This window comes from Camellia sinensis, chromosome 8 (assembly GCF_055761805.1).
Source record: "Camellia sinensis isolate YWXY chromosome 8, ASM5576180v1, whole genome shotgun sequence".
NCBI lineage: Eukaryota > Viridiplantae > Streptophyta > Magnoliopsida > Ericales > Theaceae > Camellia > Camellia sinensis.
Window position 1 is genome coordinate 4,806,665 of NC_138968.1, and position 144,179 is coordinate 4,950,843.

Genomic DNA, 144,179 nt, shown 5'->3' on the forward strand with positions numbered 1-144,179 from the left:
TTTCTCGCGCGTTACGTTTCGAACACCCGAACACCTAGACGGATTCCCCTGCCCAGTGGCAGATATGTAAATACGGCGTTTACTTACAGTTTCTCGCGCGTTACGTTTCGAAAATTCGAACACCTATACGGATTCTCCTGCACAGTTGCAGATATGTAAATACGGCGTTTACTTACAGTTTCTCGCGCGTTACGTTTCGAAAATTCGAACACCTATACGGATTCTCCTGCACAGTGGCAGATATGTAAATACGGCGTTTACTTATAATTTCTCGCGCGCTACGGTTCGAACACTCGAACACCTATACGGATTCTGCTGCACAGTGGCAGATATGTAAATATGGTGTTTACTTACAATTTCTCCCGCGTTACGTATCAAACACTCGAACACGTATACGGATTCTCTTGCACAATGGCAGATATGTAAATACGGCGTTTACTTACAATTTCTCACGCCTTACGATTCGAGCACTCGAACACCTAGACGGATTCCCCTGCACAGTGGCAGATATGTAAATACGGCGTTTACTTACAGTTTCTCGCGCGTTACGTTTCGAAAATTCGAACACCTATACGGATTCTCCTGCACAGTTGCAGATATGTAAATACGGCGTTTACTTACAATTTCTCGCGCGTTACGGCTCGAACACTCGAACACCTATACGGATTCTCCTGTACAGTGGCAGATATGTAAATATGGTGTTTACTTACAATTTCTTGCGCGTTACGTTTCGAACACTCGAACACCTATACGGATTCTCCTGCACAGTGGCAGATATGTAAATACGGCGTTTACTTACAATTTCTCGCGCGTTACGTTTCGCACACTCGAACAGGTTTAAGGATTCTCCTGCACAGTGGCAGATATGTAAATACGGCGTTTACTTACAATTTCTCACGCGTTACGTTTCGAACACTCGAACACCTATACGGATTCTCCTGTACAGTGGCAGATATGTAAATACGGCGTTTACTTACAATTTCTTGCGCGTTACGTTTCGAACACTCGAACACCAATACGGATTCTCCTGCACAGTGGCAGATATGTAAATACGGCGTTTACTTACAATTTCTCGCGCGTTACGTTTCGCACACTCGAACAGGTGTACGGATTCTCCTGCACAGTGGCAGATATGTAAATACGGCGTTTACTTACAATTTCTCACGCGTTACGTTTCGAACACTCGAACACCTATACGGATTCTGCTGTACAGTGGCAGATATGTAAATACGGCGTTTACTTACAATTTCTTGCGCGTTACGTTTCGAACACTCGAACACCTATACGGATTCTCCTGCACAGTGGCAGATATGTAAATACGGCGTTTACTTACAATTTCTCGCGCGTTACGTTTCGCACAATCGAACAGGTGTACAGATTCTCCTACACAGTAGCAGATATGTAAATACGACGTTTACTTACAATTTCTCACGCGTTACGTTTCGAACACTCGAACACCTATACGGATTCTCCTCCACAGTGGCTGATATGTAAATACGGCGTTTACTTACAATTTCTAGCGCGTTACGTTTCGAACACTCGAACACCTATACGGATTCTCCTGCACAGTGGCAGATATGTAAATACGGCGTTTACTTACAATTTCTCGCGCGTTACGTTTCGAACACTCGAACACCTATACGGATTCTCCTGTACACTGGCAGATATGTAAATACGGCGTGTACTTACAATTTCTTGCGCGTTACGTTTCGAACACTCGAACACCTATACAGATTCTCCTGCACAATGGCAGATATGTAAATACGGCGTTTACTTACAATTTCTCACGCCTTACGATTTGAGCACTCGAACACCAATACGGATTCTCCTGCACAGTGGCAGATATGTAATTACGGCGTTTACTTACAATTTCTCACGCGTTACGGTTCGAACACCCGAACACCTAGACGGATTCCCCTGCACAGTGGCAGATATGTAAATACGGCGTTTACTTACAGTTTCTCGCGCGTTACGTTTCTAAAATTCGAACACCTATACGGATTCTCCTGGACAGTTGCAGATATGTAAATACGGCGTTTACTTACAATTTCTCGCGCGTTACGGCTCGAACACTCGAACACCTATACGGATTCTCCTGCACAGTGGCAGATATGTAAATACAGCGTTTACTTACAATTTCTCGCGCGTTACGTTTCGAACACTCGAACACCTATACGGATTCTCCTGCACAGTGGCAGATATGTAAATACGGCGTTTACTTATAATTTCTCGCGCGTTACATTTCGAACACTCGAACACCTATACGGATTCTCCTGTACAGTGGCAGATATGTAAATACGGCGTTTACTTACAATTTCTTGCGCGTTACGTTTCGAACACTCGAACACCTAGACGGATTCCCCTGCACAGTGGCAGATATGTAAATACGGCGTTTACTTACAGTTTCTCGCGCGTTACGTTTCGAACACCCGAACACCTAGACGGATTCCCCTGCACAGTGGCAGATATGTAAATACGGCGTTTACTTACAGTTTCTCGCGCGATACGTTTCGAAAATTCGAACACCTATACGGATTCTCCTGCACAGTTGCAGATATGTAAATACGGCGTTTACTTACAGTTTCTCGCGCGTTACGTTTCGAAAATTCGAACACCTATACGGATTCTCCTGCACAGTGGCAGATATGTAAATACGGCGTTTACTTATAATTTCTCGCGCGCTACGGTTCGAACACTCGAACACCTATACGGATTCTCCTGCACAGTTGCAGATATGTAAATACGGCGTTTACTTACAGTTTCTCGCGCGTTACGTTTCGAAAATTCGAACACCTATACGGATTCTCCTGCACAGTTGCAGATATGTAAATACGGCGTTTACTTACAATTTCTCGCGCGTTACGGCTCGAACACTCGAACACCTATACGGATTCTCCTGTACTGTGGCAGATATGTAAATATGGTGTTTACTTACAATTTCTTGCGCGTTACGTTTCGAACACTCGAACACCTATACGGATTCTCCTACACAGTGGCAGATATGTAAATACGGCGTTTACTTACAATTTCTCGCGCGTTACGTTTCGCACACTCGAACAGGTTTAAGGATTCTCCTGCACAGTGGCAGATATGTAAATACGGCGTTTACTTACAATTTCTCACGCGTTACGTTTCGAACACTCGAACACCTATACGGATTCTCCTGTACAGTGGCAGATATGTAAATACGGCGTTTACTTACAATTTCTTGCGCGTTACGTTTCGAACACTCGAACACCTATACGGATTCTCCTGCACAGTGGCAGATATGTAAATACGGCGTTTACTTACAATTTCTCGCGCGTTACGTTTCGCACAATCGAACAGGTGTACGGATTCTCCTGCACAGTGCCAGATATGTAAATACGGCGTTTACTTACAATTTCTCACGCGTTACGTTTCGAACACTCGAACACCTATACGGATTCTCCTGCACAGTGGCTGATATGTAAATACGGCGTTTACTTACAATTTCTCGCGCGTTATGTTTCGAACACTCGAACACCTATATGGATTCTCCTGCACAGTGGCAGATATGTAAATACGGCGTTTACTTACAGTTTCTCGCGCGTTACGTTTCTAAAATTCGAACACCTATACGGATTCTCCTGGACAGTTGCAGATATGTAAATACGGCGTTTGCTTACAATTTCTCGCGCGTTACGGCTCGAACACTCGAACACCTATACGGATTCTCCTGCACAGTGGCAGATATGTAAATACGGCGTTTACTTACAATTTCTCGCGCGTTACGTTTCGAACACTCGAACACCTATACGGATTCTCCTGCACAGTGGCAGATATGTAAATACGGCGTTTACTTACAATTTCACGCGCGTTACATTTCGAACACTCGAACACCTATACGGATTCTCCTGTACAGTGGCAGATATGTAAATACGGCGTTTACTTACAATTTCTTGTGCGTTACGTTTCGAACACTCGAACACCTAGACGGATTCCCCTGCACAGTGGCAGATATGTAAATACGGCGTTTACTTACAGTTTCTCGCGCGTTACGTTTCGAACACTCGAACACCTATACGGATTCTCCTGTACAGTGGCAGATATGTAAATACGGCGTTTACTTACAATTTCTTGCGCGTTATGTTTCGAACACTCGAAGACCTATACGGATTCTGCTGTACAGTGGCAGATATGTAAATACGGCGTTTACTTACAATTTCTCGCGCGTTACGTTTCGCACACTCGAACAGGTGTACGGATTCTCCTGCACAGTGGCAGATATGTAAATACGGCGTTTACTTACAATTTCTCGCGCGCTATGGTTCGAACACTCGAACACCTATACGGATTCTGCTGCACAGTGGCAGATATGTAAATATGGTGTTTACTTACAATTTCTCACGCGTTAAGTATCAAACACTCGAACACGTATACGGATTCTCCTGCACAATGGCAGATATGTAAATACGGCGTTTACTTACAATTTCTCACGCCATACGATTCGAGCACTCGAACACCTAGACGGATTCCCCTGCACAGTGGCAGATATGTAAATACGGCGTTTACTTACAGTTTCTCGCGCGTTACGTTTCGAAAATTCGAACACCTATACGGATTCTCCTGCACAGTTGCAGATATGTAAATACGGCGTTTACTTACAATTTCTCGCGCGTTACGGCTCGAACACTCGAACACCTATACGGATTATCCTGTACAGTGGCAGATATGTAAATATGGCGTTTACTTACAATTTCTTGCGCGTTACGTTTCGAACACTCGAACACCTATACGGATTCTCCTGCACAGTGGCAGATATGTAAATGCGGCGTATACTTACAATTTCTCGCGCGTTACGTTTCGCACACTCGAACAGGTGTACGGATTCTCCTGCACAGTGGCAGATATGTAAATACGGCGTTTACTTGCAATTTCTCACGCGTTACGTTTCGAACACTCGAACACCTATACGGATTCTCCTGTACAGTGGCAGATATGTAAATACGGCGTTTACTTACAATTTCTTGCGCGTTACGTTTCGAACACTCGAACACCTATACGGATTCTCCTGCACAGTGGCAGATCTGTAAATACGGCGTTTACTTACAATTTCTCGCGCGTTACGTTTCGTACAATCGAACAGGTGTACGGATTCTCCTGCACAGTGCCAGATATGTAAATACAGCGTTTACTTATAATTTCTCACGCGTTACGTTTCGAACACTCGAACACCTATACGGATTCTCCTGCACAGTGGCTGATATGTAAATACGGCGTTTACTTACAATTTCTCGCGCGTTACGTTTCGAACACTCGAACACCTATATGGATTCTCCTGCACAGTGGCAGATATGTAAATACGGCGTTTACTTACAATTTCTCGCGCGTTACGTTTCGAACACTCGAACACCTATACGGATTCTCCTGTACACTGGCAGATATGTAAGTACGGCGTTTACTTACAATTTCTTGCGCGTTACGTTTCGAACACTCGAACACCTATACAGATTCTCCTGCACAATGGCAGATATGTAAATACGGCGTTTACTTACAATTTCTCGCGCGTTACGGCTCGAACACTCGAACACCTATACGGATTCTCCTGTACAGTGGCAGATATGTAAATATGGTGTTTACTTACAATTTCTTGCGCGTTACGTTTCGAACACTCGAACACCTATACGGATTCTCCTGCACAGTGGCAGATATGTAAATACGGCGTTTACTTACAATTTCTCGCGCGTTACGTTTCGCACACTCGAACAGGTGTACGGATTCTCCTGCACAGTGGCAGATATGTAAATACGGCGTTTACTTACAATTTCTCACGCGTTACGTTTCGAACACTCGAACACCTATACGGATTCTCCTGTACAGTGGCAGATATGTAAATACGGCGTTTACTTACAATTTCTTGCGCGTTACGTTTCGAACACTCGAACACCTATACGGATTCTCCTGCACAGTGGCAGATATGTAAATACGGCGTTTACTTACAATTTCTCGCGCGTTACGTTTCGCACAATCGAACAGGTGTACGGATTCTCCTGCACAGTGCCAGATATGTAAATACGGCGTTTACTTACAATTTCTCACGCGTTACGTTTCGAACACTCGAACACCTATACGGATTCTCCTGCACAGTGGCTGATATGTAAATACGGCGTTTACTTACAATTTCTCGCGCGTTACGTTTCGAACACTCGAACACCTATATGGATTCTCCTGCACAGTGGCAGATATGTAAATACGGCGTTTACTTACAGTTTCTCGCGCGTTACGTTTCTAAAATTCGAACACCTATACGGATTCTCCTGGACAGTTGCAGATATGTAAATACGGCGTTTACTTACAATTTCTCGCGCGTTACGGCTCAAACACTCGAACACCTATACGGATTCTCCTGCACAGTGGCAGATATGTAAATACAGCGTTTACTTACAATTTCTCGCGCGTTACGTTTCGAACACTCGAACACCAATACGGATTCTCCTGCACAGTGGCAGATATGTAAATACGGCGTTTACTTACAATTTCTCGCGCGTTACATTTCGAACACTCGAACACCTATACGGATTCTCCTGTACAGTGGCAGATATGTAAATACGGCGTTTACTTACAATTTCTTGCGCGTTACGTTTCGAACACTCGAACACCTAGACGGATTCCCCTGCACAGTGGCTAATACGTAAATACGGCGTTTACTTACAGTTTCTCGCGCGTTACGTTTCGAACACTCGAACACCTATACGGATTCTCCTGTACAGTGGCAGATATGTAAATACGGCGTTTACTTACAATTTCTTGCGCGTTATGTTTCGAACACTCGAAGACCTATACGGATTCTCCTGCACAGTGGCAGATATGTAAATACGGCGTTTACTTACAATTTCTCGCGCGTTACGTTTCGCACACTCGAACAGGTGTACGGATTCTCCTGTACAGTGGCAGATATGTAAATACGGCGTTTACTTACAATTTCTCGCGCGCTACGGTTCGAACACTCGAACACCTATACGGATTCTGCTGCACAGTGGCAGATATGTAAATATGGTGTTTACTTACAATTTCTCACGCGTTACGTATCAAACACTCGAACACGTATACGGATTCTCCTGCACAATGGCTGATATGTAAATACGGCGTTTACTTACAATTTCTCACGCCATACGATTCGAGCACTCGAACACCTAGACGGATTCCCCTGCACAGTGGCAGATATGTAAATACGGCGTTTACTTATAGTTTCTCGCGCGTTACGTTTCGAAAATTCGAACACCAATACGGATTCTCCTGCACAGTTGCAGATACGTAAATACGGCGTTTACTTACAATTTCTCGCGCGTTACGGCTTGAACACTCGAACACCTATACGGATTATCCTGTACAGTGGCAGATATGTAAATATGGCGTTTACTTACAATTTCTTGCGCGTTACGTTTCGAACACTCGAACACCTATACGGATTCTCCTGCATAGTGGCAGATATGTAAATACGGCGTTTACTTACAATTTCTCGCGCGTTACGTTTCGCACACTCGAACAGGTGTACGGATTCTCCTGCACAGTGGCAGATATGTAAATACGGCGTTTACTTGCAATTTCTCACGCGTTACGTTTCGAACACTCGAACACCTATACGGATTCTCCTGTACAGTGGCAGATATGTAAATACGGCGTTTACTTACAATTTCTTTCGCGTTACGTTTCGAACACTCGAACACCTATACGGATTCTCCTGCACAGTGGCAGATCTGTAAATACGGCATTTACTTACAATTTCTCACGCGTTACGTTTCGCACAATCGAACAGGTGTACGGATTCTCCTGCACAGTGGCAGATATGTAAATACGGCGTTTACTTACAATTTCTCACGCGTTACGTTTCGAACACTCGAACACCTATACGGATTCTCCTGCACAGTGGCTGATATGTAAATACGGCGTTTACTTACAATTTCTCGCGCGTTACGTTTCGAACACTCGAACACCTATATGGATTCTCCTGCACAGTGGCAGATATGTAAATACGGCGTTTACTTACAATTTCTCGCGCGTTACGTTTCGAACACTCGAACACCTATACGGATTCTCCTATACACTGGCAGATATGTAAGTACGGCGTTTACTTACAATTTCTTGCGCGTTACGTTTCGAACACTCGAACACCTATACAGATTCTCCTGCACAATGGCAGATATGTAAATACGGCGTTTACTTACAATTTCTCACGCCTTACGATTCGAGCACTCGAACACCAATACGGATTCTCCTGCACAGTGGCAGATATGTAATTACGGCGTTTACTTACAATTTCTCACGCGTTACGGTTCGAACACCCGAACACCTAGACGGATTCCCCTGCACAGTGGCAGATATGTAAATACGGCGTTTACTTACAGTTTCTCGCGCGGTACGTTTCTAAAATTCGAACACCTATACGGATTCTCCTGCACAGTGGCAGATATGTAAATACGGCGTTTACTTGCAATTTCTCACGCGTTACGTTTCGAACACTCGAACACCTATACGGATTCTCCTGCACAGTGGCAGATCTGTAAATACGGCGTTTACTTACAATTTCTCGCGCGTTACGTTTCGCACAATCGAACAGGTGTACGGATTCTCCTGCACAGTGGCAGATATGTAAATACGGCGTTTACTTACAATTTCTCACGCGTTACGTTTCGAACACTCGAACACCTATACGGATTCTCCTGCACAGTGGCTGATATGTAAATACGGCGTTTACTTACAATTTCTCGCGCGTTACGTTTCGAACACTCGAACACCTATATGGATTCTCCTGCACAGTGGCAGATATGTAAATACGGCGTTTACTTACAATTTCTCGCGCGTTACGTTTCGAACACTCGAACACCTATACGGATTCTCCTGTACACTGGCAGATATGTAAGTACGGCGTTTACTTACAATTTCTTGCGCGTTACGTTTCGAACACTCGAACACCTATACAGATTCTCCTGCACAATGGCAGATATGTAAATACGGCGTTTACTTACAATTTCTCACGCCTTACGATTCGAGCACTCGAACACCAATATGGATTCTCCTGCACAGTGGCAGATATGTAATTACGGCGTTTACTTACAATTTCTCACGCGTTACGGTTCGAACACCCGAACACCTAGACGGATTCCCCTGCACAGTGGCAGATATGTAAATACGGCGTTTACTTACAGTTTCTCGCGCGTTACGTTTCTAAAATTCGAACACCTATACGGATTCTCCTGCACAGTTGCAGATATGTAAATACGGCGTTTACTTACAATTTCTCGCGCGTTACGGCTCGAACACTCGAACACCTATACGGATTCTCCTGCACAGTGGCAGATATGTAAATACAGCGTTTACTTACAATTTCTCGCGCGTTACGTTTCGAACACTCGAACACCTATACGGATTCTCCTGCACAGTGGCAGATATGTAAATACGGCATTTACTTACAATTTCTCGCGCGTTACGTTTCGGACACTCGAACACCTATACGGATTCTCCTGTACAGTGGCAGATATGTAAATACGGCGTTTACTTGCAATTTCTTGCGCGTTACGTTTCGAACAATCGAACACCTAGACGGATTCCCCTGCACAGTGGCAGATATGTAAATACGGCGTTTACTTACAGGTTCTCGCGCGTTACATTTCGAACACCCGAACACCTAGACGGATTCCCCTGCACAGTGGCAGATATGTAAATACGGCGTTTACTTACAGTTTCTCGCGCATTACGTTTCGAAAATTCGAACACCTATACGGATTCTCCTACACAGTTGCAGATATGTAAATACGGCGTTTACTTACAGTTTCTCGCGCGTTACGTTTCGCACACTCGAACAGGTGTACGGATTCTCCTGCACAGTGGCAGATATGTAAATACGGCGTTTACTTACAATTTCTCGCGCGCTACGGTTCGAACACTCGAACACCTATACGGATTCTGCTGCACAGTGGCAGATATGTAAATATGGTGTTTACTTACAATTTCTCACGCGTTACGTATCAAACACTCGAACACGTATACGGATTCTCCTGCACAATGGCAGATATGTAAATACGGCGTTTACTTACAATTTCTCACGCTTTACGATTCGAGCACTCGAACACCTAGACGGATTCCCCTGCACAGTGGCAGATATGTAAATACGGCGTTTACTTACAATTTCTGGCGCGTTACGTTTCGAAAATTCGAACACCTATACGGATTCTCCTGCACAGTTGCAGATATGTAAATACGGCGTTTACTTACAATTTCTCGCGCGTTACGGCTCGAACACTTGAACACCTATACGGATTCTCCTGTACAGTGGCAGATATGTAAATATGGCGTTTACTTACAATTTCTTGCGCGTTACGTTTCGAACACTCGAACACCTATACGGATTCTCCTGCACAGTGGCAGATATGTAAATACGGCGTTTACTTACAATTTCTCGCGCGTTACGTTTTGCACACTCGAACAGGTGTACGGATTCTCCTGCACAGTGGCAGATATGTAAATACGGCGTTTACTTACAATTTCTCACGCGTTACGTTTCGAACACTCGAACACCTATACGGATTCTCCTGTACAGTGGCAAATATGTAAAAACGGCGTTTACTTACAATTTCTTGCGCGTTACGTTTCGAACACTCGAACACCTATACGGATTCTCCTGCACAGTGGCAGATATGTAAATACGGCGTTTGCTTACAATTTCTCGCGCGTTACGTTTCGCACAATCGAACAGGTGTACGGATTCTCCTGCACAGTGGCAGATATGTAAATACGGCGTTTACTTACAATTTCTCACGCGTTACGTTTCGAACACTCGAACACCTATACGGATTCTCCTGCACAGTGGCTGATATGTAAATACGGCGTTTACTTACAATTTCTCGCGCGTTACGTTTCGAACACTCGAACACCTATATGGATTCTCCTGCACAGTGGCAGATATGTAAATACGGCGTTTACTTACAATTTCTCGCGCGTTACGTTTCGAACACTCGAACACCTATACGGATTCTCCTGTACACTGGCAGATATGTAAGTACGGCGTTTACTTACAATTTCTTGCGCGTTACGTTTCGAACACTCGAACACCTATACAGATTCTCCTGCACAATGGCAGATATGTAAATACGGCGTTTACTTACAATTTCTCACGCCTTACGATTCGAGCACTCGAACACCAATATGGATTCTCCTGCACAGTGGCAGATATGTAATTACGGCGTTTACTTACAATTTCTCACGCGTTACGGTTCGAACACCCGAACACCTAGACGGATTCCCCTGCACAGTGGCAGATATGTAAATACGGCGTTTACTTACAGTTTCTCGCGCGTTACGTTTCTAAAATTCGAACACCTATACGGATTCTCCTGCACAGTTGCAGATATGTAAATACGGCGTTTACTTACAATTTCTCGCGCGTTACGGCTCGAACACTCGAACACCTATACGGATTCTCCTGCACAGTGGCAGATATGTAAATACAGCGTTTACTTACAATTTCTCGCGCGTTACGTTTCGAACACTCGAACACCTATACGGATTCTCCTGCACAGTGGCAGATATGTAAATACGGCATTTACTTACAATTTCTCGCGCGTTACGTTTCGGACACTCGAACACCTATACGGATTCTCCTGTACAGTGGCAGATATGTAAATACGGCGTTTACTTGCAATTTCTTGCGCGTTACGTTTCGAACAATCGAACACCTAGACGGATTCCCCTGCACAGTGGCAGATATGTAAATACGGCGTTTACTTACAGGTTCTCGCGCGTTACATTTCGAACACCCGAACACCTAGACGGATTCCCCTGCACAGTGGCAGATATGTAAATACGGCGTTTACTTACAGTTTCTCGCGCATTACGTTTCGAAAATTCGAACACCTATACGGATTCTCCTACACAGTTGCAGATATGTAAATACGGCGTTTACTTACAGTTTCTCGCGCGTTACGTTTCGCACACTCGAACAGGTGTACGGATTCTCCTGCACAGTGGCAGATATGTAAATACGGCGTTTACTTACAATTTCTCGCGCGCTACGGTTCGAACACTCGAACACCTATACGGATTCTGCTGCACAGTGGCAGATATGTAAATATGGTGTTTACTTACAATTTCTCACGCGTTACGTATCAAACACTCGAACACGTATACGGATTCTCCTGCACAATGGCAGATATGTAAATACGGCGTTTACTTACAATTTCTCACGCTTTACGATTCGAGCACTCGAACACCTAGACGGATTCCCCTGCACAGTGGCAGATATGTAAATACGGCGTTTACTTACAATTTCTGGCGCGTTACGTTTCGAAAATTCGAACACCTATACGGATTCTCCTGCACAGTTGCAGATATGTAAATACGGCGTTTACTTACAATTTCTCGCGCGTTACGGCTCGAACACTTGAACACCTATACGGATTCTCCTGTACAGTGGCAGATATGTAAATATGGCGTTTACTTACAATTTCTTGCGCGTTACGTTTCGAACACTCGAACACCTATACGGATTCTCCTGCACAGTGGCAGATATGTAAATACGGCGTTTACTTACAATTTCTCGCGCGTTACGTTTTGCACACTCGAACAGGTGTACGGATTCTCCTGCACAGTGGCAGATATGTAAATACGGCGTTTACTTACAATTTCTCACGCGTTACGTTTCGAACACTCGAACACCTATACGGATTCTCCTGTACAGTGGCAAATATGTAAAAACGGCGTTTACTTACAATTTCTTGCGCGTTACGTTTCGAACACTCGAACACCTATACGGATTCTCCTGCACAGTGGCAGATATGTAAATACGGCGTTTGCTTACAATTTCTCGCGCGTTACGTTTCGCACAATCGAACAGGTGTACGGATTCTCCTGCACAGTGGCAGATATGTAAATACGGCGTTTACTTACAATTTCTCACGCGTTACGTTTCGAACACTCGAACACCTATACGGATTCTGCTGCACAGTGGCAGATATGTAAATATGGTGTTTACTTACAATTTCTCACGCGTTACGTATCAAACACTCGAACACGTATACGGATTCTCCTGCACAATGGCTGATATGTAAATACGGCGTTTACTTACAATTTCTCACGCCATACGATTCGAGCACTCGAACACCTAGACGGATTCCCCTGCACAGTGGCAGATATGTAAATACGGCGTTTACTTATAGTTTCTCGCGCGTTACGTTTCGAAAATTCGAACACCAATACGGATTCTCCTGCACAGTTGCAGATACGTAAATACGGCGTTTACTTACAATTTCTCGCGCGTTACGGCTTGAACACTCGAACACCTATACGGATTATCCTGTACAGTGGCAGATATGTAAATATGGCGTTTACTTACAATTTCTTGCGCGTTACGTTTCGAACACTCGAACACCTATACGGATTCTCCTGCACAGTGGCAGATATGTAAATACGGCGTTTACTTACAATTTCTCGCGCGTTACGTTTCGCACACTCGAACAGGTGTACGGATTCTCCTGCACAGTGGCAGATATGTAAATACGGCGTTTACTTGCAATTTCTCACGCGTTACGTTTCGAACACTCGAACACCTATACGGATTCTCCTGTACAGTGGCAGATATGTAAATACGGCATTTACTTACAATTTCTTTCGCGTTACGTTTCGAACACTCGAACACCTATACGGATTCTCCTGCACAGTGGCAGATCTGTAAATACGGCATTTACTTACAATTTCTCACGCGTTACGTTTCGCACAATCGAACAGGTGTACGGATTCTCCTGCACAGTGGCAGATATGTAAATACGGCGTTTACTTACAATTTCTCACGCGTTACGTTTCGAACACTCGAACACCTATACGGATTCTCCTGCACAGTGGCTGATATGTAAATACGGCGTTTACTTACAATTTCTCGCGCGTTACGTTTCGAACACTCGAACACCTATATGGATTCTCCTGCACAGTGGCAGATATGTAAATACGGCGTTTACTTACAATTTCTCGCGCGTTACGTTTCGAACACTCGAACACCTATACGGATTCTCCTATACACTGGCAGATATGTAAGTACGACGTTTACTTACAATTTCTTGCGCGTTACGTTTCGAACACTCGAACACCTATACAGATTCTCCTGCACAATGGCAGATATGTAAATACGGCGTTTACTTACAATTTCTCACGCCTTACGATTCGAGCACTCGAACACCAATACGGATTCTCCTGCACAGTGGCAGATATGTAATTACGGCGTTTACTTACAATTTCTCACGCGTTACGGTTCGAACACCCGAACACCTAGACGGATTCCCCTGCACAGTGGCAGATATGTAAATACGGCGTTTACTTACAGTTTCTCGCGCGGTACGTTTCTAAAATTCGAACACCTATACGGATTCTCCTGCACAGTGGCAGATATGTAAATACGGCGTTTACTTGCAATTTCTCACGCGTTACGTTTCGAACACTCGAACACCTATACGGATTCTCCTGCACAGTGGCAGATCTGTAAATACGGCGTTTACTTACAATTTCTCGCGCGTTACGTTTCGCACAATCGAACAGGTGTACGGATTCTCCTGCACAGTGGCAGATATGTAAATACGGCGTTTACTTACAATTTCTCACGCGTTACGTTTCGAACACTCGAACACCTATACGGATTCTCCTGCACAGTGGCTGATATGTAAATACGGCGTTTACTTACAATTTCTCGCGCGTTACGTTTCGAACACTCGAACACCTATATGGATTCTCCTGCACAGTGGCAGATATGTAAATACGGCGTTTACTTACAATTTCTCGCGCGTTACGTTTCGAACACTCGAACACCTATACGGATTCTCCTGTACACTGGCAGATATGTAAGTACGGCGTTTACTTACAATTTCTTGCGCGTTACGTTTCGAACACTCGAACACCTATACAGATTCTCCTGCACAATGGCAGATATGTAAATACGGCGTTTACTTACAATTTCTCACGCCTTACGATTCGAGCACTCGAACACCAATATGGATTCTCCTGCACAGTGGCAGATATGTAATTACGGCGTTTACTTACAATTTCTCACGCGTTACGGTTCGAACACCCGAACACCTAGACGGATTCCCCTGCACAGTGGCAGATATGTAAATACGGCGTTTACTTACAGTTTCTCGCGCGTTACGTTTCTAAAATTCGAACACCTATACGGATTCTCCTGCACAGTTGCAGATATGTAAATACGGCGTTTACTTACAATTTCTCGCGCGTTACGGCTCGAACACTCGAACACCTATACGGATTCTCCTGCACAGTGGCAGATATGTAAATACAGCGTTTACTTACAATTTCTCGCGCGTTACGTTTCGAACACTCGAACACCTATACGGATTCTCCTGCACAGTGGCAGATATGTAAATACGGCATTTACTTACAATTTCTCGCGCGTTACGTTTCGGACACTCGAACACCTATACGGATTCTCCTGTACAGTGGCAGATATGTAAATACGGCGTTTACTTGCAATTTCTTGCGCGTTACGTTTCGAACAATCGAACACCTAGACGGATTCCCCTGCACAGTGGCAGATATGTAAATACGGCGTTTACTTACAGGTTCTCGCGCGTTACATTTCGAACACCCGAACACCTAGACGGATTCCCCTGCACAGTGGCAGATATGTAAATACGGCGTTTACTTACAGTTTCTCGCGCATTACGTTTCGAAAATTCGAACACCTATACGGATTCTCCTACACAGTTGCAGATATGTAAATACGGCGTTTACTTACAGTTTCTCGCGCGTTACGTTTCGCACACTCGAACAGGTGTACGGATTCTCCTGCACAGTGGCAGATATGTAAATACGGCGTTTACTTACAATTTCTCGCGCGCTACGGTTCGAACACTCGAACACCTATACGGATTCTGCTGCACAGTGGCAGATATGTAAATATGGTGTTTACTTACAATTTCTCACGCGTTACGTATCAAACACTCGAACACGTATACGGATTCTCCTGCACAATGGCAGATATGTAAATACGGCGTTTACTTACAATTTCTCACGCTTTACGATTCGAGCACTCGAACACCTAGACGGATTCCCCTGCACAGTGGCAGATATGTAAATACGGCGTTTACTTACAGTTTCTGGCGCGTTACGTTTCGAAAATTCGAACACCTATACGGATTCTCCTGCACAGTTGCAGATATGTAAATACGGCGTTTACTTACAATTTCTCGCGCGTTACGGCTCGAACACTTGAACACCTATACGGATTCTCCTGTACAGTGGCAGATATGTAAATATGGCGTTTACTTACAATTTCTTGCGCGTTACGTTTCGAACACTCGAACACCTATACGGATTCTCCTGCACAGTGGCAGATATGTAAATACGGCGTTTACTTACAATTTCTCGCGCGTTACGTTTTGCACACTCGAACAGGTGTACGGATTCTCCTGCACAGTGGCAGATATGTAAATACGGCGTTTACTTACAATTTCTCACGCGTTACGTTTCGAACACTCGAACACCTATACGGATTCTCCTGTACAGTGGCAAATATGTAAAAACGGCGTTTACTTACAATTTCTTGCGCGTTACGTTTCGAACACTCGAACACCTATACGGATTCTCCTGCACAGTGGCAGATATGTAAATACGGCGTTTGCTTACAATTTCTCGCGCGTTACGTTTCGCACAATCGAACAGGTGTACGGATTCTCCTGCACAGTGGCAGATATGTAAATACGGCGTTTACTTACAATTTCTCACGCGTTACGTTTCGAACACTCGAACACCTATACGGATTCTCCTGCACAGTGGCTGATATGTAAATACGGCGTTTACTTACAATTTCTCGCGCGTTACGTTTCGAACACTCGAACACCTATACGGATTCTCCTGCACAGTGGCAGATATGTAAATACGGCGTTTACTTACAATTTCTCGCGCGTTACGTTTCGAACACTCGAACACCTATACGGATTCTCCTGTACAGTGGCAGATATGTAAATACGGCGTTTACTTACAATTTCTTGCGCGTTACGTTTCGAACACTCGAACACCTATACAGATTCTCCTGCACAATGGCAGATATGTAAATACGGCGTTTACTTACAATTTCTCACGCCTTACGATTCGAGCACTCGAACACCAATACGGATTCTCCTGCACAGTGGCAGATATGTAATTACGGCGTTTACTTACAATTTCTCACGCGTTACGGTTCGAACACCCGAACACCTAGACGGATTCCCCTGCACAGTGGCAGATATGTAAATACGGCGTTTACTTACAGTTTCTCGCGCGTTACGTTTCTGAAATTCGAACACCTATACGGATTCTCCTGCACAGTTGCAGATATGTAAATACGGCGTTTACTTAAAATTTCTCGCGCGTTACGGCTCGAACACTCGAACACCTATACGGATTCTCCTGCACAGTGGCAGATATGTAAATACAGCGTTTACTTACAATTTCTCGCGCGTTACGTTTCGAACACTTGAACACCTATACGGATTCTCCTGCACAGTGGCAGATATGTAAATACGGCGTTTACTTACAATTTCTCGCGCGTTACGTTTCGAACACTCGAACACCCATACGAATTCTCCTGTACAGTGGCAGATATGTAAATACGGCGTTTACTTACAATTTCTCGAGCGTTACGTTTCGAACACTCGAACACCTAGACGGATTCCCCTGCACAGTGGCAGATATGTAAATACGGCGTTTACTTACAGTTTCTCGCGCGTTACGTTTCGAACACCCGAACACCAAGACGGATTCCCCAGCACAGTGGCAGATATGTAAATACGGCGTTTACTTACAGTTTCTCGCGCGTTACGTTTCGAAAATTCGAACACCTATACGGATTCTCCTGCACAGTTGCAGATATGTAAATACGGCGTTTACTTACAGTTTCTCGCGCGTTACGTTTCGAAAATTCGAACACCTATACGGATTCTCCTGCACAGTGGCAGATATGTAAATACGGCGTTTACTTACAATTTCTCGCGCGCTACGGTTCGAACAATCGAACACCTATACGGATTCTGCTGCACAGTGGCAGATATGTAAATATGGTGTTTACTTACAATTTCTCACGCGTTACGGTTCAAACACTTGAACACGTATACGGATTCTCCTGCACAATGGTAGATATGTAAATACGGCGTTTACTTACAATTTCTCACGCCTTACGATTCGAGCACTCGAACACCTAGACGGATTCCCCTGCACAGTGGCAGATATGTAAATACGGCGTTTACTTACAGTTTCTCGCGCGTTACGTTTCGAAAATTCGAACACCTATACGGATTCTCCTGCACAGTTGCAGATATGTAAATACGGCGTTTACTTAGAATTTCTCACGCGTTACGGCTCGAACACTCGAACACCTATACAGATTCTCCTGCACAGTGGCAGATATGTAAATACGGCGTTTACTTACAATTTCTCGCGCGTTACGTTTCGAACACTCGAACACCTATACGGATTCTCCTGTACAGTGGCAGATATGTAAATACGGCGTTTACTTACAATTTCTTGCGCGTTATGTTTCGAACACTCGAAGACCTATACGGATTCTCCTGCACAGTGGCATATATGTAAATACGGCGTTTACTTACAATTTCTCGCGCGTTACGTTTCGCACACTCGAACAGGTGTACGGATTCTCCTGCACAGTGGCAGATATGTAAATACGGCGTTTACTTACAATTTCTCACGCGTTACGTTTCGAACACTCGAACACCTATACGGATTCTCCTGCACAGTGGCAGATATGCAAATACGGCGTTTACTTACCATTTCTCAAGCATCACGGTTCGAACACTCGAACACCTATACGGATTCTCCTGCACCGTGGCAGATATGTAAATACGGCGTTTACTTACCATTTCTCAAGCATTACGGTTCGAACACTCGAACACGTATACGGATGCTCCTGCACAGTGGCAGATATGTAAATACGGCGTTTACTTACAATTTCTCACGCGTTACGGTTCGAACACTCGAACACCTATACGAATTCTCCTGCACAGTGGCAGATATGTAAATACGGTGTTTACTTACAATTTCTCCCGCGTTACGTTTCGCACACTCGAACAGGTGTACGGATTCTCCTGCACAGTGGCAGATATGTAAATACGGCGTTTACTTACAATTTCTCACGCGTTACGTTTCGAACACTCGAACACCTATACGGATTCTCCTGCACAGTGGCAGATATGTAAATACGGCGTTTACTTACCATTTCTCAAGCATCACGGTTCGAACACTCGAACACCTATACGGATTCTCCTGCACAGTGGCAGATATGTAAATACGGCATTTACTTACCATTTCTCAAGCATTACGGTTCGAACACTCGAACACGTATAGGGATTCTCCTGCACAGTGGCAGATATGTAAATACGGCGTTTACTTACAATTTCTCGCGCGTTACGGTTCGAACACTCGAACACCTATACAGATTCTCCTGCACAGTGGCAGATATGTAAATACGGCGTTTACTTACAATTTCTCGCGCGTTACGGCTCGAACACTCGAACACCTATACGGATTCTCCTGCACAGTGGCAGATATGTAAATACGGCGTTTACTTACAATTTCTCGCGCGTTACGTTTCGAACACTCGAACACCTATACGGATTCTGCTGCACAGTGGCAGATATGTAAATATGGTGTTTACTTACAATTTCTCACGCGTTACGGTTCAAACACTCGAACACGTATACGGATTCTCCTGCACAATGGCAGATATGTAAATACGGCGTTTACTTACAATTTCTCACGCCTTACGATTTGAGCACTCGAACACCTATACGGATTCTCCTGCACAGTGGCAGATATGTAATTACGGCGTTTACTTACAATTTCTCACGCGTTACGGTTCGACACCCGAACACCTAGACGGATTCCCCTGCACAGTGGCAGATATGTAAATACGGCATTTACTTACAGTTTCTCGCGCGTTACGTTTCGAAAATTCGAACACCTATACGGATTCTCCTGCACAGTTGCAGATATGTAAATACGGCGTTTACTTACAATTTCTCGCGCGTTACGGCTCGAACACTCGAACACCTATACAGATTCTCCTGCACAGTGGCAGATATGTAAATACGGCGTTTACTTACAATTTCTCGCGCGTTACGTTTCGAACACTCGAACACCTATACGGATTCTCCAACACAGTGGCCGATATGTAAATACGGCGTTTACTTACAATTTCTCGCGCGTTACGTTTCGAAAACTCGAACACCTATACGGATTCTCCTGTATAGTGGCAGATATGTAAATACGGCGTTTACTTACAATTTCTTGCGCGTTACGTTTCGAACACTCGAACACCTATACGGATTCTCCTGCACAGTGGCAGATATGTAAATACGGCGTTTACTTAAAATTTCTCCCGCGTTACGTTTCGCACACTCGAACAGGTGTACGGATTCTCCTGCACAGTGGCAGATATGTAAATACGGCGTTTACTTACAATTTCTCACGCGTTACGTTTCGAACACTCGAACACCTATACGGATTCTCCTGCACAGTGGCAGATATGTAAATACGGCGTTTACTTACCATTTCTCAAGCATCACGGTTCGAACACCCGAACACCTATACGGATTCTCCTGCACAGTGGCAGATATGTAAATACGGCGTTTACTTACCATTTCTCAAGCATCACGGTTCGAACACCCGAACACCTATGCGGATTCTCCTGCACAGTGGCAGATATGTAAATACGGCGTATACTTACCATTTCTCAAGCATTACGGTTCGAACACTCGAACACGTATAGGGATTCTCCTACACAGTGGCAGATATGTAAATACGGCGTTTACTTACAATTTCTCGCGCGTTACGGTTCGAACACTCGAACACCTATACGGATTCTCCTGCACAGTGGCAGATATGTAAATACGGCGTTTACTTACAATTTCTCGCGCGTTACGGCTCGAACACTCGAACACCTATACGGATTCTCCTGCACAGTGGCAGATATGTAAATACGGCGTTTACTTACAATTTCTCACGCGTTACGTTTCGAACACTCAAACACCTATAAGGATTCTCCTGCATAGTGGCAGATATGTAAATACGGCGTTTACTTACAATTTCTCGCGCGTTACGTTTCGAACACTCGAACACCTATACGGATTCTCCTGTACAGTGGCAGATATGTAAATACGGCGTTTACTTACAATTTCTTGCGCGTTACGTTTCGAACACTCGAACACCTATACGGATTCTCCTGCACAGTGGCAGATATGTAAATACGGCGTTTACTTACAATTTCTCGCGCGTTACGTTTCGCACAATCGAACAGGTGTACGGATTCTCCTGCACAGTGGCAGATATGTAAATACGGCGTTTACTTACAATTTCTCACGCGTTACGTTTCGAACACTCGAACACCTATACGGATTCTCCTGCACAGTGGCAGATATGTAAATACGGCGTTTACTTACAATTTCTCGCGCGTTACGTTTCGAAAACTCGAACACCTATACGGATTCTCCTGCACAGTGGCAGATATGTAAATACGGCGTTTACTTACAATTTCTCGCGCGTTACGTTTCGAACACTCGAACACCTATACGGATTCTCCTGTACAGTGGCAGATATGTAAATACGGCGTTTACTTACAATTTCTTGCGCGTTACATTTCGAACACTCGAACACCTATACGGATTCTCCTGCACAGTGGCAGATATGTAAATACGGCGTTTACTTACAATTTCTCACGCGTTACGTTTCGCACACTCGAACAGGTGTACGGATTCTCCTGCACAGTGGCAGATATGTAAATACGGCGTTTACTTACAATTTCTCACGCGTTACGTTTCGAACACTCGAACACCTATACGGATTCTCCTGCACAGTGGCAGATATGTAAATACGGCGTTTACTTACCATTTCTCAAGCATCACGGTTCGAACACTCGAACACCTATACGGATTCTCCTGCACAGTGGCAGATATGTAAATACGGCGTTTACTTACAATTTCTCGCGCGTTACGTTTCGCACACTCGAACAGGTGTACGGATTCTCCTGCACAGTGGCAGATATGTAAATACGGCGTTTACTTACAATTTCTCATGCGTTACGTTTCGAACACTCGAACACCTATACGGATTCTCCTGCACAGTGGCAGATATGTAAATACGGCGTTTATTTACCATTTCTCAAGCATCACGGTTCGAACACTCGAACACCTATACGGATTCTCCTGCACAGTGGCAGATATGTAAATACGGTGTTTACTTACAATTTCTCGCGCGTTACGTTTCGCACACTCGAACAGGTGTACGGATTCTCCTGCACAGTGGCAGATATGTAAATACGGCGTTTACTTACAATTTCTCACGCGTTACGTTTCGAACACTCGAACACCTATACGGATTCTCCTACACAGTGGCAGATATGTAAATACGGCGTTTACTTACAATTTCTCACGCGTTACGTTTCGAACACTCGAACACCTATACGGATTCTCCCGCACAGTGGCAGATATGTAAGTACGGCGTTTACTTACAATTTCTCACGCGTTACGTTTCGAACACTGGAACACCTATACGGATTCTCCTGCACAGTGGCAGATATGTAAATACGGCGTTTACTTACCATTTCTCAAGCATCACGGTTCGAACACTCGAACACCTATACGGATTCTCCTGCACAGTGGCAGATATGTAAATACGGCGTTTACTTACAATTTCTCCCGCGTTACGTTTCGCACACTCGAACAGGTGTACGGATTCTCCTGCACAGTGGCAGATATGTAAATACGGCGTTTACTTAACACCTATACGGATTCTCCTGCACAGTGGCAGATATGTAAATACGGCGTTTACTTAATATTTCTCAAGCATCACGGTTCGAACACTCGAACACCTATACGGATTCTCCTGCACAGTGGCAGATATGTAAATACGGCGTTTACTTACCATTTCTCAAGCATTACGGTTCGATCACTCGAACACGTATACGGATTCTCCTGCACAGTGGCAGATATGTAAATACGGCGTTTACTTACAATTTCACGCGCGTTACGGTTCGAACACTCGAACACCTATACTGATTCTCCTGCACAGTGGCAGATATGTAAACACGGCGTTTACTTACAATTTCTAACGCGTTACGGTTCGAACACTCGAACACCTATACGGATTCTGCTGCACAGTGGCAGATATGTAAATACGGTGTTTACTTACAATTTCTCACGCGTTACGGTTCAAACACTCGAACACGTATACGGACTCTCCTGCACAATGGCAGATATGTAAATACGACGTTTACTTACAATTTCTCACGCCTTATGATTCGAGCACTCGAACACCAATACGGATTCTCCTGCACAGTGGCAGATATGTAATTACGGCGTTTACTTACAATTTCTCACGCGTTACGGTTCGAACACCCGAACACCTAGACGGATTCACCTCCACAGTGGCAGATATGTAAATACGGCGTTTACTTAGAGTTTCTCGCGCGTTACGTTTCGAAAATTCGAACACCTATACGGATTCTCCTGCACAGTTGCAGATATGTAAATACGGCGTTTACTTACAATTTCTCGCGCGTTACCGCTCGAACACTCGAACACCTATACGGATTCTCCTGCACGGTGGCAGATATGTAAATACGGCGTTTACTTACAATTTCTCGAGCGTTACGTTTCGAACACTCGAACACCTATACGGATTCTCCTGCACAGTGGCAGATATGTAAATACGACGTTTACTTACAATTTCTTGCGCGTTACGTTTCGAACAATCGAACACCTATACGAATTCTCCTGTACAGTGGCAGATATGTAAATACGGCGTTTACTTACAATTTCTTGCGCGTTACGTTTCGAACACTCGAACACCTAGACGGATTCCCCTGCACAGTGGCAGATATGTAAATACGGCGTTTACTTACAGTTTCTCACGCGTTACGTTTCGAAAATTCGAACACCTATATGGATTCTCCTGCACAGTTGCAGATATGTAAATACGGCGTTTAGTTACAATTTCTCGCGCGTTACGTTTCGAACACTCGAACACCTATACGGATTCTCCTGTATAGTGGCAGATATGTAAATACGGCGTTTACTTACAATTTCTTGCGCGTTACGTTTCGAACACTCGAACACCTAGACGGATTCCCCTGCACAGTGGCAGATATGTAAATACGGCGTTTACTTACAGTTTCTCGCGCGTTACGTTTCGAACACCCGAACACCTAGACGGATTCCCCCGCACAGTGGCAGATATGTAAATACGCCGTTTACTTACAATTTCTCATGCGTTACGTTTCGAACACTCGAACACCTATACGGATTCTCCTGCACAGTGGCAGATATGTAAATACGGCGTTTACTTACCATTTCTCAAGCATCACGGTTCGAACACTCGAACACCTATACGGATTCTCCTGCACAGTGGCAGATATGTAAATACGGTGTTTACTTACAATTTCTCGCGCGTTACGTTTCGCACACTCGAACAGGTGTACGGATTCTCCTGCACAGTGGCAGATATGTAAATACGGCGTTTACTTACAATTTCTCACGCGTTACGTTTCGAACACTCGAACACCTATACGGATTCTCCTACACAGTGGCAGATATGTAAATACGGCGTTTACTTACAATTTCTCACGCGTTACGTTTCGAACACTCGAACACCTATACGGATTCTCCCGCACAGTGGCAGATATGTAAGTACGGCGTTTTCTTACAATTTCTCACGCGTTACGTTTCGAACACTCGAACACCTATACGGATTCTCCTGCACAGTGGCAGATATGTAAATACGGCGTTTACTTGCCATTTCTCAAGCATCACGGTTCGAACACTCGAACACCTATACGGATTCTCCTGCACAGTGGCAGATATGTAAATACGGCGTTTACTTACAATTTCTCCCGCGTTACGTTTCGCACACTCGAACAGCTGTACGGATTCTCCTGCACAGTGGCAGATATGTAAATACGGCGTTTACTTAACACCTATACGGATTCTCCTGCACAGTGGCAGATATGTAAATACGGCGTTTACATAATATTTCTCAAGCATCACGGTTCGAACACTCGAACACCTATACGGATTCTCCTGCACAGTGGCAGATATGTAAATACGGCGTTTACTTACCATTTCTCAAGCATTACGGTTCGATCACTCGAACACGTATACGGATTCTCCTGCACAGTGGCAGATATGTAAATACGGCGTTTACTTACAATTTCACGCGCGTTACGGTTCGAACACTCGAACACCTATACAGATTCTCCTGCACAGTGGCAGATATGTAAACACGGCGTTTACTTACAATTTCTAACGCGTTACGGTTCGAACACTCGAACACCTATACGGATTCTGCTGCACAGTGGTAGATATGTAAATACGGTGTTTACTTACAATTTCTCACGCGTTACGGTTCAAACACTCGAACACGTATACGGACTCTCCTGCACAATGGCAGATATGTAAATACGACGTTTACTTACAATTTCTCACGCCTTATGATTCGAGCACTCGAACACCAATACGGATTCTCCTGCACAGTGGCAGATATGTAATTACGGCGTTTACTTACAATTTCTCACGCGTTACGGTTCGAACACCCGAACACCTAGACGGATTCCCCTCCACAGTGGCAGATATGTAAATACGGCGTTTACTTAGAGTTTCTCGCGCGTTACGTTTCGAAAATTCGAACACCTATACGGATTCTCCTGCACAGTTGCAGATATGTAAATACGGCGTTTACTTACAATTTCTCGCGCGTTACCGCTCGAACACTCGAACACCTATACGGATTCTCCTGCACGGTGGCAGATATGTAAATACGGCGTTTACTTACAATTTCTCGAGCGTTACGTTTCGAACACTCGAACACCTATACGGATTCTCCTGCACAGTGGCAGATATGTAAATACGGCGTTTACTTACAATTTCTTGCGCGTTACGTTTCGAACAATCGAACACCTATACGAATTCTCCTGTACAGTGGCAGATATGTAAATACGGCGTTTACTTACAATTTCTTGCGCGTTACGTTTCGAACACTCGAACACCTAGACGGATTCCCCTGCACAGTGGCAGATATGTAAATACGGCGTTTACTTACAGTTTCTCACGCGTTACGTTTCGAAAATTCGAACACCTATATGGATTCTCCTGCACAGTTGCAGATATGTAAATACGGCGTTTACTTACAATTTCTCGCGCGTTACGGCTCGAACACTCGAACACCTATACGGATTCTCCTGCACAGTGGCAGATATGTAAATACGGCGTTTACATACAATTTCTCGCGCGTTACGTTTCGAACACTCGAACACCTATACGAATTCTCCTGCACAGTGGCAGATATGTAAATACGGCGTTTAGTTACAATTTCTCGCGCGTTACGTTTCGAACACTCGAACACCTATACGGATTCTCCTGTATAGTGGCAGATATGTAAATACGGCGTTTACTTACAATTTCTTGCGCGTTACGTTTCGAACACTCGAACACCTAGACGGATTCCCCTGCACAGTGGCAGATATGTAAATACGGCGTTTACTTACAGTTTCTCGCGCGTTACGTTTCGAACACCCGAACACCTAGACGGATTCCCCCGCACAGTGGCAGATATGTAAATACGCCGTTTACTTACAGTTTCTCGCGCGTTACGTTTCGAAAATTAGGACACCTATACGGATTCTCCTGCACAGTGACAGATATGTAAATACGGCGTTTACTTACAATTTCTCGCGCGTTACGGTTCGAACACTCGAACACCTATACGGATTGTCCTGCACAGTGGCAGATATGTAAATACGGCGTTTACTTACAATTTCTCACGCGTTACGGTTCAAACACTCGAACACGTATACGGATTCTCCTGCACAATGGCAGATATGTAAATACGGCGTTTACTTACAATTTCTCACGCCTTACGATTCGAGCACCCGAACACCTAGACGGATTCCCCTGCACAGTGGCAGATATGTAAATACGGCGTTTACTTAGAGTTTCTCGCGCGTTACGTTTCGAAAATTCGAACACCTATACGGATTCTCCTGCACAGTTGCATATATGTAAATACGGCGTTTACTTACAATTTCTCGCGCGTTACGGCTCGAGCACTCGAACACCTATACAGATCCTCCTGCACAGTGGCAGATATGTAAATACGGCGTTTACTTACAATTTCTCGCGCGTTACGTTTCGAACACTCGAACACCTATACGGATTCTCCTGCACAGTGGAAGATATGTAAATACGGCGTTTACTTACAATTTCTCGCGCGTTACGTTTCGACCACTCGAACACCTATACGGATTCTCCTGTACAGTGGCAGATATGTAAATACGGCGTTTACTTACAATTTCTCACGCGTTACGTTTCGAACACTCGAACACCTATACGGATTCTCCTGCACAGTGGCAGAAATGTAAATACGGCGTTTACTTACAATTTCTCGCGCGTTACGTTTCGAACACTCGAACACCTATACGTATTCTCCTGTACAGTGGCAGATATGTAAATACGGCGTTTACTTACAATTTCTTGCGCGTTACGTTTTGAACACTCGAACACCTATACGGATTCTCCTGCACAGTGGCAGATATGTAAATACGGCGTTTACTTACAATTTCTCGCGCGTTAAGTTTCGCACACTCGAACAGGTGTACGGATTCTCCTGCACAGTGGCAGATATGTAAATACGGCGTTTACTTACAATTTCTCACGCGTTACGTTTCGAACACTCGAACACCTATACGGATTCTCCTGCACAGTGGCAGATATGTAAATACGGCGTTTACTTACCATTTCTCAAGCATCACGGTTCGAACACTCGAACACCTATACGGATTCTCCTGCACAGTGGCAGATATGTAAATACGGCGTTTACTTACAATTTCTCGCGCGTTACGTTTCGAACACTCGAACACCTGTACGGATTCTCCTGCACAGTGGAAGATATGTAAATACGGCGTTTACTTACAATTTCTCGCGCGTTACGTTTCGAACACTCGAACACCTATACGGATTCTCCTGTACAGTGGCAGATATGTAAATACGGCGTTTACTTACAATTTCTCACGCGTTACGTTTCGAACACTCGAACACCTATACGGATTCTCCTGCACAGTGGCAGAAATGTAAATACGGCGTTTACTTACAATTTCTCGCGCGTTACGTTTCGAACACTCGAACACCTATACGGATTCTCCTGTACAGTGGCAGATATGTAAATACGGCGTTTACTTACAATTTCTTGCGCGTTACGTTTCGAACACTCGAACACCTATACGGATTCTCCTGCACAGTGGCAGATATGTAAATACGGCGTTTACTTACAATTTCTCGCGCGTTACGTTTCGCACACTCGAACAGGTGTACGGATTCTCCTGCACAGTGGCAGATATGTAAATACGGCGTTTACTTGCAATTTCTCACGCGTTACGTTTCGAACACTCGAACACCTATACGGATTCTCCTGCACAGTGGCAGATATGTAAATACGGCGTTTACTTACAATTTCTCGCGCGTTACATTTCGCACACTCGAACAGGTGTACGGATTCTCCTGTACAGTGGCAGATATGTACATACGGCGTTTACTTACAATTTCTCGCGCGTTACGTTTCGAACACTCGAACACCTATACGGATTCTCCTGCACAGTGGCAGATATGTAAATACGGCGTTTACTTACAATTTCTCGCGCGTTACGTTTCGAACCCTCAAACACCTATACGGATTCTCCTGCACAATGGCAGATATGTAAATACGGCGTTTACTTACAATTTCTCGCGCGTTACGTTTCGAACACTCGAACACCTATAGGGATTCTCCTGTACAGTGGCAGATATGTAAATACGGCGTTTACTTACAATTTCTTGCGCGTTACGTTTCGAACACTCGAACACCTATACGGATTCTCCTGCACAGTGGCAGATATGTAAATACGGCGTTTACTTACAATTTCTCGCGCGTTACGTTTCGCACAATCGAACAGGTGTACGGATTCTCCTGCACAGTGGCAGATATGTAAATACGGCGTTTACTTACAATTTCTCGCGCGTTACGTTTCGAACACTCGAACACCTATACGGATTCTCCTGCACAGGGGCAGATATGTAAATACTGCGTTTACTTACAATTTCTCGCGCGTTACGTTTCGAAAACTCGAACACCTATACGGATTCTCCTGCACAGTGGCAGATATGTAAATACGGCGTTTACTTACAATTTCTCGCGCGTTACGTTTCGAACACTCGAACACCTATACGGATTCTCCTGTACAGTGGCAGATATGTAAATACGGCGTTTACTTACAATTTCTGGCGCGTTACGTTTCGAACACTCGAACACCTATACGGATTCTCCTGCACAGTGGCAGATATGTAAATACGGCGTTTACTTACAATTTCTCGCGCGTTACGTTTCGCACACTCGAACAGGTGTACGGATTCTCCTGCACAGTGGCAGATATGTAAATACGGCGTTTACTTACAATTTCTCACGCGTTACGTTTCGAATACTCGAACACCTACACGGATTCTCCTGCACAGTGGCAGATATGTAAATACGGCGTTTACTTACAATTTCTCGCGCGTTACGTTTCGAAAACTCGAACACCTATACGGATTCTCCTGCACAGTGGCAGATATGTAAATACGGCGTTTACTTACAATTTCTCACGCGTTACGTTTCGAACACTCGAACACCTATACGGATTCTCCTGTACAGTGGCAGATATGTAAATACGGCGTTTACTTACAATTTCTTGCGCGTTACGTTTCGAACACTCGAACACGTATAGGGATTCTCCTGCACAGTGGCAGATATGTAAATACGGCGTTTACTTACAATTTCTCGCGCGTTACGTTTCGCACACTCGAACAGGTGTACGGATTCTCCTGCACAGTGGCAGATATGTAAATACGACGTTTACTTACCATTTCTCAAGCATCACGGTTCGAACACCCGAACACCTATACGGATTCTCCTGCACAGTGGCAGATATGTAAATACGGCGTTTACTTACCATTTCTCAAGCATTACGGTTTGAACACTCGAACACGTATAGGGATTCTCCTGCACAGTGGCAGATATGTAAATACGGCGTTTACTTACAATTTCTCGCGCGTTACGGTTCGAACACTCGAACACCTATACGGATTCTCCTGCACAGTGGCAGATATGTAAATACGGCGTTTACTTACAATTTCTCGCGCGTTACGGCTCGAACACTCGAACACCTATACGGATTCTCCTGCACAGTGGCAGATATGTAAATACGGCGTTTACTTACAATTTCTCGCGCGTTACGTTTCGAACACTCAAACACCTATACGGATTCTCCTGCACAGTGGCAGATATGTAAATACGGCGTTTACTTACAATTTCTCGCGCGTTACGTTTCGAACACTCAAACACCTATACGGATTCTCCTGCACAGTGGCAGATATGTAAATACGGCGTTTACTTACAATTTCTCGCGCGTTACGTTTCGAACACTCGAACACCTATACGGATTCTGCTGCACAGTGGCAGATATGTAAATACGGCGTTTACTTACAATTTCTCGCGCGTTACGTTTCGAAAACTCGAACACCTATACGGATTCTCCTACACAGTGGCAGATATGTAAATACGGCGTTTACTTACAATTTCTCGCGCGTTACGTTTCGAACACTCGAACACCTATACGGATACTCCTGTACAGTGGCAGATATGTAAATACGGCGTTTACTTACAATTTCTTGCGCGTTACGTTTCGAACACTCGAACACCTATACGGATTCTCCTGCACAGTGGCAGATATGTAAATACGGCGTTTACTTACAATTTCTCGCGCGTTACGTTTCGCACACTCGAACAGGTGTACGGATTCTCCTGCACAGTGGCAGATATGTAAATACGGCGTTTACTTACAATTTCTCACGTGTTACGTTTCGAACACTCGAACACCTATACGGATTCTCCTGCACAGTGGTAGATATGTAAATACGGCGTTTACTTACAATTTCTCGCGCGTTACGTTTCGCACACTCGAACAGGTGTACGGATTCTCCTGCACAGTGGCAGATATGTAAATACGGCGTTTACTTACCATTTCTCAAGCATCACGGTTCGAACACCCGAACACCTATACGGATTCTCCTGCACAGTGGCAGATATGTAAATACGGCGTTTACTTACCATTTCTCAAGCATTACGGTTCGAACACTCGAACACGTATAGGGATTCTCCTGCACAGTGGCAGATATGTAAATACGGCGTTTACTTACAATTTCTCGCGCGTTACGGTTCGAACACTCGAACACCTATACGGATTCTCCTGCACAGTGGCAGATATGTAAATACGGCGTTTACTTACAATTTCTCGCGCGTTACGGCTCGAACACTCGAACACCTATACGGATTCTCCTGCACAGTGGCAGATATGTAAATACGGCGTTTACTTACAATTTCTCGCGCGTTACGTTTCGAACACTCAAACACCTATACGGATTCTCCTGCACAGTGGCAGATATGTAAATACGGCGTTTACTTACAATTTCTCGCGCGTTACGTTTCGAACACTCAAACACCTATACGGATTCTCCTGCACAGTGGCAGATATGTAAATACGGCGTTTACTTACAATTTCTCGCGCGTTACGTTTCGAACACTCGAACACCTATACGGATTCTGCTGCACAGTGGCAGATATGTTAATACGGCGTTTACTTACAATTTCTCGCGCGTTACGTTTCGAAAACTCGAACACCTATACGGATTCTCCTACACAGTGGCAGATATGTAAATACGGCGTTTACTTACAATTTCTCGCGCGTTACGTTTCGAACACTCGAACACCTATACGGATTCTCCTGTACAGTGGCAGATATGTAAATACGGCGTTTACTTACAATTTCTTGCGCGTTACGTTTCGAACACTCGAACACCTATACGGATTCTCCTGCACAGTGGCAGATATGTAAATACGGCGTTTACTTACAATTTCTCGCGCGTTACGTTTCGCACACTCGAACAGGTGTACGGATTCTCCTGCACAGTGGCAGATATGTAAATACGGCGTTTACTTACAATTTCTCACGCGTTACGTTTCGAACACTCGAACACCTATACGGATTCTCCTGCATAGTGGCAGATATGTAAATACGGCGTTTACTTACCATTTCTCAAGCATCACGGTTCGAACACTCGAGCACCTATACGGATTCTCCTGCACAGTGGCAGATATGTAAATACGGCGTTTACTTACAATTTCTCGCGCGTTACGGTTCGCACACTCGAACAGGTGTACGGATTCTCCTGCACAGTGGCAGATATGTAAATACGGCGTTTACTTACAATTTCTCACGCGTTACGTTTCGAACACTCGAACACCTATACGGATTCTCCTGCACAGTGGTAGATATGTAAATACGGCGTTTACTTACAATTTCTCGCGCGTTACGTTTCGCACACTCGAACAGGTGTACGGATTCTCCTGCACAGTGGCAGATATGTAAATACGGCGTTTACTTACCATTTCTCAAGCATCACGGTTCGAACACCCGAACACCTATACGGATTCTCCTGCACAGTGGCAGATATGTAAATACGGCGTTTACTTACCATTTCTCAAGCATTACGGTTCGAACACTCGAACACGTATAGGGATTCTCCTGCACAGTGGCAGATATGTAAATACGGCGTTTACTTACAATTTCTCGCGCGTTACGGTTCGAACACTCGAACACCTATACGGATTCTCCTGCACAGTGGCAGATATGTAAATACGGCGTTTACTTACAATTTTTCGCGCGTTACGGCTCGAACACTCGAACACCTATACGGATTCTCCTGCACAGTGGCAGATATGTAAATACGGCGTTTACTTACAATTTCTCGCGCGTTACGTTTCGAACACTCAAACACCTATACGGATTCTCCTGCACAGTGGCAGATATGTAAATACGGCGTTTACTTACAATTTCTCGCGCGTTACGTTTCGAACACTCAAACACCTATACGGATTCTCCTGCACAGTGGCAGATATGTAAATACGGCGTTTACTTACAATTTCTCGCGCGTTACGTTTCGAACACTCGAACACCTATACGGATTCTCCTGTACAGTGGCAGATATGTAAATACGGCGTTTACTTACAATTTCTTGCGCGTTACGTTTCGAACACTCGAACACCTATACGGATTCTCCTGCACAGTGGCAGATATGTAAATACGGCGTTTACTTACAATTTTTCGCGCGTTACGGCTCGAACACTCGAACACCTATACGGATTCTCCTGCACAGTGGCAGATATGTAAATACGGCGTTTACTTACAATTTCTCGCGCGTTACGTTTCGAACACTCAAACACCTATACGGATTCTCCTGCACAGTGGCAGATATGTAAATACGGCGTTTACTTACAATTTCTCGCGCGTTACGTTTCGAACACTCAAACACCTATACGGATTCTCCTGCACAGTGGCAGATATGTAAATACGGCGTTTACTTACAATTTCTCGCGCGTTACGTTTCGAACACTCGAACACCTATACGGATTCTCCTGTACAGTGGCAGATATGTAAATACGGCGTTTACTTACAATTTCTTGCGCGTTACGTTTCGAACACTCGAACACCTATACGGATTCTCCTGCACAGTGGCAGATATGTAAATACGGCGTTTACTTACAATTTCTCGCGCGTTACGTTTCGCACAATCGAACAGGTGTACGGATTCTCCTGCACAGTGGCAGATATGTAAATACGGCGTTTACTTACAATTTCTCACGCGTTACGTTTCGAACACTCGAACACCTATACGGATTCTCCTGCACAGTGGCAGATATTTAAATACGGCGTTTACTTACAATTTCTCGCGCGTTACGTTTCGAAAACTCGAACACCTATACGGATTCTCCTGCACAGTGGCAGATATGTAAATACGGCATTTACTTACAATTTCTCGCGCGTTACGTTTCGAACACTCGAACACCTATACGGATTCTCCTGTACAGTGGCAGATATGTAAATACGGCGTTTACTTACAATTTCTTGCGCGTTACGTTTCGAACACTCGAACACCTATACGGATTCTCCTGCACAGTGGCAGATATGTAAATACGGCGTTTACTTACAATTTCTCGCGCGTTACGTTTCGAAAACTCGAACACCTATACGGATTCTCCTGCACAGTGGCAGATATGTAAATACGGCGTTTACTTACAATTTCTCGCGCGTTACGTTTCGAACACTCGAACACATATACGGATTCTCCTGTACAGTGGCAGATATGTAAATACGGCGTTTACTTACAATTTCTTGCGCGTTACGTTTCGAACACTCGAACACCTGTACGGATTCTCCTGCACAGTGGCAGATATGTAAATACGGCGTTTACTTACAATTTCTCGCGCGTTACGTTTCGCACACTCGAACAGGTGTACGGATTCTCCTGCACAGTGGCAGATATGTAAATACGGCGTTTACTTACAATTTCTCACGCGTTACGTTTCGAACACTCGAACACCTATACGGATTCTCCTGCACAGTGGCAGATATGTAAATACGGCGTTTACTTACCATTTCTCAAGCATCGCGGTTCGAACACTCGAACACCTATACGGATTCTCCTGCACAGTGGCAGATATGTAAATACGGCGTTTACTTACAATTTCTCGCGCGTTACGTTTCGCACACTCGAACAGGTGTACGGATTCTCCTGCACAGTGGCAGATATGTAAATACGGCGTTTACTTACAATTTCTCACGCGTTACGTTTCGAACACTCGAACACCTATACGGATTCTCCTGCACAGTGGCAGATATGTAAATACGGCGTTTACTTACCATTTCTCAAGCATCACGGTTCGAACACTCGAACACCTATACGGATTCTCCTGCACAGTGGCAGATATGTAAATACGGCGTTTACTTACAATTTCTCGCGCGTTACGTTTCGCACACTCGAATAGGTGTACGGATTCTCCTGCACAGTGGCAGATATGTAAATACGGCGTTTACTTACAATTTTTCACGCGTTACGTTTCGAACACTCGAACACCTATACGGATTCTCCCGCACAGTGGCAGATATGTAAATACGGCGTTTACTTACAATTTTTGACGCGTTACGTTTCGAACACTCGAACACCTATACGGATTCTCCTGCACAGTGGCAGATATGCAAATACGGCGTTTACTTACAATTTCTCACGCGTTACGTTTCGAACACTCGAACACCTATACGGATTCTCCCGCACAGTGGCAGATATGTAAGTACGGCGTTTACTTACAATTTCTCACGCGTTACGTTTCGAACACTCGAACACCTATACGGATTCTCCTGCACAGTGGCAGATATGTAAATACGGCGTTTACTTACCATTTCTCAAGCATCACGGTTCGAACACTCGAACACCTATACGGATTCTCCCGCACAGTGGCAGATATGTAAGTACGGCGTTTACTTACAATTTCTCAAACGTTACGTTTCGAACACTCGAACACCTATACGGATTCTCCTGCACAGTGGCAGATATGTAAATACGGCGTTTACTTACCATTTCTCAAGCATCACGGTTCGAACACTCGAACACCTATACGGATTCTCCTGCACAGTGGCAGATATGTAAATACGGCGTTTACTTACAATTTCTCCCGCGTTACGTTTCGCACACTCGAACAGGTGTACGGATTCTCCTGCACAGTGGCAGATATGTAAATACGGCGTTTACTTAACACCTATACGGATTCTCCTGCACAGTGGCAGGTATGTAAATACGGCGTTTACTTAATATTTCTCAAGCATCACGGTTCGAACACTCGAACACCTATACGGATTCTCCTGCACAGTGGCAGATATGTAAATACGGCGTTTACTTACCATTTCTCAAGCATTACGGTTCGATCACTCGAACACGTATACGGATTCTCCTGCACAGTGGCAGATATGTAAATACGGCGTTTACTTACAATTTCTCGCGCGTTACGGTTCGAACACTCGAACACCTATACGGATTCTGCTGCACAGTGGCAGATATGTAAATACGGTGTTTACTTACAATTTCTCACGCGTTACGGTTCAAACACTCGAACACGTATACGGACTCTCCTGCACAATGGCAGATATGTAAATACGACGTTTACTTACAATTTCTCACGCCTTATGATTCGAGCACTCGAACACCAATACGGATTCTCCTGCACAGTGGCAGATATGTAATTACGGCGTTTACTTACAATTTCTCACGCGTTACGGTTCGAACACCCGAACACCTAGACGGATTCCCCTCCACAGTGGCAGATATGTAAATACGGCGTTTACTTACAGTTTCTCGCGCGTTACGTTTCGAAAATTCGAACACCTATACGGATTCTCCTGCACAGTTGTAGATATGTAAATACGGCGTTTACTTACAATTTCTCGCGCGTTACGGCTCGAACACTCGAACACCTATACGGATTCTCCTGCACGGTGGCAGATATGTAAATACGGCGTTTACTTACAATTTCTCGCGCGTTACGTTTCGAAAACTCGAACACCTATACGGATTCTCCTGCACAGTGGCAGATATGTAAATACGGCGTTTACTTACAATTTCTTGCGCGTTACGTTTCGAACAATCGAACACCTATACGGATTCTCCTGTACAGTGGTAGATATGTAAATACGGCGTTTACTTACAATTTCTTGCGCGTTACGTTTCGAACACTCGAACACCTAGACGGATTCCCCTGCACAGTGGCAGATATGTAAATACGGCGTTTACTTACAGTTTCTCGCGCGTTACGTTTCGAAAATTCGAACACCTATATGGATTCTCCTGCACAGTTGCAGATATGTAAATACGGCGTTTACTTACAATTTATCGCGCGTTACGGCTCGAACACTCGAACACCTATACGGATTCTCCTGCATAGTGGCAGATATGTAAATACGGCGTTTACTTACAATTTCTCGCGCGTTACGTTTCGAACACTCGAACACCTATACGGATTCTCCTGCACAGTGGCAGATATGTAAATACGGCGTTTACTTACAATTTCTCGCGCGTTACGTTTCGAACACTCGAACACCTATACGGATTCTCCTGTATAGTGGCAGATATGTAAATACGGCGTTTACTTACAATTTCTTGCGCGTTACGTTTCGAACACTCAAACACCTAGACGGATTCCCCGGGACAGTGGCAGATATGTAAATACGGCGTTTACTTACAGTTTCTCGCGCGTTACGTTTCGAACACCCGAACACCTAGACGGATTCCCCTGCACTGTGGCAGATATGTAAATACGCCGTTTACTTACAGTTTCTCGCGCGTTACGTTTCGAAAATTCGAACACCTATACGGATTCTCCTGCACAGTGGAAGATATGTAAATACGGCGTTTACTTACAATTTCTTGCGCGTTACGTTTCGAACACTCGAACACCTATACGGATTCTCCTGCACAGTGGCAGATATGTAATTACGGCGTTTACTTACAATTTCTCACGCGTTACGGTTCGAACACCCGAACACCTAGACGGATTCCCCTGCACAGTGGCAGATATGTAAATACGGCGTTTACTTACAGTTTCTCGCGCGTTACGTTTCTGAAATTCGAACACCTATACGGATTCTCCTGCACAGTTGCAGATATGTAAATACGGCGTTTACTTAAAATTTCTCGCGCGTTACGGCTCGAACACTCGAACACCTATACGGATTCTCCTGCACAGTGGCAGATATGTAAATACGGCGTTTACTTACCATTTCTCAAGCATCACGGTTCGAACACTCGAGCACCTATACGGATTCTCCTGCACAGTGGCAGATATGTAAATACGGCGTTTACTTACAATTTCTCGCGCGTTACGTTTCGCACACTCGAACAGGTGTACGGATTCTCCTGCACAGTGGCAGATATGTAAATACGGCGTTTACTTACAATTTCTCACGCGTTACGTTTCGAACACTCGAACACCTATACGGATTCTCCTGCACAGTGGGAGATATGTAAATACGGCGTTTACTTACAATTTCTCGCGCGTTACGTTTCGCACACTCGAATAGGTGTACGGATTCTCCTGCACAGTGGCAGATATGTAAATACGGCGTTTACTTACAATTTCTCACGCGTTACGTTTCGAACACTCGAACACCTATACGGATTCTCCTGCACAGTGGCAGATATGTAAATACGGCGTTTACTTACAATTTCTCACGCGTTACGTTTCGAACACTCGAACACCTATACGGATTCTCCTGCACAGTGGCAGATATGTAAATACGGCGTTTACTTACAATTTCTCGCGCGTTACGTTTCGAACACTCGAACACCTATACGGATTCTCCTGTATAGTGGCAGATATGTAAATACGGCGTTTACTTACAATTTCTTGCGCGTTACGTTTCGAACACTCAAACACCTAGACGGATTCCCCTGGACAGTGGCAGATATGTAAATACGGCGTTTACTTACAGTTTCTCGCGCGTTACGTTTCGAACACCCGAACACCTAGACGGATTCCCCTGCACTGTGGCAGATATGTAAATACGCCGTTTACTTACAGTTTCTCGCGCGTTACGTTTCGAAAATTCGAACACCTATACGGATTCTCCTGCACAGTGGAAGATATGTAAATACGGCGTTTACTTACAATTTCTTGCGCGTTACGTTTCGAACACTCGAACACCTATACGGATTCTCCTGCACAGTGGCAGATATGTAATTACGGTGTTTACTTACAATTTCTCACGCGTTACGGTTCGAACACCCGAACACCTAGACGGATTCCCCTGCACAGTGGCAGATATGTAAATACGGCGTTTACTTACAGTTTCTCGCGCGTTACGTTTCTGAAATTCGAACACCTATACGGATTCTCCTGCACAGTTGCAGATATGTAAATACGGCGTTTACTTAAAATTTCTCGCGCGTTACGGCTCGAACACTCGAACACCTATACGGATTCTCCTGCACAGTGGCAGATATGTAAATACGGCGTTTACTTACCATTTCTCAAGCATCACGGTTCGAACACTCGAGCACCTATACGGATTCTCCTGCACAGTGGCAGATATGTAAATACGGCGTTTACTTACAATTTCTCGCGCGTTACGTTTCGCACACTCGAACAGGTGTACGGATTCTCCTGCACAGTGGCAGATATGTAAATACGGCGTTTACTTACAATTTCTCACGCGTTACGTTTCGAACACTCGAACACCTATACGGATTCTCCTGCACAGTGGGAGATATGTAAATACGGCGTTTACTTACAATTTCTCGCGCGTTACGTTTCGCACACTCGAATAGGTGTACGGATTCTCCTGCACAGTGGCAGATATGTAAATACGGCGTTTACTTACAATTTCTCACGCGTTACGTTTCGAACACTCGAACACCTATACGGATTCTCCTGCACAGTGGCAGATATGTAAATACGGCGTTTACTTACAATTTCTCACGCGTTACGTTTCGAACACTCGAACACCTATACGGATTCTCCTGCACAGTGGCAGATATGTAAATACGGCGTTTACTTACAATTTCTCACGCGTTACGTTTCGAACACTCGAACACCTATACGGATTCTCCCGCACAGTGGCAGATATGTAAGTACGGCGTTTACTTACAATTTCTCACGCGTTACGTTTCGAACACTCGAACACCTATACGGATTCTCCTGCACAGTGGCAGATATGTAAATACGGCGTTTACTTACCATTTCTCAAGCATCACGGTTCGAACACTCGAAAACCTATACGGATTCTCCTGCACAGTGGCAGATATGTAAATACGGCGTTTACTTACAATTTCTCCCGCGTTACGTTTCGAACACTCGAACAGGTGTACGGATTCTCCTGCACAGTGGCAGATATGTAAATACGGCGTTTACTTAACACCTATACGGATTCTCCTGCACAGTGGCAGATATGTAAATACGGCGTTTACTTAATATTTCTCAAGAATCACGGTTCGAACACTCGAACACCTATACGGATTCTCCTGCACAGTGGCAGATATGTAAATACGGCGTTTACTTACCATTTCTCAAGCATTACGGTTCGATCACTCGAACACGTATACGGATTCTCCTGCATAGTGGCAGATATGTAAATACGGCGTTTACTTACAATTTCACGCGCGTTACGGTTCGAACACTCGAACACCTATACAGATTCTCCTGCACAGTGGCAGATATGTAAACACGGCGTTTACTTACAATTTCTCGCGCGTTACGGTTCGAACACTCGAACACCTATACGGATTCTGCTGCACAGTGGCAGATAAGTAAATACGGTGTTTACTTACAATTTCTCACGCGTTACGGTTCAAACACTCGAACACGTATACGGACTCTCCTGCACAATGGCAGATATGTAAATACGACGTTTACTTACAATTTCTCACGCCTTATGATTCGAGCACTCGAACACCAATACGGATTCTCCTGCACAGTGGCAGATATGTAATTACGGCGTTTACTTACAATTTCTCACGCGTTACGGTTCGAACACCCGAACACCTATACGGATTCCCCTCCACAGTGGCAGATATGTAAATACGGCGTTTACTTACAGTTTCTCGCGCGTTACGTTTCGAAAATTCGAACACCTATACGGATTCTCCTGCACAGTTGCAGATATGTAAATACGGCATTTACTTACAATTTCTCGCGCGTTACGGCTCGAACACCTATACGGATTCTCTTGCACAGTGGCAGATATGTAAATACGGCGTTTACTTACAATTTCTCGCGCGTTACGGCTCGAACACTCGAACACCTATACGGATTCTCCTGCACAGTGGCAGATATGTAAATACGGCGTTTACTTACAATTTCTCGCGCGTTACGTTTCGAACACTCAAACACCTATACGGATTCTCCTGCACAGTGGCAGATATGTAAATACGGCGTTTACTTACAATTTCTCGCACGTTACGTTTCGAACACTCAAACACCTATACGGATTCTCCTGCACTGTGGCAGATATGTAAATACGGCGTTTACTTACAATTTCTCGCGCGTTACGTTTCGAACACTCGAACACCTATACGGATTCTCCTGTACAGTGGCAGATATGTAAATACGGCGTTTACTTACAATTTCTTGCGCGTTACGTTTCGAACACTCGAACACCTATACGGATTCTCCTGCACAGTGGCAGATATGTAAATACGGCGTTTACTTACAATTTCTCGCGCGTTACGTTTCGCACAATCGAACAGGTGTACGGATTCTCCTGCACAGTGGCAGATATGTAAATACGGCGTTTACTTACAATTTCTCACGCGTTACGTTTCGAACACTCGAACACCTATACGGATTCTCCTGCACAGTAGCAGATATGTAAATACGGCGTTTACTTACAATTTCTCGCGCGTTACGTTTCGAAAACTCGAACACCTATACGGATTCTCCTGCACAGTGGCAGATATGTAAATACGGCGTTTACTTACAATTTCTCGCGCGTTACGTTTCGAACACTCGAACACCTATACGGATTCTCCTGTACAGTGGCAGATATGTAAATACGGCGTTTACTTACAATTTCTTGCGCGTTACGTTTCGAACACTCGAACACCTATACGGATTCTCCTGCACAGTGGCAGATATGTAAATACGGCGTTTACTTACAATTTCTCGCGCGTTACGTTTCGCACACTCAAACAGGTGTACGGATTCTCCTGCACAGTGGCAGATATGTAAATACGGCGTTTACTTACAATTTCTCACGCGTTACGTTTCGAACACTCGAACACCTATACGGATTCTCCTGCACAGTGGCAGATATGTAAATACGGCGTTTACTTACCATTTCTCAAGCATCACGGTTCGAACACTCGAACACCTATACGGATTCTCCTGCACAGTGGCAAATATGTAAATACGGCGTTTACTTACAATTTCTCGCGCGTTACGTTTCGCACACTCGAACAGGTGTACGGATTCTCCTGCACAGTGGCAGATATGTAAATACGGCGTTTACTTACAATTTCTCACGCGTTACGTTTCGAAAACTCGAACGCCTATACGGATTCTCCTGCACAGTGGCAGATATGTAAATACGGCGTTTACTTACCATTTCTCAAGCATCACGGTTCGAACACTCGAACACCTATACGGATTCTCCTGCACAGTGGCAGATATGTAAATACGGCGTTTACTTACAATTTCTCGCGCGTTACGTTTCGCACACTCGAACAGGTGTACGGATTCTCCTGCACAGTGGCAGATATGTAAATACGGCGTTTACTTACAATTTCTCACGCGTTACGTTTCGAACACTCGAACACCTATACGGATTCTCCTGCACAGTGGCAGATATGTAAAAACGGCGTTTACTTACAATTTCTCACGCGTTACGTTTCGAACACTCGAACACCTATACGGATTCTCCTACACAGTGGCAGATATGTAAATACGGCGTTTACTTACCATTTCTCAGGCATCACGGTTCGAACACTCGAACACCTATACGGATTTTCCTGCACAGTGGCAGATATGTAAATACGGCGTTTACTTACAATTTCTGGCACGTTACGTTTCGCACACTCGAACAGGTGTACGGATTCTATTGCACAGTGGCAGAAATGTAAATACGGCGTTTACTTACAATTTCTCACGCGTTACGTTTCGAACACTCGAACACCTATACGGATTCTCCTGCACAGTGGCAGATATGTAAATACGGCGTTTACTTAGCATTTATCAAGCATCACGGTTCGAACACTCGAACACCTATACGGATTCTCCTGCACAGTGGCAGATATGTAAATACGGCGTTTACTTACAATTTCTCGCGCGTTACGTTTCGCACACTCGAACAGGTGTACGGATTCTCCTGCACAGTGGCAGATATGTAAATACGGCGTTTACTTACAATTTCTCACGCGTTACGTTTCGAACACTCGAACACCTATACAGATTCTCCTGCACAGTGGCAGATATGTAAATACGGTGTTTACTTACAATTTCTCACGCGTTACGTTTCGAACACTCGAACACCTATACGGATTCTCCCGCACAGTGGCAGATATGTAAGTACGGCGTTTACTTACAATTTCTCACGCGTTACGTTTCGAACACTCGAACACCTATACGGATTCTCCTGCACAGTGGCAGATATGTAAATACGGCGTTTACTTACCATTTCTCAAGCATCACGGTTCGAACACTCGAACACCTATACGGATTCTCCTGCACAGTGGCAGATATGTAAATACGGCGTTTACTTACAATTTCTCCCGCGTTACGTTTCGCACACTCGAACAGGTGTACGGATTCTCCTGCACAGTGGCAGATATGTAAATACGGCGTTTACTTAACACCTATACGGATTCCCCTGCACAGTGGCAGATATGTAAATACGGCGTTTACTTAATATTTCTCAAGCATCACGGTTCGAACACTCGAACACCTATACGGATTCTCCTGCACAGTGGCAGATATGTAAATACGGCGTTTACTTACCATTTCTCAAGCATTACGGTTCGATCACTCGAACACGTATACGGATTCTCCTGCACAGTGGCAGATATGTAAATACGGCGTTTACTTACAATTTCACGCGCGTTACGGTTCGAACACTCGAACACCTATACAGATTCTCCTGCACAGTGGCAGATATGTAAACACGGCGTTTACTTACAATTTCTCGCGCGTTACGGTTCGAACACTCGAACACCTATACGGATTCTGCTGCACAGTGGCAGATATGTAAATACGGTGTTTACTTACAATTTCTCACGCGTTACGGTTCAAACACTCGAACACGTATACGGACTCTCCTGCACAATGGCAGATATGTAAATACGACGTTTACTTACAATTTCTCACGCCTTATGATTCGAGCACTCGAACACCAATACGGATTCTCCTGCACAGTGGCAGATATGTAATTACGGCGTTTACTTACAATTTCTCACGCGTTACGGTTCGAACACCCGAACACCTAGACGGATTCCCCTCCACAGTGGCAGATATGTAAATACGGCGTTTACTTACAGTTTCTCGCGCGTTACGTTTCGAAAATTCGAACACCTATACGGATTCTCCTGCACAGTTGCAGATATGTAAATACGGCGTTTACTTACAATTTCTCGCGCGTTACGGCTCGAACACTCGAACACCTATACGGATTCTCCTGCACGGTGGCAGATATGTAAATACGGCGTTTACTTACAATTTCTCGCGCGTTACGTTTCGAACACTCGAACACCTATACGGATTCTCCTGCACAGTGGCAGATATGTAAATACGGCGTTTACTTACAATTTCTTGTGCGTTATGTTTCGAACAATCGAACACCTATACGGATTCTCCTGTACAGTGGCAGATATGTAAATACGGCGTTTACTTACAATTTCTTGCGCGTTACGTTTCGAACACTCGAACACCTAGACGGATTCCCCTGCACAGTGGCAGATATGTAAATACGGCGTTTACTTACAGTTTCTCGCGCGTTACGTTTCGAAAATTCGAACACCTATATGGATTCTCCTGCACAGTTGCAGATATGTAAATACGGCGTTTACTTACAATTTCTCGCGCGTTACGGCTCGAACACTCGAACACCTATACGGATTCTCCTGCACAGTGGCAGATATGTAAATACGGCGTTTACTTACAATTTCTCGCGCGTTACGTTTCGAACACTCGAACACCTATACGGATTCTCCTGCACAGTGGCAGATATGTAAATATGGCGTTTACTTACAATTTCTCGCGCGTTACGTTTAGAACACTCGAACACCTATACGGATTCTCCTGTATAGTGGCAGATATGTAAATACGGCGTTTACTTACAATTTCTTGCGCGTTACGTTTCGAACACTCGAACACCTAGACGGATTCCCCTGCACAGTGGCAGATATGTAAATACGGCGTTTACTTACAATTTCTCGCGCGTTACGTTTCGAACACTCGAACACCTATACGGATTCTCCTGCACAGTGGGAGATATGTAAATACGGCGTTTACTTACAATTTCTCGCGCGTTACGTTTCGCACACTCGAATAGGTGTACGGATTCTCCTGCACAGTGGCAGATATGTAAATACGGCGTTTACTTACAATTTCTCACGCGTTACGTTTCGAACACTCGAACACCTATACGGATTCTCCTGCACAGTGGCAGATATGTAAATACGGCGTTTACTTACAATTTCTCACGCGTTACGTTTCGAACACTCGAACACCTATACGGATTCTCCTGCACAGTGGCAGATATGTAAATACGGCGTTTACTTACAATTTCTCACGCGTTACGTTTCGAACACTCGAACACCTATACGGATTCTCCCGCACAGTGGCAGATATGTAAGTACGGCGTTTACTTACAATTTCTCACGCGTTACGTTTCGAACACTCGAACACCTATACGGATTCTCCTGCACAGTGGCAGATATGTAAATACGGCGTTTACTTACCATTTCTCAAGCATCACGGTTCGAACATTCGAAAACCTATACGGATTCTCCTGCACAGTGGCAGATATGTAAATACGGCGTTTACTTACAATTTCTCCCGCGTTACGTTTCGAACACTCGAACAGGTGTACGGATTCTCCTGCACAGTGGCAGATATGTAAATACGGCGTTTACTTAACACCTATACGGATTCTCCTGCACAGTGGCAGATATGTAAATACGGCGTTTACTTAATATTTCTCAAGCATCACGGTTCGAACACTCGAACACCTATACGGATTCTCCTGCACAGTGGCAGATATGTAAATACGGCGTTTACTTACCATTTCTCAAGCATTACGGTTCGATCACTCGAACACGTATACGGATTCTCCTGCATAGTGGCAGATATGTAAATACGGCGTTTACTTACAATTTCACGCGCGTTACGGTTCGAACACTCGAACACCTATACAGATTCTCCTGCACAGTGGCAGATATGTAAACACGGCGTTTACTTACAATTTCTCGCGCGTTACGGTTCGAACACTCGAACACCTATACGGATTCTGCTGCACAGTGGCAGATAAGTAAATACGGTGTTTACTTACAATTTCTCACGCGTTACGGTTCAAACACTCGAACACGTATACGGACTCTCCTGCACAATGGCAGATATGTAAATACGACGTTTACTTACAATTTCTCACGCCTTATGATTCGAGCACTCGAACACCAATACGGATTCTCCTGCACAGTGGCAGATATGTAATTACGGCGTTTACTTACAATTTCTCACGCGTTACGGTTCGAACACCCGAACACCTATACGGATTCCCCTCCACAGTGGCAGATATGTAAATACGGCGTTTACTTACAGTTTCTCGCGCGTTACGTTTCGAAAATTCGAACACCTATACGGATTCTCCTGCACAGTTGCAGATATGTAAATACGGCATTTACTTACAATTTCTCGCGCGTTACGGCTCGAACACCTATACGGATTCTCTTGCACAGTGGCAGATATGTAAATACGGCGTTTACTTACAATTTCTCGCGCGTTACGGCTCGAACACTCGAACACCTATACGGATTCTCCTGCACAGTGGCAGATATGTAAATACGGCGTTTACTTACAATTTCTCGCGCGTTACGTTTCGAACACTCAAACACCTATACGGATTCTCCTGCACAGTGGCAGATATGTAAATACGGCGTTTACTTACAATTTCTCGCACGTTACGTTTCGAACACTCAAACACCTATACGGATTCTCCTGCACTGTGGCAGATATGTAAATACGGCGTTTACTTACAATTTCTCGCGCGTTACGTTTCGAACACTCGAACACCTATACGGATTCTCCTGTACAGTGGCAGATATGTAAATACGGCGTTTACTTACAATTTCTTGCGCGTTACGTTTCGAACACTCGAACACCTATACGGATTCTCCTGCACAGTGGCAGATATGTAAATACGGCGTTTACTTACAATTTCTCGCGCGTTACGTTTCGCACAATCGAACAGGTGTACGGATTCTCCTGCACAGTGGCAGATATGTAAATACGGCGTTTACTTACAATTTCTCACGCGTTACGTTTCGAACACTCGAACACCTATACGGATTCTCCTGCACAGTGGCAGATATGTAAATACGGCGTTTACTTACAATTTCTCGCGCGTTACGTTTCGAAAACTCGAACACCTATACGGATTCTCCTGCACAGTGGCAGATATGTAAATACGGCGTTTACTTACAATTTCTCGCGCGTTACGTTTCGAACACTCGAACACCTATACGGATTCTCCTGTACAGTGGCAGATATGTAAATACGGCGTTTACTTACAATTTCTTGCGCGTTACGTTTCGAACACTCGAACACCTATACGGATTCTCCTGCACAGTGGCAGATATGTAAATACGGCGTTTACTTACAATTTCTCGCGCGTTACGTTTCGCACACTCAAACAGGTGTACGGATTCTCCTGCACAGTGGCAGATATGTAAATACGGCGTTTACTTACAATTTCTCACGCGTTACGTTTCGAACACTCGAACACCTATACGGATTCTCCTGCACAGTGGCAGATATGTAAATACGGCGTTTACTTACCATTTCTCAAGCATCACGGTTCGAACACTCGAACACCTATACGGATTCTCCTGCACAGTGGCAAATATGTAAATACGGCGTTTACTTACAATTTCTCGCGCGTTACGTTTCGCACACTCGAACAGGTGTACGGATTCTCCTGCACAGTGGCAGATATGTAAATACGGCGTTTACTTACAATTTCTCACGCGTTACGTTTCGAAAACTCGAACGCCTATACGGATTCTCCTGCACAGTGGCAGATATGTAAATACGGCGTTTACTTACCATTTCTCAAGCATCACGGTTCGAACACTCGAACACCTATACGGATTCTCCTGCACAGTGGCAGATATGTAAATACGGCGTTTACTTACAATTTCTCGCGCGTTACGTTTCGCACACTCGAACAGGTGTACGGATTCTCCAGCACAGTGGCAGATATGTAAATACGGCGTTTACTTACAATTTCTCACGCGTTACGTTTCGAACACTCGAACACCTATACGGATTCTCCTGCACAGTGGCAGATATGTAAAAACGGCGTTTACTTACAATTTCTCACGCGTTACGTTTCGAACACTCGAACACCTATACGGATTCTCCTACACAGTGGCAGATATGTAAATACGGCGTTTACTTACCATTTCTCAAGCATCACGGTTCGAACACTCGAACACCTATACGGATTTTCCTGCACAGTGGCAGATATGTAAATACGGCGTTTACTTACAATTTCTGGCACGTTACGTTTCGCACACTCGAACAGGTGTACGGATTCTATTGCACAGTGGCAGAAATGTAAATACGGCGTTTACTTACAATTTCTCACGCGTTACGTTTCGAACACTCGAACACCTATACGGATTCTCCTGCACAGTGGCAGATATGTAAATACGGCGTTTACTTAGCATTTATCAAGCATCACGGTTCGAACACTCGAACACCTATACGGATTCTCCTGCACAGTGGCAGATATGTAAATACGGCGTTTACTTACAATTTCTCGCGCGTTACGTTTCGCACACTCGAACAGGTGTACGGATTCTCCTGCACAGTGGCAGATATGTAAATACGGCGTTTACTTACAATTTCTCACGCGTTACGTTTCGAACACTCGAACACCTATACGGATTCTCCTGCACAGTGGCAGATATGTAAATACGGTGTTTACTTACAATTTCTCACGCGTTACGTTTCGAACACTCGAACACCTATACGGATTCTCCCGCACAGTGGCAGATATGTAAGTACGGCGTTTACTTACAATTTCTCACGCGTTACGTTTCGAACACTCGAACACCTATACGGATTCTCCTGCACAGTGGCAGATATGTAAATACGGCGTTTACTTACCATTTCTCAAGCATCACGGTTCGAACACTCGAACACCTATACGGATTCTCCTGCACAGTGGCAGATATGTAAATACGGCGTTTACTTACAATTTCTCCCGCGTTACGTTTCGCACACTCGAACAGGTGTACGGATTCTCCTGCACAGTGGCAGATATGTAAATACGGCGTTTACTTAACACCTATACGGATTCCCCTGCACAGTGGCAGATATGTAAATACGGCGTTTACTTAATATTTCTCAAGCATCACGGTTCGAACACTCGAACACCTATACGGATTCTCCTGCACAGTGGCAGATATGTAAATACGGCGTTTACTTACCATTTCTCAAGCATTACGGTTCGATCACTCGAACACGTATACGGATTCTCCTGCACAGTGGCAGATATGTAAATACGGCGTTTACTTACAATTTCACGCGCGTTACGGTTCGAACACTCGAACACCTATACAGATTCTCCTGCACAGTGGCAGATATGTAAACACGGCGTTTACTTACAATTTCTCGCGCGTTACGGTTCGAACACTCGAACACCTATACGGATTCTGCTGCACAGTGGCAGATATGTAAATACGGTGTTTACTTACAATTTCTCACGCGTTACGGTTCAAACACTCGAACACGTATACGGACTCTCCTGCACAATGGCAGATATGTAAATACGACGTTTACTTACAATTTCTCACGCCTTATGATTCGAGCACTCGAACACCAATACGGATTCTCCTGCACAGTGGCAGATATGTAATTACGGCGTTTACTTACAATTTCTCACGCGTTACGGTTCGAACACCCGAACACCTAGACGGATTCCCCTCCACAGTGGCAGATATGTAAATACGGCGTTTACTTACAGTTTCTCGCGCGTTACGTTTCGAAAATTCGAACACCTATACGGATTCTCCTGCACAGTTGCAGATATGTAAATACGGCGTTTACTTACAATTTCTCGCGCGTTACGGCTCGAACACTCGAACACCTATACGGATTCTCCTGCACGGTGGCAGATATGTAAATACGGCGTTTACTTATAATTTCTTGCGCGTTACGTTTCGAACACTCGAACACCTATACGGATTCTCCTGCACAGTGGCAGATATGTAAATACGGCGTTTACTTACAATTTCTTGTGCGTTATGTTTCGAACAATCGAACACCTATACGGATTCTCCTGTACAGTGGCAGATATGTAAATACGGCGTTTACTTACAATTTCTTGCGCGTTACGTTTCGAACACTCGAACACCTAGACGGATTCCCCTGCACAGTGGCAGATATGTAAATACGGCGTTTACTTACAGTTTCTCGCGCGTTACGTTTCGAAAATTCGAACACCTATATGGATTCTCCTGCACAGTTGCAGATATGTAAATACGGCGTTTACTTACAATTTCTCGCGCGTTACGGCTCGAACACTCGAACACCTATACGGATTCTCCTGCACAGTGGCAGATATGTAAATACGGCGTTTACTTACAATTTCTCGCGCGTTACGTTTCGAACACTCGAACACCTATACGGATTCTCCTGCACAGTGGCAGATATGTAAATATGGCGTTTACTTACAATTTCTCGCGCGTTACGTTTAGAACACTCGAACACCTATACGGATTCTCCTGTATAGTGGCAGATATGTAAATACGGCGTTTACTTACAATTTCTTGCGCGTTACGTTTCGAACACTCGAACACCTAGACGGATTCCCCTGCACAGTGGCAGATATGTAAATACGGCGTTTACTTACAATTTCTCGCGCGTTACGTTTCGAACACTCGAACACCTATACGGATTCTCCTGCACAGTGGCAGATATGTAAATACGGCGTTTACTTACAATTTCTTGCGCGTTACGTTTCGAACAATCGAACACCTATACGGATTCTCCTCTACAGTGGCAGATATGTAAATACGGCGTTTACTTACAATTTCTTGCGCGTTACGTTTCGAACACTCGAACACCTAGACGGATTCCCCTGCACAGTGGCAGATATGTAAATACGGCGTTTACTTACAGTTTCTCGCGCGTTACGTTTCGAAAATTCGAACACCTATATGGATTCTCCTGCACAGTTGCAGATATGTAAATACGGCGTTTACTTACAATTTCTCGCGCGTTACGGCTCGAACACTCGAACACCTATACGGATTCTCCTGCACAGTGGCAGATATGTAAATACGGCGTTTACTTACAATTTCTCGCGCGTTACGTTTCGAACACTCGAACACCTATACGGATTCTCCTGCACAGTGGCAGATATGTAAATACGGCGTTTACTTACAATTTCTCGCGCGTTACGTTTCGAACACTCGAACACCTATACGGATTCTCCTGTATAGTGGCAGATATGTAAATACGGCGTTTACTTACAATTTCTTGCGCGTTACGTTTCGAACACTCGAACACCTAGACGGATTCCCCTGCACAGTGGCAGATATGTAAATACGGCGTTTACTTACAGTTTCTCGCGCGTTACGTTTCGAACACCCGAACACCTAGACGGATTCCCCTGCACAGTGGCAGATATGTAAATACGCCGTTTACTTACAGTTTCTCGCGCGTTACGTTTCGAAAATTCGAACACCTATACGGATTCTCCTGCACAGTTGCAGATATGTAAATACGGCGTTTACTTACAGTTTCTCGCGTGTTACGTTTCGAAAATTTGAACACCTATACGGATTCTCCTGCACAGTGGCAGATTTGTAAATACGGCGTTTACTTACAATTTCTCGCGCGTTACGGTTCGAACACTCGAACACCTATACGGATTGTCCTGCATAGTGGCAGATATGTAAATACGGCGTTTACTTACAATTTCTCACGCGTTACGGTTCAAACACTCGAACACGTATACGGATTCTCCTGCACAATGGCAGATATGTAAATACGGCGTTTACTTACAATTTCTCACGCCTTACGATACGAGCACCCGAACACCTAGACGGATTCCCCTGCACAGTGGCAGATATGTAAATACGGCGTTTACTTACAGTTTCTCGCGCGTTACGTTTCGAAAATTCGAACACCTATACGGATTCTCCTGCACAGTTGCATATATGTAAATACGGCGTTTACTTACAATTTCTCGCGCGTTACGGCTCGAACACTCGAACACCTATACAGATTCTCCTGCACAGTGGCAGATATATAAATACGACGTTTACTTACAATTTCTCGCGCGTTACGTTTCGAACACTCGAACACCTATACGGATTCTCCTGCACAGTGGCAGATATGTAAATATGGCGTTTACTTACAATTTCTCGCGCGTTACGTTTAGAACACTCGAACACCTATACGGATTCTCCTGTATAGTGGCAGATATGTAAATACGGCGTTTACTTACAATTTCTTGCGCGTTACGTTTCGAACACTCGAACACCTAGACGGATTCCCCTGCACAGTGGCAGATATGTAAATACGGCGTTTACTTACAATTTCTCGCGCGTTACGTTTCGAACACTCGAACACCTATACGGATTCTCCTGCACAGTGGCAGATATGTAAATACGGCGTTTACTTAATATTTCTTGCGCGTTACGTTTCGAACAATCGAACACCTATACGGATTCTCCTGTACAGTGGCAGATATGTAAATACGGCGTTTACTTACAATTTCTTGCGCGTTACGTTTCGAACACTCGAACACCTAGACGGATTCCCCTGCACAGTGGCAGATATGTAAATACGGCATTTACTTACAGTTTCTCGCGCGTTACGTTTCGAAAATTCGAACACCTATATGGATTCTCCTGCACAGTTGCAAATATGTAAACACGGCGTTTACTTACAATTTCTCGCGCGTTACGGCTCGAACACTCGAACACCTATACGGATTCTCCTGCACAGTGGCAGATATGTAAATACGGCGTTTACTTACAATTTCTCGCGCGTTACGTTTCGAACACTCGAACACCTATACGGATTCTCCTGCACAGTGGCAGATATGTAAATACGGCGTTTACTTACAATTTCTCGCGCGTTACGTTTCGAACACTCGAACACCTATACGGATTCTCCTGTATAGTGGCAGATATGTAAATACGGCGTTTACTTACAATTTCTTGCGCGTTACGTTTCGAACACTCGAACACCTAGACGGATTCCCCTGCACAGTGGCAGATATGTAAATACGGCGTTTACTTACAGTTTCTCGCGCGTTACGTTTCGAACACCCGAACACCTAGACGGATTCCCCTGCACAGTGGCAGATATGTAAATACGCCGTTTACTTACAGTTTCTCGCGCGTTACGTTTCGAAAATTCGAACACCTATACGGATTCTCCTGCACAGTTGCAGATATGTAAATACGGCGTTTACTTACAGTTTCTCGCGCGTTACGTTTCGAAAATTCGAACACCTATACGGATTCTCCTGCACAGTGGCAGATTTGTAAATACGGCGTTTACTTACAATTTCTCGCGCGTTACGGTTCGAACACTCGAACACCTATACGGATTGTCCTGCATAGTGGCAGATATGTAAATACGGCGTTTACTTACAATTTCTCACGCGTTACGGTTCAAACACTCGAACACGTATACGGATTCTCCTGCACAATGGCAGATATGTAAATACGGCGTTTACTTACAATTTCTCACGCCTTACGATACGAGCACCCGAACACCTAGACGGATTCCCCTGCACAGTGGCAGATATGTAAATACGGCGTTTACTTACAGTTTCTCGCGCGTTACGTTTCGAAAATTCGAACACCTATACGGATTCTCCTGCACAGTTGCATATACGTAAATACGGCGTTTACTTACAATTTCTCGCGCGTTACGGCTCGAACACTCGAACACCTATACAGATTCTCCTGCACAGTGGCAGATATATAAATACGACGTTTACTTACAATTTCTCGCGCGTTACGTTTCGAACACTCGAACACCTATACGGATTCTCCTGCACAGTGGAAGATATGTAAATACGGCGTTTACTTACAATTTCTCGCGCGTTACGTTTCGAACACTCGAACACCTATACGAATTCTCCTGTACAGTGGCAGATATGTAAATACGGCGTTTACTTACAATTTCTCACGCGTTACGTTTCGAACACTCGAACACCTATACGGATTCTCCTGCACAGTGGCAGAAATGTAAATACGGCGTTTACTTACAATTTCTCGCGCGTTACGTTTCGAACACTCGAACACCTATACGGATTCTCCTGTACAGTGGCAGATATGTAAATACGGCGTTTCCTTACAATTTCTTGCGCGTTACGTTTCGAACACTCGAACACCTATACGGATTCTCCTGCACAGTGGCAGATATGTAAATACGGCGTTTACTTACAATTTCTCGCGCGTTACGTTTCGCACACTCGAACAGGTGTACGGATTCTCCTGCACAGTGGCAGATATGTAAATACGGCGTTTACTTACAATTTCTCACGCGTTACGTTTCGAACACTCGAACACCTATACGGATACTCCTGCACAGTGGCAGATATGTAAATACGGCGTTTACTTACCATTTCTCAAGCATCACGGTTCGAACACTCGAACACCTATACGGATTCTCCTGCACAGTGGCAGATATGTAAATACGGCGTTTACTTACAATTTCTCGCGCGTTACGTTTCGAACACTCGAACACCTATACGGATTCTCCTGCACAGTGGAAGATATGTAAATACGGCGTTTACTTACAATTTCTCGCGCGTTACGTTTCGAACACTCGAACACCTATACGGATTCTCCTGTACAGTGGCAGATATGTAAATACGGCGTTTACTTACAATTTCTCACGAGTTACGTTTCGAACACTCGAACACCTATACGGATTCTCCTGCACAGTGGCAGAAATGTAAATACGGCGTTTACTTACAATTTCTCGCGCGTTACGTTTCGAACACTCGAACACCTATACGGATTCTCCTGTACAGTGGCAGATATGTAAATACGGCGTTTACTTACAATTTCTTGCGCGTTACGTTTCGAACACTCGAACACCTATACGGATTCTCCTGCACAGTGGCAGATATGTAAATACGGCGTTTACTTACAATTTCTCGCGCGTTACGTTTCGCACACTCGAACAGGTGTACGGATTCTCCTGCACAGTGGCAGATATGTAAATACGGCGTTTACTTGCAATTTCTCACGCGTTACGTTTCGAACACTCGAACACCTATACGGATTCTCCTGCACAGTGGCAGATATGTAAATTCGGCGTTTACTTACCATTTCTCAAGCATCACGGTTCGAACACTCGAACACCTATACGGATTCTCCTGCACAGTGGCAGATATGTAAATACGGCGTTTACTTACAATTTCTCGCGCGTTACGTTTCGCACACTCGAACAGGTGTACGGATTCTCCTGTATAGTGGCAGATATGTAAATACGGCGTTTACTTACAATTTCTCGCGCGTTACGTTTCGAACACTCGAACACCTATACGGATTCTCCTGCACAGTGGAAGATATGTAAATACGGCGTTTACTTACAATTTCTTGCGCGTTACGTTTCGAACACTCGAACACCTATACGGATTCTCCTGCACAGTGGAAGATATGTAAATACGGCGTTTACTTACAATTTCTCGCGCGTTACGTTTCGAACACTCGAACACCTATACGAATTCTCCTGTACAGTGGCAGATATGTAAATACGGCGTTTACTTACAATTTCTCACGCGTTACGTTTCGAACACTCGAACACCTATACGGATTCTCCTGCACAGTGGAAGATATGTAAATACGGCGTTTACTTACAATTTCTTGCGCGTTACGTTTCGAACACTCGAACACCTAGACGGATTCCCCTGCACAGTGGCAGATATGTAAATACGGCGTTTACTTACAGTTTCTCGCGCGTTACGTTTCGAAAATTCGAACACCTATATGGATTCTCCTGCACAGTTGCAGATATGTAAATACGGCGTTTACTTACAATTTCTCGCGCGTTACGGATCGAACACTCGAACACCTATACGGATTCTCCTGCACAGTGGCAGATATGTAAATACGGCGTTTACTTACAATTTCTCGCGCGTTACGTTTCGAACACTCGAACACCTATACGGATTCTCCTGCACAGTGGCAGATATGTAAATACGGCGTTTACTTACAATTTCTCGCGCGTTACGTTTCGAACACTCGAACACCTATACGGATTCTCCTATATAGTGGCAGATATGTAAATACGACGTTTACTTACAATTTCTTGCGCGTTACGTTTCGAACACTCGAACACCTAGACGGATTCCCCAGCACAGTGGCAGATATGTAAATACGGCGTTTACTTACAGTTTCTCGCGCGTTACGTTTCGAACACCCGAACACCTAGACGGATTCCCCTGCACAGTGGCGGATATGTAAATACGCCGTTTACTTACAGTTTCTCGCGCGTTACGTTTCGAAAATTCGAACACCTATACGGATTCTCCTGCACAGTTGCAGATATGTAAATACGGCGTTTACTTACAGTTTCTCGCGCGTTACGTTTCGAAAATTCGAACACCTATACGGATTCTCCTGCACAGTGGCAAATATGTAAATACGGCGTTTACTTACAATTTCTCGCGCGTTACGGTTCGAACACTCGAACACCTATACGGATTGTCCTGCACAGTGGCAGATATGTAAATACGGCGTTTACTTACAATTTCTCACGCGTTACGGTTCAAACACTCGAACACGTATACGGATTCTCCTGCACAATGGCAGATATGTAAATACAGCGTTTACTTACAATTTCTCACGCCTTACGATTCGAGCACCCGAACACCTAGACGGATTCCCCTGCACAGTTGCAGATATGTAAATACGGCGTTTACTTACAATTTCTCGCGCGTTACGGCTCGAACACTCGAACACCTATACGGATTCTCCTGCACGGTGGCAGATATGTAAATACGGCGTTTACTTACAATTTCTCGCGCGTTATGTTTCGAACACTCGAACACCTATACGGATTCTGCTGCACAGTGGCAGATATGTAAATACGGCGTTTACTTACAATTTCTCGCGCGTTACGTTTCGAACACTCGAACACCTATACGGATTCTCCTGTACAGTGGCAGATATGTAAATACGGCGTTTACTTACAATTTCTTGCGCGTTACGTTTCGAACACTCGAACACCTTGACGGATTCCCCTGCACAGTGGCAGATATGTAAATACGGCGTTTACTTACAGTTTCTCGCGCGTTACGTTTCGAACACCCGAACACCTAGACGGATTCCCCTGCACAGTGGCAGATATGTAAATACGCCGTTTACTTACAGTTTCTCGCGCGTTACGTTTCGAAAATTCGAACACATATACGGATTCTCCTGCACAGTGGCAGATATGTAAATACGGCGTTTACTTACAATTTCTCGCGCGTTACGGTTCGAACACTCGAACACCTATACGGATTGTCCTGCACAGTGGCAGATATGTAAATACGGCGTTTACTTACAATTTCTCACGCGTTACGGTTCAAACACTCGAACACGTATACGGATTCTCCTGCACAATGGCAGATATGTAAATACGGCGTTTACTTACAATTTCTCACGCCTTACGATTCGAGCACCCGAACACCTAGACGGATTCCCCTGCACAGTGGCAGATATGTAATTACGGCGTTTACTTACAATTTCTCACGCGTTACGGTTCGAACACCCGAACACCTAGACGGATTCCACTGCACAGTGGCAGATATGTAAATACGGCGTTTACTTACAGTTTCTCGCGCGTTACGTTTCGAAAATTCGAACACCTATACGGATTCTCCTGCACAGTTGCATATATGTAAATACGGCGTTTACTTACAATTTCTCGCGCGTTACGGCTCGAACACTCGAACACCTATACAGATTCTCCTGCACAGTGGCAGATATGTAAATACGGCGTTTACTTACAATTTCTCGCGCGTTACGTTTCGAACACTCGAACACCTATACGGATTCTCCTGCACAGTGGAAGATATGTAAATACGGCGTTTACTTACAATTTCTCGCGCGTTACGTTTCGAACACTCGAACACCTATACGGATTCTCCTGTACAGTGGCAGATATGTAAATACGGCGTTTACTTACAATTTCTCATGCGTTACGTTTCGAACATTCGAACACCTATACGGATTCTCCTGCACAGTGGCAGAAATGTAAATACGGCGTTTACTTACAATTTCTCGCGCGTTACGTTTCGCACACTCGAACACCTATACGGATTCTCCTGTACAGTGGCAGATATGTAAATACGGCGTTTACTTACAATTTCTTGCGCGTTACGTTTCGAACACTCGAACACCTATACGGATTCTCCTGCACAGTGGCAGATATGTAAATACGGCGTTTACTTACAATTTCTCGCGCGTTACGTTTCGCACACTCGAACAGGTGTACGGATTCTCCTGCACAGTGGCAGATATGTAAATACGGCGTTTACTTACAATTTCTCACGCGTTACGTTTCGAACACTCGAACACCTATACGGATTCTCCTGCACAGTGGCAGATATGTAAATACGGCGTTTACTTACCATTTCTCAAGCATCACGGTTCGAACACTCGAACACCTATACGGATTCTCCTGCACAGTGGCAGATATGTAAATACGGCGTTTACTTACAATTTCTCGCGCGTTACGTTTCGAACACTCGAACACCTATACGGATTCTCCTGCACAGTGGAAGATATGTAAATACGGCGTTTACTTACAATTTCTCGCGCGTTACGTTTCGAACACTCGAACACCAATACGGATTCTCCTGTACAGTGGCAGATATGTAAATACGGCGTTTACTTACAATTTCTCACGCGTTACGTTTCGAACACTCGAACACCTATACGGATTCTCCTGCACAGTGGCAGAAATGTAAATACGGCGTTTACTTACAATTTCTCGCGCGTTACGTTTCGAACACTCGAACACCTATACGGATTCTCCTGTACAGTGGCAGATATGTAAATACGGCGTTTACTTACAATTTCTTGCGCGTTACGTTTCGAACACTCGAACACCTATACGGATTCTCCTGCACAGTGGCAGATATGTAAATACGGCGTTTACTTACAATTTCTCGCGCGTTACGTTTCGCAACTCGAACAGGTGTACGGATTCTCCTGCACAGTGGCAGATATGTAAATACGACGTTTACTTGCAATTTCTCACGCGTTACGTTTCGAACACTCGAACACCTATACGGATTCTCCTGCACAGTGCCAGATATGTAAATACGGCGTTTACTTACCATTTCTCAAGCATCACGGTTCGAACACTCGAACACCTATATGGATTCTCCTGCACAGTGGCAGATATGTAAATACGGCGTTTACTTACAATTTCTCGCGCGTTACGTTTCACACACTCGAACAGGTGTACGGATTCTCCTGTACAGTGGCAGATATGTAAATACGGCGTTTACTTACAATTTCTCGCGCGTTACGTTTCGAACACTCGAACACCTATACGGATTCTCCTGCACAGTGGAAGATATGTAAATACGGCGTTTACTTACAATTTCTTGCGCGTTACGTTTCGAACACTCGAACACCTAGACGGATTCCCCTGCACAGTGGCAGATATGTAAATACGGCGTTTACTTACAGTTTCTCGCGCGTTACGTTTCGAAAATTCGAACACCTATATGGATTCTCCTGCACAGTTGCAGATATGTAAATACGGCGTTTACTTACAATTTCTCGCGCGTTACGGATCGAACACTCGAACACCTATACGGATTCTCCTGCACAGTGGCAGATATGTAAATACGGCGTTTACTTACAATTTCTCGCGCGTTACGTTTCGAACACTCGAACACCTATACGGATTCTCCTGCACAGTGGCAGATATGTAAATACGGCGTTTACTTACAATTTCTCGCGCGTTACGTTTCGAACACTCGAACACCTATACGGATTCTCCTATATAGTGGCAGATATGTAAATACGGCGTTTACTTACAATTTCTTGCGCGTTACGTTTCGAACACTCGAACACCTAGACGGATTCCCCTGCACAGTGGCAGATATGTAAATACGGCGTTTACATACAGTTTCTCGCGCGTTACGTTTCGAACACCCGAACACCTAGACGGATTCCCCTGCACAGTGGCAGATATGTAAATACGCCGTTAACTTACAGTTTCTCGCGCGTTACGTTTCGAAAATTCGAACACCTATACGGATTCTCCTGCACAGTTGCAGATATGTAAATACGGCGTTTACTTACAGTTTCTCGCGCGTTACGTTTCGAAAATTCGAACACCTATACGGATTCTCCTGCACAGTGGCAGATATGTAAATACGGCGTTTACTTACAATTTCTCGCGCGTTACGGTTCGAACACTCGAACACCTATACGGATTGTCCTGCAGAGTGGCAGATATGTAAATACGGCGTTTACTTACAATTTCTCCCGCGTTACGGTTCAAACACTCGAACACGTATACGGATTCTCCAGCACAATGGCAGATATGTAAATACGGCGTTTACTTACAATTTCTCACGCCTTACGATTCGAGCACCCGAACACCTAGACGGATTCCCCTGCACAGTTGCAGATATGTAAATACGGCGTTTACTTACAATTTCTCGCGCGTTACGTTTCGAACACCCGAACACGTAGACGGATTCCCCTGCACAGTGGCAGATATGTAAATACGCCGTTTACTTACAGTTTCTCGCGCGTTACGTTTCGAACACCCGAACACGTAGACGGATTCCCCTGCACAGTGGCAGATATGTAAATACGCCGTTTACTTACAGTTTCTCGCGCGTTACGTTTCGAAAATTCGAACACCTATACGGATTCTCCTGCATAGTTGCAGATATGTAAATACGGCGTTTACTTACAGTTTCTCGCGCGTTACGTTTCGAAAATTCGAACACCTATACGGATTCTCCTGCACTGTGGCAGATATGTAAATACGGCGTTTACTTACAATTTCTCGCGCGTTACGGTTCGAACACTCGAACACCTATACGGATTGTCCTGCACAGTGGCAGATATGTAAATACGGCGTTTACTTACAATTTCTCACGCGTTACGGTTCAAACACTCGAACACGTATACGGATTCTCCTGCACAATGGCAGATATGTAAATACGGCGTTTACTTACAATTTCTCACGCCTTACGATTCGAGCACCCGAACACCTAGACGGATTCCCCTGCACAGTGGCAGATATGTAATTACGGCGTTTACTTACAATTTCTCACGCGTTACGGTTCGAACACCCGAACACCTAGACGGATTCCACTGCACAGTGGCAGATATGTAAATACGGCGTTTACTTACAGTTTCTCGCGCGTTACGTTTCAAAAATTCGAACACCTATACGGATTCTCCTGCACAGTTGCATATATGTAAATACGGCGTTTACTTACAATTTCTCGCGCGTTACGGCTCGAACACTCGAACACCTATACAGATTCTCCTGCACAGTGGCAGATATGTTAATACGGCGTTTACTTACAATTTCTCGCGCGTTACGTTTCGAACACTCGAACACCTATACGGATTCTCCTGCACAGTGGAAGATATGTAAATACGGCGTTTACTTACAATTTCTCATGCGTTACGTTTCGAACACTCGAACACCTATACGGATTCTCCTGCACAGTGGCAGAAATGTAAATACGGCGTTTACTTACAATTTCTCACGCGTTACGTTTCGAACACTCGAACACCTATACGGATTCTCCTGCACAGTGGCAGATATGTAAGTACGGCGTTTACTTACAATTTCTCACGCGTTACGTTTCGAACACTCGAACACCTATACGGATTCTACTGCACAGTCGCAGATATGTAAATACGGCGTTTACTTACCATTTCTCAAGCATCACGGTTCGAACACTCGAACACCTATACGGATTCTCCTGCACAGTGGCAGATATGTAAATACGGCGTTTACTTACAATTTCTCGCGCGTTACGTTTCGCACACTCGAACAGGTGTACGGATTCTCCTGCACAGTGGCAGATATGTAAATACGGCGTTTACTTAACACCTATACGGATTCTCCTGCATAGTGGCAGATATGTAAATACGGCGTTTACTTAATATTTCTCAACCATCACGGTTCGAACACTCGAACACCTATACGGATTCTCCTGCACAGTGGCAGATATGTAAATACGGCGTTTACTTACCATTTCTCAAGCATTACGGTTCGAACACTCGAACACGTATACGGGTTCTCCTGCACAGTGGCAGATATGTAAATACGGCGTTTACTTACAATTTCACGCGCGTTACGGTTCGAACACTCGAACACCTATACAGATTCTCCTGCATAGTGGCAGATATGTAAATACGGCGTTTACTTACAATTTCTCGCGCGTTACGGTTCGAACACTCGAACACGTATACGGACTCTCCTGCACAATGGCAGATATGTAAATACGACGTTTACTTACAATTTCTCACGCCTTATGATTCGAGCACTCGAACACCAATACGGATTCTCCTGCACAGTGGCAGATATGTAATTACGGCGTTTGCTTACAATTTGTCACGCGTTACGGTTCGAACACCCGAACACCTAGACGGATTCCCCTCCACAGTGGCAGATATGTAAATACGGCATTTACTTACAGTTTCTCGCGCGTTACGTTTCGAAAATTCGAACACCTATACGGATTCTCCTGCACAGTTGCAGATATGTAAATACGGCGTTTACTTACAATTTCTCGCGCGTTACGGCTCGAACACTCGAACACCTATACGGATTCTCCTGCACAGTGGCAGATATGTAAATACGGCGTTTACTTACAATTTCTCGCGCGTTACGTTTCGAACACTCGAACACCTATACGGATTCTCCCGCACAGTGGCAGATATGTAAATACGGCGTTTACTTACAATTTCTCGCGCGTTACGTTTCGAACACTCGAACACCTATACGGATTCTCCTGTACAGTGGCAGATATGTAAATACGGCGTTTACTTACAATTTCTTGCGCGTTACGTTTCGAACACTCGAACACCTAGACGGATTCCCCTGCACAGTGGCAGATATGTAAATACGGCGTTTACTTACAGTTTCTCGCGCATTACGTTTCGAACACCCGAACACCTAGACGGATTCCCCTGCACAGTGGCAGATATGTAAATACGCCGTTTACTTACAGTTTCTCGCGCGTTACGTTTCGAAAATTCGAACACCTATACGGATTCTCCGGCACAGTTGCAGATATGTAAATACGGCGTTTACTTACAGTTTCTCGCGCGTTACGTTTCGAAAATTCGAACACCTATACGGATTCTCCTGCACTGTGGCAGATATGTAAATACGGCGTTTACTTACAATTTCTCGCGCGTTACGGTTCGAACACTCGAACACCTATACGGATTGTCCTGCACAGTGGCAGATATGTAAATACGGCGTTTACTTACAATTTCTCACGCGTTACGGTTCAAACACTCGAACACGTATACGGATTCTCCTGCACAATGGCAGATATGTAAATACGGCGTTTACTTACAATTTCTCACGCCTTACGATTCGAGCACCCGAACACCTAGACGGATTCCCCTGCACAGTGGCAGATATGTAATTACGGCGTTTACTTACAATTTCTCACGCGTTACGGTTCGAACACCCGAACACCTAGACGGATTCCCCTGCACAGCGGCAGATATGTAAATACGGCGTTTACTTACAGTTTCTCGCGCGTTACGTTTCGAAAATTCGAACACCTATACGGATTCTCCTGCACAGTTGCATATATGTAAATACGGCGTTTACTTACAATTTCTCGCGCGTTACGGCTCGAACACTCGAACACCTATACAGATTCTCCTGCACAGTGGCAGATATGTAAATACGGCGTTTACTTACAATTTCTCGCGCGTTACGTTTCGAACACTCGAACACCTATACGGATTCTCCTGCACAGTGGAAGATATGTAAATACGGCGTTTACTTACAATTTCTCGCGCGTTACGTTTCGAACACTCGAACACCTATACGGATTCTCCTGTACAGTGGCAGATATGTAAATACGGCGTTTACTTACAATTTCTCATGCGTTACGTTTCGAACACTCGAACACCTATACGGATTCTCCTGCACAGTGGCAGAAATGTAAATACGGCGTTTACTTACAATTTCTCACGCGTTACGTTTCGAACACTCGAACACCTATACGAATTCTCCTGCACAGTGGCAGATATGTAAGTACGGCGTTTACTTACAATTTCTCACGCGTTACGTTTCGAACACTCGAACACCTATACGGATTCTCCTGCACAGTGGCAGATATGTAAATACGGCGTTTACTTACCATTTCTCAAGCATCACGGTTCGAACACTCGAACACCTATACGGATTCTCCTGCACAGTGGCAGATATGTAAATACGGCGTTTACTTACAATTTCTCGCGCGTTACGTTTCGCACACTCGAACAGGTGTACGGATTCTCCTGCACAGTGGCAGATATGTAAATACGGCGTTTGCTTAACACCTATACGGATTCTCCTGCATAGTGGCAGATATGTAAATACGGCGTTTACTTAATATTTCTCAAGCATCACGGTTCGAACACTCGAACACCTATACGGATTCTCCTGCACAGTGGCAGATATGTAAATACGGCGTTTACTTACCATTTCTCAAGCATTACGGTTCGAACACTCGAACACGTATACGGATTCTCCTGCACAGTGGCAGATATGTAAATACGGCGTTTACTTACAATTTCACGCGCGTTACGGTTCGAACACTCGAACACCTATACAGATTCTCCTGCATAGTGGCAGATATGTAAACACGGCGTTTACTTACAATTTCTCGCGCGTTACGGTTCGAACACTCGAACACGTATACGGACTCTCCTGCACAATGGCAGATATGTAAATACGACGTTTACTTACAATTTCTCACGCCTTATGATTCGAGCACTCGAACACCAATACGGATTCTCCTGCACAGTGGCAGATATGTAATTACGGCGTTTACTTACAATTTCTCACGCGTTACGGTTCGAACACCCGAACACCTAGACGGATTCCCCTCCACAGTGGCAGATATGTAAATACGGCGTTTACTTACAGTTTCTCGCGCGTTACGTTTCGAAAATTCGAACACCTATACGGATTCTCCTGCACAGTTGCAGATATGTAAATACGGCGTTTACTTACAATTTCTCGCGCGTTACGGCTCGAACACTCGAACACCTATACGGATTCTCCTGCACAGTGGCAGATATGTAAATACGCCGTTTACTTACAATTTCTCGCGCGTTACGTTTCGAACACTCGAACACCTATACGGATTCTCCTGCACAGTGGCAGATATGTAAATACGGCGTTTACTTACAATTTCTCGCGCGTTACGTTTCGAACACTCGAACACCTATACGGATTCTTCTGTACAGTGGCAGATATGTAAATACGGCGTTTACTTACAATTTCTTGCGCGTTACGTTTCGAACACTCGAACACCTAGACGGATTCCCCTGCAAAGTGGCAGATATGTAAATACGGCGTTTACTTACAGTTTCTCGCGCGTTACGTTTTGAAAATTCGAACACCTATACGGATTCTCCTGCACAGTTGCAGATATGTAAATACGGCGTTTACTTACAATTTCTCGCGCGTTACGGCTCGAACACTCGAACACCTATACGGATTCTCCTGCACAGTGGCAGATATGTAAATACGGCGTTTACTTACAATTTCTCGCGCGTTACGTTTCGAAAACTCGAACACCTATACGGATTCTCCTGCACAGTGGCAGATATGTAAATACGGCGTTTACTTACAATTTCTCGGGCGTTACGTTTCGAACACTCGAACACCTATACGGATTCTCCTGTATAGTGGCAGATATGTAAATACGGCGTTTACTTACAATTTCTGGCGCGTTACGTTTCGAACACTCGAACACCTAGACGGATTCCCCTGCACAGTGGTAGATATGTAAATACGGCGTTTACTTACAGTCTCTCGCGCGTTACGTTTCGAACACCCGAACACCTAGACGGATTCCCCTGCACAGTGGCAGATATGTAAATACGGCGTTTACTTACAGTTTCTCGCGCGTTACGTTTCGAAAATTCGAACACCTATACGGATTCTCCTGCACAGTTGCAGATATGTAAATACGGCGTTTACTTACAGTTTCTCGCGCGTTACATTTCAAAAATTCGAACACCTATACGGATTCTCCTGCACAGTGGCAGATATGTAAATACGGCGTTTACTTACAATTTCTCGCGCGTTACGGTTCGAACACTCGAACACCTATACGGATTGTCCTGCACAGTGGCCGATATGTAAATACGGCGTTTACTTACAATTTCTCACGCGTTACGGTTCAAACACTCGAACACGTATACGGATTCTCCTGCACAATGGCAGATATGTAAATACGACGTTTACTTACAATTTCTCACGCCTTACGATTCGAGCACCCGAACACCTAGACGGATTCCCCTGCACAGTGGCAGATATGTAATTACGGCGTTTACTTACAATTTCTCACGCGTTACGGTTCGAACACCCGAACACCTAGACGGATTCCCCTGCACAGTGGCAGATATGTAAATACGGCGTTTACTTACAGTTTCTCGCGCGTTACGTTTCGAAAATTCGAACACCTATAAGGATTCTCCTGCATAGTTGCATATATGTAAATACGGCATTTACTTACAATTTCTCGCGCGTTACGGCTCGAACACTCGAACACCTATACAGATTCTCCTGCACAGTGGCAGATATGTAAATACGGCGTTTACTTACAATTTCTCGCGCGTTACGTTTCGAACACTCGAACACCTATACGGATTTTCCTGCACAGTGGAAGATATGTAAATACGGCGTTTACTTACAATTTCTCGCGCGTTACGTTTCGAACACTCGAACACCTATACGGATTCTCCTGTACAGTGGCAGATATGTAAATACGGCGTTTACTTACAATTTCTCACGCGTTACGTTTCGAACACTCGAACACCTATACGGATTCTCCTGCACAGTGGCAGAAATGTAAATACGGCGTTTACTTACAATTTCTCACGCGTTACGTTTCGAACACCTTAACACCTATACGGATTCTCCTGCACAGTGGCAGATATGTAAGTACGGCGTTTACTTACAATTTCTCACGCGTTACGTTTCGAACACTCGAACACCTATACGGATTCTCCTGCACAGTGGCAGATATGTAAATATGGCGTTTACTTACCATTTCTCAAGCATCACGGTTCGAACACTCGAACACCTATACGGATTCTCCTGCACAGTGGCAGATATGTAAATACGGCGTTTACTTACAATTTCTCGCGCATTACGTTTCGCACACTCTAACAGGTGTACGGATTCTCCTGCACAGTGGCAGATATGTAAATACGGCGTTTACTTAACACCTATACGGATTCTCCTGCACAGTGGCAGATATGTAAATACGGCGTTTACTTAATATTTCTCAAGCATCACGGTTCGAACACTCGAACACCTATACGGATTCTCCTGCACAGTGGCAGATATGTAAATACGGCGTTTACTTACCATTTCTCAAGCATTACGGTTCGAACACTCGAACACGTATACGGATTCTCCTGCACAGTGGCAGATATGTAAATACGGCGTTTACTTACAATTTCACGCGCGTTACGGTTCGAACACTCGAACACCTATACAGATTCTCCTGCATAGTGGCAGATATGTAAACACGGCGTTTACTTACAATTTCTCGCGCGTTACGGTTCGAACACTCGAACACCTATACGGATTCTGCTGCACAGTGGCAGATATGTAAATACGGTGTTTACTTACAATTTCTCACGCGTTACGGTTCAAACACTCGAACACGTATACGGACTCTCCTGCACAATGGCAGATATGTAAATACGGCGTTTACTTACAATTTCTCACGCCTTACGATTTGAGCACCCGAACACCAATACGGATTCTCCTGCACAGTGGCAGATATGTAATTACGGCGTTTACTTACAATTTCTCACGCGTTACGGTTCGAACACCCGAACACCTAGACGGATTCCCCTCCACAGTGGCAGATATGTAAATACGGCGTTTACTTACAGTTTCTCGCGCGTTACGTTTCGAAAATTCGAACACCTATACGGATTCTCCTGCACAGTTGCAGATATGTAAATACGGCGTTTACTTACAATTTCTCGCGCGTTACGGCTCGAACACTCGAACACCTATACGGATTCTCCTGCACAGTGGCAGATATGTAAATACGGCGTTTACTTACAATTTCTCGCGCGTTACGTTTCGAACACTCGAACACCTATACGGATTCTCCTGCACAGTGGCAGATATGTAAATACGGCGTTTACTTACAATTTCTTGCGCGTCACGTTTCGAACACTCGAACACCTAGACGGATTCCCCTGCACAGTGGCAGATATGTAAATACGGCGTTTACTTACAGTTTCTCGCGCGTTACGTTTCGAAAATTCGAACACCTATACGGATTCTCCTGCACAGTTGCAGATATGTAAATACGACGTTTACTTACAATTTCTCGCGCGTTACGGCTCGAACACTCGAACACCTATACGGATTCTCCTGCACAGTGGCAGATATGTAAATACGGCGTTTACTTACAATTTCTCGCGCGTTACGTTTCGAACACTCGAACACCTATACGGATTCTCCTGCACAGTGGCAGATATGTAAATACGGCGTTTACTTACAATTTCTCACGCGTTACGGTTCCAACACTCGAACACGTATACGGATTCTCCTGCACAATGGCAGATATGTAAATACGGCGTTTACTTACAATTTCTCACGCCTTACGATTCGAGCACCCGAACACCTAGACGGATTCCCCTGCACAGTTGCAGATATGTAAATACGGCGTTTACTTACAATTTTTCGCGCGTTACGACTCGAACACTCGAACACCTATACGGATTCTCCTGCACGGTGGCAGATATGTAAATACGGCGTTTACTTACAATTTCTCGCGCGTTACGTTTCGAACACTCGAACACCTATACGGATTCTCCTGCACAGTGGCAGATATGTAAATACGGCGTTTACTTACAATTTCTCGCGCGTTACGTTTCGAACACTCGAACACCTATACGGATTCTCCTGTACAGTGGCAGATATGTAAATACGGCGTTTACTTACAATTTCTTGCGCGTTACGTTTCGAACACTCGAACACCTAGACGGATTCCCCTGCACAGTGGCAGATATGTAAATACGGCGTTTACTTACAGTTTCTCGCGCGTTACGTTTCGAACACCCGAACACCTAGACGGATTCCCCTGCACAGTGGCAGATATGTAAATACGCCGTTTACTTACAGTTTCTCGCGCGTTACGTTTCGAAAATTCGAACACCTATACGGATTCTCCTGCACAGTTGCAGATATGTAAATACGGCGTTTACTTACAGTTTCTCGCGCATTACGTTTCGAAAATTCGAACACCTATACGGATTCTCCTGCACTGTGGCAGATATGTAAATACGGCGTTTACTTACAATTTCTCGCGCGTTACGGTTCGAACACTCGAACACCTATACGGATTGTCCTGCACAGTGGCAGATATGTAAATACGGCGTTTACTTACAATTTCTCACGCGTTACGGTTCAAACACTCGAACACGTATACGGATTCTCCTGCACAATGGCAGATATGTAAATACGGCGTTTACTTACAATTTCTCACGCCTTACGATTCGAGCACCCGAACACCTAGACGGATTCCCCTGCACAGTGGCAGATATGTAATTACGGCGTTTACTTACAATTTCTCGCGCGTTACGTTTCGAACACTCGAACACCTAGACGGATTCCCCTGCACAGTGGCAGATATGTAAATACGGCGTTTACTTACCATTTCTCAACCATTACGGTTTGAACACTCGAACACGTATACGGTTTCTCCTGCACAGTGGCAGATATGTAAATACGGCGTTACTTACAATTTCACGCGCGTTACGGTTCGAACACTCGAACACCTATACAGATTCTCCTGCATAGTGGCAGATATGTAAACACGGCGTTTACTTACAATTTCTCGCGCGTTACGGTTCGAACACTCGAACACGTATACGGACTCTCCTGCACAATGGCAGATATGTAAATACGACGTTTACTTACAATTTCTCACGCCTTATGATTCGAGCACTCGAACACCAATACGGATTCTCCTGCACAGTGGCAGATATGTAATTACGGCGTTTACTTACAATTTCTCACACGTTACGGTTCGAACACCCGAACACCTAGACGGATTCCCCTCCACAGTGGCAGATATGTAAATACGGCGTTTACTTACAGTTTCTCGCGCGTTACGTTTCGAAAATTCGAACACCCATACGGATTCTCCTGCACAGTTGCAGATATGTAAATACGGCGTTTACTTACAATTTCTCGCGCGTTACGGCTCGAACACTCGAACACCTATACGGATTCTCCTGCACAGTGGCAGATATGTAAATACGGCGTTTACTTACAATTTCTCGCGCGTTACGTTTCGAACACTCGAACACCTATACGGATTCTCCTGCACAGTGGCAGATATGTAAATACGGCGTTTACTTACAATTTCTCGCGCGTTACGTTTCGAACACTCGAACACCTATACGGATTCTCCTGTACAGTGGCAGATATGTAAATACGGCGTTTACTTACAATTTCTTGCGCGTTACGTTTCGAACACTCGAACACCTAGACGGATTCCCCTGCAAAGTGGCAGATATGTAAATACGGCGTTTACTTACAGTTTCTCGCGCGTTACGTTTTGAAAATTCGAACACCTATACGGATTCTCCTGCACAGTTGCAGATATGTAAATACGGCGTTTACTTACAATTTCTCGCGCGTTACGGCTCGAACACTCGAACACCTATACGGATTCTCCTGCACAGTGGCAGATATGTAATTACGGCGTTTACTTACAATTTCTCACGCGTTACGGTTCGAACACCCGAACACCTAGACGGATTCCCCTCCACAGTGGCAGATATGTAAATACGGCGTTTACTTACAGTTTCTCGCGCGTTACGTTTCGAAAATTCGAACACCCATACGGATTCTCCTGCACAGTTGCAGATATGTAAATACGGCGTTTACTTACAATTTCTCGCGCGTTACGGCTCGAACACTCGAACACCTATACGGATTCTCCTGCACAGTGGCAGATATGTAAATACGGCGTTTACTTACAATTTCTCGCGCGTTACGTTTCGAACACTCGAACACCTATACGGATTCTCCTGCACAGTGGCAGATATGTAAATACGGCGTTTACTTACAATTTCTCGCGCGTTACGTTTCGAACACTCGAACACCTATACGGATTCTCCTGTACAGTGGCAGATATGTAAATACGGCGTTTACTTACAATTTCTTGCGCGTTACGTTTCGAACACTCGAACACCTAGACGGATTCCCCTGCAAAGTGGCAGATATGTAAATACGGCGTTTACTTACAGTTTCTCGCGCGTTACGTTTTGAAAATTCGAACACCTATACGGATTCTCCTGCACAGTTGCAGATATGTAAATACGGCGTTTACTTACAATTTCTCGCGCGTTACGGCTCGAACACTCGAACACCTATACGGATTCTCCTGCACAGTGGCAGATATGTAAATACGGCGTTTACTTACAATTTCTCGCGCGTTACATTTCGAAAACTCGAACACCTATACGGATTCTCCTGCACAGTGGCAGATATGTAAATACGGCGTTTACTTACAATTTCTCGCGCGTTACGTTTCGAACACTCGAACACCTATACGGATTCTCCTGTATAGTGGCAGATATGTAAATACGGCGTTTACTTACAATTTCTGGCGCGTTACGTTTCGAACACTCGAACACCTAGACGGATTCCCCTGCACAGTGGTAGATATGTAAATACGGCGTTTACTTACAGTCTCTCGCGCGTTACGTTTCGAACACCCGAACACCTAGACGGATTCCCCTGCACAGTGGCAGATATGTAAATACGGCGTTTACTTACAGTTTCTCGCGCGTTACGTTTCGAAAATTCGAACACCTATACGGATTCTCCTGCACAGTTGCAGATATGTAAATACGGCGTTTACTTACAGTTTCTCGCGCGTTACATTTCGAAAATTCGAACACCTATACGGATTCTCCTGCACAGTGGCAGATATGTAAATACGGCGTTTACTTACAATTTCTCGCGCGTTACGGTTCGAACACTCGAACACCTATACGGATTGTCCTGCACAGTGGCAGATATGTAAATACGGCGTTTACTTACAATTTCTCACGCGTTACGGTTCAAACACTCGAACACGTATATGGATTCTCCTGCACAATGGCAGATATGTAAATACGGCGTTTACTTACAATTTCTCAGGCCTTACGATTCGAGCACCCGAACACCTAGACGGATTCCCCTGCACAGTGGCAGATATGTAATTACGGCGTTTACTTACAATTTCTCACGCGTTACGGTTCGAACACCCGAACACCTAGACGGATTCCCCTGCACAGTGGCAGATATGTAAATACGGCGTTTACTTACAGTTTCTCGCGCGTTACGTTTCGAAAATTCGAACACCTATAAGGATTCTCCTGCATAGTTGCATATATGTAAATACGGCATTTACTTACAATTTCTCGCGCGTTACGGCTCGAACACTCGAACACCTATACAGATTCTCCTGCACAGTGGCAGATATGTAAATACGGCGTTTACTTACAATTTCTCGCGCGTTACGTTTCGAACACTCGAACACCTATACGGATTCTCCTGCACAGTGGCAGATATGTAAATACGGCGTTTACTTACAATTTCTCGCGCGTTACGTTTCGAACACTCGAACACCTATACGGATTCTCCTGTACAGTGGCAGATATGTAAATACGGCGTTTACTTACAATTTCTTGCGCGTTACGTTTCGAACACTCGAACACCTAGACGGATTCCCCTGCACAGTGGCAGATATGTAAATACGGCGTTTACTTACAGTTTCTCGCGCGTTACGTTTTGAAAATTCGAACACCTATACGGATTCTCCTGCACAGTTGCAGATATGTAAATACGGCGTTTACTTACAATTTCTCGCGCGTTACGGCTCGAACACTCGAACACCTATACGGATTCTCCTGCACAGTGGCAGATATGTAAATACGGCGTTTACTTACAATTTCTCGCGCGTTACGTTTCGAAAACTCGAACACCTATACGGATTCTCCTGCACAGTGGCAGATATGTAAATACGGCGTTTACTTACAATTTCTCGCGCGTTACGTTTCGAACACTCGAACACCTATACGGATTCTCCTGTATAGTGGCAGATATGTAAATACGGCGTTTACTTACAATTTCTGGCGCGTTACGTTTCGAACACTCGAACACCTAGACGGATTCCCCTGCACAGTGGTAGATATGTAAATACGGCGTTTACTTACAGTCTCTCGCGCGTTACGTTTCGAACACCCGAACACCTAGACGGATTCCCCTGCACAGTGGCAGATATGTAAATACGGCGTTTACTTACAGTTTCTCGCGCGTTACGTTTCGAAAATTCGAACACCTATACGGATTCTCCTGCACAGTTGCAGATATGTAAATACGGCGTTTACTTACAGTTTCTCGCGCGTTACATTTCGAAAATTCGAACACCTATACGGATTCTCCTGCACAGTGGCAGATATGTAAATACGGCGTTTACTTACAATTTCTCGCGCGTTACGGTTCGAACACTCGAACACCTATACGGATTGTCCTGCACAGTGGCAGATATGTAAATACGGCGTTTACTTACAATTTCTCACGCGTTACGGTTCAAACACTCGAACACGTATATGGATTCTCCTGCACAATGGCAGATATGTAAATACGGCGTTTACTTACAATTTCTCACGCCTTACGATTCGAGCACCCGAACACCTCGACGGATTCCCCTGCACAGTGGCAGATATGTAATTACGGCGTTTACTTACAATTTCTCACGCGTTACGGTTCGAACACCCGAACACCTAGACGGATTCCCCTGCACAGTGGCAGATATGTAAATACGGCGTTTACTTACAGTTTCTCGCGCGTTACGTTTCGAAAATTCGAACACCTATAAGGATTCTCCTGCATAGTTGCATATATGTAAATACGGCATTTACTTACAATTTCTCGCGCGTTACGGCTCGAACACTCGAATACCTATACAGATTCTCCTGCACAGTGGCAGATATGTAAATACGGCGTTTACTTACAATTTCTCGCGCGTTACGTTTCGAACACTCGAACACCTATACGGATTCTCCTGCACAGTGGAAGATATGTAAATACGGCGTTTACTTACAATTTCTCGCGCGTTACGTTTCGAACACTCGAACACCTATACGGATTCTCCTGTACAGTGGCAGATATGTAAATACGGCGTTTACTTACAATTTCTCACGCGTTACGTTTCGAACACTCGAACACCTATACGGATTCTCCTGCACAGTGGCAGAAATGTAAATACGGCGTTTACTTACAATTTCTCACGCGTTACGTTTCGAACACTCGAACACCTATACGGATTCTCCTGCACAGTGGCAGATATGTAAGTACGGCGTTTACTTACAATTTCTCACGCGTTACGTTTCGAACACTCGAACACCTATACGGATTCTCCTGCACAGTGGCAGATATGTAAATATGGCGTTTACTTACCATTTCTCAAGCATCACGGTTCGAACACTCGAACACCTATACGGATTCTCCTGCACAGTGGCAGATATGTAAATACGGCGTTTACTTACCATTTCTCAACCATTACGGTTCGAACACTCGAACACGTATACGGTTTCTCCTGCACAGTGGCAGATATGTAAATACGGCGTTACTTACAATTTCACGCGCGTTACGGTTCGAACACTCGAACACCTATACAGATTCTCCTGCATAGTGGCAGATATGTAAACACGGCGTTTACTTACAATTTCTCGCGCGTTACGGTTCGAACACTCGAACACGTATACGGACTCTCCTGCACAATGGCAGATATGTAAATACGACGTTTACTTACAATTTCTCACGCCTTATGATTCGAGCACTCGAACACCAATACGGATTCTCCTGCACAGTGGCAGATATGTAATTACGGCGTTTACTTACAATTTCTCACACGTTACGGTTCGAACACCCGAACACCTAGACGGATTCCCCTCCACAGTGGCAGATATGTAAATACGGCGTTTACTTACAGTTTCTCGCGCGTTACGTTTCGAAAATTCGAACACCCATACGGATTCTCCTGCACAGTTGCAGATATGTAAATACGGCGTTTACTTACAATTTCTCGCGCGTTACGGCTCGAACACTCGAACACCTATACGGATTCTCCTGCACAGTGGCAGATATGTAAATACGGCGTTTACTTACAATTTCTCGCGCGTTACGTTTCGAACACTCGAACACCTATACGGATTCTCCTGCACAGTGGCAGATATGTAAATACGGCGTTTACTTACAATCTCTCGCGCGTTACGTTTCGAACACTCGAACACCTATACGGATTCTCCTGTACAGTGGCAGATATGTAAATACGGCGTTTACTTACAATTTCTTGCGCGTTACGTTTCGAACACTCGAACACCTAGACGGATTCCCCTGCAAAGTGGCAGATATGTAAATACGGCGTTTACTTACAGTTTCTCGCGCGTTACGTTTTGAAAATTCGAACACCTATACGGATTCTCCTGCACAGTTGCAGATATGTAAATACGGCGTTTACTTACAATTTCTCGCGCGTTACGGCTCGAACACTCGAACACCTATACGGATTCTCCTGCACAGTGGCAGATATGTAATTACGGCGTTTACTTACAATTTCTCACGCGTTACGGTTCGAACACCCGAACACCTAGACGGATTCCCCTCCACAGTGGCAGATATGTAAATACGGCGTTTACTTACAGTTTCTCGCGCGTTACGTTTCGAAAATTCGAACACCCATACGGATTCTCCTGCACAGTTGCAGATATGTAAATACGGCGTTTACTTACAATTTCTCGCGCGTTACGTTTCGAACACTCGAACACCTATACGGATTCTCCTGTATAGTGGCAGATATGTAAATACGGCGTTTACTTACAATTTCTGGCGCGTTACGTTTCGAACACTCGAACACCTAGACGGATTCCCCTGCACAGTGGTAGATATGTAAATACGGCGTTTACTTACAGTCTCTCGCGCGTTACGTTTCGAACACCCGAACACCTAGACGGATTCCCCTGCACAGTGGCAGATATGTAAATACGGCGTTTACTTACAGTTTCTCGCGCGTTACGTTTCGAAAATTCGAACACCTATACGGATTCTCCTGCACAGTTGCAGATATGTAAATACGGCGTTTACTTACAGTTTCTCGCGCGTTACATTTCGAAAATTCGAACACCTATACGGATTCTCCTGCACAGTGGCAGATATGTAAATACGGCGTTTACTTACAATTTCTCGCGCGTTACGGTTCGAACACTCGAACACCTATACGGATTGTCCTGCACAGTGGCAGATATGTAAATACGGCGTTTACTTACAATTTCTCACGCGTTACGGTTCAAACACTCGAACACGTATATGGATTCTCCTGCACAATGGCAGATATGTAAATACGGCGTTTACTTACAATTTCTCACGCCTTACGATTCGAGCACCCGAACACCTAGACGGATTCCCCTGCACAGTGGCAGATATGTAATTACGGCGTTTACTTACAATTTCTCACGCGTTACGGTTCGAACACCCGAACACCTAGACGGATTCCCCTGCACAGTGGCAGATATGTAAATACGGCGTTTACTTACAGTTTCTCGCGCGTTACGTTTCGAAAATTCGAACACCTATAAGGATTCTCCTGCATAGTTGCATATATGTAAATACGGCATTTACTTACAATTTCTCGCGCGTTACGGCTCGAACACTCGAACACCTATTCAGATTCTCCTGCACAGTGGCAGATATGTAAATACGGCGTTTACTTACAATTTCTCGCGCGTTACGTTTCGAACACTCGAACACCTATGCGGATTCTCCTGCACAGTGGAAGATATGTAAATACGGCGTTTACTTACAATTTCTCGCGCGTTACGTTTCGAACACTCGAACACCTATACGGATTCTCCTGTACAGTGGCAGATATGTAAATACGGCGTTTACTTACAATTTCTCACGCGTTACGTTTCGAACACTCGAACACCTATACGGATTCTCCTGCACAGTGGCAGAAATGTAAATACGGCGTTTACTTACAATTTCTCACGCGTTACGTTTCGAACACTCGAACACCTATACGGATTCTCCTGCATAGTGGCAGATATGTAAGTACGGCGTTTACTTACAATTTCTCACGCGTTACGTTTCGAACACTCGAACACCTATACGGATTCTCCTGCACAGTGGCAGATATGTAAATATGGCGTTTACTTACCATTTCTCAAGCATCACGGTTCGAACACTCGAACACCTATACGGATTCTCCTGCACAGTGGCAGATATGTAAATACGGCGTTTACTTACCATTTCTCAACCATTACGGTTCGAACACTCGAACACGTATACGGTTTCTCCTGCACAGTGGCAGATATGTAAATACGGCGTTACTTACAATTTCACGCGCGTTACGGTTCGAACACTCGAACACCTATACAGATTCTCCTGCATAGTGGCAGATATGTAAACACGGCGTTTACTTACAATTTCTCGCGCGTTACGGTTCGAACACTCGAACACGTATACGGACTCTCCTGCACAATGGCAGATATGTAAATACGACGTTTACTTACAATTTCTCACGCCTTATGATTCGAGCACTCGAACACCAATACGGATTCTCCTGCACAGTGGCAGATATGTAATTACGGCGTTTACTTACAATTTCTCACACGTTACGGTTCGAACACCCGAACACCTAGACGGATTCCCCTCCACAGTGGCAGATATGTAAATACGGCGTTTACTTACAGTTTCTCGCGCGTTACGTTTCGAAAATTCGAACACCCATACGGATTCTCCTGCACAGTTGCAGATATGTAAATACGGCGTTTACTTACAATTTCTCGCGCGTTACGGCTCGAACACTCGAACACCTATACGGATTCTCCTGCACAGTGGCAGATATGTAAATACGGCGTTTACTTACAATTTCTCGCGCGTTACGTTTCGAACACTCGAACACCTATACGGATTCTCCTGCACAGTGGCAGATATGTAAATACGGCGTTTACTTACAATTTCTCGCGCGTTACGTTTCGAACACTCGAACACCTATACGGATTCTCCTGTACAGTGGCAGATATGTAAATACGGCGTTTACTTACAATTTCTTGCGCGTTACGTTTCGAACACTCGAACACCTAGACGGATTCCCCTGCAAAGTGGCAGATATGTAAATACGGCGTTTACTTACAGTTTCTCGCGCGTTACGTTTTGAAAATTCGAACACCTATACGGATTCTCCTGCACAGTTGCAGATATGTAAATACGGCGTTTACTTACAATTTCTCGCGCGTTACGGCTCGAACACTCGAACACCTATACGGATTCTCCTGCACAGTGGCAGATATGTAATTACGGCGTTTACTTACAATTTCTCACGCGTTACGGTTCGAACACCCGAACACCTAGACGGATTCCCCTCCACAGTGGCAGATATGTAAATACGGCGTTTACTTACAGTTTCTCGCGCGTTACGTTTCGAAAATTCGAACACCCATACGGATTCTCCTGCACAGTTGCAGATATGTAAATACGGCGTTTACTTACAATTTCTCGCGCGTTACGGCTCGAACACTCGAACACCTATACGGATTCTCCTGCACAGTGGCAGATATGTAAATACGGCGTTTACTTACAATTTCTCGCGCGTTACGTTTCGAACACTCGAACACCTATACGGATTCTCCTGCACAGTGGCAGATATGTAAATACGGCGTTTACTTACAATTTCTCGCGCGTTACGTTTCGAACACTCGAACACCTATACGGATTCTCCTGTACAGTGGCAGATATGTAAATACGGCGTTTACTTACAATTTCTTGCGCGTTACGTTTCGAACACTCGAACACCTAGACGGATTCCCCTGCAAAGTGGCAGATATGTAAATACGGCGTTTACTTACAGTTTCTCGCGCGTTACGTTTTGAAAATTCGAACACCTATACGGATTCTCCTGCACAGTTGCAGATATGTAAATACGGCGTTTACTTACAATTTCTCGCGCGTTACGGCTCGAACACTCGAACACCTATACGGATTCTCCTGCACAGTGGCAGATATGTAAATACGGCGTTTACTTACAATTTCTCGCGCGTTACATTTCGAAAACTCGAACACCTATACGGATTCTCCTGCACAGTGGCAGATATGTAAATACGGCGTTTACTTACAATTTCTCGCGCGTTACGTTTCGAACACTCGAACACCTATACGGATTCTCCTGTATAGTGGCAGATATGTAAATACGGCGTTTACTTACAATTTCTGGCGCGTTACGTTTCGAACACTCGAACACCTAGACGGATTCCCCTGCACAGTGGTAGATATGTAAATACGGCGTTTACTTACAGTCTCTCGCGCGTTACGTTTCGAACACCCGAACACCTAGACGGATTCCCCTGCACAGTGGCAGATATGTAAATACGGCGTTTACTTACAGTTTCTCGCGCGTTACGTTTCGAAAATTCGAACACCTATACGGATTCTCCTGCACAGTTGCAGATATGTAAATACGGCGTTTACTTACAGTTTCTCGCGCGTTACATTTCGAAAATTCGAACACCTATACGGATTCTCCTGCACAGTGGCAGATATGTAAATACGGCGTTTACTTACAATTTCTCGCGCGTTACGGTTCGAACACTCGAACACCTATACGGATTGTCCTGCACAGTGGCAGATATGTAAATACGGCGTTTACTTACAATTTCTCACGCGTTACGGTTCAAACACTCGAACACGTATATGGATTCTCCTGCACAATGGCAGATATGTAAATACGGCGTTTACTTACAATTTCTCACGCCTTACGATTCGAGCACCCGAACACCTAGACGGATTCCCCTGCACAGTGGCAGATATGTAATTACGGCGTTTACTTACAATTTCTCACGCGTTACGGTTCGAACACCCGAACACCTAGACGGATTCCCCTGCACAGTGGCAGATATGTAAATACGGCGTTTACTTACAGTTTCTCGCGCGTTACGTTTCGAAAATTCGAACACCTATAAGGATTCTCCTGCATAGTTGCATATATGTAAATACGGCATTTACTTACAATTTCTCGCGCGTTACGGCTCGAACACTCGAACACCTATACAGATTCTCCTGCACAGTGGCAGATATGTAAATACGGCGTTTACTTACAATTTCTCGCGCGTTACGTTTCGAACACTCGAACACCTATACGGATTCTCCTGCACAGTGGCAGATATGTAAATACGGCGTTTACTTACAATTTCTCGCGCGTTACGTTTCGAACACTCGAACACCTATACGGATTCTCCTGTACAGTGGCAGATATGTAAATACGGCGTTTACTTACAATTTCTTGCGCGTTACGTTTCGAACACTCGAACACCTAGACGGATTCCCCTGCACAGTGGCAGATATGTAAATACGGCGTTTACTTACAGTTTCTCGCGCGTTACGTTTTGAAAATTCGAACACCTATACGGATTCTCCTGCACAGTTGCAGATATGTAAATACGGCGTTTACTTACAATTTCTCGCGCGTTACGGCTCGAACACTCGAACACCTATACGGATTCTCCTGCACAGTGGCAGATATGTAAATACGGCGTTTACTTACAATTTCTCGCGCGTTACGTTTCGAAAACTCGAACACCTATACGGATTCTCCTGCACAGTGGCAGATATGTAAATACGGCGTTTACTTACAATTTCTCGCGCGTTACGTTTCGAACACTCGAACACCTATACGGATTCTCCTGTATAGTGGCAGATATGTAAATACGGCGTTTACTTACAATTTCTGGCGCGTTACGTTTCGAACACTCGAACACCTAGACGGATTCCCCTGCACAGTGGTAGATATGTAAATACGGCGTTTACTTACAGTCTCTCGCGCGTTACGTTTCGAACACCCGAACACCTAGACGGATTCCCCTGCACAGTGGCAGATATGTAAATACGGCGTTTACTTACAGTTTCTCGCGCGTTACGTTTCGAAAATTCGAACACCTATACGGATTCTCCTGCACAGTTGCAGATATGTAAATACGGCGTTTACTTACAGTTTCTCGCGCGTTACATTTCGAAAATTCGAACACCTATACGGATTCTCCTGCACAGTGGCAGATATGTAAATACGGCGTTTACTTACAATTTCTCGCGCGTTACGGTTCGAACACTCGAACACCTATACGGATTGTCCTGCACAGTGGCAGATATGTAAATACGGCGTTTACTTACAATTTCTCACGCGTTACGGTTCAAACACTCGAACACGTATATGGATTCTCCTGCACAATGGCAGATATGTAAATACGGCGTTTAGTTACAATTTCTCACGCCTTACGATTCGAGCACCCGAACACCTAGACGGATTCCCCTGCACAGTGGCAGATATGTAATTACGGCGTTTACTTACAATTTCTCACGCGTTACGGTTCGAACACCCGAACACCTAGACGGATTCCCCTGCACAGTGGCAGATATGTAAATACGGCGTTTACTTACAGTTTCTCGCGCGTTACGTTTCGAAAATTCGAACACCTATAAGGATTCTCCTGCATAGTTGCATATATGTAAATACGGCATTTACTTACAATTTCTCGCGCGTTACGGCTCGAACACTCGAACACCTATACAGATTCTCCTGCACAGTGGCAGATATGTAAATACGGCGTTTACTTACAATTTCTCGCGCGTTACGTTTCGAACACTCGAACACCTATACGGATTCTCCTGCACAGTGGAAGATATGTAAATACGGCGTTTACTTACAATTTCTCGCGCGTTACGTTTCGAACACTCGAACACCTATACGGATTCTCCTGTACAGTGGCAGATATGTAAATACGGCGTTTACTTACAATTTCTCACGCGTTACGTTTCGAACACTCGAACACCTATACGGATTCTCCTGCACAGTGGCAGAAATGTAAATACGGCGTTTACTTACAATTTCTCACGCGTTACGTTTCGAACACTCGAACACCTATACGGATTCTCCTGCACAGTGGCAGATATGTAAGTACGGCGTTTACTTACAATTTCTCACGCGTTACGTTTCGAACACTCGAACACCTATACGGATTCTCCTGCACAGTGGCAGATATGTAAATATGGCGTTTACTTACCATTTCTCAAGCATCACGGTTCGAACACTCGAACACCTATACGGATTCTCCTGCACAGTGGCAGATATGTAAATACGGCGTTTACTTACAATTTCTCGCGCATTACGTTTCGCACACTCGAACAGGTGTATGGATTCTCCTGCACAGTGGCAGATATGTAAATACGGCGTTTACTTAACACCTATACGGATTCTCCTGCACAGTGGCAGATATGTAAATACGGCGTTTACTTAATATTTCTCAAGCATCACGGTTCGAACACTCGAACACCTATACGGATTCTCCTGCACAGTGGCAGATATGTAAATACGGCGTTTACTTACCATTTCTCAAGCATTACGGTTCGAACACTCGAACACGTATACGGATTCTCCTGCACAGTGGCAGATATGTAAATACGGCGTTTACTTACAATTTCACGCGCGTTACGGTTCGAACACTCGAACACCTATACAGATTCTCCTGCATAGTGGCAGATATGTAAACACGGCGTTTACTTACAATTTCTCGCGCGTTACGGTTCGAACACTCGAACACCTATACGGATTCTGCTGCACAGTGGCAGATATGTAAATACGGTGTTTACTTACAATTTCTCACGCGTTACGGTTCAAACACTCGAACACGTATACGGACTCTCCTGCACAATGGCAGATATGTAAATACGGCGTTTACTTACAATTTCTCACGCCTTACGATTTGAGCACCCGAACACCAATACGGATTCTCCTGCACAGTGGCAGATATGTAATTACGGCGTTTACTTACAATTTCTCACGCGTTACGGTTCGAACACCCGAACACCTAGACGGATTCCCCTCCACAGTGGCAGATATGTAAATACGGCGTTTACTTACAGTTTCTCGCGCGTTACGTTTCGAAAATTCGAACACCTATACGGATTCTCCTGCACAGTTGCAGATATGTAAATACGGCGTTTACTTACAATTTCTCGCGCGTTACGGCTCGAACACTCGAACACCTATACGGATTCTCCTGCACAGTGGCAGATATGTAAATACGGCGTTTACTTACAACTTCTCGCGCGTTACGTTTCGAACACTCGAACACCTATACGGATTCTCCTGCACAGTGGCAGATATGTAAATACGGCGTTTACTTACAATTTCTCGCGCGTTACATTTCGAACACTCGAACACCTATACGGATTCTCCTGTACAGTGGCAAATATGTAAATACGGCGTTTACTTACAATTTCTTGCGCGTCACGTTTCGAACACTCGAACACCTAGACGGATTCCCCTGCACAGTGGCAGATATGTAAATACGGCGTTTACTTACAGTTTCTCGCGCGTTACGTTTCGAAAATTCGAACACCTATACGGATTCTCCTGCACAGTTGCAGATATGTAAATACGACGTTTACTTACAATTTCTCGCGCGTTACGGCTCGAACACTCGAACACCTATACGGATTCTCCTGCACAGTGGCAGATATGTAAATACGGCGTTTACTTACAATTTCTCGCGCGTTACGTTTCGAACACTCGAACACCTATACGGATTCTCCTGCACAGTGGCAGATATGTAAATACAGCGTTTACTTACAATTTCTCGCGCGTTACGTTTCGAACACTCGAACACCTATACGGATTCTCCTGTATAGTGGCAGATATGTAAATACGGCGTTTACTTACAATTTCTTGCGCGTTACGTTTCGAACACTCGAACACCTAGACGGATTCCCATGCACAGTGGCAGATATGTAAATACGGCGTTTACTTACAGTTTCTCGCGCGTTACGTTTCGAACTCCCGAACACCTAGACGGATTCCCCTGCACAGTGGCAGATATGTAAATACGGCGTTTACTTACAGTTTCTCGCGCGTTACGTTTCGAAAATTCGAACACCTATACGGATTCTCCTGCACAGTTGCAGATATGTAAATACGGCGTTTACTTACAATTTCTCACGCGTTACGTTTCGAACACTCGAACACCTATACGGATTCTCCTGCACAGTGGCAGATATGTAAATACGGCGTTTACTTACAATTTCTCACGCGTTACGTTTCGAACACTCGAACACCTATACGGATTCTCCCGCACAGTGGCAGATATGTAAGTACGGCGTTTACTTTCAATTTCTCACGCGTGACGGTTCGAACACTCGAACACCTATACGGATTGTCCTGCACAGTGGCAGATATGTAAATACGGCGTTTACTTACAATTTCTCACGCGTTACGGTTCAAACACTCGAACACGTATATGGATTCTCCTGCACAATGGCAGATATGTAAATACGGCGTTTACTTACAATTTCTCACGCCTTACGATTCGAGCACCCGAACACCTAGACGGATTCCCCTGCACAGTGGCAGATATGTAATTACGGCGTTTACTTACAATTTCTCACGCGTTACGGTTCGAACACCCGAACACCTAGACGGATTCCCCTGCACAGTGGCAGATATGTAAATACGGCGTTTACTTACAGTTTCTCGCGCGTTACGTTTCGAAAATTCGAACACCTATAAGGATTCTCCTGCATAGTTGCATATATGTAAATACGGCATTTACTTACAATTTCTCGCGCGTTACGGCTCGAACACTCGAACACCTATACAGATTCTCCTGCACAGTGGCAGATATGTAAATACGGCGTTTACTTACAATTTCTCGCGCGTTACGTTTCGAACACTCGAACACCTATACGGATTCTCCTGCACAGTGGCAGATATGTAAATACGGCGTTTACTTACAATTTCTCGCGCGTTACGTTTCGAACACTCGAACACCTATACGGATTCTCCTGTACAGTGGCAGATATGTAAATACGGCGTTTACTTACAATTTCTTGCGCGTTACGTTTCGAACACTCGAACACCTAGACGGATTCCCCTGCACAGTGGCAGATATGTAAATACGGCGTTTACTTACAGTTTCTCGCGCGTTACGTTTTGAAAATTCGAACACCTATACGGATTCTCCTGCACAGTTGCAGATATGTAAATACGGCGTTTACTTACAATTTCTCGCGCGTTACGGCTCGAACACTCGAACACCTATACGGATTCTCCTGCACAGTGGCAGATATGTAAATACGGCGTTTACTTACAATTTCTCGCGCGTTACGTTTCGAAAACTCGAACACCTATACGGATTCTCCTGCACAGTGGCAGATATGTAAATACGGCGTTTACTTACAATTTCTCGCGCGTTACGTTTCGAACACTCGAACACCTATACGGATTCTCCTGTATAGTGGCAGATATGTAAATACGGCGTTTACTTACAATTTCTGGCGCGTTACGTTTCGAACACTCGAACACCTAGACGGATTCCCCTGCACAGTGGTAGATATGTAAATACGGCGTTTACTTACAGTCTCTCGCGCGTTACGTTTCGAACACCCGAACACCTAGACGGATTCCCCTGCACAGTGGCAGATATGTAAATACGGCGTTTACTTACAGTTTCTCGCGCGTTACGTTTCGAAAATTCGAACACCTATACGGATTCTCCTGCACAGTTGCAGATATGTAAATACGGCGTTTACTTACAGTTTCTCGCGCGTTACATTTCGAAAATTCGAACACCTATACGGATTCTCCTGCACAGTGGCAGATATGTAAATACGGCGTTTACTTACAATTTCTCGCGCGTTACGGTTCGAACACTCGAACACCTATACGGATTGTCCTGCACAGTGGCAGATATGTAAATACGGCGTTTACTTACAATTTCTCACGCGTTACGGTTCAAACACTCGAACACGTATATGGATTCTCCTGCACAATGGCAGATATGTAAATACGGCGTTTAGTTACAATTTCTCACGCCTTACGATTCGAGCACCCGAACACCTAGACGGATTCCCCTGCACAGTGGCAGATATGTAATTACGGCGTTTACTTACAATTTCTCACGCGTTACGGTTCGAACACCCGAACACCTAGACGGATTCCCCTGCACAGTGGCAGATATGTAAATACGGCGTTTACTTACAGTTTCTCGCGCGTTACGTTTCGAAAATTCGAACACCTATAAGGATTCTCCTGCATAGTTGCATATATGTAAATACGGCATTTACTTACAATTTCTCGCGCGTTACGGCTCGAACACTCGAACACCTATACAGATTCTCCTGCACAGTGGCAGATATGTAAATACGGCGTTTACTTACAATTTCTCGCGCGTTACGTTTCGAACACTCGAACACCTATACGGATTCTCCTGCACAGTGGAAGATATGTAAATACGGCGTTTACTTACAATTTCTCGCGCGTTACGTTTCGAACACTCGAACACCTATACGGATTCTCCTGTACAGTGGCAGATATGTAAATACGGCGTTTACTTACAATTTCTCACGCGTTACGTTTCGAACACTCGAACACCTATACGGATTCTCCTGCACAGTGGCAGAAATGTAAATACGGCGTTTACTTACAATTTCTCACGCGTTACGTTTCGAACACTCGAACACCTATACGGATTCTCCTGCACAGTGGCAGATATGTAAGTACGGCGTTTACTTACAATTTCTCACGCGTTATGTTTCGAACACTCGAACACCTATACGGATTCTCCTGCACAGTGGCAGATATGTAAATATGGCGTTTACTTACCATTTCTCAAGCATCACGGTTCGAACACTCGAACACCTATACGGATTCTCCTGCACAGTGGCAGATATGTAAATACGGCGTTTACTTACAATTTCTCGCGCATTACGTTTCGCACACTCGAACAGGTGTATGGATTCTCCTGCACAGTGGCAGATATGTAAATACGGCGTTTACTTAACACCTATACGGATTCTCCTGCACAGTGGCAGATATGTAAATACGGCGTTTACTTAATATTTCTCAAGCATCACGGTTCGAACACTCGAACACCTATACGGATTCTCCTGCACAGTGGCAGATATGTAAATACGGCGTTTACTTACCATTTCTCAAGCATTACGGTTCGAACACTCGAACACGTATACGGATTCTCCTGCACAGTGGCAGATATGTAAATACGGCGTTTACTTACAATTTCACGCGCGTTACGGTTCGAACACTCGAACACCTATACAGATTCTCCTGCATAGTGGCAGATATGTAAACACGGCGTTTACTTACAATTTCTCGCGCGTTACGGTTCGAACACTCGAACACCTATACGGATTCTGCTGCACAGTGGCAGATATGTAAATACGGTGTTTACTTACAATTTCTCACGCGTTACGGTTCAAACACTCGAACACGTATACGGACTCTCCTGCACAATGGCAGATATGTAAATACGGCGTTTACTTACAATTTCTCACGCCTTACGATTTGAGCACCCGAACACCAATACGGATTCTCCTGCACAGTGGCAGATATGTAATTACGGCGTTTACTTACAATTTCTCACGCGTTACGGTTCGAACACCCGAACACCTAGACGGATTCCCCTCCACAGTGGCAGATATGTAAATACGGCGTTTACTTACAGTTTCTCGCGCGTTACGTTTCGAAAATTCGAACACCTATACGGATTCTCCTGCACAGTTGCAGATATGTAAATACGGCGTTTACTTACAATTTCTCGCGCGTTACGGCTCGAACACTCGAACACCTATACGGATTCTCCTGCACAGTGGCAGATATGTAAATACGGCGTTTACTTACAACTTCTCGCGCGTTACGTTTCGAACACTCGAACACCTATACGGATTCTCCTGCACAGTGGCAGATATGTAAATACGGCGTTTACTTACAATTTCTCGCGCGTTACATTTCGAACACTCGAACACCTATACGGATTCTCCTGTACAGTGGCAAATATGTAAATACGGCGTTTACTTACAATTTCTTGCGCGTCACGTTTCGAACACTCGAACACCTAGACGGATTCCCCTGCACAGTGGCAGATATGTAAATACGGCGTTTACTTACAGTTTCTCGCGCGTTACGTTTCGAAAATTCGAACACCTATACGGATTCTCCTGCACAGTTGCAGATATGTAAATACGACGTTTACTTACAATTTCTCGCGCGTTACGGCTCGAACACTCGAACACCTATACGGATTCTCCTGCACAGTGGCATATATGTAAATACGGCGTTTACTTACAATTTCTCGCGCGTTACGTTTCGAACACTCGAACACCTATACGGATTCTCCTGCACAGTGGCAGATATGTAAATACAGCGTTTACTTACAATTTCTCGCGCGTTACGTTTCGAACACTCGAACACCTATACGGATTCTCCTGTATAGTGGCAGATATGTAAATACGGCGTTTACTTACAATTTCTTGCGCGTTACGTTTCGAACACTCGAACACCTAGACGGATTCCCATGCACAGTGGCAGATATGTAAATACGGCGTTTACTTACAGTTTCTCGCGCGTTACGTTTCGAACTCCCGAACACCTAGACGGATTCCCCTGCACAGTGGCAGATATGTAAATACGGCGTTTACTTACAGTTTCTCGCGCGTTACGTTTCGAAAATTCGAACACCTATACGGATTCTCCTGCACAGTTGCAGATATGTAAATACGGCGTTTACTTACAATTTCTCACGCGTTACGTTTCGAACACTCGAACACCTATACGGATTCTCCTGCACAGTGGCAGATATGTAAATACGGCGTTTACTTACAATTTCTCACGCGTTACGTTTCGAACACTCGAACACCTATACGGATTCTCCCGCACAGTGGCAGATATGTAAGTACGGCGTTTACTTTCAATTTCTCACGCGTGACGTTTCGAACACTCGAACACCTATACGGATTCTCCTGCACAGTGGCAGATATGTAAATACGGCGTTTACTTACCATTTCTCAAGCATCACGGTTCGAACACTCGAACACCTATACGAATTCTCCTGCACAGTGGCAGATATGTAAATACGGCGTTTACTTACAATTTCTCGCGCGGTACTTTTCGCACACTCGAACAGGTGTACGGATTCTCCTGCACTGTGGCAGATATGTAAATACGGCGTTTACTTAACACCTATACGTATTCTCCTGCACAGTGGCAGATATGTAAATACGGCGTTTACTTAATATTTCTCATGCATCACGGTTCGAACACTCGAACACCTATACGGATTCTCCTGCACAGTGGCAGATATGTAAATACGGCGTTTACTTACCATTTCTCAAGCATTACGGTTCGATCACTCGAATACGTATACGGATTCTCCGGCACAGTGGCAGATATGTAAATACGGCGTTTACTTACAGTTTCTCGCGCGTTACGTTTCGAAAATTCGAACACCTATACGGATTCTCCTGCACAGTTGCAGATATGTAAATACGGCGTTTACTTACAATTTCTCGCGCGTTACGGCTCGAACACTCGAACAACTATACGGATTCTCCTGCACAGTGGCAGATATGAAAATATGGCGTTTACTTACAATTTCTCGCGCGTTACGTTTCGAACACTCGAACACCTATACGGATTCTCCTGCACAGTGGCAGATATGTAAATACGGCGTTTACTTACAATTTCTCGCGCGTTACGTTTCGAACACTCGAACACCTATACGGATTTTCCTGCACAGTGGAAGATATGTAAATACGGCGTTTACTTACAATTTCTCGCGCGTTACGTTTCGAACACTCGAACACCTATACGGATTCTCCTGTACAGTGGCAGATATGTAAATACGGCGTTTACTTACAATTTCTCACGCGTTACGTTTCGAACACTCGAACACCTATACGGATTCTCCTGCACAGTGGCAGAAATGTAAATACGGCGTTTACTTACAATTTCTCACGCGTTACGTTTCGAACACTCGAACACCTATACGGATTCTCCTGCACAGTGGCAGATATGTAAGTACGGCGTTTACTTACAATTTCTCACGCGTTACGTTTCGAACACTCGAACACCTATACGGATTCTCCTGCACAGTGGCAGATATGTAAATATGGCGTTTACTTACCATTTCTCAAGCATCACGGTTCGAACACTCGAACACCTATACGGATTCTCCTACACAGTGGCAGATATGTAAATACGGCGTTTACTTACAATTTCTCGCGCATTACGTTTCGCACACTCGAACAGGTGTACGGATTCTCCTGCACAGTGGCAGATATGTAAATACGGCGTTTACTTAACACCTATACGGATTCTCCTGCACAGTGGCAGATATGTAAATACGGCGTTTACTTAATATTTCTCAAGCATCACGGTTCGAACACTCGAACACCTATACGGATTCTCCTGCACAGTGGCAGATATGTAAATACGGCGTTTACTTACCATTTCTCAAGCATTACGGTTCGAACACTCGAACACGTATACGGATTCTCCTGCACAGTGGCAGATATGTAAATACGGCGTTTTCTTACAATTTCACGCGCGTTACGATTCGAACACTCGAACACCTATACAGATTCTCCTGCATAGTGGCAGATATGTAAACACGGCGTTTACTTACAATTTCTCGCGCGTTACGGTTCGAACACTCGAACACCTATACGGATTCTGCTGCACAGTGGCAGATATGTAAATACGGTGTTTACTTACAATTTCTCACGCGTTACGGTTCAAACACTCGAAGACGTATACGGACTCTCCTGCACAATGGCAGATATGTAAATACGGCGTTTACTTACAATTTCTCACGCCTTACGATTTGAGCACCCGAACACCAATACGGATTCTCCTGCACAGTGGCAGATATGTAATTACGGCGTTTACTTACAATTTCTCACGCGTTACGGTTCGAACACCCGAACACCTAGACGGATTCCCCTCCACAGTGGCAGATATGTAAATACGGCGTTTACTTACAGTTTCTCGCGCGTTACGTTTCGAAAATTCGAACACCTATACGGATTCTCCTGCACAGTTGCAGATATGTAAATACTGCGTTTACTTACAATTTCTCGCGCGTTACGGCTCGAACACTCGAACACCTATACGGATTCTCCTGCACAGTGGCAGATATGTAAATACGGCGTTTACTTACAATTTCTCGCGCGTTACGTTTCGAACACTCGAACACCTATACGGATTCTCCTGCACAGTGGCAGATATGTAAATACGGCGTTTACTTACAATTTCTCGCGCGTTACATTTCGAACACTCGAACACCTATACGGATTCTCCTGTACAGTGGCAGATATGTAAATACGGCGTTTACTTACAATTTCTTGCGCGTCACGTTTCGAACACTCGAACACCTAGACGGATTCCCCTGCACAGTGGCAGATATGTAAATACGGCGTTTACTTACAGTTTCTCGCGCGTTACGTTTCGAAAATTCGAACACCTATACGGATTCTCCTGCACAGTTGCAGATATGTAAATACGACGTTTACTTACAATTTCTCGCGCGTTACGGCTCGAACACTCGAACACCTATACGGATTCTCCTGCACAGTGGCAGATATGTAAATACGGCGTTTACTTACAATTTCTCGCGCATTACGTTTCGAACACTCGAACACCTATACGGATTCTCCTGCACAGTGGCAGATATGTAAATACAGCGTTTACTTACAATTTCTCGCGCGTTACGTTTCGAACACTCGAACACCTATACGGATTCACCTGTATAGTGGCAGATATGTAAATACGGCGTTTACTTACAATTTCTTGCGCGTTACGTTTCGAACACTCGAACACCTAGACGGATTCCCATGCACAGTGGCAGATATGTAAATACGGCGTTTACTTACAGTTTCTCGCGCGTTACGTTTCGAACACCCGAACACCTAGACGGATTCCCCTGCACAGTGGCAGATATGTAAATACGGCGTTTCCTTACAGTTTCTCGCGCGTTACGTTTCGAAAATTCGAACACCTATACGGATTCTCCTGCACAGTTGCAGATATGTAAATACGGCGTTTACTTACAATTTCTCACGCGTTACGTTTCGAACACTCGAACACCTATACGGATTCTCCTGCACAGTGGCAGATATGTAAATACGGCGTTTACTTACAATTTCTCACGCGTTACGTTTCGAACACTCGAACACCTATACGGATTCTGCCGCACAGTGGCAGATATGTATGTACGGCGTTTACTTTCAATTTCTCACGCGTGACGTTTCGAACACTCGAACACCTATACGGATTCTCCTGCACAGTGGCAGATATGTAAATACGGCGTTTACTTACCATTTCTCAAGCATCACGGTTCGAACACTCGAACACCTATACGAATTCTCCTGCACAGTGGCAGATATGTAAATACGGCGTTTACTTACAATTTCTCGCGCGGTACGTTTCGCACACTCGAACAGGTGTACGGATTCTCCTGCACAGTGGCAGATATGTAAATACGGCGTTTACTTAACACCTATACGGATTCTCCTGCACAGTGGCAGATATGTAAATACGGCGTTTACTTAATATTTCTCAAGCATCACGGTTCGAACACTCGAACACCTATACGGATTCTCCTGCACAGTGGCAGATATGTAAATACGGCGTTTACTTACCATTTCTCAAGCATTACGGTTCGATCACTCGAATACGTATACGGATTCTCCGGCACAGTGGCAGATATGTAAATACGGCGTTTACTTACAGTTTCTCGCGCGTTACGTTTCGAAAATTCGAACACCTATACGGATTCTCCTGCACAGTTGCAGATATGTAAATACGGCGTTTACTTACAATTTCTCGCGCGTTACGGCTCGAACACTCGAACACCTATACGGATTCTCCTGCACAGTGGCAGATATGTAAATACGGCGTTTACTTACAATTTCTCGCGCGTTACGTTTCGAACACTCGAACACCTATACGGATTCTCCTGCACAGTGGCAGATATGTAAATACGGCGTTTACTTACAATTTCTCGCGCGTTACGTTTCGAACACTCGAACACCTATACGGATTCTCCTGTACAGTGGCAGATATGTAAAAACGGCGTTTACTTACAATTTCTTGCGCGTCACGGTTCGAACACTCGAACACCTAGACGGATTCCCCTGCACAGTGGCAGATATGTAAATACGGCGTTTACTTACAGTTTCTCGCGCGTTACGTTTCGAAATTTCGAACACCTATACGGATTCTCCTGCACAGTTGCAGATATGTAAATACGGCGTTTACTTACAATTTCTCGCGCGTTACGGCTCGAACACTCGAACACCTATACGGATTCTCCTGCACAGTGGCAGATATGTAAATACGGCGTTTACTTACAATTTCTCGCGCGTTACGTTTCGAACACTCGAACACCTATACGGATTCTCCTGCACAGTGGCAGATATGTAAATACAGCGTTTACTTACAATTTCTCGCGCGTTACGTTTCGAACACTCGAACACCTATACGGATTCTCCTGTATAGTGACAGATATGTAAATACGGCGTTTACTTACAATTTCTTGCGCGTTACGTTTCGAACACTCGAACACCTAGACGGATTCCCCTGCACAGTGGCAGATATGTAAATACGGCGTTTACTTACAGTTTCTCGCGCGTTACGTTTCGAACACCCGAACACATATACGGATTCCCCTGCACAGTGGCAGATATGTAAATACGGCGTTTACTTACAGTTTCTCGCGCGTTACGTTTCGAAAATTCGAACACCTATACGGATTCTCCTGCACAGTTGCAGATATGTAAATACGACGTTTACTTACAATTTCTCGCGCGTTACGGCTCCAACACTCGAACACCTATACGGATTCTCCTGCACAGTGGCAGATATGTAAATACGGCGTTTACTTAACACCTATACGGATTCTCCTGCACAGTGGCAGATATGTAAATACGGCGTTTACTTAATATTTCTCAAGCATCACGGTTCGAACACTCGAACACCTATACGGATTCTCCTGCACAGTGGCAGATATGTAAATACGGCGTTTACTTACCATTTCTCAAGCATTACGGTTCGATCACTCGAATACGTATACGGATTCTCCGGCACAGTGGCAGATATGTAAATACGGCGTTTACTTACAGTTTCTCGCGCGTTACGTTTCGAAAATTCGAACACCTATACGGATTCTCCTGCACAGTTGCAGATATGTAAATACGGCGTTTACTTACAATTTCTCGCGCGTTACGGCTCGAACACTCGAACACCTATACGGATTCTCCTGCACAGTGGCAGATATGTAAATACGGCGTTTACTTACAATTTCTCGCGCGTTACGTTTCGAACACTCGAACACCTATACGGATTCTCCTGCACAGTGGCAGATATGTAAATACGGCGTTTACTTACAATTTCTCGCGCGTTACGTTTCGAACACTCGAACACCTATACGGATTCTCCTGTACAGTGGCAGATATGTAAAAACGGCGTTTACTTACAATTTCTTGCGCGTCACGGTTCGAACACTCGAACACCTAGACGGATTCCCCTGCACAGTGGCAGATGTGTAAATACAGCGTTTACTTACAGTTTCTCGCGCGTTACGTTTCGAAATTTCGAACACCTATACGGATTCTCCTGCACAGTTGCAGATATGTAAATACGGCGTTTACTTACAATTTCTCGCGCGTTACGGCTCGAACACTCGAACACCTATACGGATTCTCCTGCACAGTGGCAGATATGTAAATACGGCGTTTACTTACAATTTCTCGCGCGTTACGTTTCGAACACTCGAACACCTATACGGATTCTCCTGCACAGTGGCAGATATGTAAATACAGCGTTTACTTACAATTTCTCGCGCGTTACGTTTCGAACACTCGAACACCTATACGGATTCTCCTGTATAGTGACAGGTATGTAAATACGGCGTTTACTTACAATTTCTTGCGCGTTACGTTTCGAACACTCGAACACCTAGACGGATTCCCCTGCACAGTGGCAGATATGTAAATACGGCGTTTACTTACAGTTTCTCGCGCGTTACGTTTCGAACACCCGAACACCTATACGGATTCCCCTGCACAGTGGCAGATATGTAAATACGGCGTTTACTTACAGTTTCTCGCGCGTTACGTTTCGAAAATTCGAACACCTATACGGATTCTCCTGCACAGTTGCAGATATGTAAATACGACGTTTACTTACAATTTCTCGCGCGTTACGGCTCGAACACTCGAACACCTATACGGATTCTCCTGCACAGTGGCAGATATGTAAATACGGCGTTTACTTACAATTTCTCGCGCGTTACGTTTCGAACACTCGAACACCTATACGGATTCTCCTGCACAGTTGCAGATATGTAAATACGGCGTTTACTTACAATTTCTCACGCGTTACGTTTCGAACACTCGAACACCTATACGGATTCTCCTGCACAGTGGCAGATATGTAAATACGGCGTTTACTTACAATTTCTCACGCGTTACGTTTCGAACACTCGAACACCTATACGGATTCTCCCGCACAGTGGCAGATATGTAAGTACGGCGTTTACTTTCAATTTCTCACGCGTGACGTTTCGAACACTCGAACACCTATACGGATTCTCCTGCACAGTGGCAGATATGTAAATATGGCGTTTACTTACCATTTCTCAAGCATCACGGTTCGAACACTCGAACACCTATACGGATTCTCCGGCACAGTGGCAGATATGTAAATACGGCGTTTACTTACAATTTCTCGCGCATTACGTTTCGCACACTCGAACAGGTGTACGGATTCTCCTGCACAGTGGCAGATATGTAAATACGGCGTTTACTTAACACCTATACGGATTCTCCTGCACAATGGCAGATATGTAAATACGGCGTTTACTTAATATTTCTCAAGCATCACGGTTCGAACACTCGAACACCTATACGGATTCTCCTGCACAGTGGCAGATATGTAAATACGGCGTTTACTTACCATTTCTCAAGCATTACGGTTCGAACACTCGAACACGTATACGGATTCTCCTGCACAGTGGCAGATATGTAAATACGGCGTTTTCTTACAATTTCACGCGCGTTACGGTTCGAACACTCGAACACCTATACAGATTCTCCTGCATAGTGGCAGATATGTAAACACGGCGTTTACTTACAATTTCTCGCGCGTTACGGTTCGAACACTCGAACACCTATACGGATTCTGCTGCACAGTGGCAGATATGTAAATACGGTGTTTACTTACAATTTCTCACGCGTTACGGTTCAAACACTCGAAGACGTATACGGACTCTCCTGCACAATGGCAGATATGTAAATACGGCGTTTACTTACAATTTCTCACGCCTTACGATTTGAGCACCCGAACACCAATACGGATTCTCCTGCACAGTGGCAGATATGTAATTACGGCGTTTACTTACAATTTCTCACGCGTTACGGTTCGAACACCCGAACACCTAGACGGATTCCCCTCCACAGTGGCAGATATGTAAATACGGCGTTTACTTACAGTTTCTCGCGCGTTACGTTTCGAAAATTCGAACACCTATACGGATTCTCCCGCACAGTTGCAGATATGTAAATACTGCGTTTACTTACAATTTCTCGCGCGTTACGGCTCGAACACTCGAACACCTATACGGATTCTCCTGCACAGTGGCAGATATGTAAATACGGCGTTTACTTACAATTTCTCGCGCGTTACGTTTCGAACACTCGAACACCTATACGGATTCTCCTGCACAGTGGCAGATATGTAAATACGGCGTTTACTTACAATTTCTCGCGCGTTACATTTCGAACACTCGAACACCTATACGGATTCTCCTGTACAGTGGCAGATATGTAAATACGGCGTTTACTTACAATTTCTTGCGCGTCACGTTTCGAACACTCGAACACCTAGACGGATTCCCCTGCACAGTGGCAGATATGTAAATACGGCGTTTACTTACAGTTTCTCGCGCGTTACGTTTCGAAAATTCGAACACCTATACGGATTCTCCTGCACAGTTGCAGATATGTAAATACGACGTTTACTTACAATTTCTCGCGCGTTACGGCTCGAACACTCGAACACCTATACGGATTCTCCTGCACAGTGGCAGATATGTAAATACGGCGTTTACTTACAATTTCTCGCGCGTTACGTTTCGAACACTCGAACACCTATACGGATTCTCCTGCACAGTGGCAGATATGTAAATACAGCGTTTACTTACAATTTCTCGCGCGTTACGTTTCGAACACTCGAACACCTATACGGATTCACCTGTATAGTGGCAGATATGTAAATACGGCGTTTACTTACAATTTCTTGCGCGTTACGTTTCGAACACTCGAACACCTAGACGGATTCCCATGCACAGTGGCAGATATGTAAATACGGCGTTTACTTATAGTTTCTCGCGCGTTACGTTTCGAACACCCGAACACCTAGACGGATTCCCCTACACAGTGGCAGATATGTAAATACGGCGTTTACTTACAGTTTCTCGCGCGTTACGTTTCGAAAATTCGAACACCTATACGGATTCTCCTGCACAGTTGCAGATATGTAAATACGGCGTTTACTTACAATTTCTCACGCGTTACGTTTCGAACACTCGAACACCTATACGGATTCTCCTGCACAGTGGCAGATATGTAAATACGGCGTTTACTTACAATTTCTCACGCGTTACGTTTCGAACACTCGAACACCTATACGGATTCTCCTGCACAGTGGCAGATATGTAAATACGGCGTTTACTTACCATTTCTCAAGCATCACGGTTCGAACACTCGAACACCTATACGAATTCTCCTGCACAGTGGCAGATATGTAAATACGGCGTTTACTTACAATTTCTCGCGCGGTACGTTTCGCACACTCGAACAGGTGTACGGATTCTCCTGCACAGTGGCAGATATGTAAATACGGCGTTTACTTAACACCTATACGGATTCTCCTGCACAGTGGCAGATATGTAAATACGGCGTTTACTTAATATTTCTCAAGCATCACGGTTCGAACACTCGAACACCTATACGGATTCTCCTGCACAGTGGCAGATATGTAAATACGGCGTTTACTTACCATTTCTCAAGCATTACGGTTCGATCACTCGAATACGTATACGGATTCTCCGGCACAGTGGCAGATATGTAAATACGGCGTTTACTTACAGTTTCTCGCGCGTTACGTTTCGAAAATTCGAACACCTATACGGATTCTCCTGCACAGTTGCAGATATGTAAATACGGCGTTTACTTACAATTTCTCGCGCGTTACGGCTCGAACACTCGAACATCTATACGGATTCTCCCGCACAGTGGCAGATATGTAAATACGGCGTTTACTTACAATTTCTCGCGCGTTACGTTTCGAACACTCGAACACCTATACGGATTCTCCTGCACAGTGGCAGATATGTAAATACGGCGTTTACTTACAATTTCTCGCGCGTTATGTTTCGAACACTCGAACACCTATACGGATTCTCCTGTACAGTGGCAGATATGTAAAAACGGCGTTTACTTACAATTTCTTGCGCGTCACGGTTCGAACACTCGAACACCTAGACGGATTCCCCTGCACAGTGGCAGATATGTAAATACGGCGTTTACTTACAGTTTCTCGCGCGTTACGTTTCGAAATTTCGAACACCTATACGGATTCTCCTACACAGTTGCAGATATGTAAATACGGCGTTTACTTACAATTTCTCGCGCGTTACGGCTCGAACACTCGAACACCTATACGGATTCTCCTGCACAGTGGCAGATATGTAAATACGGCGTTTACTTACAATTTCTCGCGCGTTACGTTTCGAACACTCGAACACCTATACGGATTCTCCTGCACAGTGGCAGATATGTAAATACAGCGTTTACTTACAATTTCTCGCGCGTTACGTTTCGAACACTCGAACACCTATACGGATTCTCCTGTATAGTGACAGATATGTAAATACGGCGTTTACTTACAATTTCTAGCGCGTTACGTTTCGAACACTCGAACACCTAGACGGATTCCCCTGCACAGTGGCAGATATGTAAATACGGCGTTTACTTACAGTTTCTCGCGCGTTACGTTTCGAACACCCGAACACCTAGACGGATTCCCCTGCACAGTGGTAGATATGTAAATACGGCGTTTACTTACAGTTTCTCGCGCGTTACGTTTCGAAAATTCGAACACCTATACGGATTCTCCTGCACAGTTGCAGATATGTAAATACGACGTTTACTTACAATTTCTCGCGCGTTACGGCTCGAACACTCGAACACCTATACGGATTCTCCTGCACAGTGGCAGATATGTAAATACGGCGTTTACTTACAATTTCTCGCGCGTTACGTTTCGAACACTCGAACACCTATACGGATTCTCCTGCACAGTGGCAGATATGTAAATACAGCGTTTACTTACAATTTCTCGCGCGTTACGTTTCGAACACTCGAACACCTATACGGATTCTCCTGTACAGTGGCAGATATGTAAATACGGCGTTTACTTACAATTTCTCGCGCGTTACGTTTCGAACACTCGAACACCTATACGGATTCTCCTGCACAGTGGCAGATATGTAAATATGGCGTTTACTTACCATTTCTCAAGCATCACGGTTCGAACACTCGAACACCTATACGGATTCTCCGGCACAGTGGCAGATATGTAAATACGGCGTTTACTTACAATTTCTCGCGCATTACGTTTCGCACACTCGAACAGGTGTACGGATTCTCCTGCACAGTGGCAGATATGTAAATACGGCGTTTACTTAACACCTATACGGATTCTCCTGCACAATGGCAGATATGTAAATACGGCGTTTACTTAATATTTCTCAAGCATCACGGTTCGAACACTCGAACACCTATACGGATTCTCCTGCACAGTGGCAGATATGTAAATACGGCGTTTACTTACCATTTCTCAAGCATTACGGTTCGAACACTCGAACACGTATACGGATTCTCCTGCACAGTGGCAGATATGTAAATACGGCGTTTTCTTACAATTTCACGCGCGTTACGGTTCGAACACTCGAACACCTATACAGATTCTCCTGCATAGTGGCAGATATGTAAACACGGCGTTTACTTACAATTTCTCGCGCGTTACGGTTCGAACACTCGAACACCTATACGGATTCTGCTGCACAGTGGCAGATATGTAAATACGGTGTTTACTTACAATTTCTCACGCGTTACGGTTCAAACACTCGAAGACGTATACGGATTCTCCTGCACAATGGCAGATATGTAAATACGGCGTTTACTTACAATTTCTCACGCCTTACGATTTGAGCACCCGAACACCAATACGGATTCTCCTGCACAGTGGCAGATATGTAATTACGGCGTTTACTTACAATTTCTCACGCGTTACGGTTCGAACACCCGAACACCTAGACGGATTCCCCTCCACAGTGGCAGATATGTAAATACGGCGTTTACTTACAGTTTCTCGCGCGTTACGTTTCGAAAATTCGAACACCTATACGGATTCTCCTGCACAGTTGCAGATATGTAAATACTGCGTTTACTTACAATTTCTCGCGCGTTACGGCTCGAACACTCGAACACCTATACGGATTCTCCTGCACAGTGGCAGATATGTAAATACGGCGTTTACTTACAATTTCTCGCGCGTTACGTTTCGAACACTCGAACACCTATACGGATTCTCCTGCACAGTGGCAGATATGTAAATACGGCGTTTACTTACAATTTCTCGCGCGTTACATTTCGAACACTCGAACACCTATACGGATTCTCCTGTACAGTGGCAGATATGTAAATACGGCGTTTACTTACAATTTCTTGCGCGTCACGTTTCGAACACTCGAACACCTAGACGGATTCCCCTGCACAGTGGCAGATATGTAAATACGGCGTTTACTTACAGTTTCTCGCGCGTTACGTTTCGAAAATTCGAACACCTATACGGATTCTCCTGCACAGTTGCAGATATGTAAATACGACGTTTACTTACAATTTCTCGCGCGTTACGGCTCGAACACTCGAACACCTATACGGATTCTCCTGCACAGTGGCAGATATGTAAATACGGCGTTTACTTACAATTTCTCGCGCGTTACGTTTCGAACACTCGAACACCTATACGGATTCTCCTGCACAGTGGCAGATATGTAAATACAGCGTTTACTTACAATTTCTCGCGCGTTACGTTTCGAACACTCGAACACCTATACGGATTCACCTGTATAGTGGCAGATATGTAAATACGGCGTTTACTTACAATTTCTTGCGCGTTACGTTTCGAACACTCGAACACCTAGACGGATTCCCATGCACAGTGGCAGATATGTAAATACGGCGTTTACTTATAGTTTCTCGCGCGTTACGTTTCGAACACCCGAACACCTAGACGGATTCCCCTGCACAGTGGCAGATATGTAAATACGGCGTTTACTTACAGTTTCTCGCGCGTTACGTTTCGAAAATTCGAACACCTATACGGATTCTCCTGCACAGTTGCAGATATGTAAATACGGCGTTTACTTACAATTTCTCACGCGTTACGTTTCGAACACTCGAACACCTATACGGATTCTCCTGCACAGTGGCAGATATGTAAATACGGCGTTTACTTACAATTTCTCACGCGTTACGTTTCGAACACTCGAACACCTATACGGATTCTCCTGCACAGTGGCAGATATGTAAATACGGCGTTTACTTACCATTTCTCAAGCATCACGGTTCGAACACTCGAACACCTATACGAATTCTCCTGCACAGTGGCAGATATGTAAATACGGCGTTTACTTACAATTTCTCGCGCGGTACGTTTCGCACACTCGAACAGGTGTACGGATTCTCCTGCACAGTGGCAGATATGTAAATACGGCGTTTACTTAACACCTATACGGATTCTCCTGCACAGTGGCAGATATGTAAATACGGCGTTTACTTAATATTTCTCAAGCATCACGGTTCGAACACTCGAACACCTATACGGATTCTCCTGCACAGTGGCAGATATGTAAATACGGCGTTTACTTACAATTTCTCGCGCGTTACGTTTCAAACACTCGAACACCTATACGGATTCTCCTGCACAGTTGCAGATATGTAAATACGGCGTTTACTTACAATTTCTCACGCGTTACGTTTCGAACACTCGAACACCTATACGGATTCTCCTGCACAGTGGCAGATATGTAAATACGGCGTTTACTTACAATTTCTCACGCGTTACGTTTCGAACACTCGAACACCTATACGGATTCTCCCACACAGTGGCAGATATGTAAGTACGGCGTTTACTTTCAATTTCTCACGCGTGACGTTTCGAACACTCGAACACCTATACGGATTCTCCTGCACAGTGGCAGATATGTAAATACGGCGTTTACTTACCATTTCTCAAGCATCACGGTTCGAACACTCGAACACCTATACGAATTCTCCTGCACAGTGGCAGATATGTAAATACGGCGTTTACTTACAATTTCTCGCGCGGTACGTTTCGCACACTCGAACAGGTGTACGGATTCTCCTGCACAGTGGCAGATATGTAAATACGGCGTTTACTTAACACCTATACGGATTCTCCTGCACAGTGGCAGATATGTAAATACGGCGTTTACTTAATATTTCTCAAGCATCACGGTTCGAACACTCGAACACCTATACGGATTCTCCTGCACAGTGGCAGATATGTAAATACGGCGTTTATTTACCATTTCTCAAGCATTACGGTTCGATCACTCGAATACGTATACGGATTCTCCGGCACAGTGGCAGATATGTAAATACGGCGTTTACTTACAGTTTCTCGCGCGTTACGTTTCGAAAATTCGAACACCTATACGGATTCTCCTGCACAGTTGCAGATATGTAAATACGGCGTTTACTTACAATTTCTCGCGCGTTACGGCTCGAACACTCGAACACCTATACGGATTCTCCTGCACAGTGGCAGATATGTAAATACGGCGTTTACTTACAATTTCTCGCGCGTTACGTTTCGAACACTCGAACACCTATACGGATTCTCCTGCACAGTGGCAGATATGTAAATACGGCGTTTACTTACAATTTCTCGCGCGTTACGTTTCGAACACTCGAACACCTATACGGATTCTCCTGTACAGTGGCAGATATGTAAAAACGGCGTTTACTTACAATTTCTTGCGCGTCACGGTTCGAACACTCGAACACCTAGACGGATTCCCCTGCACAGTGGCAGATATGTAAATACGGCGTTTACTTACAGTTTCTCGCGCGTTACGTTTCGAAATTTCGAACACCTATACGGATTCTCCTACACAGTTGCAGATATGTAAATACGGCGTTTACTTACAATTTCTCGCGCGTTACGGCTCGAACACTCGAACACCTATACGGATTCTCCTGCACAGTGGCAGATATGTAAATACGGCGTTTACTTACAATTTCTCGCGCGTTACGTTTCGAACACTCGAACACCTATACGGATTCTCCTGCACAGTGGCAGATATGTAAATACAGCGTTTACTTACAATTTCTCGCGCGTTACGTTTCGAACACTCGAACACCTATACGGATTCTCCTGTATAGTGACAGATATGTAAATACGGCGTTTACTTACAATTTCTAGCGCGTTACGTTTCGAACACTCGAACACCTAGACGGATTCCCCTGCACAGTGGCAGATATGTAAATACGGCGTTTACTTACAGTTTCTCGCGCGTTACGTTCCGAACACCCGAACACCTAGACGGATTCCCCTGCACAGTGGCAGATATGTAAATACGGCGTTTACTTACAGTTTCTCGCGCGTTACGTTTCGAAAATTCGAACACCTATACGGATTCTCCTGCACAGTTGCAGATATGTAAATACGACGTTTACTTACAATTTCTCGCGCGTTACGGCTCGAACACTCGAACACCTATACGGATTCTCCTGCACAGTGGCAGATATGTAAATACGGCGTTTACTTACAATTTCTCGCGCGTTACGTTTCGAACACTCGAACACCTATACGGATTCTCCTGCACAGTGGCAGATATGTAAATACAGCGTTTACTTACAATTTCTCGCGCGTTACGTTTCGAACACTCGAACACCTATACGGATTCTCCTGTATAGTGGCTGATATGTAAATACGGCGTTTACTTACAATTTCTTGCGCGTTACGTTTCGAACACTCGAACACCTAGACGGATTCTCCTGCACAGTGGCAGATATGTAAATACGGCGTTTACTTACAGTTTCTCGCGCGTTACGTTTCAAACACTCGAACACCTGTACGGATTCTCCTGTACAGTGGCAGATATGTAAAAACGGCGTTTACTTACAAATTCTTGCGCGTCACGGTTCGAACACTCGAACACCTAGACGGAGTCCCCTGCACAGTGGCAGATATGTAAATACGGCGTTTACTTACAGTTTCTCGCGCGTTACGTTTCGAAATTTCGAACACCTATACGGATTCTCCTGCACAGTTGCAGATATGTAAATACGGCGTTTACTTACAATTTCTCGCGCGTTACGGCTCGAACACTCGAACACCTATACGGATTCTCCTGCACAGTGGCAGATATGTAAATACGGCGTTTACTTACAATTTCTCGCGCGTTACGTTTCGAACACTCGAACACCTATACGGATTCTCCTGCACAGTGGCAGATATGTAAATACAGCGTTTACTTACAATTTCTCGCGCGTTACGTTTCGAACACTCGAGCACCTATACGGATTCTCCTGTATAGTGACAGATATGTAAATACGGCGTTTACTTACAATTTCTTGCGCGTTACGTTTCGAACACTCGAACACCTAGACGGATTCCCCTGCACAGTGGCAGATATGTAAATACGGCGTTTACTTACAGTTTCTCGCGCGTTACGTTTCGAACACCCGAACACCTAGACGGATTCCCCTGCACAGTGGCAGATATGTAAACACGGCGTTTACTTACAGTTTCTCGCGCGTTACGTTTCGAAAATTCGAACACCTATACGGATTCTCCTGCACAGTTGCAGATATGTAAATACGGCGTTTACTTACAATTTCTCGCGCGTTACGGCTCGAACACTCGAACACCTATACGGATTCTCCTGCACAGTGGCAGATATGTAAATACGGCGTTTACTTACAATTTCTCGCGCGTTACGTTTCGAACACTCGAACACCTATACGGATTCTCCTGCACAGTGGCAGATATGTAAATACAGCGTTTACTTACAATTTCTCGCGCGTTACGTTTCGAACACTCGAACCCCTATACGGATTCTCCTGTATAGTGACAGATATGTAAATACGGCGTTTACTTACAATTTCTTGCGCGTTACGTTTCGAACACTCGAACACCTAGACGGATTCCCCTGCACAGTGGCAGATATGTAAATACGGCGTTTACTTACAGTTTCTCGCGCGTTACGTTTCGAACACCCGAACACCTAGACGGATTCCCCTGCACAGTGGCAGATATGTAAATACGGCGTTTACTTACAGTTTCTCGCGCGTTACGTTTCGAAAATTCGAACACCTATACGGATTCTCCTGCACAGTTGCAGATATGTAAATACGACGTTTACTTACAATTTCTCGCGCGTTACGGCTCGAACACTCGAACACCTATACGGATTCTCCTGCACAGTGGCAGATATGTAAATACGGCGTTTACTTACAATTTCTCGCGCGTTACGTTTCGAACACTCGAACACCTATACGGATAATCCTGCACAGTGGCAGATATGTAAATACAGCGTTTACTTACAATTTCTCGCGCGTTACGTTTCGAACACTCGAACACCTATACGGATTCTCCTGTACAGTGGCAGATATGTAAATACGGCGTTTACTTACAATTTCTCGCGCGTTACGTTTCGAACACTCGAACACCTATACGGATTCTTCTGCACAGTGGCAGATATGTAAGTACGGCGTTTACTTACAATTTCTCACGCGTTACGTTTCGAACACTCGAACACCTATACGGATTCTCCTGCACAGTGGCAGATATGTAAATATGGCGTTTACTTACCATTTCTCAAGCATCACGGTTCGAACACTCGAACACCTATACGGATTCTCCGGCACAGTGGCAGATATGTAAATACGGCGTTTACTTACAATTTCTCGCGCATTACGTTTCGCACACTCGAACAGGTGTACGGATTCTCCTGCACAGTGGCAGATATGTAAATACGGCGTTTACTTAACACCTATACGGATTCTCCTGCACAGTGGCAGATATGTAAATACGGCGTTTACTTAATATTTCTCAAGCATCACGGTTCGAACACTCGAACACCTATACGGATTCTCCTGCACAGTGGCAGATATGTAAATACGGCGTTTACTTACCATTTCTCAAGCATTACGGTTCGAACACTCGAACACGTATACGGATTCTCCTGCACAGTGGCAGATATGTAAATACGGCGTTTTCTTACAATTTCACGCGCGTTACGGTTCGAACACTCGAACACCTATACAGATTCTCCTGCATAGTGGCAGATATGTAAACACGGCGTTTACTTACAATTTCTCGCGCGTTACGGTTCGAACACTCGAACACCTATACGGATTCTGCTGCACAGTGGCAGATATGTAAATACGGTGTTTACTTACAATTTCTCACGCGTTACGGTTCAAACACTCGAAGACGTATACGGACTCTCCTGCACAATGGCAGATATGTAAATACGGCGTTTACTTACAATTTCTCACGCCTTACGATTTGAGCACCCGAACACCAATACGGATTCTCCTGCACAGTGGCAGATATGTAATTACGGCGTTTACTTACAATTTCTCACGCGTTACGGTTCGAACACCCGAACACCTAGACGGATTCCCCTCCACAGTGGCAGATATGTAAATACGGCGTTTACTTACAGTTTCTCGCGCGTTACGTTTCGAAAATTCGAACACCTATACGGATTCTCCTGCACAGTTGCAGATATGTAAATACTGCGTTTACTTACAATTTCTCGCGCGTTACGGCTCGAACACTCGAACACCTATACGGATTCTCCTGCACAGTGGCAGATATGTAAATACGGCGTTTACTTACAATTTCTCGCGCGTTACGTTTCGAACACTCGAACACCTATACGGATTCTCCTGCACAGTGGCAGATATGTAAATACGGCGTTTACTTACAATTTCTCGCGCGTTACATTCCGAACACTCGAACACCTATACGGATTCTCCTGTACAGTGGCAGATATGTAAATACGGCGTTTACTTACAATTTCTTGCGCGTCACGTTTCGAACACTCGAACACCTAGACGGATTCCCCTGCACAGTGGCAGATATGTAAATACGGCGTTTACTTACAGTTTCTCGCGCGTTACGTTTCGAAAATTCGAACACCTATACGGATTCTCCTGCACAGTTGCAGATATGTAAATACGACGTTTACTTACAATTTCTCGCGCGTTACGGCTCGAACACTCGAACACCTATACGGATTCTCCTGCACAGTGGCAGATATGTAAATACGGCGTTTACTTACAATTTCTCGCGCGTTACGTTTCGAACACTCGAACACCTATACGGATTCTCCTGCACAGTGGCAGATATGTAAATACAGCGTTTACTTACAATTTCTCGCGCGTTACGTTTCGAACACTCGAACACCTATACGGATTCACCTGTATAGTGGCAGATATGTAAATACGGCGTTTACTTACAATTTCTTGCGCGTTACGTTTCGAACACTCGAACACCTAGACGGATTCCCATGCACAGTGGCAGATATGTAAATACGGCGTTTACTTATAGTTTCTCGCGCGTTACGTTTCGAACACCCGAACACCTAGACGGATTCCCCTGCACAGTGGCAGATATGTAAATACGGCGTTTACTTACAGTTTCTCGCGCGTTACGTTTCGAAAATTCGAACACCTATACGGATTCTCCTGCACAGTTGCAGATATGTAAATACGGCGTTTACTTACAATTTCTCACGCGTTACGTTTCGAACACTTGAACACCTATACGGATTCTCCTGCACAGTGGCAGATATGTAAATACGGCGTTTACTTACAATTTCTCACGCGTTACGTTTCGAACACTCGAACACCTATACGGATTCTTCCGCACAGTGGCAGATATGTATGTACGGCGTTTACTTTCAATTTCTCACGCGTGACGTTTCGAACACTCGAACACCTATACGGATTCTCCTGCACAGTGGCAGATATGTAAATACGGCGTTTACTTACCATTTCTCAAGCATCACGGTTCGAACACTCGAACACCTATACGAATTCTCCTGCACAGTGGCAGATATGTAAATACGGCGTTTACTTACAATTTCTCGCGCGGTACGTTTCGCACACTCGAACAGGTGTACGGATTCTCCTGCACAGTGGCAGATATGTAAATACGGCGTTTACTTAACACCTATACGGATTCTCCTGCACAGTGGCAGATATGTAAATACGGCGTTTACTTAATATTTCTCAAGCATCACGGTTCGAACACTCGAACACCTATACGGATTCTCCTGCACAGTGGCAGATATGTAAATACGGCGTTTACTTACAATTTCTCGCGCGTTACGTTTCAAACACTCGAACACCTATACGGATTCTCCTGCACAGTTGCAGATATGTAAATACGGCGTTTACTTACAATTTCTCACGCGTTACGTTTCGAACACTCGAACACCTATACGGATTCTCCTGCACAGTGGCAGATATGTAAATACGGCGTTTACTTACAATTTCTCACGCGTTACGTTTCGAACACTCGAACACCTATACGGATTCTCCCACACAGTGGCAGATATGTAAGTACGGCGTTTACTTTCAATTTCTCACGCGTGACGTTTCGAACACTCGAACACCTATACGGATTCTCCTGCACAGTGGCAGATATGTAAATACGGCGTTTACTTACCATTTCTCAAGCATCACGGTTCGAACACTCGAACACCTATACGAATTCTCCTGCACAGTGGCAGATATGTAAATACGGCGTTTACTTACAATTTCTCGCGCGGTACGTTTCGCACACTCGAACAGGTGTACGGATTCTCCTGCACAGTGGCAGATATGTAAATACGGCGTTTACTTAACACCTATACGGATTCTCCTGCACAGTGGCAGATATGTAAATACGGCGTTTACTTAATATTTCTCAAGCATCACGGTTCGAACACTCGAACACCTATACGGATTCTCCTGCACAGTGGCAGATATGTAAATACGGCGTTTACTTACCATTTCTCAAGCATTACGGTTCGATCACTCGAATACGTATACGGATTCTCCGGCACAGTGGCAGATATGTAAATACGGCGTTTACTTACAGTTTCTCGCGCGTTACGTTTCGAAAATTCGAACACCTATACGGATTCTCCTGCACAGTTGCAGATATGTAAATACGGCGTTTACTTACAATTTCTCGCGCGTTACGGCTCGAACACTCGAACACCTATACGGATTCTCCTGCACAGTGGCAGATATGTAAATACGGCGTTTACTTACAATTTCTCGCGCGTTACGTTTCGAACACTCGAACACCTATACGGATTCTCCTGCACAGTGGCAGATATGTAAATACGGCGTTTACTTACAATTTCTCGCGCGTTACGTTTCGAACACTCGAACACCTATACGGATTCTCCTGTACAGTGGCAGATATGTAAAAACGGCGTTTACTTACAATTTCTTGCGCGTCACGGTTCGAACACTCGAACACCTAGACGGATTCCCCTGCACAGTGGCAGATATGTAAATACGGCGTTTACTTACAGTTTCTCGCGCGTTACGTTTCGAAATTTCGAACACCTATACGGATTCTCCTACACAGTTGCAGATATGTAAATACGGCGTTTACTTACAATTTCTCGCGCGTTACGGCTCGAACACTCGAACACCTATACGGATTCTCCTGCACAGTGGCAGATATGTAAATACGGCGTTTACTTACAATTTCTCGCGCGTTACGTTTCGAACACTCGAACACCTATACGGATTCTCCTGCACAGTGGCAGATATGTAAATACAGCGTTTACTTACAATTTCTCGCGCGTTACGTTTCGAACACTCGAACACCTATACGGATTCTCCTGTATAGTGACAGATATGTAAATACGGCGTTTACTTACAATTTCTAGCGCGTTACGTTTCGAACACTCGAACACCTAGACGGATTCCCCTGCACAGTGGCAGATATGTAAATACGGCGTTTACTTACAGTTTCTCGCGCGTTACGTTTCGAACACCCGAACACCTAGACGGATTCCCCTGCACAGTGGCAGATATGTAAATACGGCGTTTACTTACAGTTTCTCGCGCGTTACGTTTCGAAAATTCGAACACCTATACGGATTCTCCTGCACAGTTGCAGATATGTAAATACGACGTTTACTTACAATTTCTCGCGCGTTACGGCTCGAACACTCGAACACCTATACGGATTCTCCTGCACAGTGGCAGATATGTAAATACGGCGTTTACTTACAATTTCTCGCGCGTTACGTTTCGAACACTCGAACACCTATACGGATTCTCCTGCACAGTGGCAGATATGTAAATACAGCGTTTACTTACAATTTCTCGCGCGTTACGTTTCGAACACTCGAACACCTATACGGATTCTCCTGTATAGTGGCTGATATGTAAATACGGCGTTTACTTACAATTTCTTGCGCGTTACGTTTCGAACACTCGAACACCTAGACGGATTCTCCTGCACAGTGGCCGATATGTAAATACGGCGTTTACTTACAGTTTCTCGCGCGTTACGTTTCAAACACTCGAACACCTGTACGGATTCTCCTGTACAGTGGCAGATATGTAAAAACGGCGTTTACTTACAATTTCTTGCGCGTCACGGTTCGAACACTCGAACACCTAGACGGAGTCCCCTGCACAGTGGCAGATATGTAAATACGGCGTTTACTTACAGTTTCTCGCGCGTTACGTTTCGAAATTTCGAACACCTATACGGATTCTCCTGCACAGTTGCAGATATGTAAATACGGCGTTTACTTACAATTTCTCGCGCGTTACGGCTCGAACACTCGAACACCTATACGGATTCTCCTGCACAGTGGCAGATATGTAAATACGGCGTTTACTTACAATTTCTCGCGCGTTACGTTTCGAACACTCGAACACCTATACGGATTCTCCTGCACAGTGGCAGATATGTAAATACAGCGTTTACTTACAATTTCTCGCGCGTTACGTTTCGAACACTCGAACACCTATACGGATTCTCCTGTATAGTGACAGATATGTAAATACGGCGTTTACTTACAATTTCTTGCGCGTTACGTTTCGAACACTCGAACACCTAGACGGATTCCCCTGCACAGTGGCAGATATGTAAATACGGCGTTTACTTACAGTTTCTCGCGCGTTACGTTTCGAACACCCGAACACCTAGACGGATTCCCCTGCACAGTGGCAGATATGTAAATACGGCGTTTACTTACAGTTTCTCGCGCGTTACGTTTCGAAAATTCGAACACCTATACGGATTCTCCTGCACAGTTGCAGATATGTAAATACGGCGTTTACTTACAATTTCTCGCGCGTTACGGCTCGAACACTCGAACACCTATACGGATTCTCCTGCACAGTGGCAGATATGTAAATACGGCGTTTACTTACAATTTCTCGCGCGTTACGTTTCGAACACTCGAACACCTATACGGATTCTCCTGCACAGTGGCAGATATGTAAATACAGCGTTTACTTACAATTTCTCGCGCGTTACGTTTCGAACACTCGAACACCTATACGGATTCTCCTGTATAGTGACAGATATGTAAATACGGCGTTTACTTACAATTTCTTGCGCGTTACGTTTCGAACACTCGAACACCTAGACGGATTCCCCTGCACAGTGGCAGATATGTAAATACGGCGTTTACTTACAGTTTCTCGCGCGTCACGTTTCGAACACCCGAACACCTAGACGGATTCCCCTGCACAGTGGCAGATATGTAAATACGGCGTTTACTTACAGTTTCTCGCGCGTTACGTTTCGAAAATTCGAACACCTATACGGATTCTCCTGCACAGTTGCAGATATGTAAATACGACGTTTACTTACAATTTCTCGCGCGTTACGGCTCGAACACTCGAACACCTATACGGATTCTCCTGCACAGTGGCAGATATGTAAATACGGCGTTTACTTACAATTTCTCGCGCGTTACGTTTCGAACACTCGAACACCTATACGGATTCTCCTGCACAGTGGCAGATATGTAAATACAGCGTTTACTTACAATTTCTCGCGCGTTACGTTTCGAACACTCGAACACCTATACGGATTCTCCTGTATAGTGGCAGATATGTAAATACGGCGTTTACTTACAATTTCTTGCGCGTTACGTTTCGAACACTCGAACACCTAGACGGATTCCCATGCACAGTGGCAGATATGTAAATACGGCATTTACTTACAGTTTCTCGCGCGTTACGTTTCGAACACCCGAACACCTAGACGGATTCCCCTGCACAGTGGCAGATATGTAAATACGGCGTTTACTTACAGTTTCTCGCGCGTTACGTTTCGAAAATTCGAACACCTATACGGATTCTCCTGCACAGTTGCAGATATGTAAATACGGCGTTTACTTACAATTTCTCACGCGTTACGTTTCGAACACTCGAACACCTATACGGATTCTCCTGCACAGTGGCAGATATGTAAATACGGCGTTTACTTACAATTTCTCGCGCGTTACGTTTCGAACACTCGAACACCTATACGGATTCTCCTGCACAGTGGCAGATATGTAAATACGGCGTTTACTTACAATTTCTCGCGCGTTACGTTTCGAACACTCGAACACCTATACGGATTCTCCTGTACAGTGGCAGATATGTAAAAACGGCGTTTACTTACAATTTCTTGCGCGTCACGGTTCGAACACTCGAACACCTAGACGGAGTCCCCTGCACAGTGGCAGATATGTAAATACGGCGTTTACTTACAGTTTCTCGCGCGTTACGTTTCGAAATTTCGAACACCTATACGGATTCTCCTGCACAGTTGCAGATATGTAAATACGGCGTTTACTTACAATTTCTCGCGCGTTACGGCTCGAACACTCGAACACCTATACGGATTCTCCTGCACAGTGGCAGATATGTAAATACGGCGTTTACTTACAATTTCTCGCGCGTTAGGTTTCGAACACTCGAACACCTATACGGATTCTCCTGCACAGTGGCAGATATGTAAATACAGCGTTTACTTACAATTTCTCGCGCGTTACGTTTCGAACACTCGAACACCTATACGGATTCTCCTGTATAGTGACAGATATGTAAATACGGCGTTTACTTACAATTTCTTGCGCGTTACGTTTCGAACACTCGAACACCTAGACGGATTCCCCTGCACAGTGGCAGATATGTAAATACGGCGTTTACTTACAGTTTCTCGCGCGTTACGTTTCGAACACCCGAACACCTAGACGGATTCCCCTGCACAGTGGCAGATATGTAAATACGGCGTTTACTTACAGTTTCTCGCGCGTTACGTTTCGAAAATTCGAACACCTATACGGATTCTCCTGCACAGTTGCAGATATGTAAATACGGCGTTTACTTACAATTTCTCGCGCGTTACGGCTCGAACACTCGAACACCTATACGGATTCTCCTGCACAGTGGCAGATATGTAAATACGGCGTTTACTTACAATTTCTCGCGCGTTACGTTTCGAACACTCGAACACCTATACGGATTCTCCTGCACAGTGGCAGATATGTAAATACAGCGTTTACTTACAATTTCTCGCGCGTTACGTTTCGAACACTCGAACACCTATACGGATTCTCCTGTATAGTGACAGATATGTAAATACGGCGTTTACTTACAATTTCTTGCGCGTTACGTTTCGAACACTCGAACACCTAGACGGATTCCCCTGCACAGTGGCAGATATGTAAATACGGCGTTTACTTACAGTTTCTCGCGCGTCACGTTTCGAACACCCGAACACCTAGACGGATTCCCCTGCACAGTGGCAGATATGTAAATACGGCGTTTACTTACAGTTTCTCGCGCGTTACGTTTCGAAAATTCGAACACCTATACGGATTCTCCTGCACAGTTGCAGATATGTAAATACGACGTTTACTTACAATTTCTCGCGCGTTACGGCTCGAACACTCGAACACCTATACGGATTCTCCTGCACAGTGGCAGATATGTAAATACGGCGTTTACTTACAATTTCTCGCGCGTTACGTTTCGAACACTCGAACACCTATACGGATTCTCCTGCACAGTGGCAGATATGTAAATACAGCGTTTACTTACAATTTCTCGCGCGTTACGTTTCGAACACTCGAACACCTATACGGATTCTCCTGTATAGTGGCAGATATGTAAATACGGCGTTTACTTACAATTTCTTGCGCGTTACGTTTCGAACACTCGAACACCTAGACGGATTCCCATGCACAGTGGCAGATATGTAAATACGGCATTTACTTACAGTTTCTCGCGCGTTACGTTTCGAACACCCGAACACCTAGACGGATTCCCCTGCACAGTGGCAGATATGTAAATACGGCGTTTACTTACAGTTTCTCGCGCGTTACGTTTCGAAAATTCGAACACCTATACGGATTCTCCTGCACAGTTGCAGATATGTAAATACGGCGTTTACTTACAATTTCTCACGCGTTACGTTTCGAACACTCGAACACCTATACGGATTCTCCTGCACAGTGGCAGATATGTAAATACGGCGTTTACTTACAATTTCTCGCGCGTTACGTTTCGAACACTCGAACACCTATACGGATTCTCCTGCACAGTGGCAGATATGTAAATACGGCGTTCACTTACAATTTCTCGCGCGTTACGTTTCGAACACTCGAACACCTATACGGATTCTCCTGTACAGTGGCAGATATGTAAAAACGGCGTTTACTTACAATTTCTTGCGCGTCACGGTTCGAACACTCGAACACCTAGACGGATTCTCCTGCACAGTGGCAGATATGTAAATACAGCGTTTACTTACAATTTCTCGCGCGTTACGTTTCGAACACTCGAACACCTATACGGATTCTCCTGTATAGTGACAGATATGTAAATACGGCGTTTACTTACAATTTCTTGCGCGTTACGTTTCGAACACTCGAACACCTAGACGGATTCCCCTGCACAGTGGCAGATATGTAAATACGGCGTTTACTTACAGTTTCTCGCGCGTTACGTTTCGAACACCCGAACACCTAGACGGATTCCCCTGCACAGTGGCAGATATGTAAATACGGCGTTTACTTACAGTTTCTCGCGCGTTACGTTTCGAAAATTCGAACACCTATACGGATTCTCCTGCACAGTTGCAGATATGTAAATACGGCGTTTACTTACAATTTCTCGCGCGTTACGGCTCGAACACTCGAACACCTATACGGATTCTCCTGCACAGTGGCAGATATGTAAATACGGCGTTTACTTACAATTTCTCGCGCGTTACGTTTCGAACACTCGAACACCTATACGGATTCTCCTGCACAGTGGCAGATATGTAAATACAGCGTTTACTTACAATTTCTCGCGCGTTACGTTTCGAACACTCGAACACCTATACGGATTCTCCTGTATAGTGACAGATATGTAAATACGGCGTTTACTTACAATTTCTTGCGCGTTACGTTTCGAACACTCGAACACCTAGACGGATTCCCCTGCACAGTGGCAGATATGTAAATACGGCGTTTACTTACAGTTTCTCGCGCGTCACGTTTCGAACACCCGAACACCTAGACGGATTCCCCTGCACAGTGGCAGATATGTAAATACGGCGTTTACTTACAGTTTCTCGCGCGTTACGTTTCGAAAATTCGAACACCTATACGGATTCTCCTGCACAGTTGCAGATATGTAAATACGACGTTTACTTACAATTTCTCGCGCGTTACGGCTCGAACACTCGAACACCTATACGGATTCTCCTGCACAGTGGCAGATATGTAAATACGGCGTTTACTTACAATTTCTCGCGCGTTACGTTTCGAACACTCGAACACCTATACGGATTCTCCTGCACAGTGGCAGATATGTAAATACAGCGTTTACTTACAATTTCTCGCGCGTTACGTTTCGAACACTCGAACACCTATACGGATTCTCCTGTATAGTGGCAGATATGTAAATACGGCGTTTACTTACAATTTCTTGCGCGTTACGTTTCGAACACTCGAACACCTAGACGGATTCCCATGCACAGTGGCAGATATGTAAATACGGCATTTACTTACAGTTTCTCGCGCGTTACGTTTCGAACACCCGAACACCTAGACGGATTCCCCTGCACAGTGGCAGATATGTAAATACGGCGTTTACTTACAGTTTCTCGCGCGTTACGTTTCGAAAATTCGAACACCTATACGGATTCTCCTGCACAGTTGCAGATATGTAAATACGGCGTTTACTTACAATTTCTCACGCGTTACGTTTCGAACACTCGAACACCTATACGGATTCTCCTGCACAGTGGCAGATATGTAAATACGGCGTTTACTTACAATTTCTCGCGCGTTACGTTTCGAACACTCGAACACCTATACGGATTCTCCTGCACAGTGGCAGATATGTAAATACGGCGTTTACTTACAATTTCTCGCGCGTTACGTTTCGAACACTCGAACACCTATACGGATTCTCCTGTACAGTGGCAGATATGTAAAAACGGCGTTTACTTACAATTTCTTGCGCGTCACGGTTCGAACACTCGAACACCTAGACGGAGTCCCCTGCACAGTGGCAGATATGTAAATACGGCGTTTACTTACAGTTTCTCGCGCGTTACGTTTCGAAATTTCGAACACCTATACGGATTCTCCTGCACAGTTGCAGATATGTAAATACGGCGTTTACTTACAATTTCTCGCGCGTTACGGCTCGAACACTCGAACACCTATACGGATTCTCCTGCACAGTGGCAGATATGTAAATACGGCGTTTACTTACAATTTCTCGCGCGTTACGTTTCGAACACTCGAACACCTATACGGATTCTCCTGCACAGTGGCAGATATGTAAATACAGCGTTTACTTACAATTTCTCGCGCGTTACGTTTCGAACACTCGAACACCTATACGGATTCTCCTGTATAGTGACAGATATGTAAATACGGCGTTTACTTACAATTTCTTGCGCGTTACGTTTCGAACACTCGAACACCTAGACGGATTCCCCTGCACAGTGGCAGATATGTAAATACGGCGTTTACTTACAGTTTCTCGCGCGTTACGTTTCGAACACCCGAACACCTAGACGGATTCCCCTGCACAGTGGCAGATATGTAAATACGGCGTTTACTTACAGTTTCTCGCGCGTTACGTTTCGAAAATTCGAACACCTATACGGATTCTCCTGCACAGTTGCAGATATGTAAATACGGCGTTTACTTACAATTTCTCGCGCGTTACGGCTCGAACACTCGAACACCTATACGGATTCTCCTGCACAGTGGCAGATATGTAAATACGGCGTTTACTTACAATTTCTCGCGCGTTACGTTTCGAACACTCGAACACCTATACGGATTCTCCTGCACAGTGGCAGATATGTAAATACAGCGTTTACTTACAATTTCTCGCGCGTTACGTTTCGAACACTCGAACACCTATACGGATTCTCCTGTATAGTGACAGATATGTAAATACGGCGTTTACTTACAATTTCTTGCGCGTTACGTTTCGAACACTCGAACACCTAGACGGATTCCCCTGCACAGTGGCAGATATGTAAATACGGCGTTTACTTACAGTTTCTCGCGCGTCACGTTTCGAACACCCGAACACCTAGACGGATTCCCCTGCACAGTGGCAGATATGTAAATACGGCGTTTACTTACAGTTTCTCGCGCGTTACGTTTCGAAAATTCGAACACCTATACGGATTCTCCTGCACAGTTGCAGATATGTAAATACGACGTTTACTTACAATTTCTCGCGCGTTACGGCTCGAACACTCGAACACCTATACGGATTCTCCTGCACAGTGGCAGATATGTAAATACGGCGTTTACTTACAATTTCTCGCGCGTTACGTTTCGAACACTCGAACACCTATACGGATTCTCCTGCACAGTGGCAGATATGTAAATACAGCGTTTACTTACAATTTCTCGCGCGTTACGTTTCGAACACTCGAACACCTATACGGATTCTCCTGTATAGTGGCAGATATGTAAATACGGCGTTTACTTACAATTTCTTGCGCGTTACGTTTCGAACACTCGAACACCTAGACGGATTCCCATGCACAGTGGCAGATATGTAAATACGGCATTTACTTACAGTTTCTCGCGCGTTACGTTTCGAACACCCGAACACCTAGACGGATTCCCCTGCACAGTGGCAGATATGTAAATACGGCGTTTACTTACAGTTTCTCGCGCGTTACGTTTCGAAAATTCGAACACCTATACGGATTCTCCTGCACAGTTGCAGATATGTAAATACGGCGTTTACTTACAATTTCTCACGCGTTACGTTTCGAACACTCGAACACCTATACGGATTCTCCTGCACAGTGGCAGATATGTAAATACGGCGTTTACTTACAATTTCTCGCGCGTTACGTTTCGAACACTCGAACACCTATACGGATTCTCCTGCACAGTGGCAGATATGTAAATACGGCGTTTACTTACAATTTCTCGCGCGTTACGTTTCGAACACTCGAACACCTATACGGATTCTCCTGTACAGTGGCAGATATGTAAAAACGGCGTTTACTTACAATTTCTTGCGCGTCACGGTTCGAACACTCGAACACCTAGACGGATTCCCCTGCACAGTGGCAGATATGTAAATACGGCGTTTACTTACAGTTTCTCGCGCGTTACGTTTCGAAATTTCGAACACCTATACGGATTCTCCTACACAGTTGCAGATATGTAAATACGGCGTTTACTTACAATTTCTCGCGCGTTACGGCTCGAACACTCGAACACCTATACGGATTCTCCTGCACAGTGGCAGATATGTAAATACGGCGTTTACTTACAATTTCTCGCGCGTTACGTTTCGAACACTCGAACACCTATACGGATTCTCCTGCACAGTGGCAGATATGTAAATACAGCGTTTACTTACAATTTCTCGCGCGTTACGTTTCGAACACTCGAACACCTATACGGATTCTCCTGTATAGTGACAGATATGTAAATACGGCGTTTACTTACAATTTCTAGCGCGTTACGTTTCGAACACTCGAACACCTAGACGGATTCCCCTGCACAGTGGCAGATATGTAAATACGGCGTTTACTTACAGTTTCTCGCGCGTTACGTTTCGAACACCCGAACACCTAGACGGATTCCCCTGCACAGTGGCAGATATGTAAATACGGCGTTTACTTACAGTTTCTCGCGCGTTACGTTTCGAAAATTCGAACACCTATACGGATTCTCCTGCACAGTTGCAGATATGTAAATACGACGTTTACTTACAATTTCTCGCGCGTTACGGCTCGAACACTCGAACACCTATACGGATTCTCCTGCACAGTGGCAGATATGTAAATACGGCGTTTACTTACAATTTCTCGCGCGTTACGTTTCGAACACTCGAACACCTATACGGATTCTCCTGCACAGTGGCAGATATGTAAATACAGCGTTTACTTACAATTTCTCGCGCGTTACGTTTCGAACACTCGAACACCTATACGGATTCTCCTGTATAGTGGCTGATATGTAAATACGGCGTTTACTTACAATTTCTTGCGCGTTACGTTTCGAACACTCGAACACCTAGACGGATTCTCCTGCACAGTGGCAGATATGTAAATACGGCGTTTACTTACAGTTTCTCGCGCGTTACGTTTCAAACACTCGAACACCTGTACGGATTCTCCTGTACAGTGGCAGATATGTAAAAACGGCGTTTACTTACAATTTCTTGCGCGTCACGGTTCGAACACTCGAACACCTAGACGGAGTCCCCTGCACAGTGGCAGATATGTAAATACGGCGTTTACTTACAGTTTCTCGCGCGTTACGTTTCGAAATTTCGAACACCTATACGGATTCTCCTGCACAGTTGCAGATATGTAAATACGGCGTTTACTTACAATTTCTCGCGCGTTACGGCTCGAACACTCGAACACCTATACGGATTCTCCTGCACAGTGGCAGATATGTAAATACGGCGTTTACTTACAATTTCTCGCGCGTTACGTTTCGAACACTCGAACACCTATACGGATTCTCCTGCACAGTGGCAGATATGTAAATACAGCGTTTACTTACAATTTCTCGCGCGTTACGTTTCGAACACTCGAACACCTATACGGATTCTCCTGTATAGTGACAGATATGTAAATACGGCGTTTACTTACAATTTCTTGCGCGTTACGTTTCGAACACTCGAACACCTAGACGGATTCCCCTGCACAGTGGCAGATATGTAAATACGGCGTTTACTTACAGTTTCTCGCGCGTTACGTTTCGAACACCCGAACACCTAGACGGATTCCCCTGCACAGTGGCAGATATGTAAATACGGCGTTTACTTACAGTTTCTCGCGCGTTACGTTTCGAAAATTCGAACACCTATACGGATTCTCCTGCACAGTTGCAGATATGTAAATACGACGTTTACTTACAATTTCTCGCGCGTTACGGCTCGAACACTCGAACACCTATACGGATTCTCCTGCACAGTGGCAGATATGTAAATACGGCGTTTACTTACAATTTCTCGCGCGTTACGTTTCGAACACTCGAACACCTATACGGATTCTCCTGCACAGTGGCAGATATGTAAATACAGCGTTTACTTACAATTTCTCGCGCGTTACGTTTCGAACACTCGAACACCTATACGGATTCTCCTGTATAGTGGCAGATATGTAAATACGGCGTTTACTTACAATTTCTTGCGCGTTACGTTTCGAACACTCGAACACCTAGACGGATTCCCATGCACAGTGGCAGATATGTAAATACGGCATTTACTTACAGTTTCTCGCGCGTTACGTTTCGAACACCCGAACACCTAGACGGATTCCCCTGCACAGTGGCAGATATGTAAATACGGCGTTTACTTACAGTTTCTCGCGCGTTACGTTTCGAAAATTCGAACACCTATACGGATTCTCCTGCACAGTTGTAGATATGTAAATACGGCGTTTACTTACAATTTCTCACGCGTTACGTTTCGAACACTCGAACACCTATACGGATTCTCCTGCACAGTGGCAGATATGTAAATACGGCGTTTACTTAAAATTTCTCACGCGTTACGTTTCGAACACTCGAACACCTATACGGATTCTCCCGAACAGTGGCAGATATGTAAGTACGGCGTTTACTTTCAATTTCTCACGCGTGACGTTTCGAACACTCGAACACCTATACGGATTCTCCTGTACAGTGGCAGATATGTAAATACGGCGTTTACTTACCATTTCTCAAGCATCACGGTTCGAACACTCGAACACCTATACGAATTCTCCTGCACAGTGGCAGATATGTAAATACGGTGTTTACTTACAATTTCTCGCGCGTTACGTTTCGCACACTCGAACAGGTGTACGGATTCTCCTGCACAGTGGCAGATATGTAAATACGGCGTTTACTTAACACCTATACGGATTCTCCTGCACAGTGGCAGATATGTAAATACGGCGTTTACTTAATATTTCTCAAGCATCACGGTTCGAACACTCGAACACCTATACGGATTCTCCTGCACAGTGGCAGATATGTAAATACGGCGTTTACTTACCATTTCTCAAGCATTACGGTTCGATCACTCGAATACGTATACGGATTCTCCTGCACAGTGGCAGATATGTAAATACGGCGTTTACTTACAGTTTCTCGCGCGTTACGTTTCGAAAATTCGAACACCTATACGGATTCTCCTGCACAGTTGCAGATATGTAAATACGGCGTTTACTTACAATTTCTCGCGCGTTACGGCTCGAACACTCGAACACCTATACGGATTCTCCTGTACAGTGGCAGATATGTAAATACGGCGTTTACTTACAATTTCTCGCGCGTTACGTTTCGAACACTCGAACACCTATACGGATTCTCCTGCACAGTGGCAGATATGTAAATACGGCGTTTACTTACAATTTCTCGCGCGTTACGTTTCGAACACTCGAACACCTATACGGATTCTCCTGTACAGTGGCAGATATGTAAATACGGCGTTTACTTACAATTTCTTGCGCGTCACGTTTCGAACACTCGAACACCTAGACGGATTCCCCTGCACAGTGGCAGATATGTAAATACGGCGTTTACTTACAGTTTCTCGCGCGTTACGTTTCGAAAATTCGAACACCTATACGGATTCTCCTGCACAGTTGCAGATATGTAAATACGGCGTTTACTTACAATTTCTCGCGCGTTACGGCTCGAACACTCGAACACCTATACGGATTCTCCTGCACAGTGGCAGATATGTAAATACGGCGTTTACTTACAATTTCTCGCGCGTTACGTTTCGAACACTCGAACACCTATACGGATTCTCCTGCACAGTGGCAGATATGTAAATCCAGCGTTTACTTACAATTTCTCGCGCGTTTCGTTTCGAACACCCGAGCACCTATACGGATTCTCCTGTATAGTGACAGATGTGTAAATACGGCGTTTACTTACAATTTCTTGCGCGTTACGTTTCGAACACTCGAACACCTAGATGGATTCCCCTGCACAGTGGCAGATATGTAAATACGGCGTTTACTTACAGTTTCTCGCGCGTTACGTTTCGAACACCCGAACACCTAGACGGATTCCCCTGCACAGTGGCAGATATGTAAATACGGCGTTTACTTACAGTTTCTCGCGCGTTACGTTTCGAAAATTCGAACACCTATACGGATTCTCCTGCACAGTTGCAGATATGTAAATACGGCGTTTACTTACAATTTCTCACGCGTTACGTTTCGAACACTCGAACACCTATACGGATTCTCCTGCACAGTGCCAGATATGTAAATACGGCGTTTACTTACAATTTCTCACGGGTTACGTTTCGAACACTCGAACACCTATATGGATTCTCCCGCACAGTGGCAGATATGTAAGTACGGCGTTTACTTACAATTTCTCACGCGTTACGTTTCGAACACTCGAACACCTATACGGATTCTCCTGCACAGTGGCAGATATGTAAATAGGGCGTTTACTTACCATTTCTCAAGCATCACGGTTCGAACACTCGAACACCTATACGAATTCTCCTGCACAGTGGCAGATATGTAAATACGGCGTTTACTTACAATTTCTCGCGCGTTACGTTTCGCACACTCAAACAGGTGTACGGATTCTCCTGCACAGTGGCAGATATGTAAATACGGCGTTTACTTAACACCTATACGGATTCTACTGCACAGTGGCAGATATGTAAATACGGCGTTTACTTAATATTTCTCAAGCATCACGGTTCGAACACTCGAACACCTATACGGATTCTCCTGCACAGTGGCAGATATGTAAATACGGCGTTTACTTACCATTTCTCAAGCATTACGGTTCGATCACTCGAACACGTATACGGATTCTCCTGCACAGTGGCAGATATCTAAATACGGCGTTTACTTACAATTTCACGCGCGTTACTGTTCGAACACTCGAACACCTATACAGATTCTCCTGCACAGTGGCAGATATGTAAACACGGCGTTTACTTACAATTTTTCGCGCGTTACGGTTCGAACACTCGAACACCTATACGGATTCTGCTGCACAGTGGCAGATATGTAAATACGGTGTTTACTTACAATTTCTCACGCGTTACGGTTGAAACACTCGAACACGTATAGGGACTCTCCTGCACAATGGCAGATATGTAAATACGGCGTTCACTTACAATTTCTCACGCCTTATGATTCGAGCACTCGAACACCAATACGGATTCTCCTGCACAGTGGCAGATATGTAATTACGGCGTTTACTTACAATTTCTCACGCGTTACGGTTCGAACACCCGAACACCTAGACGGATTCCCCTCCACAGTGGCAGATATGTAAATACGGTGTTTACTTACAGTTTCTCGCGCGTTACTTTTCGAAAATTCGAACACCTGTACGGATTCTCCTGCACAGTTGCAGATATGTAAATACGGCGTTTACTTACAATTTCTCGCGCGTTACGGCTCGAACACTCGAACACCTATACGGATTCTCCTGCACAGTGGCAGATATGTAAATACGGCGTTTACTTACAATTTCTCGCGCGTTACGTTTCGAACACTCGAACACCTATACGGATTCTCCTGCACAGTGGCTGATATGTAAATACAGCGTTTACTTACAATTTCTCGCGCGTTACGTTTCGAACACTTGAACACCTATACGGATTCTCCTGTATAGTGGCAGATATGTAAATACGGCGTTTACTTACAATTTCTTGCGCGTTACGTTTCGAACACTCGAACACCTAGACGGATTCCCCTGCACAGTGGCAGATATGTAAATACGGCGTTTACTTACAGTTTCTCGCGCGTTACGTTTCGAATACCCGAACACCTGGACGGATTCCCCTGCACAGTGGCAGATATGTAAATACGGCGTTTACTTACAGTTTCTCGCGCGTTACGTTTCGAAAATTCGAACACCTATACGGATTCTCCTGCACAGTTGCAGATATGTAAATACGGCGTTTACTTACAATTTCTCACGCGTTACGTTTCGAACACTCGAACACCTATACGGATTCTCCTGCACAGTGGCAGATATGTAAATATGGCGTTTACTTACAATTTCTCACGCGTTACGTTTCGAACACTCGAACACCTATACGGATTCTCCCGTACAGTGGCAGATATGTAAGTACGGCGTTTACTTACAATTTCTCACGCGTTACGTTTCGAACAATCGAACACCTATACGGATTCTCCTGCACAGTGGCAGATATGTAAATACGGCGTTTACTTACCATTTCTCAAGCATCACGGTTCGAACACTCGAACAACTATACGAATTCTCCTGCACAGTGGCAGATATGTAAATACGGCGTTTACTTACAATTTCTCGCGCGTTACGTTTCGCACACTCGAACAGGTGTACGGATTCTCCTGCACAGTGGCAGATATGTAAATACGGCGTTTACTTACAATTTCTCGCGCGTTACGGTTCGAACACTCGAACACCTATACGGATTGTCCTGCACAGTGGCAGATATGTAAATACGGCGTTTACTTAACACCTATACGGATTCTACTGCACAGTGGCAGATATGTAAATACGACGTTTACTTAATATTTCTCAAGCATCACGGTTCGAACACTCGAACACCTATACGGATTCTCCTGCACAGTGGCAGATATGTAAATACGGCGTTTACTTACCATTTCTCAAGCATTACGGTTCGATCACTCGAACACGTATACGGATTCTCCTGCACAGTGGCAGATATGTAAATACGGCGTTTACTTACAATTTCTCGCGCGTTACCGTTCGAACACTCGAACACCTATACAGATTCTCCTGCACAGTGGCAGATATGTAAACATGGCGTTTACTTACAATTTTTCGCGCGTTACGGTTCGAACACTCGAACACCTATACGGATTCTGCTGCACAGTGGCAGATATGTAAATACGGTGTTTACTTACAATTTCTCACGCGTTACGGTTCAAACACTGGAACACGTATACGGACTCTCCTGCACAATGGCAGATATGTAAATACGGCGTTTACTTACAATTTCTCACGCCTTATGATTCGAGCACTCGAACACCAATACGGATTCTCCTGCACAGTGGCAGATATGTAATTACGGCATTTACTTACAATTTCTCACGCGTTACGGTTCGAACACCCGAACACCTAGACGGATTCCCCTCCACAGTGGCAGATATGTAAATACGGCGTTTACTTACAGTTTCTCGCGCGTTACGTTTCGAAAATTCGAACACCTATACGGATTCTCCTGCACAATTGCAGATATGTAAATACGGCGTTTACTTACAATTTCTCGCGCGTTACGTTTCGCACACTCGAACAGGTGTATGGATTCTCCTGCACAGTGGTAGATATGTAAATACGGCGTTTACTTACAATTTCTCGCGCGTTACGGTTCGAACACTCGAACACCTATACGGATTGTCCTGCACAGTGGCAGATATGTAAATGCGGCGTTTACTTACAATTTCTCACGCGTTACGGTTCAAACACTCGAACACGTATACGGATTCTCCTGCACAATGGCAGATATGTAAATACGGCGTTTACTTAACACCTATACGGATTCTACTGCACAGTGGCATATATGTAAATACGACGTTTACTTAATATTTCTCAAGCATCACGGTTCGAACACTCGAACACCTATACGGATTCTCCTGCACAGTGGCAGATATGTAAATACGGCGTTTAGTTACCATTTCTCAAGCATTACGGTTCGATCACTCGAACACGTATACGGATTCTCCTGCACAGTGGCAGATATGTAAATACGGCGTTTACTTACAATTTCTCGCGCGTTACCGTTCGAACACTCGAACACCTATACAGATTCTGCTGCACAGTGGCAGATATGTAAACATGGCGTTTACTTACAATTTTTCGCGCGTTACGGTTCGAACACTCGAACACCTATACGGATTCTGCTGCACAGTGGCAGATATGTAAATACGGTGTTTACTTACAATTTCTCACGCGTTACGGTTCAAACACTGGAACACGTATACGGACTCTCCTGCACAATGGCAGATATGTAAATACGGCGTTTACTTACAATTTCTCACGCCTTATGATTCGAGCACTCGAACACCAATACGGATTCTCCTGCACAGTGGCAGATATGTAATTACGGCATTTACTTACAATTTCTCACGCGTTACGGTTCGAACACCCGAGCACCTAGACGGATTCCCCTCCACAGTGGCAGATATGTAAATACGGCGTTTACTTACAGTTTCTCGCGCGTTACGTTTCGAAAATTCGAACACCTATACGGATTCTCCTGCACAATTGCAGATATGTAAATACGGCGTTTACTTACAATTTCTCGCGCGTTACGGCTCGAACACTCGAACACCTATACGGATTCTCCTGCACAGTGGCAGATATGTAAATACGGCGTTTACTTACAATTTCTTGCGCGTTACGTTTCGAACACTCGAACACCTATACGGATTCTCCTGCACAGTGGCAGATATGTAAATACGGCGTTTACTTACAATTTCTCGCGCGTTACGTTTCGAACACTCGAACACCTATACGGATTCTCCTGTACAGTGGAAGATATGCAAATACGGCGTTTACTTACAATTTCTTGCGCGTTACGTTTCGAACACTCGAACACCTAGACGGATTCCCCTGCACAGTGGCAGATATGTAAATACGGCGTTTACTTACAGTTTCTCGCGCGTTACGTTTCGAAAATTCGAACACCTATACGGATTCTCCTGCACAGTTGCAGATATGTAAATACGGCGTTTACTTACAATTTCTCGCGCGTTACGGCTCGAACACTCGAACACCTATACGGATTCTCCTGCACAGTGGCAGATATGTAAATACGGCGTTTACTTACAATTTCTCGCGCGTTACGTTTCGAACACTCGAACACCTATACGGATTCTCCTGCACAGTGGCAGATATGTAAATACGGCGTTTACTTACAATTTCTCGCGCGTTACGTTTCGAACACTCGAACACCTATACGGATTCTCCTGTATAGTGGCAGATATGTAAATACGGCGTTTACTTACAATTTCTGGCGCGTTACGTTTCGAGCACTCGAACACCTAGACGGATTCCCCTGCACAGTGGCAGATATGTAAATACGGCGTTTACTTACAGTTTCTCGCGCGTTACGTTTCGAACACCCGAACACCTAGACGGATTCCCCTGCACAGTGGCAGATATGTAAATACGGCGTTTACTTACAGTTTCTCGCGCGTTACGTTTCGAAAATTCGAACACCTATACGGATTCTCCTGCACAGTTGCAGATATGTAAATACGGCGTTTACTTACAGTTTCTCGCGCGTTACGTTTCGAAAATTCGAACACCTATACGGATTCTCCCGCACAGTGGCAGATATGTAAATACGGCGTTTACTTACAATTTCTCGCGCGTTACGGTTCGAACACTCGAACACCTATACGGATTGTCCGGCACAGTGGCAGATATGTAAATACGGCGTTTACTTACAATTTCTCACGCGTTACGGTTCAAACACTCGAACACGTATACGGATTCTCCTGCACAATGGCAGATATGTAAATACGGCGTTTACTTACAATTTCTCACGCCTTACGATTCGAGCACCCGAACACCTAGACGGATTCCCCTGCACAGTGGCAGATATGTAATTACGGCGTTTACTTACAATTTCTCACGCGTTACGGTTCGAACACTCGAACACCTAGACGGATTCCCCTGCACAGTGGCAGATATGTAAATACGGCGTTTACTTACAGTTTCTCGCGCGTTACGTTTCGAAAATTCGAACACCTATACGGATTCTCCTGCACAGTTGCATATATGTAAATACGGCGTTTAGTTACAATTTCTCGCGCGTTACGGCTCGAACACTCGAACACCTATACAGATTCTCCTGCACAGTGGCAGATATGTAAATACGGCGTTTACTTACAATTTCTCGCGCGTTACGTTTCGAACACTCGAACACCTATACGGATTCTCCTGCACAGTGGAAGATACGTAAATACGGCGTTTACTTACAATTTCTCGCGCGTTACGTTTCGAACACTCGAACACCTATACGGATTCTCCTGTACAGTGGCAGATATGTAAATACGGCGTTTACTTACAATTTCTTGCGCGTTACGTTTCGAACACTCGAACACCTATACGGATTCTCCTGCACAGTGGCAGATATGTAAGTACGGCGTTTACTTACAATTTCTCGCGCGTTACGTTTCGCCCACTCGAACAGGTGTACGGATTCTCCTGCACAGTGGCAGATATGTAAATACGGCGTTTACTTACAATTTCTCACGCGTTACGGTTCAAACACTCGAACACGTATACGGATTCTCCTGCACAATGGCAGATATGTAAATACGGCGTTTCCTTAACACCTATACGGATTCTACTGTACAGTGGCAGATATGTAAATACGGCGTTTACTTAATATTTCTCAAGCATCACGGTTCGAACACTCGAACACCTATACGGATTCTCCTGCACAGTGGCAGATATGTAAATACGGCGTTTACTTACCATTTCTCAAGCATTACGGTTCGATCACTCGAACACGTATACGGATTCTCCTGCACAGTGGCAGATATGTAAATACGGCGTTTACTTACAATTTCTCACGCGTTACCGTTCGAACACTCGAACACCTATACAGATTCTCCTGCACAGTGGCAGATATGTAAACATGGCGTTTACTTACAATTTTTCGCGCGTTACGGTTCGAACACTCGAACACCTATACGGATTCTGCTGCACAGTGGCAGATATGTAAATACGGTGTTTACTTACAATTTCTCACGCGTTACGGTTCAAACACTCGAACACGTATACGGACTCTCCTGCACAATGGCAGATATGTAAATACGGCATTTACTTACAATTTCTCACGCCTTATGATTCGAGCACTCGAACACCAATACGGATTCTCCTGCACAGTGGCAGCTATGTAATTACGGCGTTTACTTACAATTTCTCACGCGTTACGGTTCGAACACCCGAACACCTAGACGGATTCCCCTCCACAGTGGCAGATATGTAAATACGGCGTTTACTTACAGTTTCTCGCGCGTTACGTTTCGAAAATTCGAACACCTATACGGATTCTCCTGCACAGTTGCAGATATGTAAATACGGCGTTTACTTACAATTTCTCGCGCGTTACGGCTCGAACACTCGAACACCTATACGGATTCTACTGCACAGTGGCAGATATGTAAATACAGCGTTTACTTACAATTTCTTGCGCGTTACGTTTCGAACACTCGAACACCTATACGGATTCTCCTGCACAGTGGCAGATATGTAAATACGGCGTTTACTTACAATTTCTCGCGCGTTACGTTTCGAACACTCGAACACCTATACGGATTCTCCTGTACAGTGGAAGATATGCAAATACGGCGTTTACTTACAATTTCTTGCGCGTTACGTTTCGAACACTCGAACACCTAGACGGATTCCCCTGCACAGTGGCAGATATGTAAATGCGGCGTTTACTTACAGTTTCTCGCGCGTTACGTTTCGAAAATTCGAACACCTATACGGATTCTCCTGCACAGTTGCAGATATGTAAATACGGCGTTTACTTACAATTTCTCGCGCGTTACGGCTCGAACACTCGAACACCTATACGGATTCTCCTGCACAGTGGCAGATATGTAAATACGGCGTTTACTTACAATTTCTCGCGCGTTACGTTTCGAACACTCGAACACCTATACGGATTCTCCTGCACAGTGGCAGATATGTAAATACGGCGTTTACTTACAATTTCTCGCGCGTTACGCTTCGAACACTCGAACACCTATACGGATTCTCCTGTATAGTGGCAGATATGTAAATACGGCGTTTACTTACAATTTCTGGCGCGTTACGTTTCGAGCACTCGAACACCTAGACGGATTCCCCTGCACAGTGGCAGATATGTAAATACGGCGTTTACTTACAGTTTCTCGCGCGTTACGTTTCGAACACCCGAACACCTAGACGGATTCCCCTGCACAGTGGCAGATATGTAAATACGGCGTTTACTTACAGTTTCTCGCGCGTTACGTTTCGAAAATTCGAACACCTATACGGATTCTCCTGCACAGTTGCAGATATGTAAATACGGCGTTTACTTACAGTTTCTCGCGTGTTACGTTTCGAAAATTCGAACACCTATACGGATTCTCCCGCACAGTGGCAGATATGTAAATACGGCGTTTACTTACAATTTCTCGCGCGTTACGGTTCGAACACTCGAACACCTATACGGATTGTCCGACACAGTGGCAGATATGTAAATACGGCGTTTACTTACAATTTCTCACGCGTTACGGTTCAAACACTCGAACACGTATACGGATTCTCCTGCACAATGGCAGATATGTAAATACGGCGTTTACTTACAATTTCTCACGCCTTACGATTCGAGCACCCGAACACCTAGACGGATTCCCCTGCACAGTGGCAGATATGTAATTACGGCGTTTACTTACAATTTCTCACGCGTTACGGTTCGAACACCCGAACACCTAGACGGATTCCCCTGCACAGTGGCAGATATGTAAATACGGCGTTTACTTACAGTTTCTCGCGCGTTACGTTTCGAAAATTCGAACACCTATACGGATTCTCCTGCACAGTTGCATATATGTAAATACGGCGTTTAGTTACAATTTCTCGCGCGTTACGGCTCGAACACTCGAACACCTATACAGATTCTCCTGCACAGTGGCAGATATGTAAATACGGCGTTTACTTACAATTTCTCGCGCGTTACGTTTCGAACACTCGAACACCTATACGGATTCTCCTGCACAGTGGAAGATACGTAAATACGGCGTTTACTTACAATTTCTCGCGCGTTACGTTTCGAACACTCGAACACCTATACGGATTCTCCTGTACAGTGGCAGATATGTAAATACGGCGTTTACTTACAATTTCTTGCGCGTTACGTTTCGAACACTCGAACACCTATACGGATTCTCCTGCACAGTGGCAGATATGTAAGTACGGCGTTTACTTACAATTTCTCGCGCGTTACGTTTCGCCCACTCGAACAGGTGTACGGATTCTCCTGCACAGTGGCAGATATGTAAATACGGCGTTTACTTACAATTTCTCACGCGTTACGGTTCAAACACTCGAACACGTATACGGATTCTCCTGCACAATGGCAGATATGTAAATACGGCGTTTCCTTAACACCTATACGGATTCTACAGTACAGTGGCAGATACGTAAATATGGCGTTTACTTAATATTTCTCAAGCATCACGGTTCGAACACTCGAACACCTATACGGATTCTCCTGCACAGTGGCAGATATGTAAATACGGCGTTTACTTACCATTTCTCAAGCATTACGGTTCGATCACTCGAACACGTATACGGATTCTCCTGCACAGTGGCAGATATGTAAATACGGCGTTTACTTACAATTTCTCGCGCGTTACCGTTCGAACACTCGAACACCTATACAGATTCTCCTGCACAGTGGCAGATATGTAAACATGGCGTTTACTTACAATTTTTCGCGCGTTACGGTTCGAACACTCGAACACCTATACGGATTCTGCTGCACAGTGGCAGATATGTAAATACGGTGTTTACTTACAATTTCTCACGCGTTACGGTTCAAACACTGGAACACGTATACGGACTCTCCTGCACAATGGCAGATATGTAAATACGGCGTTTACTTACAATTTCTCACGCCTTATGATTCGAGCACTCGAACACCAATACGGATTCTCCTGCACAGTGGCAGATATGTAATTACGGCATTTACTTACAATTTCTCACGCGTTACGGTTCGAACACCCGAACACCTAGACGGATTCCCCTCCACAGTGGCAGATATGTAAATACGGCGTTTACTTACAGTTTCCGCGTTACGTTTCGAAAATTCGAACACCTATACGGATTCTCCTGCACAATTGCAGATATGTAAATACGGCGTTTACTTACAATTTCTCGCGCGTTACGGCTCGAACACTCGAACACCTATACGGATTCTCCTGCACAGTGGCAGATATGTAAATACGGCGTTTACTTATAATTTCTTGCGCGTTACGTTTCGAACACTCGAACACCTATACGGATTCTCCTGCACAGTGGCAGATATGTAAATACGGCGTTTACTTACAATTTCTCGCGCGTTACGTTTCGAACACTCGAACACCTATACGGATTCTCCTGTACAGTGGAAGATATGCAAATACGGCGTTTACTTACAATTTCTTGCGCGTTACGTTTCGAACACTCGAACACCTAGACGGATTCCCCTGCACAGTGGCAGATATGTAAATACGGCGTTTACTTACAGTTTCTCGCGCGTTACGTTTCGAAAATTCGAACACCTATACGGATTCTCCTGTACTGTTGCAGATATGTAAATACGGCGTTTACTTACAATTTCTCGCGCGTTACGGCTCGAACACTCGAACACCTATACGGATTCTCCTGCACAGTGGCAGATATGTAAATACGGCATTTACTTACATTTTCTCGCGCGTTACGTTTCGAACACTCGAACACCTATACGGATTCTCCTGCACAGTGGCAGATATGTAAATACGGCGTTTACTTACAATTTCTCGCGCGTTACGTTTCGAACACTCGAACACCTATACGGATTCTCCTGTATAGTGGCAGATATGTAAATACGGCGTTTACTTACAATTTCTGGCACGTTACGTTTCGAGCACTCGAACACCTAGACGGATTCCCCTGCACAGTGGCAGATATGTAAATACGGCGTTTACTTACAGTTTCTCGCGCGTTACGTTTCGAAAATTCGAACACCTATACGGATTCTCCTGCACAGTTGCAGATATGTAAATACGGCGTTTACTTACAATTTCTCGCGCGTTACGGCTCGAACACTCGAACACCTATACGGATTCTCCTGCACAGTGGCAGATATGTAAATACGGCGTTTACTTACAATTTCTCGCGCGTTACGTTTCGAACACTCGAACACCTATACGGATTCTCCTGCACAGTGGCAGATATGTAAATAGGGCGTTTACTTACCATTTCTCAAGCATCACGGTTCGAACACTCGAACACCTATACGAATTCTCCTGCACAGTGGCAGATATGTAAATACGGCGTTTACTTACAATTTCTCGCGCGTTACGTTTCGCACACTCAAACAGGTGTACGGATTCTCCTGCACAGTGGCAGATATGTAAATACGGCGTTTACTTAACACCTATACGGATTCTACTGCACAGTGGCAGATATGTAAATACGGCGTTTACTTAATATTTCTCAAGCATCACGGTTCGAACACTCGAACACCTATACGGATTCTCCTGCACAGTGGCAGATATGTAAATACGGCGTTTACTTACAATTTCTCACGCGTTACGTTTCGAACACTCGAACACCTATACGGATTCTCCTGCACAGTGGCAGATATGTAAATACGGCGTTTACTTACAATTTCTCACGCGTTACGTTTCGAACACTCGAACACCTATACGGATTCTCCCGCACAGTGGCAGATATGTAAGTACGGCGTTTACTTTCAATTTCTCACGCGTGACGTTTCGAACACTCGAACACCTATACGGATTCTCCTGTACAGTGGCAGATATGTAAATACGGCGTTTACTTACCATTTCTCAAGCATCACGGTTCGAACACTCGAACACCTATACGAATTCTCCTGCACAGTGGCAGATATGTAAATACGGCGTTTACTTACAATTTCTCGCGCGTTACGTTTCGCACACTCGAACAGGTGTACGGATTCTCCTGCACAGTGGCAGATATGTAAATACGGCGTTTACTTAACACCTATACGGATTCTCCTGCACAGTGGCAGAGATGTAAATACGGCGTTTACTTAATATTTCTCAAGCATCACGGTTCGAACACTCGAACACCTATACGGATTCTCCTGCACAGTGGCAGATATGTAAATACGGCGTTTACTTACCATTTCTCAAGCATTACGGTTCGATCACTCGAATACGTATACGGATTCTCCTGCACAGTGGCAGATATGTAAATACGGCGTTTACTTACAGTTTCTCGCGCGTTACGTTTCGAAAATTCGAACACCTATACGGATTCTCCTGCACAGTTGCAGATATGTAAATACGGCGTTTACTTACAATTTCTCGCGCGTTACGGCTCGAACACTCGAACACCTATACGGATTCTCCTGTACAGTGGCAGATATGTAAATACGGCGTTTACTTACAATTTCTCGCGCGTTACGTTTCGAACACTCGAACACCTATACGGATTCTCCTGCACAGTGGCAGATATGTAAATACGGCGTTTACTTACAATTTCTCGCGCGTTACGTTTCGAACACTCGAACACCTATACGGATTCTCCTGTACAGTGGCAGATATGTAAATACGGCGTTTACTTACAATTTCTTGCGCGTCACGTTTCGAACACTCGAACACCTAGACGGATTCCCCTACACAGTGGCAGATATGTAAATACGGCGTTTACTTACAGTTTCTCGCGCGTTACGTTTCGAAAATTCGAACACCTATACGGATTCTCCTACACAGTTGCAGATATGTAAATACGGCGTTTACTTACAATTTCTCGCGCGTTACGGCTCGAACACTCGAACACCTATACGGATTCTCCTGCACAGTGGCAGATATGTAAATACGGCGTTTACTTACAATTTCTCGCGCGTTACGTTTCGAACACTCGAACACCTATACGGATTCTCCTGCACAGTGGCAGATATGTAAATCCAGCGTTTACTTACAATTTCTCGCGCGTTACGTTTCGAACACCCGAACACCTATACGGATTCTCCTGTATAGTGACAGATGTGTAAATACGGCGTTTACTTACAATTTCTTGCGCGTTACGTTTCGAACACTCGAACACCTAGATGGATTCCCCTGCACAGTGGCAGATATGTAAATACGGCGTTTACTTACAGTTTCTCGCGCGTTACGTTTCGAACACCCGAACACCTAGACGGATTCCCCTGCACAGTGGCAGATATGTAAATACGGCGTTTACTTACAGTTTCTCGCGCGTTACGTTTCGAAAATTCGAACACCTATACGGATTCTCCTGCACAGTTGCAGATATGTAAATACGGCGTTTACTTACAATTTCTCACGCGTTACGTTTCGAACACTCGAACACCTATACGGATTCTCCTGCACAGTGCCAGATATGTAAATACGGCGTTTACTTACAATTTCTCACGCGTTACGTTTCGAACACTCGAACACCTATACGGATTCTCCCGCACAGTGGCAGATATGTAAGTACGGCGTTTACTTACAATTTCTCACGCGTTACGTTTCGAACACTCGAACACCAATACGGATTCTCCTGCACAGTGGCAGATATGTAAATAGGGCGTTTACTTACCATTTCTCAAGCATCACGGTTCGAACACTCGAACACCTATACGAATTCTCCTGCACAGTGGCAGATATGTAAATACGGCGTTTACTTACAATTTCTCGCGCGTTACGTTTCGCACACTCAAACAGGTGTACGGATTCTCCTGCACAGTGGCAGATATGTAAATACGGCGTTTACTTAACACCTATACGGATTCTACTGCACAGTGGCAGATATGTAAATACGGCGTTTACTTAATATTTCTCAAGCATCACGGTTCGAACACTCGAACACCTATACGGATTCTCCTGCACAGTGGCAGATATGTAAATACGGCGTTTACTTACCATTTCTCAAGCATTACGGTTCGATCACTCGAACACGTATACGGATTCTCCTGCACAGTGGCAGATATCTAAATACGGCGTTTACTTACAATTTCACGCGCGTTACCGTTCGATCACTCGAACACCTATACAGATTCTCCTGCACAGTGGCAGATATGTAAACACGGCGTTTACTTACAATTTTTCGCGCGTTACGGTTCGAACACTCGAACACCTATACGGATTCTGCTGCACAGTGGCAGATATGTAAATACGGTGTTTACTTACAATTTCTCACGCGTTATGGTTGAAACACTCGAACACGTATAGGGACTCTCCTGCACAATGGCAGATATGTAAATACGGCGTTCACTTACAATTTCTCACGCCTTATGATTCGAGCACTCGAACACCAATACGGATTCTCCTGCACAGTGGCAGATATGTAATTACGGCGTTTACTTACAATTTCTCACGCGTTACGGTTTGAACACCCGAACACCTAGACGGATTTCCCTCCACAGTGGCAGATATGTAAATACGGTGTTTACTTACAGTTTCTCGCGCGTTACGTTTCGAAAATTCGAACACCTGTACGGATTCTCCTGCACAGTTGCAGATATGTAAATACGGCGTTTACTTACAATTTCTCGCGCGTTACGGCTCGAACACTCGAACACCTATACGGATTCTCCTGCACAGTGGCAGATATGTAAATACGGCGTTTACTTACAATTTCTCGCGCGTTACGTTTCGAACACTCGAACACCTATACGGATTCTCCTGCACAGTGGCAGATATGTAAATACAGCGTTTACTTACAATTTCTCACGCGTTACGTTTCGAACACTCGAACACCTATACGGATTCTCCTGCACAGTGGCAGATATGTAAATACGGCGTTTACTTACAATTTCTCACGCGTTACGTTTCGAACACTCGAACACCTATACGGATTCACCCGCATAGTGGCAGATATGTAAGTACGGCGTTTACTTACAATTTCTCACGCGTTACGTTTCGAACACTCGAACACCTATACGGATTCTCCTGCACAGTGGCAGATATGTAAATACGGCGTTTACTTACCATTTCTCAAGCATCACGGTTCGAACACTCGAACAACTATACGAATTCTCCTGCACAGTGGCAGATATGTAAATACGGCGTTTACTTACAATTACTCGCGCGTTACGTTTCGCACACTCGAACAGGTGTACGGATTCTCCTGCACAGTGGCAGATATGTAAATACGGCGTTTACTTACAATTTCTCGCGCGTTACGGTTCGAACACTCGAACACCTATACGGATTGTCCTGCACAGTGGCAGATATGTAAATGCGGCGTTTACTTACAATTTCTCACGCGTTACGGTTCAAACACTCGAACACGTATACGGATTCTCCTGCACAATGGCAGATATGTAAATACGGCGTTTACTTAACACCTATACGGATTCTACTGCACAGTGGCAGATATGTAAATACGACGTTTACTTAATATTTCTCAAGCATCACAGTTCGAACACTCGAACACCTATACGGATTCTGCTGCACAGTGGCAGATATGTAAATACGGCGTTTACTTACCATTTCTCAAGCATTACGGTTCGATCACTCGAACACGTATACGGATTCTCCTGCACAGTGGCAGATATGTAAATACGGCGTTTACTAACAATTTCTCGCGCGTTACCGTTCGAACACTCGAACACCTATACAGATTCTCCTGCACAGTGGCAGATATGTAAACATGGCGTTTACTTACAATTTTTCGCGCGTTACGGTTCGAACACTCGAACACCTATACGGATTCTGCTGCACAGTGGCAGATATGTAAATACGGTGTTTACTTACAATTTCTCACGCGTTACGGTTCAAACACTGGAACACGTATACGGACTCTCCTGCACAATGGCAGATATGTAAATACGGCGTTTACTTACAATTTCTCACGCCTTATGATTCGAGCACTCGAACACCAATACGGATTCTCCTGCACAGTGGCAGATATGTAATTACGGCATTTACTTACAATTTCTCACGCGTTACGGTTCGAACACCCGAACACCTAGACGGATTCCCCTCCACAGTGGCAGATATGTAAATACGGCGTTTACTTACAGTTTCTCGCGCGTTACGTTTCGAAAATTCGAACACCTATACGGATTCTCCTGCACAATTGCAGATATGTAAATACGGCGTTTACTTACAATTTCTCGCGCGTTACGGCTCGAACACTCGAACACCTATACGGATTCTCCTGCACAGTGGCAGATATGTAAATACGGCGTTTACTTACAATTTCTTGCGCGTTACGTTTCGAACACTCGAACACCTATACGGATTCTCCTGCACAGTGGCAGATATGTAAATACGGCGTTTACTTACAATTTCTCGCGCGTTACGTTTCGAACACTCGAACACCTATACGGATTCTCCTGTACAGTGGAAGATATGCAAATACGGCGTTTACTTACAATTTCTTGCGCGTTACGTTTCGAACACTCGAACACCTAGACAGATTCCCCTGCACAGTGGCAGATATGTAAATACGGCGTTTACTTACAGTTTCTCGCGCGTTACGTTTCGAAAATTCGAACACCTATACGGATTCTCCTGCACAGTTGCAGATATGTAAATACGGCGTTTACTTACAATTTCTCGCGCGTTACGGCTCGAACACTCGAACACCTATACGGATTCTCCTGCACAGTGGCAGATATGTAAATACGGCGTTTACTTACAATTTCTCGCGCGTTACGTTTCGAACACTCGAACACCTATACGGATTCTCCTGCACAGTGGCAGATATGTAAATACGGCGTTTACTTACAATTTCTCGCGCGTTACGTTTCGAACACTCGAACACCTATACGGATTCTCCTGTATAGTGGCAGATATGTAAATACGGCGTTTACTTACAATTTCTGGCGCGTTACGTTTCGAGCACTCGAACACCTAGACGGATTCCCCTGCACAGTGGCAGATATGTAAATACGGCGTTTACTTACAGTTTCTCGCGCGTTACGTTTCGAACACCCGAACACCTAGACGGATTCCCCTGCACAGTGGCAGATATGTAAATACGGCGTTTACTTACAGTTTCTCGCGCGTTACGTTTCGAAAATTCGAACACCTATACGGATTCTCCTGCACAGTTGCAGATATGTAAATACGGCGTTTACTTCCAGTTTCTCGCGCGTTACGTTTCGAAAATTCGAACACCTATACGGATTCTCCCGCACAGTGGCAGATATGTAAATACGGCGTTTACTTACAATTTCTCGCGCGTTACGGTTCGAACACTCGAACACCTATACGGATTGTCCGGCACAGTGGCAGATATGTAAATACGGCGTTTACTTACAATTTCTCACGCGTTACGGTTCAAACACTCGAACACGTATACGGATTCTCCTGCACAATGGCAGATATGTAAATACGGCGTTTACTTACAATTTCTCACGCCTTACGATTCGAGCACCCGAACACCTAGACGGATTCCCCTGCACAGTGGCAGATATGTAATTACGGCATTTACTTACAATTTCTCACGCGTTACGGTTCGAACACCCGAACACCTAGACGGATTCCCCTGCACAGTGGCAGATATGTAAATACGGCGTTTACTTACAGTTTCTCGCGCGTTACGTTTCGAAAATTCGAACACCTATACGGATTCTCCTGCACAGTTGCATATATGTAAATACGGCGTTTAGTTACAATTTCTCGCGCGTTACGGCTCGAACACTCGAACACCTATACAGATTCTCCTGCACAGTGGCAGATATGTAAATACGGCGTTTACTTACAATTTCTCGCGCGTTACGTTTCGAACACTCGAACACCTATACGGATTCTCCTGCACAGTGGAAGATACGTAAATACGGCGTTTACTTACAATTTCTCGCGCGTTACGTTTCGAACACTCGAACACCTATACGGATTCTCCTGTACAGTGGCAGATATGTAAATACGGCGTTTACTTACAATTTCTTGCGCGTTACGTTTCGAACACTCGAACACCTATACGGATTCTCCTGCACAGTGGCAGATATGTAAGTACGGCGTTTACTTACAATTTCTCGCGCGTTACGTTTCGCCCACTCGAACAGGTGTACGGATTCTCCTGCACAGTGGCAGATATGTAAATACGGCGTTTACTTACAATTTCTCACGCGTTACGGTTCAAACACTCGAACACGTATACGGATTCTCCTGCACAATGGCAGATATGTAAATACGGCGTTTCCTTAACACCTATACGGATTCTACTGTACAGTGGCAGATATGTAAATACGGCGTTTACTTAATATTTCTCAAGCATCACGGTTCGAACACTCGAACACCTATACGGATTCTCCTGCACAGTGGCAGATATGTAAATACGGCGTTTACTTACCATTTCTCAAGCATTACGGTTCGATCACTCGAACACGTATACGGATTATCCTGCACAGTGGCAGATATGTAAATACGGCGTTTACTTACAATTTCTCGCGCGTTACCGTTCGAACACTCGAACACCTATACAGATTCTCCTGCACAGTGGCAGATATGTAAACATGGCGTTTACTTACAATTTTTCGCGCGTTACGGTTCGAACACTCGAACACCTATACGGATTCTGCTGCACAGTGGCAGATATGTAAATACGGTGTTTACTTACAATTTCTCACGCGTTACGGTTCAAACACTCGAACACGTATACGGACTCTCCTGCACAATGGCAGATATGTAAATACGGCGTTTACTTACAATTTCTCACGCCTTATGATTCGAGCACTCGAACACCAATACGGATTCTCCTGCACAGTGGCAGATATGTAATTACGGCGTTTACTTACAATTTCTCACGCGTTACGGTTCGAACACCCGAACACCTAGACGGATTCCCCTCCACAGTGGCAGATATGTAAATACGGCGTTTACTTACAGTTTCTCGCGCGTTACGTTTCAAAAATTCGAACACCTATACGGATTCTCCTGCACAGTTGCAGATATGTAAATACGGCGTTTACTTACAATTTCTCGCGCGTTACGGCTCGAACACTCGAACACCTATACGGATTCTCCTGCACAGTGGCAGATATGTAAATACGGCGTTTACTTACAATTTCTTGCGCGTTACGTTTCGAACACTCGAACACCTATACGGATTCTCCAGCACAGTGGCAGATATGTAAATACGGCGTTTACTTACAATTTCTCGCGCGTTACGTTTCGAACACACGAACACCTATACGGATTCTCCTGTACAGTGGAAGATATGCAAATACGGCGTTTACTTACAATTTCTTGCGCGTTACGTTTCGAACACTCGAACACCTAGACGGATTCCCCTGCACAGTGGCAGATATGTAAATGCGGCGTTTACTTACAGTTTCTCGCGCGTTACGTTTCGAAAATTCGAACACCTATACGGATTCTCCTGCACAGTTGCAGATATGTAAATACGGCGTTTACTTACAATTTCTCGCGCGTTACGGCTCGAACACTCGAACACCTATACGGATTCTCCTGCACAGTGGCAGATATGTAAATACGGCGTTTACTTACAATTTCTCGCGCGTTACGTTTCGAACACTCGAACACCTATACGGATTCTCCTGCACAGTGGCAGATATGTAAAGACGGCGTTTACTTACAATTTCTCGCGCGTTACGTTTCGAACACTCGAACACCTATACGGATTCTCCTGTATAGTGGCAGATATGTAAATACGGCGCTTACTTACAATTTCTGGCGCGTTACGTTTCGAGCACTCGAACACCTAGACGGATTCCCTTGCACAGTGGCAGATATGTAAATACGGCGTTTACTTACAGTTTCTCGCGCGTTACGTTTCGAACACCCGAACACCTAGACGGATTCCCCTGCACAGTGGCAGATATGTAAATACGGCGTTTACTTACAGTTTCTCGCGCGTTACGTTTCGAAAATTCGAAGACCTATACGGATTCTCCTGCACAGTTGCATATATGTAAATACGGCGTTTAGTTACAATTTCTCGCGCGTTACGGCTCGAACACTCGAACACCTATACAGATTCTCCTGCACAGTGGCAGATATGTAAATACGGCGTTTACTTACAATTTCTCGCGCGTTACGTTTCGAACACTCGAACACCTATACGGATTCTCCTGCACAGTGGAAGATATGTAAATACGGCGTTTACTTACAATTTCTCGCGCGTTACGTTTCGAACACTCGAACACCTATACGGATTCTCCTGTACAGTGGCAGATATGTAAATACGGCGTTTACTTACAATTTCTTGCGCGTTACGTTTCGAACACTCGAACACCTATACGGATTCTCCTGCACAGTGGCAGATATGTAAGTACGGCGTTTACTTACAATTTCTCGCGCGTTACGTTTCGCACACTCGAACAGGTGTACGGATTCTCCTGCACAGTGGCAGATATGTAAATACGGCGTTTACTTACAATTTCTCACGCGTTACGTTTCGAACACTCGAACACCTATACGGATTCTCCTGCACAGTGGCAGATATGTAAATACGGCGTTTACTTACCATTTCTCAAGCATCACGGTTCGAACACTCGAACACCTATACGGATTCTCCTGCACAGTGGCAGATATGTAAATACGGCGTTTACTTACCATTTCTCAAGCATTACGGTTCGAACACTCAAACACGTATACGGATTCTCCTGCACAGTGGCAGATATGTAAATACGGTGTTTACTTACAATTTCTCGTGCGTTACGGTTCGAACACTCGAACACCTATACAGATTCTCCTCTACAGTGGCAGATATGTAAATACGGCGTTTACTTACAATTTCTCGCGCGTTACGGCTCGAACACTCGAACACCAATACGGATTCTCCTGCATAGTGGCAGATATGTAAATACGGCGTTTACTTACAATTTCTCGCGCGTTACGGCTAGAACACTCGAACACCTATACGGATTTTCCTGCACAGTGGCAGATATGTAAATACGGCGTTTACTTACAATTTCTCGCGCGTTACGTTTCGAACACTCGAACACCTATACGGATTCTCCTGTACAGTGGCAGATATGTAAATACGGCGTTTACTTACAATTTCTTGCGCGTTACGTTTCGAACACTCGAACACCTATACGGATTCTCCTGCATAGTGGCAGATATGTAAATACGGCGTTTACTTACAATTTCTCGTGCGTTACGGCTCGAACACTCGAACACCAATACGGATTCTCCTGCACAGTGGCAGATATGTAAATACGACGTTTACTTACAATTTCTCGCGCGTTAAGTTTCGAACACTCGAACACCTATACGGATTCTCCTGCACAGTGGCAGATATGTAAATACGGCGTTTACTTACAATTTCTCGCGCGTTACGTTTCGAACACTCGAACACCTATACGGATTCTCCTGTACAGTGGCAGATATGTAAATACGGCGTTTACTTACAATTTCTTGCGCGTTACGTTTCGAACACTCGAACACCTATACGGATTCTCCTGCACAGTGGCAGATATGTAAATACGGCGTTTACTTACAATTTCTCACGCGTTACGTTTCGAACACTCGAACACCTATACGGATTCTCCTGCACAGTGGCAGATATGTAAATACGGCGTTTACTTACCATTTCTCAAGCATCACGGTTCGAACACTCGAACACCTATACGGATTCTCCTTCACAGTGGCAGATATGTAAATACGGCGTTTACTTACCATTTCTCAAGCATCACGGTTCGAACACTCGAACACCTATACGGATTCTCCTGCACAGTGGCAGATATGTAAATACGGCGTTTACTTACAATTTCTTGCGCATTACGTTTCGAACACTCGAACACCTATACGGATTCTCCTGCACTGTGGCAGATATGTAAATACGGCGTTTACTTACAGTTTCTCGCGTGTTACGTTTCGAAAATTCGAACACCTATACGGATTCTCCCGCACAGTGGCAGATATGTAAATACGGCGTTTACTTACAATTTCTCACGCGTTACGGTTCAAACACTCGAACACGTATACGGATTCTCCTGCACAATGGCAGATATGTAAATACGGCGTTTACTTACAATTTCTCACGCCTTACGATTCG